Raw genomic sequence first — 144,179 nt, 5'->3', positions numbered from 1 at the left:
CATTAATACTGCTGTAGCGATTATCATTGATACATTCTCAGTCGTAGTAGTGACTGCAAAATACAGCATATATATACACGGCTGCCGTAGTAGCAGGAATACGTACGGAATTATGAAATCGCTAGCTACCGCTTATCAACGACACAAGCAGTGACGAAAGCGACACTAACTACCTTAAATGCTACCGAAGTAGATGTTCTGGTGTACAGCTGGACATTTCTGTAAATATTTGTTGCATGCTTAGCAAAAGTAGTAAAGTGAAACAAAAGTAATATTGAAATTCGTCTTGGACACGTGTCTATTATTTTAGTATTGTTGTACTTTAGAGAATTGTTATATAAGACTGCTACAAACTGTATTTCGGAAGCCCTGTAACAGGGGTACTTTCGCTGCGTCGCGGCGCCTGCTGCCGTAGCTTGTCAGCAGCTTGGAGGAGGGTTCCATTGGTTAAAGAGACACTAAAGGTTACCAGAAAGTCAAGTTAAAGTGGTAGAGCAATGTTCTAGAACGTCTAAGGCGTCAATATAATCGCGAACAGAGCTTTAGTAACCGAGAAATTGAGGTAAATGCATGACACGATTTGAGACCCCCCAGCGACATTCCGGTACTAGCCCGATGACGAAAGCACTCCTCATAATTTGTGTTACTAATACTCAACTACTCGTATTGAAAATATCATTTCATTCGATTATAAGACGGAAGAAAATGCTACTTGTCTACGTCTATTCGATTCTAAGAAAAAATAACATTTTGACGTTACCCTTCTGTAGTATGGGTGGTCGAAAGGTTTCGTTTTCGCTCGACTCTGCGCGCTCGACTCTGCGCCGCGCACGCTTTGGAGTTTCAGTAGTTTCGTTATCGCGCCGTGCTGTGCGGGTTCTGCTGGCTCGCGAAACTTTCATTTCGAACAAGCAGTGAGAATGCCACGTCCTTGTGATGTCGTGGTGGGAAGCCCTCGTTGCTTTCCCGCTCCGGAGAGCCGGTGTCGAGGCCGCCGTGGTAGTACGCAACGACGCCGGCAGCGCGAGCCCTCAGCAGCACGTCGCGCTCGTCACTGCTCAAATCGCTGAAGTTGAGCCCAGCATCGCGAGCCAATCTGTCGTTGTCAGGGTCCATTGCGACGAGCGTCGAACTTCGCGTCGTAGAATAAAGTATCAGCTTATGGTCGCGCGTTTCTCCTTCCGCTAGCCACCGTACTCCCGCTTTCGCTCTGCTGTCGGCTCTGTCTTGGCTCTGTTTCTGGCCGCGCGTTTGCGTTTTGCGCTGAAAAGCCGTGGCTCCGTCTGCGGACGCCGTTCTACTCACCGATGGCGCAACGTCACTATGAGACCATGATGTCAGTACTCCTCGATGGGAGGGCGGGCGATTTGAACTGCGCTAGAGGTACGCGGACGCCTCAGAACGCATTTTCTCTTAAAATAAGTCTCTCCTTGGCACGAAACAAGCGTTTCGAGGTTTCTGGGATGATATTTCAACAGTCCACGTTCACTTAATAGTATCCTTTAGTGCCCCTTTAACCGAAACTTCAGTGTGTAGAGCCCTGTACGGGCCGTGATTCTCGAAGCGGGGCCGGCCCCGGCGCGGTACTTGCGAACGTTTACCCGCCTGATCCCGGCCCAGCGGCTCAAAGCGAGACCTGGCCCCGGCCCGAGCCGGAAAATACTTTCCCCTACCCGATCCGACCCGGCCCGACCGCAAATCAGGCTCCATCGAGGCCCGAAGGCGCCGTTGATAGCAAGGTGTTTCAAATAGCAACAATAGTTCTTTTGTTGGCGCATGCCTTGCTAACAGATACTTCAATATTCAGTAATTTATTATACAGAATGGCCTCAGTGTGGCAACATATGACGAGGCATACAAGGTACGAGAAGCGTTTATTCACCTGCGGCATATTGTACTTATGTTTCTGCAGACAGAGCACAGGGCATCGTCAAGAGTGCTTTGGAGTAGATTTTGTAGCAGGCTAAATGATTTGTAGCACCCATCCTCATTCTAGCATCAGAGTGCCACAGAAAGGAAAAACAGAGGATTAAAGCCAAATTTATTAGACTTGTTCAAAACACAGATGAACTTGAATATAAGCACATGACAAGGCGGCGTCCTGATAGAACTCTAGGGAAAAAAGTGTTTCACTAGTGAATATAAGTCGTGGGATTCCACCCAGGCCTTCGGCCTTTGCGGACGGCGCCAGCTTTCGCGAACGTTCCCAGCTCTGGGAACCTGTCGCCGCTCTTGCGATCATAAATAATAAACATAATTAATTTATTACACTTATTATACGATTATAAAATAACATTTGTAATATTGACACGTGTACTTATATTTATCGGGCGACCACGTTTCGCCGCCTAACAAATCTTATCGCACAGCGCGGGACGCGCCTGCATGCATCCGAAGTTTCTCGGAAGTTATCGATGCTTCTATCCGCTGTCTGTTGTCGCCGAACCTTGTGTTATCTGAACCTTGTGGAAGGCACGCGGGTCCCAACGACTATTCTGGAACATTCGATGACTGCTGTATAAAAGCCGGCGCGTTGGACCCGCTGATCAGATTTTCGACGATCGCCGACCGTGTTCGCCGCTATCGTTGTGCTATAAGTGTAGCCTGTTTTTGTGGGCACAGGTTCGCCCAATAACAGTTTGTTTTGTCGTTCACAGTATTGCTACTGTGTTCTTCAACGTCACCACCACGTGACATGTGGTGGAGGTGCATTTTGTTCATGTACCGGACGCCCCTGACAAGCCGTGATCCAAGCCCGGACCGCAAAGAGAACACCAACGTAGTCCGGGACCATCGAGCAAGCCGCCGTCTTCCACAGCTGCCCCCGGAGCACGGACTTCTACCTGAGAAGACCAAGAAGATTATGGCCAAGACAGCCCCAATGGCAGCCCCAGCGTTCCCCATCGTGCTGCAGCAGCCCAGGGAACCACCGACGTTCCGCGGTTCCACATTTGAGGACCCGGATAGCTGCCTGGAAACGTATGAGAGGGTTGCTACGTTTACCAGCTGGAACAGTGACGACAAACTGCGACATGTCTTCTTCGCATTGGAAGACGCTGCCAGGACGTAGTTCGAGAACCGCGAAGCCACCTTGACGACCTGGGACCTGTTCCGAAGCGGCTTCCTACAGACATTCGCAAGCGTCGTACGCCGAGAACGAGCCCAAGAGCTATTAGAAACCCGGGTGCAGCTACCTAATGAGACAACCGCGATCTTCACGGAGGAAATGAGCCGCCTATTCCGCCACGCCGACCCGGAAATGTCCGAGGAAAAGAAAGTCCGCCTACTCATGCGTGGTGTGAAGGAAGAACTTTTTGCCGGAATGGTACGAAGCCCACCGAAGACCGTCGACGAGTTTCTTCGCGAGGCCACCAGCATCGAGAAGACACTCGAGATGCGAAACCGGCAATTCGACCACCGCACCAACTCGACAAGCTACGCCGGAGTTCAGTCACTGGCCACCGACGACCTGCGCGAGACTATACGAGCGGTCGTGCGGGAGGAGCTACAGAAGCTGTTCCCATCATCAAAGCCTCAAGTGGCTTCGATTGCCGACGCCGTACGTGACCAGCTCCAAAAACAACTCGGAGTAGCCCCTGAACCGCCGCAACCTCAGCCGCAAGCGATGACCTACGCCGCCGTCGCCCGCCGTCAAGGTCCCCCTCCACGACCGCGCCAGGGCCCCGTAACGCCGCAATTCCGTCGACCACCGCCGCCGCCGCCATCTCGCCCACCCGTCGCCCAGCGCAGCTACCCGAGGAAGACAGACGTTTGGCGCGCTCCTGATCACCGCCCGCTCTGCTACCACTGCGGAGAAGCGGGTCACGTCTACCGACGATGCCCATACCGGGAGATGGGACTGCGAGGTTTAGCCGTCAACGCTCCGCGCCCGCAGCAAAGTGAACGCCCTCGCGATATCGCCGACTACCTCGCCGCTACTCAGTGGAGCTCTCGACGACAGTCGCGTTCGCCATCACCAGGCCAGTACCTGTCGCCGCAGCGCCGACCATACACTGGCCCAGCCCGGGGCCGGTCAGCGAACCCATATACGGAAAACTAAAAGCAGCAACCGATGGAGGTGCGGTTGCTGTTCGTCGAGCGGACGAAGATCCTCCGCCGCCGACGAAGACGACGAAGAAACCATCTCGACGATCTAATGACGACACGCCGCCGTCCCGACGAAGTCGGGAAGCCAAGACTACACTGACGAAAGACTACTTGTTGACGCGACGTTCCAGCTTGAGTTCAGCACGACGCAGCCGTGATCCGACGCCAAGACCTAACTGAAGCGCCAGACAAAGAACCACCGACCTCGACGTGCTTCTCGACGGCCACGCAGTCACAGCCTTAGTCGACACAGGGGCCGATTACTCCGATATGAGTGGACACATCGCCGCCCAGTTGAAGAAAGTTAAGACCGCGTGGGAAGGCCCTCAAATTCGGACCGCTGGAGGACACCTCATCACGCCGACTGGAATCTGCACGGCAAGAATAACCATTCATGACCGGACTTACCCTGCCACCTTCGTTATCCTCCAACAGTGTTCACGGGACGTCATTCTCGGTATGGATTTCCTGAACCAACATGGCGCAATCATCCACCTGTAGTCGAAATTAATAACGCTGTCGGAAGATGAAGCGATACCGCGGGAGAGCCCTCGTAGTCAACACATCTTGAGTGTGCTCGATCAAGTGAGCATCCCGCCTCGCTCCAGCATTGTTATTTCGGTCGGCACCGAAACACCCCCTGACTTAGAAGGCGTCATCGAACGCGACCAACGTCTACTGCTAGACCGTGAAATTTGCGTCGCAAGAGGGATCGCTCGACTGCATGGAGGGAAAACTGAAGTGTTGCTGACAAACTTCAGCCAGGAGTTCAAGCACATCAGCAAGGGCACGACGATCGCGTACATCGAAGAAATTCTGGAAACCAGTAATGCGTTTGTCCTCTCGGATTCCGCCGCATCTACTCCGACGACCATAGTTCCCGAACCAGACTACGACATTAATCCAAGTCTCCCCGTGATTAAGCAACAGCAGCTCAGAAGTCTGCACCGGCGATACAAAGGCTGCTTTTCGCCGTCATCGAGGATTCGACAAACACCAGTCGCCAAGCATCGCATAATCACCGAGGAGTGCGCTCGACCACTCCGCCAGAGCCCTTACCGAGTTTCGCCGCGAGAACGTGAAGCTATAAGAGAACAAGTCGACGAAATGCTGCGCGACGACATGATCCAGCCGTCGGAAAGCCCGTGGGCATCCCCTATTGTCCTGGTGAAGAAAAAGGACGGAACCCTACGTTTCTGCATCGATTATCGTCGTCTGAACAAGATCACGAAGAAGGACTTATACCCCCTCCCACGGATAGACGACGCATTGGATCGGCTCTGCAAAGCTAAATACTTCTCGTCGATGGACCTCAAGTCTGGCTATTGGCAAATAGAAGTCGACGAAAGAGATCGCGAAAAGACCGCCTTCATCACCCCAGACGGCCTGTACGAGTTCAAGGTTATACCATTTGGACTGTGCTCGGCGCCTGCAACGTTCCAGCGCGTGATGGACACGGTTTTAGCAGGATGGTAAAAGGTAAAAGGATGGTAGAAGTGGCAGACCTGTCTCGTTTACTTGGATGACCTCGTTGTCTTCGCCGGAAATTCCGACGATCACCTTAGGCGGCTTGCAACAGTACTAGAGGCCATCAGGTCATCAGGGCTCACTCTGAAGCCAGAAAAGTGCCGCTTCGCTTATAATGAGCTTCTGTCCCTAGGCCACGTCATCAGCAAGTCTGGAGTCCGCCCCGACCCGCAGAAGACAGCTGCGATCGCAAAGTTCCCGCAGCCCATCGAGAAGAAGACAGTGCTTAGATTTCTTGGCATGTGTGCCTACTACAGGCGATTTGTCAAGGACTTTTCACGCATCGCTGAGCCGCTGACACAGCTAACTAAATGTGACGTCGAGTTCAAGTGGGAGACGCCGCAGGCCGACACATTTCAAGAACTCAAACGACGCATGCAGTCGCCGCCCGTACTTGCGCACTTCGACGAGCACGCCGATAGCGAAATACACGCTGACGCCAGTAGCCTAGGCCTCGGTGCCGTCCTAGTCCAGAGAAAAGATGGACATGAACACGTGATAGCTTACGCTAGCCGGTTGTTGTCAAAAGCGGAAGGCAATTATTCTACCACCGAAAAGGAATGCCTCGCCATCGTTTGGGCTACAGCAAAATTCCGCCCTTACCTATATGGCAGGCCATTCAAAGTGGTCAGCGATCATCGCGCGTTGTGTTGGCTCGCTAACTTAAAGGACCCTTCAGGACGGCTGGCGCGGTGGAGCCTCAGACTACAAGAATACGACATTACTGTAACATACAAGTCCGGACTAAAACACTCAGATGCCAATTGCCTATCACGCGCCCCATTGACCCGCCGCCGCAAGATGACGAGGATGACGACGCCTTCTTGGAATAATAAGCGCGGAAGACTTCGCCGAACAGCAACGAAGAGACCCGGAGCTAAAAGGCCTAGTCGAGTATTTGGCAGGGCACACCGACGTTGTCCCTATAGGGCATTTAAGCGTGGATTGTCTTCGTTCACGCTTCAAAACAAGCTACTCGTGAAGAACTCACCAGTCCGCGCCAACTACCTTCTTGTTGTTCCGTCGGCGCTGCGTCCAGAAGTACTGCACGTCCTACATGACGATTGACGATCCGACCGCTGGGCACCTCGGTTTCTCCCAGACGCTATCGTGGTTACAAGAAAGGTATTACTGGCCGCACCACCGCCGATGTCGCCCCTTACGTCAAGACATGCCGAGACTGTCAGCGACACAAGACACCGCCGACAGGGCCAGCGGGATTACTACAGCCGATCAAGCCTCCTTACCGACCTTTTCAGCAGATCGGGATGGACGTGTTGGGACCGTTTCCGACATCAACTTTCGGAAATAAGTGGATCGTCGTGGCGACGGACTATCTCACCCGCTTCGCAGAAACTAAAGCTCTACCGAAAGGCAGCGCTGCCGAAGTGGCGAAATTTTTCGTCGAGAACATCCTGCTGCGACACGGCGCCCCAGAAGTCCTCATCACCGACAGAGGAACGGCTTTTACAGCAGAGCTCACGCAAGCCATTCTGCAATACAGCCAGACAAGCCACAGGAGGACAACTGCCTACCACCCGCAGACGAATGGTCTCACGGAGCGCTTAAACAAGACCCTCGCCGACATGCTAGCAGTGTACGTCGACGTCGAACACAAGACCTGGGATGCCGTCCTGCCGTACGTAACATTCGCTTACAACACGGCGGTGCAAGAAAGAACACAGATCACGCCGTTTAAGCTGGTCTACGGCAGGAATCCGACGACGACACTCGACGCCATGCTGCCGCACGTCTCTGACGAGGAGAATCTTGAGGTCGCTACCAGTCTCCAGCGCGCCGAAGAAGCCCGACAGCTCGCCCGCCTACGGATCAAGACCCACCAGCGTACCGAGAGTCGACACTACAACCTCCGACGACGCTTCGTCGAGTACCAGCCCGGCGACCGTGTTTGGATATGGACCCCGATACGCCGACGAGGACTGAGTGAGAAACTATTGCGACGCTATTTCGGACCCTACAAGGTCATCCGACGTATTGGTGCACTGGACTATGAGGTCGTGCCAGACGGCGTTTCGCATTCACAGCGGTGCCGCGCACGATCTGAAGTGGTCCACGTGGTGCGCCTTAAACCCTTTTACGGACGCTGACGAACTTCCTTATTTTGTAGTTTTCTTTGCTACGAGTGCTCCTCTTTATTACTTTCGTTTGCTTGCAGCATCGGGTCGATGCTTTTTAAGAGGGGTGGGGGAGGGGGTATTGACACGTGTACTTATATTTATCGGGCGACCACGTTTCGCCGCCTAACAAATGTTATCGCACAGCGTGAGACGCGCCTGCATGCATCCGAAGTTTCTGGAAAGTTATCGATGCTTCTATCCGCTGTCTGTTGTCGCCGAACCTTGCGTTATCTGATTTCATCGCCTGACGCGGATGGTGTAGAACTTTGTGGAAGGCACGCGGGTCCCAACGATTAGTCTGGAACATTCGATGACTGCTCTATAAAAGCCAACGCGTTGGACCCGCTGATCAGATTTTCGACGATCGCCGACCGTGTTCGCCACTATCGTTGTGCTATAAGTGTAGCCTGTCTTGTGGGCACAGAATAAAAGCTAGTTTTGTCGTTCATAGTATTGCTACTGTGTTCTTCAACGTCACCACCACGTGACAATATGAAGAACCTCAGAACGTTCGGCGCCATCTAGCGCGGCGGCCGCCGTGCGCGTGGCCTCCGAAATGCATGGTGCATAGGTGCGTGCTAACGGGGTGAAACGCATTACGCGGCCACCCATGTCTTCTCCCACGCTTCGTATGAATGGATGGATGCTGTGAGCGTCCCCTTTGAAACGGGGCGGTGGGTTGCACCACCAAGCCCTTGTTACTATATTGCCTAATATCCTGCATATGTTAAAAAAAAAGGAACATTCCCACCACCAAACTTTCTGAGCCCCCTATTGGGAACATTGTTCTTGTGCGCCTCCGTTGCTTGTCGTTTGCCTGCTTTTCTTCCAGCAATATTCCAGTCGCCTCTTACTAATCTCTATTGCGGTCATGTTTACTTACTCCTGCTTTCGCTGAACCCAAGGGCTTCAAGGAGGCCAGAGGTGCCTAAATTGACTGCTGGGCTTCCGATTCTAACGAAACATGCTCCATCGTTTCTCTAGCTTTGCACAGCCAGGCACGTGCTTCTTCTTCCTTCTTATATCTCGCTTTATAAGTGCATGTTATGGCATCCTGATCTCGCTTCGAAAAGTGACGACATTTCCTTTAAATTATCATAAATTGTTTTTTTTCCGGATTTCCTTTTTAGACATGCAGCGCCATCAACGCACGGCCAAGAAGTTCCCGCGTGGCCTCTGAGACGAAAAGCATGGCGCGCCGGTGCCTGCAGAAGCTGAGAATCGTTGCCTCGCTTGCAGCCATGGAGGAAGGAAAATTCTAGGAGGGAGCGTCACGTGACAATTTTGGAGCCTAGTCATAAAAAATTGAGAGGAATACGATGAAGGGAAATAGGCCCTTACGTGATAGGCAAGCAGTAGCTTTAGTCAGCCGGGCTTGCTTGTGCCTGCTGGAGGGGTTTTGGAATATATGCGCACATAGTCGGCGTGGCAAGCGCACGCCGAGGTCGAGTGAAGGAATTCAACTCTGTGAAGCAGTCGAGCCTGTGTTATGTCAGTGACGTAAAGCACCGAACCACCACGCGGCTCGCTGCTTAAACAAGCAGCAGACAGGCGCCAATGCAGTAGCGAACGAAGGCGTCGGCATTATGCCCAGCAACCCGCCACGATCACCTAAAGGACGACTGGTCGCGTTTTAGGCGGGTTGCAGGGAAACGATGAAACCTTTCCCCCTGCAAACGCGTGAAGGCGACCACGCCGCCCTTCCGACGGCGATTCGTCGCGTTTTGGGGCATCTTCTGGGGAACAATATGATGTCTTTCGTCCCTGAAAACATGTGCAGGTGCTCAAGCGAGCGTCCAGGGTTCGCAGCAACTGCTTTTCCGTGTGAAAAAAATTGCTGCATCTTGTGACCAACGATGGAATGGTGAGACGATGAAACCGACCATATTATAGAGGTCCACTGTTATGGCAGACGGTCCCAGTCGACGCTGTCGTTTTGCTCAATGCCTTCTGCTTTTTAACAGACCGTCGAGAACTAATAGGCACGTCTCAACAGCGCAAGACCGTCGCACCACACAATCTTACAACATAGTGCACGTAAATCTCAAGGAAAGGTGTCGACTTCGGCGTTTATGATGCAGGGTAATGCTATTTATTTATTTCGCAACGAAAGACGCACAACAGAACCTTTTACCAGAGTCCTTCCAAAAAATGGAAGGACTCTGCTTTTACTAAGCAAACACGTGACAAATAACTATCCCGCGAGAGATCTCGACCCATCCTATATAGGTGCTAGACAGCGGAACAAAAATTAGCAAGAAAATACGCACCCGGATTTCAGGTACACAACAGCAGAATTGACGAAACAATAGACCAGTCTCGTGCCGACATAATCTGGACAGTTTTCGAGGTGAGAGCGCCGAATAACTGTAGTGGTAAGCGCAAGTGTTGCTTTGAAAATTTTGTCGCCATGGGGTCTGGTTCCGCAGTCTTTCTCCACGTTTCAAGGCAATCATTTGAAGCGAAGAACGACGCCCGCAATCGCAGAAACCCACGCGTTGTACTTCCTACGTGCCTCTGACGGCTGGTGCCGCTAAGCCACTAATCGCTGCCACGTACCAAACCAACTAGAATGGTACGGCAACAATATGGGCCTATTCCATAGGCGTATCTACCGGTGAAGGGAGGGGGGGGGCATAAAGGGCACTTGCCCCCTCCCCACTTTTGAAAGAGGGAACTGGCACTTTCGGCTGCAAACTTTACTTTATTTCTTACTAAAGTGACCACATTAAGCAATGCTTTTCTTTACTACGCATATCCTTGCTTGGACAACGACGGTTGTCTTTTGTCCTTTCTCGGGACGCCCTGTAGAGGATGACGCGCAGGATTCACCATACACGTTCGCGTTGCGGATAACGTGTGGTGCAGGGCCGTTCCCGCCCTAACAAGCTGTCAGGTTGCGCACTTGCATCATGCCCTTTTTTTGTTGGGGGGGGGGGGGGGGACCGCTATATGTGTATCCTAAGCCCAACAAGCTTTTTACATTTAATCTCCAGGTGAGCGGGAGGTCCGGATAAAGTATGATAATCAGCCGCGCCCAACGGCTGGTGTGCCTTACGGCATGAAATCGTTGGATTATGAAGTGCTGGAACAATTTAATCTCTGTCCGTTGCAGCGTTGCTGTTTCAGTATCCTATCACAATCAGAAATCTAATGAAACTGCTTCTTACGAGTACAACTGTCGTATTTCATCGTGTAATGACGACTTATCGTAGATATGCTCGTGAAAATGACCTTGGTCCAACTCGCAGAGCCATTTGAATACCACTAGAACACTGACTTTTTCTATAGGCGTGTGTCACTTCTGACTGACGATTTCATTTTCAGATTGTTTTTAAATAAGAGCTACACAATTACTTGTTTCCCGGCAGAGCAAAGACAGCATATATTGCGTATTTCGAAAAAAAAAAAAAGTGAGGGCCACTTTTTGGTGATCTACACCGAAAATTTGCAATGTGTATGTTGCTTACGTAAGTAAACAGTAACTGACAGGTCGCTTTATCCCAGTTTTTATGCGTTATACAGGGCATTTGGTTGTGCCTCCCCCCCCCCCCCCCTCGGTATTCTTGGTAAAATATGTTGGGCACGGTGTTTATATTTATTCGACGTACGAAACAATGTTCCGAGTTACCAACGATATACCTTTACTCTGTGAAGGTTCATTACAGCCTTTGTAGAAAGTTACTCATTGAAGCGTTCCAGGGGGTCATACTGCAGCTAATATAGCTGTTTCCTAGACTCCTAAAACAACGCACGAGATACGGACGTGAAATTCCGTATATTGATAGTATATCGTAGCCAAATATTGCATTTGTGATGGAGTACCTAATTCTTTTGTTTAGCGAAGCTAGAACCTTTGCAATAACACACTCGTGATTATATTGTCACGAAAAGACAATTGAAGATGTGCCCGGCGTCGGCGAGACAGACAGTTGTACAGGATGCCGTACACAAAACTCAAGCTGGGGTCCTCAGCCTCTGCTTCTTCTTCTTTAGCGCCCACCTCTTGCCGAGCGCGCGTTCAAGTCACTTGTGTTTCAGCGCTGGCGCGTGACAATATCCTCTACGTACGACGTCACGCTCTCATTCGGCAGATGAATGCGGGATTGGAGCGCCCGTTCGGCTCGTTCGTGGCGATCAGCATTGGTGTATGTCTCCAGCAAGGCACGGCGGAACTCGAGCCACGATTTCAGGAGCCCTTCTCGGTTCTCGCACCAAGTGCGAGCACCGTCCTCCAAGCTGAAGTACACGTTTCTCAGCTTCGCCGCGTCGCTCCATTCGTTTATGTCAGCAACGTGCTCAAACTGGGCTAACCAGTCTTCAACATCCTCGAAGACATCCCCGTGGAACACTTTCGGCACTCTGAGATTCTGGAGCAGGTACTGAGTTGCCGTTGTGGCCGTACCTTGCATAATGGTCGATGGAGACGTCGATGTTCCTTCCATACTGGTCCGTGGGGGCGTCGATGTTGTTGCGGAGAGGTGATCAAGCTCCGGAGGTAATCCTCGGATTCTCCTGCTGGCCCGGTGAACAGGGGTGTCCACTAGTATAGGGCTGGTACTCCGGCTACCAGGAGGAGTTTGTGGCATCGGGTGAACCGTACCCCACACCTCCACCATACGGACCAGTATGGAAGGAACATCGACGTCTCCATCGACCATTATGCAAGGTACGGCCACAACGGCAACTCAGTACCTGCTCCAGAATCTCAGAGTGCCGAAAGTGTTCCACGGGGATGTCTTCGAGGATGTTGAAGACTGGTTAGCCCAGTTTGAGCGCGTTGCTGACATAAACGAATGGAGCGACGCGGCGAAGCTGAGAAACGTGTACTTCAGCTTGGAGGACGGTGCTCGCACTTGGTACGAGAACCGAGAAGGGCTCCTGAAATCGTGGCTCGAGTTCCGCCGTGCCTTGCTGGAGACATACACCAATGCTGATCGCCGCGAACGAGCCGAACGGGCGCTCCAATCCCGCATTCATCTGCCGAATGAGAGCGTGACGTCGTACTTAGAGGATATGACGCGCCTCTTCCGTCGGGTGGACCCTACCATGTCAGAAGAAAAGAAGCTGCGCCATCTAATGCGGGGAGTTAAAGAACAGCTATTTGCTGGCCTGGTTCGAAGCCCGCCGAAGACCGTGGGTGAATTCTTAACCGATGCCACCACGATGGAAAAGATGCTGCACCATCGCTCAGCCTTCTATGAAAGGCAAATGAACGCTACTTCACCTTCGGACCAGCGCTCAGCTACGTATGACAGACACGCGAATGCTGCTTCACTGACGGACGCGGTTGCCTTTGGAAACCTGGACGTTCTCCGAGACCTTATCCGCTCTGTGGTTCGTGAGGAGCTTCAACGGCTCAGCTGCCCGCCTCAGCCCACGCTGGGTTCCATTTCTGCCCTCGTGAGAAGTGAAGTGCAGCAAGCGATCCAAGGTCCCATCCCAAGCAGCAATGCGCCGCCTGTGACAGCACAGTTGCAGCGGCCGTCGTATGCGGAAGTTTTGGGGCGAGTCCCTGTCCGCGCTCCGACCCATTTCATCCCCGCCACGTCTTACGCCGCGTCATACGTCCCGCCGCTTCCATCAGTGCAACCTATCCAACGTATGGAGGATCGGCGCCCGCTCGAAAGGAAATCTGACGTCTGGCGTACCCCGGACAGAAGGCCTCTGTGCTATCACTGTGGAGAAGCCGGTCACGTATACCGCGAATGCCCATACCGCCGCCTTGGACTGCAAGGTTTCGCCGCGGTTTCACCAAGGCCCAGATATGGCGAAAGGCCTAGGGCGATTGAAGAGTACTTGAACCAGCAGGGTATGTCACTGTTCCCGCGGCGGCAGTCGCGCTCGCCGTCCCCCAGGCGATCTTCCCCAGCTCCTAGAAGCCCTCCAATGGCAGCGCAGGGACGATCGCCAAGCCCTCGCCGGGAAAACTAAGAACAGCGACCTTCGGGGGCGAGGCCGCTGATAATCGCCCTTCCGAAGACCTCCCATCGACGCAAGCACGGTCTATTCAGCACGACTCAGCGACGACAGCAGCCGAACTCTGCGACAGACTCTCGCTAGACATACCTGTTGTGCTCGACGGCCGCCACGTTAGTGCGTTATTGGATACGGGTGCCGACTACTCGATCTTGTGCGGAAAACTAGCGACGGAACTTAGAAAAGTTATCACGCCTTGGTCTGGAACGCAAATTCGTACTGCTGGCGGGCATATCGTAACACCGTTGGGCATGTGCACGGTCAGAGTACAAATTCGTGGGTCCACGTTTCCAGCCAGCTGCCTTATACTCCGCGATTTCTCTCGAGACCTCATCTTGGGCGTCGACTTTCTGCGAGAGTATGGTGCCGTTATAGACCTCCGGGCACGCACAGTGACTTTTTCGACAGAGAGAGCAGCGAACAGCCGCGACAATCGCCGACGTAACGCGCTTCGGGTTTACGCCGACAGTGTAACTTTACCACCACGCGCAAGTGTCCTGGTAGCGGTCGTATGCGACGATCTGCGTGACGGCGAAGCTCTTGCAGAGGGCAATTCCTCCCTTATGCTGACTCATGGTGTATGTGCAGCCCGCAGACTCATTATGCTTCGAGGTGGACGTTCTGCGCTCCTCGTGACGAACTTCAGCCAGGAACATCGGCACCTGTTTCGTCGTACTACTATCGCTTTTGCTGAGCCCTTAGCAGACGTTGCTGAATGCTTTGCGTCTATGACAAAGGACAACCCAGCTCACACACTCACCAACATCGACATCAATTCAGACCTTTCGGAGGAAAAGCAAAAAGCGCTGCGTGAGTTACTACTTCGGTTCAAGGAGTGCTTCGCATCTACTTCTAAGGTACGCCAGACGCCCATCACGAGACACCGAATAATCACGTATGACGATTCTCGTCCCATACGACAACTGCCTTATCGCGTATCGGCGAAAGAGCGCAACGTTATTAATGCACAAGTGAAAGAAATGCTTGACGATGACGTCATACAACCATCCCAAAGCCCTTGGTCGTCGCCGGTGGTCCTTGTCGAAAAGAAAGACGGAACGCTTAGGTTCTGTGTTGACTATAGAAAGTTGAATAACGTCACAAAAAAAGACGTTTATCCGCTTCCGCGGATCGATGATTCGTTAGATCGGCTGCGGCGAACCAAGTATTTTTCATCAATAGATTTGAAGAGTGGATATTGGCAAATCGAAGTTGACGAACGAGATCGCGAAAAAACTGCCTTTGTTACCCCGGATGGACTGTACGAATTTAAAGTACTTCCATTCGGCCTGTGTTCTGCCCCGGCCACATTCCAGAGAATGATGGACACTGTTCTTACGGGTCTGAAGTGGCACAGTTGTTTAGTATACTTAGATGACGTCGTCGTGTTTGCGGCGACCTTCGAAGAACATCTGAAGCGTTTAGAGGCGGTACTTGAGGCGCTCCACTCCGCTAATCTCACACTAAAGCCAGAAAAGTGTCACTTCGGTTACGAAGAGTTGAAGTTTCTCGGTCATGTCGTGAACGCCGACGGTGTCCAGCCTGACCCAGAAAAAACATCTGCTGTTGCTGCTTTTCCGATTCCTCGTGACAAGAAAGCAGTACGCCGCTTTCTCGGTCTGTGTGCGTACTATCGTCGCTTTATCGCAAATTTCTCCCGGATCGCCGAACCACTCATACGCCTCACGCGAGAAGACACACCCTTCGTTTGGACGAATGAGCAGGACGCAGCTTTCACCGAGTTACGGCAGCGCCTGCAGGAATCACCCGTTCTCGCTCACTTTGACGAGGATGCTGACACCGAGGTGCATACCGACGCAAGCAACATCGGTCTTGGCGCTGTTCTCGTTCAACACCAGGAAGGCGTCGAGCGAGTGATCGCTTACGCCAGTCGCACCCTTTCACGTGCCGAAATTAACTACTCCACTTCCGAGAAAGAGTGTCTAGCGGTTGTGTGGGCCATCATGAAATTTCGGCCTTATCTCTACTGTCGCCCTTTCAACGTGGTGACAGACCACCATTCCTTGTGTTGGCTAGCCAACCTACGAGACCCGTCCGGGCGACTTGCTCAATGGAGTCTCCGTCTGCAGGAGTTCGATGTTACCATCGTATACAAATCGGGCCGCAAACACGAAGATGCTGACGCGTTGTCGCGCGCTCCCGTCAAAACTTGCGATAAGGACATGGACGAAGGCGGCGCATTCCTTGGGGCCCTCACCGCATCTGACCTGATCACACGACAGCGCGAGGACGCCGAAATACGCCCTCTCATCGATCACGTAGAAGGCAAGAATGTTACAATTCCACGACACCTTTCTCGCAGTCTCTCGACCTTCTGCCTCGGAAAGGGTGTCCTCTACAAGAAAAACTCGAGTGCCAGCGACAAAGAGTATCTATTGGTCGTACCTGCCACCCTCCGTGATGATATTCTCCTAGCCTGCCATGATGAGCCCACGTCTGGACACTTGGAATTTTCACGCACTCTTGCAAGAGTACGCCAGACGTACTACTGGCCCCGACTTTCTCCCACGGTGAAGCGTTACGTCCAAAGCTGCCGTGAGTGTCAACGCAGGAAATCGCCGTCTTCGAAGCCCGGGGGGTTACTGCAACCCATCGCACCACCTAGCACGCCGTTTGATCAAATCGGTATGGATCTTCTGGGACCCTTTCCCTTGTCAGCCAGCGGAAACAAGTGGATTATAGTCGCCACAGACTATCTAACCCGCTACGCCGAGACGAAAGCTGTACAACGTGCCACCGCCTACGAAGTTGCCCAGTTCTTTATCGATCAGATAGTCCTAAGACATGGTGCCCCATCACATGTCATCACCGACAGAGGAACTGCCTTTACGGCCCAACTGATAGAGGACATATTCGAGCTGAGCTGCACGCAGCATCGCAAGGCCACTGCCTATCATCCGCAGACCAACGGACTGACGGAACGGCTAAACAAAACCATTGCTGACATGCTGTCTATGTATGTAGACGTCCACCATAAAACATGGGATCAAGTCCTTCCGTACGTTACATTCGCGTACAACACCGCCATTCAGGAAACAACACGCTTCACACCGTTCCGTCTTGTCTACGGGCGCGAGGTCCAGACCACGCTAGACGCAATGCTCCCGCACGACACCGATGCATCACTTACTTCCGACGCCGAGCAACTTACTCAACGCGCCGAGGAAGCTCGTCAACTCGCGCGCATACACATCACGACGCAGCAGAGTGCAGACGCGCGACGCTACAACCTTCGACATCGGCAAGTCGAATACCAGCCAGGTGACCAAGTCTGGGTGTGGACTCCAATTCGTCGCCAGGGGTTGTCTGAGAAGCTGCTGAGTAGATACTTTGGACCGTACAAAGTGATACGCCGCGTTAGTGAAGTGAACTATGAGGTCATTCCCGACGGTGCCGCGTCGCCTCGGCGTCGACAGCACCACTCAGAGATAGTGCATGTTGTTCGCCTCAAACCGTATTTCGCGCGTTAAGGCGGCGCCAACTGATCTCATACGACTACCACACTTCCCCTTTCTTTTAGTAAGCATCGTAGTTTAGTAAGCATCGGGTCGATGCTTTTCTTTTGGCGGGGGGATAATGCCGCTAGTATATAATGTATTTATAGTCTTTGTTGGCAAATACTACCATATGCACTTGCCCTTCCTGTTATAATCCCATGAGGGATTGGCAGTATGTGAAATAAATAAATAAATAAATAAATAAATAAATAAATAAATAAGAAAACTTTAGGCGCAATGCGTTGCGAAACTTTCATTTTCCTGCTTTATATGCAAGTGTCGCAGATAATTACTAAAAACTTGTTTTTTCATGTATTTTCGTGAAATACCTTCAGTAATGAACTACGAAGGACTGTCGATAAATGTGTGAAATTAACATAATTTTATATTAAATTAAATATTCATTTATTGTACAGTCACTTATGCTACGTTTCTTCATTAAATATATCGAATCACCCGCTCGAATTTCATGCACAGGTTAATTATTGGGTACATGCATTACCACAAGAGAAGAAATAATATTTCGCGATTACTACCGAAACACCCCACTTGAAACGTCCCGTCAAAGACGCTAGTGCCTTCATGAAAGCAGTTATGTGAAGCGATACATTTCACTCAGCAGGGAAACGGGAGTACTTTGAGACTGGAGAATGTTCAATTTAATAGAATATTAATGCTCGTTCTCTGTTCCTTGCAACCACTGCACAGTAACGGCAAACACAAGTCGCTTTCAGAAACGTGCACGCCGTGACTGAAGGGGATATTACGAGATACGGAGTTTGTTTTTCCGGTGCCCTCGGTGAGCTAAACAAAGCATCTAGTTTATATCTAAGGGAAGCTGGGGGCATGGTATGGATAAAGTGTAGGCAATGTACCAAATGGGTGGGTTAAATGCTCACTTTCCAGTGGAATACGTATGTAAGCTTTAGCCTTATTAGTCTGTTTTACGAGTGCTGTAAGACGGCTGCGCTGGCATAATTACAACTGAGGTGAAACTTTGCGAACATAAGGGGAGCAATACGCTAAGTTTATGTGCGATGGTAAATACGTGTCGATCAAAAAGAGTGTTAAAAATATTGTAAGCGAGTGTTCGAAAGTATCACGATGTTTTTATTTCCTAGGTTACCCAATGTCCCAAGAGAACTCTGCGTTTCAGATATTTTTTACTTTGAAGGAATAGGCAGCAGTTTAAGTGCAACACGTGGCTTATTTAGAGACGTTACGAATAATTATTGGACCCTCATCTTTCTTTTGCTTACTTTTTCATGCGTGATATATAGTTTCGTCTGGTGCCCTCACTTAACTAAAGGAAGCAGCTTCGTTATGCCTGGTGTCTGTAAGGTATGATGTGCAGGTGAAGTTCAAAATAAATGGGAAATTGGGGCTTTCGCAATAAATTACGTATGCAAACACTCTAGAGTCTTATGGGCGTGTCTAACGAGTGGGGAAGCATTGAGCCCGCGCCCCGGGCAGAACTATAAAACCCGCCAAAACCAAATTTAGCGAAAATTGGTGGTACACTGTGGAAACTTCTTGTGCGAAGTTAAATGCGGTTGGAGCAAACACAGCCTTTGTAAACAATTTCTTATTAAAGTGTTAGAGAGTGTGATATGGCCGCTATCAGCTGTGCTTTCTAATGTCCCGACATAGCTGTAGTTTACATCAGGCTTATATTTTGTGGAAAGGGGAGGGGGAAGTGGTAACTGCAACGTGCGACAAAATTTTTACATGCCCGGTCAGCTTAGAAGCGTTGCAAATAATTAATGAGCCGTAGTTTTTCTTTCCCTATTTTCAGGCATCGTAACACGTTCCGTCTTAGTTTCAGCGGTGTTCTCGGGGAACTAAACAAGACATTTCGTTTATATTTGGCGAAAATAAAGGGCACGTTATGGGCAATAGGTAGGTAAACTTCGAAGATAGGGCACTAATTTTGACATTTGTAGTAGATTACGCATGTAAGCTATCCGGAGCTCTACGAATGTGTTTTGCGAATAAAAAATTTATCCCGTTGCCCTTGAATAACTGTAGAGTCAACAGATATCAAATCTAGCGGGGAAATGAATGGGTGGGAGGTGTCGTTGTCAAGCATTGAGCTTTACATACCCCTCTCAGCAGTTGCAGTGGTCTTCAACAGCTTCGCTGGATAACGACTGTAGCAGAGGGCCGGTATGGCGAGCGATTTTTTCTCGTGATAATAACAAGTAATTTATGTTGATTATACGTCGTTGCGTATAACCTCGACAAAACCATTGCCTAAACTAGCGATGCATTTATGCTCTTGACTTAAACAGCAAGTACAATTACTTGTTCAATTCAAATTCTGTGTAGCAAATGTGCATTTTTGATGTGCGCTGTACTGCTGCGACTGGGCGGGATCCGGGACCACTTTGGGGCACTCGTTGCCTTTTGTCCCTGTATCATCTTGTGATTTTATATAGTTGAAAGGGATAAAGGAAAATTCAGGTCACTTTTGGAGCCCCCATGATTCACCATGTGCGATTGATAAATATGTCCCTCTCTGTTGAATATAACTCACAGAAGCATTTCCAGGCTCTTTCACTTACTGTAATAGTAATGAGCAATATATATATATATATATATATATATATATATATATATATATATATATATACGAGAAGGAAGGGGGTTAACCGAGGGGCCCGATCCTTTAATAATAATATCATAAGAGGCCAACAAACAAAGACACAAAGCAGAACATAAGAGAAATTACTTGTACTTAATAATTGAAATAATGAAATAATAAATTAATAGAAATGAAAGTGAATGAAAAAACAACTTGCCGCAGGTGGTAAACGATCCCACGTCGTCGCATTACGCGTGCGATGCTCTGCCAATTGAGCTACCGCGGCGCCGTCATCCCATCCACTTTCTGGGATATTTATGTGTCACTACTAGAAATAACCCTGGGAGTGTTAGTCAGCGTCACCACTCATAAACCTTGGCGGCGGATGCGGAACATCCTCCGTGTAAGGTCATTCGGCTACCCTCCTAGTTTATTGGACTTTCTTGGGCCCGCGAACCAACTTATACAACTGCCTCTGCATTCAGTTACAGGGAAGTGCTTGTTGGGAACAGGCAATCGAAGCGACCACACATAACCCAGACCCTGATCGGCAAACAAGGTAACCCGGCGTTGTCGTCGTGATCAAGCACCAGCTCTGAAGCCTTTTATTTTGGGCACCAGCATGCGAAGGGGAAATGACTCCTCCCCACCGCTACAATGCCTGCTACTGCCCTTTCACTGCACGTGCCCCTCAACAGAGCCTTTCCCCTGAAATTCAAATATCGAAGAGCTGTACTGTATGCAGTACATCATTATCACTGTCGCAAATGACGTTAATGATATCGCAGTATGTTGTGACACGCCGTGACCTTGAATCGTCGTGATTGTCCGGAAATAGCCCTCTTGGGAGCTACAGTTCCGCAAGCTTCAAGCGATCCCCCTTCTTGTCAAATATAACTTTTTAAATCACTCTAAAAATTTTAACACCCTTAAGGGTGTAAATGACTTTTCCCATGAGTGACACTCTTTTTGGTGTATTGCTACACCCCAAGCAGAGGGGTGTAAATTAACAACCCCCGAAGGAAAACTTGTTAATATGACGTCCCCTTGCCTATGGGTGTAAAACAAACAGCACCCTACCTATATGGGCGTAACACAGACATCACCCTTTCAAAAGAATACATTGTTGGGCCAAAAAAGGAAAATAAAGACTTGGGAAGGAAGAGTACGAAAAGAGAGATTGAGCGCTGACTCAAATGGTTGATGTAACTTGAAGTAGACATGGTAGAAAAGGGGCCCAGTGTACTAGAAATGTAGTTGAGTAGAACTTGTTGCTGGGCGAGTTGGTTGGGATCTAAAGAATACATTGTTGCGCCAAAAAAGAAAACTAAAGACTTGGGAAGGAAGAGTACGAAAAGACAGATTGAGCGCTGACTGTCAGCGCTCAATCTGTCTTTTCGCACTATTCCTTCCCAAGTCTTTATTTTCCTTTTTTGGCGCAACAATGTATTCTTTAGATCCCAACCAACTCGCCCAGCAACAAGTTCTACTCAATCACCCTTTCAATATGGGTTTAGCATGGACAACACCCTTCCAAAAGGGTGTTATCCCTGCAAGTATTTTAGCGTTCACTACAGCCATGTAGTTAATGGATAGACTAGCTGTTGTGAATGCTGCCTAGACTTAGCTATGATACTACCTTGTTCAGTATGAGCCAGAATGTCTGAGGCGTCGTCATATCGCGCTTCTGGTCTGTCATGTGGTAGCCATATATAACATGACCCTTTCAGGAAAAAAAATTAAGTTTAACGATCGCAGCAATGCACACACCCTATGCTGCTTTTCGTCATCTTCCGCTGCAGTGATAGTACACTAGTGCAGTGATAGCGCAATAACACACGCTGCACTAAGGACACAGGATCTCCCGCACCTTGGTGCATCAGAACTTATCACTCCATGGAAACAGCACACAACTAAAAGCATGATGTTACATGCATTTGTAAAATAATTAAAAATCTCCACTTTTCTTGGTCAAAAATTTTCGCAACACCAGCTTGACCAGGAGGGAAAGTCACCAAAGCTCGTTGTTGTAGCTCATATTAAATGCAATAGAGCGCAAGCAATGCATGGATTGGCAACGGTAACCAGTGAAGTACTACAGAAGCATACGTTTGTCTGTCAAACAGTTTTTTGCCTTTTTAAGCACATATTTGATACCTCTATTCAGTCATTATCATTTATCTCCACGGGATGCTTGTACTAGTACCTTCACATATATAATGACCTAATGGTAGCGCTGAAAACCAAAGAACAAAGTGCAACAAAGCGCTTCCACTTAGGATAATGTTTCAGCATTTACAAACAAAATTGCTTGTGTAGCGGTGCATGCTGTTTAATATATAAGTATCCACTATTTCCTGAAATTTATGTATGCTCCATTTACTGCCAGTGACCTGCTTATGCCCAATAATTTAGTTTATTTTTCACCATGTGCTTGCACTGAATATCCCACAGGCATTGTAAGTTAAGCTACCAGAAAAACAATCAGCTAGTCTAAGGTTACCTAGTTGAACAAAATCATTGTAAAATTTGTGACGGAATGTCAGAAGAACGTATTTATTATTTCATTAAAGAGAAATGGTTACATAACAATGTTTGCACATTTTAAAAGTAAAAAGGAACATAAGGAGTAAAACCATACCTATACAAAGACAAGCACTGAATAATGGCACAGGCTTGTTCAATTAAATTTTAAGCAGAAAAGGTTTTTTTAAATAACCTCACTACGAACTATCACATGTTTTCATTCGAAAAGCACTGCATCTTATCATAAAGTACGGAAATAACCGGCCACATAAGAATGAACAAGTCTGAGTGTGCCACGAAGCCACGGTCTACGGCGGGCTTCGAACAAGGGCAGCAAATAGCTGTTCCTTAACTCCCCGCATTAGATGGCGCAGCTTCTGTTCCTCGGACATGGTTGGGTCCACCCGATGGAAGAGGCGCGTCATATCCTCGACGTACGACGTCACACTCTCGTTCGGCAGATGATGCGGGATTGGAGCGCCCGTTCGGCTCGTTCGCGGCGATCAGCATTGGTGTAGGTCTCCAGCAAGACACGACGGAACTCGAGCCACGATTTGATGAGCCCTTCTCGGTTCTCGTACCAAGTGCGGGCACCGTCCTCCAAGCTGAAGTAGACGTTCCTTAACTTCGCCGCGTCGCTCCATTCATTTATCTCGGCAACGCGCTCAAACTGGACTAACCAGTCTTCTACATCCTCGAAGATATCTCCGTGGAACACTTTCGGCACTCGCAGATTCTGCAGCAGATACTGCGTTGCCGTTGTGGCCGTACCTTGCCTAATGGTCGGTAGGGACGTCGACGTTCCTTCCATACCGGTGTGTGGGGGCGTCGATGTTGTTGTACAGAGATGATCAAGCTCCGGAGGCAATCTTCGGATTATCCGGCTTGCCCGGTGAACAGGGGTGTCCACTAGTATAGGGCTGGTACTCCGGCTACCAGGAGGAGTTTGTGGCATCGGGTGAACCGTACCCAGCACCTCCACCAGTTTTGTCACGAAAAGACAATGGACGATGTACCCGGCGTCGGCGAGGGAGGCAGTTGTACAAGATGGCGTGCAATAATTCAAGCCGGCGTCCTCAGCTTCTACCTCTTCTACTTCAGCGCCCGTCTCTTGATGAGCGCGTGTTCCAGTGCCAACTTCTTTTCTCAGCGCTGGCTCGTGACACCTAGCGGCAATATCTTTTTAAACATTTCTTATAGGATATATCTCTTGTCTAGACTGTACAAATCGAACGCATCTGGTGGAGAGGCCAAATGAGAATTTGCGTCGGAGCGGCTACCTCCGCTCGGACCATAATACCGATGGCAACCCCCCAAAAATAAAACTCTTCTTGTCCCTGTTGCCGTGTGACGTAAGCTGTAAGCAATACCTTCAACTACCTGCGGTTCTTTCAACGCTCACGGAATTCTCAATACACGGTCGTGTGTTTTCACTTTTCGACGTCATCGAAGAAGGGCAGCCGCGTCCCTAAATTCGGCATCTGCAGCAGCATCAAAAGAATAAAAAAGAAAAGAACTGGGAAAATTGTGCCGCCCTTGCAAATGTTCAAATTCATGCTACATGGTACTCTGCTAGCTCAGTTATCTCCACCGTCAGCTTGTTCCCAGAGTCGTGCGGTCACGTGCGCAGGTACCGACACTATGCCATTTTCTACTGTATTCCAGCGCGTGATCATGCTCTGCGATTCGCTTATTTTGCCTCAGTATTCGTGTAGCACTGAATTATATCGCTAGTCATGTTTCCTAGTGCACAGCGTGCAAAATCGTGCGCTGCGCGAACGAGACAACAGCTCGTGAGTGACGCCGTCGGCGGAAGTGCGTAGCGCCAAAAAAAAAAAAAAGCGAGGAGCAAAAAAAATGAAGGCGGGCTTTGTGACGTCTGCGTCACGCGGTCCACGAGGTTCGATATGGGAGCACGTAGGGAAGGAATTTCGCTTGCGTAGGCTAGACGGGGCGAGTGAAGAGAGCTTCTTGCTTGGCAGTGGAGCCCGCCTAGTGAAATCATGGGTTCGTGGCACTGAAATATTTCTAGCTCGGCTGTTAATGGAGCCGATTTGAAAATTTTTTTGCCGCAGAACGCTCCCTAGGACACGGAACAACTACCAGCGTATAACCAAAATTTCCTATGGGGCCTGGTGAGGGACCCTTTAATAACGCAAATGGCAAAATGTTTGTACAACCTATACACCCTTTATTCGAAAGAGGACAATGTCACCGACTGTGGGGATGTCTGTGCCGTACAAACGAAAGACGGAATTGTGAGAAACACTATGTGTATATATCTCCAGGCACATGCAAGCGTGATATCGAGAAATTCATGACCACGCACTTTGCGTGGGTTAGCCGTGATGACACTTTCACCGGAGACATCAATGTGGACACTTGAAAACCAGACAAGAAACAAACACGTCTTCGTAAAGAAAAAAAAAACTGCTCATTCCCTAGCAGTACAAAATTGGTCTTCGCTGGTCGGCACCGCGCAACAGAATGTCCAGACTCCAGAAAGCGCATGACGGCGCGCATCGGCCAAGAGGAAGCCGCTCCCTGTTTTTGGAGCAACGTGATGCACCGCCCGTGCCGACACCGTCTGTGCCGGTCGGCCAGGGTCCCAGTCTCGAGCGACGAGCAGACGCCAACTGGGTAATGCGTCTTGTTGGACAGCTTAACAACATCAGTCGCCGGACGGTATTGTTTGGTTCATTTTGAACTATCCATTTTCTTTTGTGGCATATCAGTATATCAAAATGGTTCACTCATTTTGTGCTATAGAAGAGTTTGGTTTGAAGTGCCACACCAATCCAGGTTTGTTGGCTTCTTATGATATGGCTAATAAAAATAGGGCCGCTCGGTTAACCCCTTTCTTCTTTTTTTTTACACCAATCCAAGTCACTCAACTACACAACAACGGTCGAGTACAGATTCAACTTTCGCCAAGATTCTGCCTAAGCTTGTAATCCAACCTGTTAATGTATATCACAGTAATCACGAAGGTATCGTCACTACCATCACCAAATCATTAAAGTAAGTGCATATACCCTTGTCTAATCTTCACAGAGTGGAATTACTTGTCAGTTTTCCTTTTTAACCCAAAAAGTCTATATTATAGAAACTGATACCATAAGGCAGTGTATTCAGCGCTAGGAAAACATCTGGTGATCACAATTTCTGTTTTCGGGCAATACTGGTGGGTCATTTATCATTTCTTTAATTCAATTAGTAAGCACAAGGAATTTCCCCTGCATTGTCATTGGTGTCCTTGTTGGCTATATATATATATATATATATATATATATATATATATATATATATATATATATATATATATATATATATATATATATATATATATATATGAGATGGGAAAGGCAGGCAGGTTAACCGGAAGATACATAACCAGTTTGTTACCTACCCTTCACTGGGGAAGGGGTAAGGGGTGGCAGAAATATAGATTAAAATGCACACACTTCGATAGAGAGGGAGATTAAAGGAGAAAAAAAAACCGTCTCAAAACAGCATCCTATCATAAACGAGCTGCTGCCCACTACATCAATGTAGATGTGGTAGATTCGGGAAGATCAACTGATAGCATAGTTATGTATTTTAGCACACATTTTTGTTCCATTGGTACCGACCTCACTAAATTGCGCCCAACCATTCAATTCACAGCACCGATATCCCGCACAAACAGTTAAGTTTTTTTTTTTAAATCACTGCTTTTGAATTTGTCTTAGTAGTGAATGCCTTCGAAGTACATAGTATGTGGCGGTGGTATTCCACCGTCAGTAATAATGCACTCCTTAAAGATTCTGTGAGCCCTTGCCCCCCCCTCCCCCCCCCCCGCCCCACCAGCAAAAATGGTTGTTCTTTCGTTTCTTACTTCCACGTACCCTGAGCTAATAAAATTAACTAAGGTCACTCCAGTTTATCAGAGCGGGGATCGCTCTAACATCAAAAACTATCGTCAAATTTATGTCTTAAGTTGCGTTATACGGTATTCGAAAAACTGGCGGCCAAGCGCGTGATGGCATTTCTAGACCATGAGTCTATTCTTACCAGTAGTCAGACGGCTCCCCTGCTACAGCTGTTTTGTACTTGACAGACTTGATAAACTCAAGATTAAATGACAGAATGACGGTAATCGTAGTTTCGTTTTTAATATTAAAAAAGGCGTGTGATTTTGTTTAAGCATGCTACATGGTTTCCGTGGTGTCACGCCTGAACTCCTGGGAAGGTACCTAATTAAAAAGAGAGCAGCATGTTTCTTTATCGAACACCCACTGCGCATTCAGTGCTTTGGAAACAGGCATTCCCTAGGGGTCCGTTACTTGGCCCGATAGTGTCTTCGTCGTATGCAAATGATTTTACTACTGTTGAAATATTTTACAGGACTGATATGTGCCGATGGCACTGCTCTTATCTTGCACATTAGTCATCAGTCGAGGCTTTCGCAATTGGCCATCGAACTTACGGTAAATATGAAGGAAATCAAGCACATTGTCTTTCATTACGCTTGAAAAGCATTGACTGACAATAGTAAGATATATATATATGCTGCTCAAGATACGCTCTAAAGTTATTGAGCGCGTAGATTATGTTCAATACTTGAGGGTGATGTTGGATGAACGCTTCTAGTGGAAACGTCACATTGACACACTATGTAATAAATTATCCAAAGTGTGATACCCACTGTACAAATGTTGCCAATACTATACATTCCATATACTATGTTTAATTTATATTACTATATTCTTATTAGCCATCTGCCTTACTGTATTGCGTACTGGGGTAGTGTTGGCCGCCAATATTTTGATGGAATAACTGCAAAAAAAATGGCAGTTTGGTTCATGAAGTTTTTCAGTCCCAGTGTTAAATCTCTTTAGTGGTGGTGGTGATAAACTTTATTGAAAGGGAGAGGGGGAAGGGCGGAGGTGGCTGAGGGATCGGGCTCAAGTAAGGCCCTGGGCCTGCTTGGCTTTCTTCGCCCAGTCCACCAGTACGAGCTGTCGGTCGACGACCCCGGCCCTGAGCCAGGCACCTCAGTCAGTGTCGCTGCTGTCTCTTTCGTTGTTTCAAGCATGTAATGATTTTGGTTTATTATTAGTTTTTAGCACAGCTATGTGATACATTAGAGTACTGTTCCTAACTGTCCCTCCCACTCAACGGTAATTGCTTGCACCCACTATAGAAAAATGTATGCGGGAAAAGAAGGACTTGCAGTGGTGGATTTACCATTTGTAAAAATTTCCGTGTTGAGGTTAAACCTAATGCCGACTTCCACGTTTCTTCAGAAACTTATTTTATAACTAACACTTCCGGTATGACATAACTTTAGTTTCCCTTTCTGCTACAACCTAGTATCCCACCTGATCTCATCTTTGTGTCATAGTTTACTTTCTTAACCTACATTCCACCCTGTTTCTATCCTGGTGTACCCACTGTATGCCCTGCTTGTGTGTGTTTATTTTACTGCGTATGGCACTGAATAGATCCTAACTAGCCGCTGGTTTGTGATCCAGATGTTTGCCTACACTTTTGTGTGATTCTTTTTTTCTTTTTCAGAACAAGTGATGATGATCATGAATAAAGAGTACAAAATGCGAGAAACGGGTAGATGACTAACACGCCCGGCGTTTCTAAGCGCGACTTTGGCACGAGAGAAGTAAAGCGGTATGAGCCTTCGAATAGAAGATGTAGAAGCGCGGGAACCGGGGGGACAGAGGAAGAGAAGAGAGAAGTGAGAAATAAATGTAGACGAGATGGACGCCAGTTCCACAGCAATGCTTTACGTCTACTGTGTCCTTTAACTAGGAACGCTACAAGAAGCATGCCTGAGATCGTGGTCTAATGGTGACAGCATTGGGAATTTGGTGTTGAAGTACAGATGTTCGATCCCACCATCGGTCACGCACTTCTTTATAGCATTGTAGACAGACTTCCTGCACCTTGGAGGCATATCTCACGGAAAACTCGAGACGTGTCGAGAGTACGCGACTGCGTCACATTGGGCACAAGATCTCGAAAGGGACACGAAATGTAGAGACGTCGCTGTCACAAAAAAAAAAATGAGGGCGTGCAAGGTCGCCCGTGCACTCGCTCACGCGCACAGTCGTCGAGACGTCACAAGTGAAGTAACCTTTCGCATACTTATATGACGGTGCTAAGTTGAAAGCATATTTAGCGCCAGCAAACAAGGACGGAATTAAGGGAGACGACAACACAATGCGCTAACTTCAACAACTTGATTTTCAGGAAATACACCTATATAACCCATGCACAGTGGCGCCACCTTATCCAAATCTTACCCATCCAAAAAAGCCGTCTCCTTATCTAACAAGTCGATTGAAGGGGCACTAACACACGTGTCTCTATTCCGCCAGATAGCCTGAGCCTTAATAATCTCTCGCACGTCTTTATCTTTGTGCTTCGCAAGAACCCGGCAGGATCCATACACCGGCGCACAGCCGCATTCTAGACAGTGGGTTGACAGATGACCGTATTGCTCATTTTTCACAGTTTGGCAATGTTCCCGTAATCGGTCATTAAGACATCTCCCTGTCTGTCCGATGTATTTTTTTCCACAGGACAGCGGAAGCTCATATACAACAGCTTCTACGCATCCCCCTGGCGCTTTTCGATTATTCGTAGAGCATCCGGCAGCTGGCTTACGGTACGGGTCCGTTAATCGACATATTTTTGCCAGCTTTTCTGGTGCGGAAAAGATCACTTTTGTGTCCACCCGGCTAGCCATTTTCTTAAGTTTGTGTGCCGTTCTATGCAGGTAGGGCACTACCGCTACCTTCCTTCTACGTTCCGTCCCTTGATTTGCCGTGTCCCGAATTGTGCTATCTGACCTGCACCTTTTTAACAGCCCCTCGACGACCGAAACTTGCACTGATTCCGGAAACCCTGCTGCTGATAACATTCCCAATTGATCCATAAGACTCGTATAGACCTTATGGATCACACTATTACCCTTAATGGGTAATCGGGTTTGTGCGTCTTCGCACTACCCGATGCACAGGGTGGTTAAAGCACAGGGTGGTTAAAGTTGTCAGATACGTTGACGACTATCTCGTTCTTTTTGAACCAGACGCACGTTTTACAGTAGGCAAGCTTCACAAAGTCTTTTCTGCAGGCCTTAGCCCACTTACTCTCACGATTGAAGAGCCCACCAATAACGTGCTGCGTTTCCTAGATATTCAGCTCGAGTTCATGGAACGGCACACGTGTTGGGAGTATAAACCTAGAGCTAATAAGCCCCTCTTATCGTATAGGTCAGCCCACTCGAAGCTCGCCAAGAGGAGCATTGCCAAGTTATGCTTTGGAAATGCTCTAAAGAAGTCTTGCCACCATAAGATCATATGAGTTTTATAGATCAATCGGGAATGTTATCAGCAGCAGGGTTTCCGGAATCAGTGCAAGTTTCGGTCGTCGAGGGGCTGCTAAAAAGGTGCAGGTCAGATAGCACAATTCGGGACACGGCAAATCAAGGGACGGAACGTAGAAGGAAGGTAGCGGTAGTGCCCTACCTGCATAGAACGGCACACAAACTTAAGAAAATGGCTAGCCGGGTGGACACAAAAGTGATCTTTTCCGCACCAGAAAAGCTGGCAAAAATATGTCGATTAACGGACCCGTACCGTAAGCCAGCTGCCGGATGCTCTACGAATCATCGAAAAGCACCAGTGGGATGCATAGAAGCTGTTGTATATGAGCTTCCGCTGTCCTGTGGAAAAAAAATACATCGGACAGACAGGGAGATGTCTTAATGACCGATTACGGGAACATTGCCAAACTGTGAAAAATAAGCAATACGGTCCTCTGTCAACCCACCGTCAAGAATGCGGCTGTGCGCCGGTGTATGGATCCTGCCGGGTTCTTGCGAAGCACAAAGATAAAGACGTGCGAGAGATTATTGAGGCTCAGGCTATCTGGTGGAATAGAGACACGTGTGTTAGTGCCCCTTCAATCGACTTGTTAGGTAAGGAGACGGCTTTTTTGGATGGGTAAGATTTGGATAAGGTGGCGCCACTGTGCATGGGTTATATAGGTGTATTTCCTGAAAATCAAGTTGTTGAAGTTAGCGCATTGTGTTGTCGTCTCCCTTCCGTCCTTGTTTGCTGGCGCTAAATATGCTTTCAGTTTACCAACACGCCCAACAAATGGCAGTGGTGCTAAATTCTAGTCTAGGTACTCCTCCGAAGGGGGTGGTTCTGTTTCCTATAAGCGCGGGAAATGCCACGAGCGGACGACTCGAATAGTTCCGCACTCGACGAAGAGATTCACTGCCCCGTTTCCGAGCACTTATCCGAATTGCTGTCTTTGGTGTGCTCGCCGGTTTTGCGGAGCCAGTTCCACAAGATAAAAGCAGCGAACACAGCGGCGGTGGCTAGGTTGACGGCTCCCAGCATCCGGTAAAAGTCATCGTACGATCCTGCCATGTCGCGAAACACTCCTGCAAAGTAGACAAGCAAACAAAGGTGCAGTGAATTGTGGTCGCACTAAATGGTGGCTTGGATGACTGAAAAAAAAAGAAAAAATAAGAAAGGGAACACAAGTGAGTGAACTGGCGTAGCGCATTGTACTCTTATTTTCTTGAATTCACCTGCACCACCTTTTACTATTCCCCGTGCAAAAGATAATCGTATCCTATTGGACACCGTGGGTGCAAAACGAAAATGTATTTTGTATAGTACCGTCTCGATCATTTCACGTGGCACTACAGCGCAACGAGGATCTCGCGAGTTTTCATAAAAGGGCGCCGATTACTGTGCACGGCAATGAGCAACAGTCATACTATTTCTAAATATGCCTATCCTTGTCACATGATGTCTTAATGAAACCGACGTCACGAGCTCCGGCGAACGTGAAAAACACAGTCTGGTGTTCCGGTTGATACTGAATTGTTTTCGCTCCAGTTTAACCTGATGCTGTTTTTCGTGGTGCTCGAAGGTGTAGCACGGCGTGGGAAGGACCATATACGGTAAAGAAATCAATCATACCAAGTGCACGTGTTGGAATCTGTTTGAAGTGAATCTTTGTGAATCAGTTAATTAAACGCAATACAAGTATGAGCGACGCAATCAATTGCGTTTACTTTCATACCATGTAACGTGTGATCTCATGCGCTGTATGTGTTTATCCACCAGAAAGGTCACAAATGAAATTGCGCGCATTATTTATGTTTACCAACTACACCTCTCGCAAGCTATGTTGAAACGCGAGCGCCAAATCAGACAGATGCACCGTGTCGGACGCCTATACGCAGCATTGCCATGACTAGGACGAAGTCGATGTCAAGAGAACAATATCGATGGCAGGTGCATGCACAGCAAAGTGCGGCAGACCTCTTGTTACATTTAGGGATTCCGTACTTCCCGCGTTACAGTGGCACATAGCCCTTACAGAGGATAGGCAAGCGTAGGCGCACACACTCAGTTGTACATATCGAATGGCTAAATCAATGAAAATATAGGAAAAAAAACCGGGCTATTCCATTAAAAGGCTGTGGAGACACCTTTGAGCAGGCATTATAGGTATGCCCAGGTTTTATGCAAGAATTTGTATTAATTTTACTACGCAGAACAGAGGTGGCGCTCACTGGTACTACTTTCTCGGAAAAAAAAAAAAGGCTGAACTACGTGACACGACGATTGGACCAACGAGGTTTTCTTAGCATTCGCTACGCGCACACTTGGGAATCGTTCTATCACTGTTGTTAGAAAATTAGTAAAAGTTAATTGCTTAAATTTATGGCCATACTCGCGTAACTGTATGAAGTAGAATGTCGAACTGTGCAGCGTATCCAGAAACATTGTATTCAACAGTTCCCAGCTCGGTATACATTTTCCTGAAGTCATTATTTTTTTTTCAGAGTTCCAAAAGAGTTTTTTCAGAGTACCAAAACACAAAAAAGAATGTGAAGTGAAGGCGGGCTTCAGAGAGAGAGAGAGAGAGCGAGAGAGAGAGAAACAACTTTATTTGACCAAGGGATTCGGGCACGCAGGTCCCAGGGTACCCGAACGACCCCACTGCACTACACGTCTGTGAATTCAAGGAGTTCTTTGACGTGGGCGGCCCGGTCAGTGGCCTGGCCGGGTCCGTCGAGTGCAGTATAGGGTCTCCCATTCCTCCCAGGGGGTCAGGAGCTCCTGGCCTCGCCGGAGAGGGTCCGCCGCGGGCATTCATGGAGAATGTGGGTAAGGGTAGCATGGGGGCGAGTGCTTTGAGCACAGGAGGTGGTGTATGCTCCCGGGCGGATGCGGGAAAGAAAATAAGGGCAGGGAAGGGTGCGGGTCTGGAGGCGGCGCCATAATATTTGGTGATAATCGCAGCGTATCGAGCGCGCGCGGCAGCAGCGCTCTCAAAAAGGTGTTTACGAATAATCCATTCCACTCAATGACTCTTTTTGCGGCTGCGAGAAAGCGACAAGGCGACGGCGCGGCCGTTGGCTGGCAATGGACGTGGAGCGCATTAACTGATCGACCACACTGGAACATACAGTCATTCAATGACTTGTAATTTAAGGCTTGCCTGTACGCGGTGTGGTACAGCGCTTGCTCTTTTTCTCGTCGTGAGGATACGCACCCGCAGGTCGCCGCCGTGCGCCTCGAGCTAAAGAACGGCATCTGCTGTGTCTGTGAATATTAATTTTCTCAACAGGAATATTTGCGTCTAATTCGCTGTGTCGTGCACTCGTGGGGTTCCCGCCCACACCATGCGCAAATTCGTTTTTATTTTCTTTTATTTCCTTATCTAGCCGTTTCTCGAGCTGCTCGCGCGTAATTCCCCATTGGTCCATCTTGCTTCCACGCCTTACGCACTTATCACTGACGTTGAGACTAAGTGAGGGAACTCCCAAATTTCGATAACTGTCGTACGCAGCAGTTCGGATGTAGCCCAGAGGATTTCTAATAATAATAATAATAATAATAATATTTGGGGTTTTACGTGCCAAAACCACTTTCTGATTATGAGGCACGCCGTAGTGGAGGACTCCGGAAATTTTGACCACCTGGGGTTCTTTAACGTGCACCTAAATCTAAGCACACGGGTGTTTTCGCATTTCGCCCCCATCTAAATGCGGCCGCCGTGGCCGGAATTCGATCCCGCGACCTCGTGCTCAGCAGCCCAACACCATAGCCAGAGGATTTCTGAATGAAAAGTGCTTTCGGGCGTCAATTTGAGCTATGTACACTGTTTACTAATTAAAGTACCTCCATGACAGTTTGTAGAGACTAACATGCATGCAGTCGACGACTAAAGACCGATAGAGGACGTCTTGATGATAATCACTGGCTTTAAGTGGCGACTTTGAGAGTATCATCTGTTGCTTATGCGCTGTTTTTTCACTGTCACGCGAAAAAGCATTAATCGTAATTCGACCGCACAGTTCTCTTTCTTCAGTGACTAATATATAGTACGCATCATCCTCGGACCGATGCTACAAGTAGTTGAGAAATGGAAAAACAATTTATTCGGTGCCATATACAGGACTGGCCAGTGATGCGACCTGTCCCGTCCAACATTCCCATCACCCGCAGCTACTGGCACTTGTGACTTTCTCTTGCACAATTTCTCATGACGATGTTAAGTGCACAATTGTATTGAAAACGCATGTTGCATGCAGTTGCATATAGGGATACCAGATCAGTGCTCAGGCTACTCGGCCACTTATGCGGTAAACATTAGAGACATCGCACAGCTTTAGCTTAGCGTCCGCAGCTGCTGCGTACGTAGTATAAGACGACTGCCTATATTTTATAAACCGCGATTGGTGTCTTGCCGTATGGCGGGTATTTTTTTTTATAAGGTTCACAATTTTTTAAAAATTGCCTGTGGCAGATAGCATGATTCTAACCCGCGATCTAAATTACTGGATGAGGCGGCCATTAGTTCGGCGAGAGATCAAAATACTTCGTGAAATAATCAACATAATTACACTATTTGACTTTCTTAACCTATTGCATTATGACACAATTAAGTCTAGGGATTATAGCCGTTGAGTTCACCTGAAACAAATTCTCCGAACTGCACCAGTTTCGAGATAGTAATTTTCAATGTGTCCGACGAAATGCATTGGCGTTCCAGTTAATTCTTTTAAGAAAACGCTGTTTCATGCGCTGAAGCACGCAAGTAATGGGACCGCCTAAGCATTTCGCTGGACACATCGAAAATTAATATCTCGAAACTGGCGCAGTACAGAGAAGTAATTCCAAATGGATACGCCTTGCGAATTTACCGGCTATAATTCGTTGATTGAAATACGTGCCATAAAATCATTAAATAAAAAGTTAGTTACGGTAATTATGTTAATTATTTAACTAGGCATTTTGATTTATCATAGAAGTAATGGCCACCTCATCGAGTAATTTAGATAAAGGGTTAGAATGCTGCTCTATTTAAAATTTTGGCCCTTCTAAAACAAGCCGCCCGCTATATACATACATGGTGATCATTTAACAGATTTACGGAATTTAAAAAAATACCCTGTGTCAGATAGCGTAATTCTTGTCCTTGAGCGGTATTATTCGAAGCGGCGGACATTACTAGTGCAAAAAATCTAAACACATATTGAACTAACTAAAGAAAAAATTCACTAATCAACTTCCTAATTAATTACTTTATGGCACATATTGCAATTTACGAATTGTAGCCGGCGAGCTTCCAAGACGTATCCCCTCGAAATTAATTTCCAGGATTACACTAGTTTCGCGATATTAATTCCCTAAGAGCGGGACGGCATACATGGGCATTCCGGTTACTTTCTTGCTTCAATGCATAAAACAGCGTTTTCTTTAAAACAGCGTAGTTTTACGGCGAGTTTGAAGGCGCATATCTCCATGCTGATGTGATTCTGGAAATTCATGCCAAGTGAATACGCCTTGCAAGCTTACCGGCTACAATTCTTAAATTGCAATACGGGCCGTGAACTATCTAATTTTTAATTAGTTGAATATATGTCTTAATTTATCGTGAAACTAATGTCCCCCCCTCTGAATAATACAGCACAAGACTAGAATTATGTCATCTGAAGCAGGTGATTTTTAAAAATTTCGGGAAACATAAGAATGATCACCCCGTACGTCAGAGACGTAACAGCACTAAGCGAAGGATTGAGCAACAGCTCTTACCGCCTATGAAGGCTGCCTAAAAGCACTTCAGCAGATAGTGAAAAGAGATAGGGATATTTCTTGTGAGACAAATGCTCAGAGGTTGGATTCCTAAGAGATGTGTGTAAATCTGCATGCCTGCTAGGGTCAGTAGATTGAGGCATATATGAAGGACGCTTACTGTAGGATGGAGGTAACCCATGTACCTGTGACGCGATGGCGACTGGTTGATGTGCTTGAGTATGATTTCGAGAAAGCGATAACCGGGTGAGCATTATTGAAGTCTACAATAAAAGACCCTAGTTCTGTACCTGCATGGTGCCAGGTTGAAAATACTTCGTCAATGAAACGCTGGCAGCAGCATGGTTTTCATAAACGTGTGCCAAAAAAAGATCTGTTTAAATTGGTCCATAACTGCATTAGCATAGTTAGGTCTTATTTTCGTTGTCATTGAGGTTACACTTCCTTACAAAAAGCGTGTGTCATCAAACTCGTAGTTGCTTAGCGTCAGGATTGATTCTAGTAATATGGCTAGTGCAGTGCTGCTCATCGTTTTATCTGGGACCGTATGGTCACGAGCCTCCAATGCCACTCGGATGCCGTCATTATTCGGAATTCTAGCATAAAGTGAGGTCACGTCTCGTGCTAGAAGCAACGAACGAAGAGGCACGTCTAAGTCAATGATGTTAGATAAGAAGTGGTTAGCGTCTATTACATTTGTACAAAGAGCAGGTGCAGTTATCGTATTGGGGGGATGCTGACAATGAAGCTGGAAACTGATTCTGTGATACCAGAAGCAACAGAGCGACTTGGATTGTTTGGCTTGTGCATTTTCAGTAGGTTGGGAAATCGTCCCCGAACGGGGCTGAGAGGGACTAGGTAGCCTATGGCTTTTTCAATAATTTTGTTGTCTTTTACTAGTTCCCTGGCGCTGGCAGCAGATATTTCCTCAAAATAATCCGCGGGATCGTTGTCAAGGCGCTTATAAATAAATTTTGTCATGCAGTCGTCTGTGGGCTTCAGCAACATAATCATCGATATTGTTTGTCACTGAAGCAGCACCTTTATCGGCTGACTGGATGATGTCTGTGCAAGCTTGTACTGTTTATATGGCTTTATTTTCAAGAATTGACAGGTTTTGGTTAAATAAGGTACGCTTTTTATTAAGCCTGCCAGGATATCCCGTTTTACTACCAAAATGTGCAAATCAAGAAATTTGTTACGTTGTGCATGCGGAGTTCAGTACCCATGGCATCGCATGTCACTGGACACTGGCCGTTCGCGAAAAAAATTCTTGTAGCCTCAAGTTTCGCGAAGTTGTCTAAGTCCTTCCCTAGCTGCAACTGCCTATAGCTGCCAGTCACCGGGCAGAAATTTAAACCGCGAGTGAATACAGCAGTTACGGGTCAGATAAAGTCACATTAGAAACATTGACTATGTTAGTGGGCTGAAATATTCCGATGTTGTTAGAAGGTGGTTTTGTGTGAACGAAAGCACTAATTTTACGTTGCGGAGGCGATGCAAGGACAACCTTGCCAAGGAGTAACTTTTCGACATTTTTTTAGAAATAACAAGATCTCGCGTTTTACGTGACAAAACCACGATCTGATTACTAGGCACGCCACAGTGAAGGACTCCGGATTAATTTCAACCATCTAGCGTTCTTTAACGGGCACCCAATGCATGGTACAGGGGCGCTTTTGCATTTAGCCCCATCGAAATGCGGCCGCCGCGGCCGGTATTTGATCTCGCGATATTGTGCTTAGCAGCGCAACGCCAAATCTGCTAAGCAACCACGGTGGGTTGGCCTTTTTTGAGTAAATCTCAGCTCTCTTTCTTACCTCATAGTTATTAGGTATTAGGTCATAGATATTAGGCAAAGCCATTTCTGAAAGACTCACGGAGTGCACAGCGCGCAGTTGTCGTTCTGTGTTAACTAGTGCTTTGTAAGGTGATTTGTAGGGATGGACAACGACGCGTGTTAGGTCTAATGAGGCATTTCTTAATATGATGTTCCATCTGTTAACGCTACGGCTAGACATTCGGAAAGTAGCTGGTTTCAACGAAAGCTGAAAACCCTTTGGTACTTTTAGAGCAGTTATGTGCGAACTCAGCGTAGTCGCGTGAAGTTCGCGTCGGACGCGGGTTTCGGTTACTTTTCTAATTTTGGGGTAACCGCACGAACACTTCGCTACTCCGTCAGACTCAGTAACTATGGTCATTCATTGGAATCCTTAGCGGGGCAGGCTTGGTTGCCACTTCTAAGGACATTAGAATTAGAGTTGAATTCACATTGCCACAGTGGGCATCCAGTCGAATTGCTTTTTGCATTTGGACATGGCGTGTGAGTGGTGTATTGCTAAATATAATAGTTTCGCGAGATTTCACGATGCCTAAAATGAGAATGAACAGACTCGTAGGCGTGACATATGGTTTTATGGGGATTTAGTTGGCCGCTTCACAAAAGCCTCGCTTCGCGTAGATTTGAGCATTTTGCAAACCGCATTAGGTTTGCGGACAAGCTCAGCAACGTTTCGCGAACTCTAGTGACAAACATTCCGCTCACCCGTTATTCGTGGGCTGACCAGGGACACCGGAATGGTGACCACTCCGATCACACCGCACGAGGCCGCCGTTCGCTCGACGCCCAGGAAGTCGGCCACGAGCACCAGCTTGATCAGGATGATGTAGCCCACCGCAATCCCTTCCACCACGGTCAGTGCGACCATGGCCGGAAAGCTGAACACGTGAGGCATCGCCACCATGCAAGCGGCCGCCAGTACGAAGCTGAGCGCGTACAGCGGACGCCGGCCGATCGGAGTGACTTCGGCCAACGCCGGCACCAGGAAGCGACCCAGAAGCTGTCCCACGGGTGAATAGGTGATCAGCTGCCTCGCCCTGGCGAGGTCGATGCCCTTGTCGATGCCGTAGTCCACGATAGTCTTGCTGAACTCGGAAATCGTGTAGTCTCCGGCGGCCACAGTTAGCGCGAGGACGTAGAAGCTGGGCTCGCGGAAGATTCCCAGGGCATGCCTCAAGGTACACGGCTCCTCCATGGACGCTGGAATCTCTTCGGGTTGTGCACCTTGTTGTCGCTCCGACCTTTTGTGGAACACACGTCACACGTAGTCAAATATTTACACCAGAAGCACAATGCGCATCAGTTGGGATCAATATCTGCTACGTTAGCCGACATAGAAATAAGCGCCGAGTACCCCCTGTGGTGGACAAGTGGCTATGCCATTTTGATGCTGAGTACTAGGCCGCGGTTTCGATTCCCGACCACTGCGGCCGTATTCTGATGAGGAAGGAATGCAAAACGCTTGTCTAATGTGCTTTGTATGTATACGTTAAAAACCGCAGGTAGCCAAACTTATCCGGATCCCTTCACTACGGCGTCACTCCTAGGCATTTTTATGTGTTAACTATTTTGAACTATTTTTGATTAGCGCTGATTAATGCTCTATTCATAAGGCTGAAGGTGTAAGATGAGGTGAGTGGTCCCAAGAGTGGGGTAATTTGAGATCTGCGGGAGAGGCCCTCGTCCTGCATTGGACATAAATGAATGATGATGATAAAAGCTCAGTTTGACTCATCGAGCTGTCAGGCAAAAAAACAACAACAACAACAACGTTTTGATATAAAAGCGCGTATTTTTTGTTGTTGTATACACTGAGTCGTCCTAAGCGGTAAAGACATCCTCAGCGTAGCGCCTTTTGCAGAAAAGGTGTATGTAGCAGTGTCGACACGTTCCCGTGCTCTGCGCGCATTGTTTGGGCGTCTTTCCCGGGGAACGTTGAGGCAGGCGCTGCCGGTCAAAATGCTCGAGCCACATATATCCACAAGAGCTTTCCGCAATCCCCAGTGCTTGACCACGTGATGACATGTCGTTGCGTGTATCAGCTGGCCTCCGCTGCCTTTGCTTACAGTGGCAGCGTACGAAGCCGGTGGCAATGCTTCAGAAGACGTGCAAATGTCACCATATCCATCCTTACTATAGCTTCTTAAGGCCAAGCTACACTTCCGTAAACTACTTTCAGCCGATGTATTAAATCACGATTACTTCCATTCGCTCATCCTTTCTCTTTTTAAATTTATAGCCAATGACTTCGAATGCAAAGCTTCATTCTCGTTTTCTTTTGTGCGATGTCCTTAGATTATTGATTTCCTGCGTCATCACAAGTTAATGTGTCGTTTGCGCTAGATTTCTTTATGCGACCATTCCGAGCTTAACACGTCCATGTTCTAAAGTTGTTAGTAACTTACAGAAAATATGTAAAATCGTTCGTCACTCGTTTACACTGTGGCTCGTGACGAAACGTGCAGCTTCGAATATTCTTACGTAGCATATGTAAACCGCTCATTGGTCGGCATGATCTCTATCGAATGCACTTATATCTAATACGTGACTCTGAGTGTCAGTTAATTGGGTCGGATGTTAGCGGAAACAAGAAAAATACATATTTACAAGCTTGAACAAGTGTCTACTAAGTTTGCGGACTTTTATGACATATGTTTCCGGGAACTTTGCATCTGAACAAAAACAATCGAAAAATTGTTCTTCTGCAGCAGAAAGCAGAACCTTGGTTTGGAGTCAGATGACGATTTTAAATTTTATTCCGGGGTCGTGGCGCAACGAAACAAGGGCGACGAAAACATGGGAGCACAGTATACTAACATCGTAAAGCAGAATTAACAGACGCCCACCATCGAATTAAAGGAAAAAAAACACTTAAGAAAGAGCGCTCGAGCAAACGTGAAATATAGGCACCTGCACTATTAGCTTCCTTTCTGAAAATGTTGACATAGCTCGGTGATGGCTCATTTTATTCTCAGCAGACAGCTTAAGGCCCCAAAATAAATAACTCTTCGTCCGTGGCACTTGAACTGTTCAGGGGTGTTTGGAAAGACACCTTTGTAATTCACTCTTACAATTGCTCTGCAAAGTCACGTATCGGAGCTACGAGGAGGGGAGTGTTCGCATGGACAGAGTTGCGTCGGAGTTGCGCATAATTCAGGGCCCGCATTAGCGAAAATCCCTTACGCTTGAAGTTTCCAAAAGAAAAAAATTCTAGCCAATACTGATGCTGGACATATCATTAACGAAGGGTGACGACCAACGGCAAATGGCACTCACGAACGGAAACTTTTGTGAATCTTGGCTTGTTATATCCACACGACACACACTGATTTAGAATGTGACTATCGAAGTTATGAAATTGCTTCACTACGTCAGATAAAGGCTCCATTTCTAGCCTACTTGGTTCCAAGCTTCACACTGGCTAGAAAGCTTCGCACTAGAAGTAACACAGAGTAGAGTGCCAGAGTGAGTAATTATTATTATTATGATTATGATTTATTGGCGTCCCTTTTGAAACGGTTCGGTGACAAATAGTCACCTAGCCTCCTCGTGTTAATTAGGCATGCTATACATGCTTTTGATTCTAGCATTGTGTACGCATCTGCTTGATATTTTTCTTTATCCTCCTCAAAACGTGTATATTCACCTTGTAAAAATACATATTCCTGTAACGAATTATTGACGTCCTTGCACGATGTCGATAATCAGTGCCACTGACGGCTGCGAGCTGAAAACAGGCGCAGTTCATACGGGAAAGCGCTTTACTCCCAAACAACTTATTGCACAGGCTACTCTTCTAAAATGCCTGGTAGAAATAGACTGTACACCCGCCGTGGTTGCTCAGTGGCTATGGTGTTAGGCTGCTGAGCACGAGGTCGCGGGATCGAATCCCGGCCACGGCGGCCGCATTTCGATGGGGGCGAAATGCGAAAACACCCGTGTACTTAGATTTAGGTGCACGTTAAAGAACCCCAGGTGGTCAAAATTTTCGGAGTCCTCCACTACGGCGTGCCTCATAATCAGAAAGTGGTTTTGGACCGTAAAACCCCATAATTTATTTAGAAATAGACTGCACGCGCCTATACCTCATGCGGCACGCGGCCGAAAACTCTCTCGAAACTGCGTGCGATGAATGGAAGCCTGTGGAAACCGCCGACATTTTGAGGCGTTCCTGTGGAGGGGAAAACGTTTTGCGAGTGAACTGCATTGCCCACTGGAATAGTCTAATTGTTGTGCAAACGCCAAGACTCCGCTTTCAGCTTGTCATAACAGCGTGTCTTGAAATGATCAGTGATCAGAAAGTCGTTCCTTAATTGCTATTTTCAGAACGGGGTGGCACAAAGGAACCGAAGAATGTGGGTAGAAACTTGCTATAGTGAGAAAAGTGTTCGGTCTTGCCCGATCCTGTTCGGTTCGATCCTGCAGGACGCGTTTTATGATTTTCTCGCTTTGCTCGGCTCATATTAGTTATTAGTTGCGTCTGGCGAACTACGTCACTGCTTGCGTCTTTGCAATGCTAAAGCTCACGGGGCGCCGCGTCGATGTCAGGCATGGCGCTCACGAAGCCCCACTTTGAGTTCCTAATTCCCGGTTATGTGGTTTGATAGTCGACACAGGGGAAACGGAAAACGGCTCATCAGAGAGAGAGAAAGCTAGCTTACTGAGGTCGCTTCTGTGTAATCGCGGACAGTGGCCTACATGTTCCTTACTTGTTTTCCTTACTCCAGGAGTGAAAACAACAACAACACAAAAAAAACAAAGAAAATATCCTGTCCGACAGGAACCTATAACTGTGCGGCAACATGTGTTGGTCGTTTAAACGTTGCATTATTCGCGGAGTTTTATTAAAAAATGGCGCTAAGAAGCTTGATATCGAGTTGTAGGTACAGCCAACAAAAACGAAAAAAAAGGGGAACAGGAAATAGCGATATATTATATTTAGAATAGCGTAAGAAGTCGCTATTAAGGTACATAATGAATTCAAGAGACTGCAATTCCTTCATCTGCACGATTATAGTAAAGGGACTTTTGTCAGACAGCCATTTCGTAGGTATAGTAGTTCGTTGATCACGTGCTTTGTTTTAACAATAAGAAGTGTCGAAATGCGTGTGACAGAGCTTGTTTCGTGGTAATGTAAAGCTGCGGCCCCGGAATAGCTTGTGCTCAGCAGGAGAATGTCATCAGCATTGAGCCAGCACGCTGGGTTGCCTATAGAAGAGCGTTGGAAGACATCAACAAAACACCGTCTTGCTTTACTTAGCTGTTTCATTTACATGCCTCCATGCGCTCGAAATGTATTTTCTTTTTCCAACTCTGACAGAACTAGTTTCCGCGCAAATAGCAAGTTCGAATATGCTTGCACATGGTGAAAAAAAAGAAAAAAGAAAATAAAGGAAACAGAATTTCGTCACGAAACAAATGAAAATGGCCATGCGTTGTTGCATATACGCACGGATGGTGCGGTTCTTATGTTTTTATTCAGAAATGCTGTACAGGTCTCATTTGAGTACCTTTATAAGGTAGACGACGTTTTGCAGCGCGGCTGTGGATAAAATAAATATAATTTATTTAGAACATAGTATAGCAGGCATGCGACATTAGTTTCAAACTAAATCGCCGCGATGGGAAAGCAGAAAAAAAGAAACAACTCCGCAAATCTTCACTCTGTTAAAATAGCTGTAACGACCTCGTGTTCATAATGTTTTACATTAAAAGCTATTGAAGCATCAAAACCGAAACAGCGTTTCGCGGACTAATCTGCGATAACACGCTGCGATCTCTCCCGTCTTAATGAAGTCAAATAATCGCGCCGCTATGGTTACTGGAAATAAAGCTCAAACATTGTCGTTTCCGCTATTGCCACGTGCCAGTAGACATTTTTACAGATATACAATCAGGACTTCGTGAATCCCGACGCTGACATTAAAAAAAAAAAAACGCATTCGTGCAACGGGCGCAAGTGGGCTCGGCTGCTATCACGGCGATCGCACCTAATCCTTCAATATCGAGTGCGTCAGCTAGTTTGGCCACGCCGCCGACAGGTGGCAGCAGTTTTGAATCAGGTAACTGGAAACATATATAGAGATAGACGTTTCAGTGAAGACAACGAACATAAAGTAGAGATAGCAAAGCCGCTAGACTGCAGTAGATGCAGTAAAACCTGATTACCTCAAGCTCAGTGACCATTGTCACCGCCCGTTTCAAACAGCATGCCCTTAAAAATCGTCATCATCACTATCATCACCATCATCGTCGTCGTCGTTCGTTGTGGTGGCAGTCCTCGTCTATTCACCAAAAGCAGCTCGTAGAATGGAGTGGTTTGTAAGAAACGCGCAGACAAATCAAAATACCAAATATATTACGTAAGGCGGCGGTCAATCCGGATACCGAACATAACGATAGTGAAGCGGGCCGATCAATGACAAATTAGATTTCACGACAGGGAAGGTCATGCATTCGGTGCATGGTTCAGGATGTTAGAACTCGACAGACAATAAGGCTCCACGGATTCGACGAGCGCTTACGGCTCCAAGAGTCAGTTTCCTCGTATAATAGGTTTAGAAATTAGCCCGGCGCTTAATTCGCATTGCGTCCCGCTCGGGACTGATGCGACGTGATCTGTCTGTCTGAAAAACGCGTTGTACCGAACTGTTCCAGTATTCCCAAAAACATTCTTACGATGCATTCCACTTTTAGTAAGACCGGAGGCCAGTCACTCGTTACGGCAAAACACATTACGCGAAGGTGGCCGGGCAATCGCAAACAACTCTTATGAACGGAAAGCTTTTTTGTTTTAAATTTAGGCCTAGAAAATTTTAACGGGGCTTCTTTCTTCAGCAGTGAAAGTGGCGGACATGTAACTTGCCGCTGTCGGCTGAGTTGCCCCGTGTTTTACAGCAAACTTGTCAATGCTCACAGATAATGAGTGATCGACGGGTCCTGATATTTTCCCATTTTCTGCTCCATATTTCAAACGCGGTTGCTTTGCTTGTCACTGCAGTAGTACACTTCCTCTCCGACTTCATCGCGCACGACTCCGTTACCCAGGCGCCAGTTAGGTGCGCGGTCAGCCTCTTCTTTTTTTTTTCTTTTTTTCAGGAAATTGCGAACACATTTCTCTATGGCTCATAACAAATGCAAATAATGCTCCTGTACATTCCCAGCACAAACAACAATGCACGTGTAAAAAGTAGCAGGAAAGACCGGCTCGAGTGCACGCTTGACCACGCGTGCGCTTCGAGTGATCAGACAGCAAACTAACCTAACGCCGAGTGGCGCTGCTAAGTTATGTGACTCGCTAATGCCAAGTAGTTTATGATAACTCAATAGGAAACTCATTACTTTTCGAAGCGAGATCAGGATGCCTTAGAACGCGCACCTATGAAGCGAGATATAAGAAGGAAGAAAAAGCATGCGCTTGCTGCGCTAAAGGTAGGGAAACGATGGAGCCTGTTCTATTAGAATGTGAAGACGTCTGCCCAGCGGTCGATTTAGGCACCACTGGACTCCTTGAAGCCCTTGGGTTCAGCGAGAGCAGGGGGAAAGTAAGCATGTCCACAGTAGAGATTAGTAAGCGGCGATTCGAAGATTGCCGGAAGAAAAGTAGGGAAACGACAAACAAAGGAGGCGTGCGAAAACAAAGTTCACAATAGGGGTGCAGGAAGTTTGGTGATGGGAATTCATCGTAGGGTTTTTTTTTTCCTTTCCTTTTTTTTTCTTTTTTAACATAGGTAGAACATTAGGCAATATAATAACAAGAGCTTGGTGGAGCAACCCACCATCCCGTTCCAGAGGGGGCGCTCATAGCATGCATGCATGCATCCATCCATCCATCAACCCACCCACCCACCCGCCCACCCACTCGGTCACCTTTGTTCAGTCGAGACCGTGTCGCTTTTGTTAGACACACAGCCAGGCTTGGTGTCACCGTTTTCCAAAGAGTAAGACTCTCCTCGCAACGGCGGCAGCGTGATCGCCCCCGGATTTCTCGCCAACAAGACGATGGGCGTCGCCTGCATCACGAGTCCTCCGATGAGGAGCAGCGCCCCCTCGAGGCCGTACACATTGGTCAGGTGAGCGAGCACGAACTGGCCGGTGAGTTCAGCTAATGCCCACGCTATGTACACGATGGATGTTGCCATGGCTTGGTATTTTTGGAAATAATATAGGACATACACGCCGGCTGATATTATGAATGTCCCCATTCCTAATCCTGCAAAAAAAGAAAAGAACAAGCCAAATTATGACAGAGATATGTATGGTGGTATCAACTACCCGATCGATAAAGTGACTGATTATCAATCAATGAAATAATCAATCAATCAATAATATTATCGACTAGGGAATTAAGCTTCCATTACCTCTGTTTTTCAAGTCAGCACTTACGTGACAGCAGCAACTAATAGAGAACAAGGACCCCATCAGGCAAAGCTCCAGCGTGTTAACAAGCAGAAACAGAAATGAACAACAGAAGGCGAAAGCTCGCGGCTACTCGCCGCGTCAGACTCGTGACCTCTGCCCTGTAATGCGCCGTTCAAAGCAGTTAGCGAACAGCCTGATAATTTTGTAGAAGCCCTAAGCGAACAGTCCTTTCGAAAAAGTAACGGATCTCAAAAAAAGACAAGCATGCAAGGCTGCCAAAAGAAACGCTCGCATTGTATGTCTTGCTTAATAATTTCTGCTCGTATTTGAAAAGTCACTCTTACCTCTTTCCAAGAACAAATTATCGAGTAGAGCTCATGCCAAAGGACAAAAAAACATACTTCGATTAAGTTAAATTGGGATGTAGATGACAAAGAACGAGGATAGTGCTACACATCTTTAATATGTTTATTCGAATCGCCAAATTACTGTTAAACGTCGATTTAGGCTCGCACTACCACTGAAACACATTTTTTTCCTTTTAGGTCATTCAGTTATGCTGAGGAGATCCCGAACTCAAGGAAATAACGATGGGACATGATTCAGTAGTAAATGATAAAATACTGAGCTGTAAATATTTTAAAGCAGCAGCAAACAGAACGGAAGCAACAATAGCATGCATGACGGGATAATGAGCAGCCGTATACGGCGAAATTAATCAGAACAAGAACATGGATAAAGGAACTTATACGGCGTTCACTATGGGAGAACTTCTCTGGAATGTGTTAAGGTTATATTTGCAACAACTAAGTATAATTGAGATGTTTAATTTATTTGAAAAGTACAACTAAAGTAATGTTTCGTGAATAAATTTTGGTTCTAAACGAACAGGCATTGGCGTCATTTCGACAGTAGCTTATATAAACACTATTGCAGAAGCCGCATCTGAGCATTTAGAGGAGAAGGGACGGCACTGATAATGAAACTGATCATTACTAAATACCTTATTATGTCGTACCAGCAGCAACCTACTCATGTCCGCTGCAGGTCGAAGGCATTTTCCATCGGCCTCCAATTACCCCGGTCTTGAGCCAGCGGGTTCCATTTCATGCCTAAAAATTTCTAATTTCTTCACACCACCTTTGTCTCTGCCCTCCACGACTGCGCTTCCTTTCCCTTGACCCGCCGTGGTTGCTCAGTGGCTATGGTGTTGGGCTGCTGAGCACGAGGTCGCGGGATCGAATCCCGGCCACGGCGGCCGCATTTCGATGGGGGCGAAATGCGAAAAACACCCGTGTGCTTAGATTTAGGTGCACGTTAAAGGACCCCAGGTGGTCAAAATTTCCGGAGTCCTCCACTACGGCGTGCCTCATAATCAGAAAGTGGTTTTGGCACGTAAAACCCCAAATATTATTATTATTATTCCTTTCCCTTGACACCCATTCTGTGATTTCAACTGACCAACGGTTGTCTGCTCTACGCATTACATGACCTTGCATAACTACATTCATTACACTTAACTTCAGCTAGAAGATATAGGCTACCCCGGTTTGCTCTCCAATCCTGAACGCTGTCCTCCTGTCTTTTAATGTTACACCTGTCATTTTTTCCTTCCATTGATCGTTGCGCCATTCTTAGGCTTCCCGTTTATCCTCCAAGTATCGGCCTCATGGACTTGTACTGGCAACGTTAGTACGTTGGTAGTATTATGTCGGCTGAAGGGCCAGAGAATTTTCCCGAGATATCCGACTGCCGCTGCCCTGCATGAGCCCAACTCCCTTTGTGCACTTTCCTAATGCCATTTGAATCTGCTGAGCGGGGCTCTGTTTCACGTTCCTTGTCCCACCTTGTGCTGTTCTAATGGGCTACAGTTTATCTCGTCCATGCAGTTCGTGGTCCACGTAATTTCACGTGTTACCTGCTTACCTTTATTATCTATTTACGTTTGATTCCTAAAATACACTGCGATCTTCCAAGTCCTTACCTTGCGCCCATCTCGTTTCTTCCTTCGTTCGTTGCACGGTTCCTACACTATTAAACAAATTTACACCGTTTGGGTCGTATCTTGCCACAGAAGAATAATTATCTGTCTTGCTTGAGTTTCCTTTCTTGAAAACGCTGCTCTCGCTACTTTCCTGGCGAGAATGCTCCGTCATGCTGATAACGCGCACGCCGTTCGTGATTTGGAAGTGCCGGGCTCGCAGCGTTAAAGGAAGGAAATGCGGACCAGACAGATGAAGATTATTGTTGTGTGTCAAGATAAGACCCAAAGGGTGTAATTTTGCTTAAAAGTGTAGCGCGCTCCTTTCTTTATTAACCTCCTAGTTTACACTCTTCAAAAAGTTTGCACCCTTTAGGCTTATCTTGTCCCAGAACGATAATCATCTGTCTTGCGCACCTTTCCTTTCTTTAACGCTGCGCGTCCCGTACTTCCAGGCCATGAGCGACATGCGCGTTATCAACGTGACATAGCATTCTCTACAGGAAATCAGCGAGTGCATAGTTTTCAAGAAAGGAAACGCAAGCAAGCCAGATGACGATTGCCGTTGTGGGAAAAGATAAACTTCAAAGGGTGCAAACTTTCAGAGTTTAGCTCGCCATACAATCTAAAACTAGCTTACACCATTTGGAGTGTATCTTGTACCTGAACAATAATAATCGTGATCTGTCTTTCATGCGTTTTCCCGCTTGAAAACTCTGCTCTCGCTACTTTCCTGCCAAGAATGCTATGTCACCCTGATAACTCCCATGCCATTCGTGAACTGAAAGTACTCGGCGCGTAAGGCGTTAAAGAAAGGAAGGGCAGTCAAGGTAGGTGACGATTATTGTTTCACGACAAGATAAACTTCAAAACGTGCAAGCTTTTTTTTTAGATTATATAGGTTACGCACGCGGAGTAGGGTGTGGAGATACCATTTATCAGTCACAAATGAACTAAGGTGCCAGTCAGAACAGTACTATAATATTGTTACGCACGAAGGAGACCATTTATAACCCTTACGGGTGAAGGGGACCGTTTACTTTAAGTCGCGAAGGTGAGCGCAAGAGCGGCCAGCTGGTTGATCAACTCAGCGTCGTTCTCTTCTTCCTTCTCCCCCCCCCCCCCCCTCGGGACCGCAAGCACGTTCACCGGTCTTCGTTTTCTTCATGCTAACATTCCTCTCGTCGCGGACGAAGCCCGCCGGGCGAGTCAATCCATTTGTCGTGACGTGAACAATTTCAAGCGGGCGACATGGACCACTTGTGTCTTGGCAGCTCTTCTACCACTCGCCGTGAGGCGAGCTATGTTATACGTGACTTCCGTGAGTCTGTTAACAATAACATACGGTCCATCGTTGGTGGCCAAAAGCTTTTGGCATAACCCGCGTTTCCGTACTAGAGTCCACAGCCAGAATAAATCACCAGGGCGATAGGTTACCGGACGGTGGCAAATGTCGTAGCGTGCTTTTGATCTGTCCTGCGATGCCAAAGTGCGCAAACGAGCAATACGACGAGCTTCTTCGGCAAGGCAGAGAGTCTCGGCGACAGTGGGATTTTCATGACTACAGAAAGGGAAAACAGTGTCGATTGTGTACCGGGGTGGCCGTGCGTGCAGCAGGAAGAAAGGGCTATAGCCGGTAGTCTCGTGCTTGGCGGTGTTGAACGCGTACATGATAAAAGGCAGTCTACGTCATCCCAGTTCTTGTGGTCGGATGAAACATACATAGACAGCATGTTTACAATTGTTCGGTTGGTACGCTCCGTAAGCCCATTCGTTTGTGGATGGTATGGTGTCGAGTGACGCAAGTGGGAATCACACAAACGAAGCAGCTCCTCTACGACGTCCGCTGTGAATTGTCGTCCACGGTCGCTGATGATCACGCGAGGCGGACCATGTCGGAGGATCACATATTGCAGCAGGAACGTTGAAACGTCAGTGGCAGTTGCGGAGGGCACGGCCGCCGTCTCGCAGCAGCGTGTGAGGTAGTCGACGCAAACAACTATCCAACTGTTTCCCTTGACTGATTTTGGAAATGGGCCTACGAAGTCAATGCCCACTTGTTGGAAAGGCGTGCTTGGAGGTGGGATCGGCTGCAGGAGACCAGCTGGAGCAGTAGATAGCCGTTTGTGGCGCTGACACTGCATGCAGCTGGCCACATACGTGTCAACATACTGTCGCATTCCAGGACAATAAAAGCGTTCCTGAATCCGGTAGAGCGTCCTCGCCTAACCTAGATGGCCAGACGTAGCGGTGAAGCGGTGAAGCGGTGAAAGCGGTGAAACGGTCGTAGCGGTGAAGAGCGGTGTTAATTTGTCGTCTTTTCTCTGTTCGGTTTTGAAGCAGTCGAAATCTGGAAAACGAGGCGACACAGAAGCAACGAGGTGATCGAAGTCGTCGGCATCACAGTGCGTAGTGCTAAGTGGCATACGCGAGAGGCAGTCCGCATCAGCGTGTTGTCGACCGCTCTTATAAGAGACGGTGAAGCTGTATTCTTGCAGTCGGAGCGCCCAGCGCGCAAGGCGGCCACAAGGGTCACGAAGATTCACAAGCCAACACAATGAGTGGTGGTCGGTGACCACTATAAAGGGGCGTCCATACAGGTAAGAACGAAACCGCTGAACCACAAATATTACCGCGAGGCATTCTTGTTCCGTGACAGTGTAATTCTGCTCGGGCCTACTTAATGAGCGGCTTGCGTATGCGATCACGTGTTCGCGGTCACCGTAGCGTTGAAAAAGGACGGCACCAATACCTATGCCACTGGCATCCGTATGGAGTTCCGTCGGAGCTGAAGGACTGAAGTGCCGAAGAACCGGCCGTGACGTCAGCAGAAACTTCAACTGACGAAAAGAAGAGTCGCACTCCGGAGTCCACTCAGAGGGGGTGTCCTTTCGTAGCAGGCATGTCAGCGGATACGCGACGTCGGAAAATTTAGGAATAAATCGGGGAAATAGGAACAAAGCCCCAGAAAACTACGGAGCTCCTTGACAGAGCGCGGTGCACTGAACGCTTCAACGGCTGTTGTTTTCTGGGGATCAGGGCGGATGCCATCCTTGTCAACGAGGTGCCCAAGCACAAGGGTTTGGCGGTCTCCGAAGTGGAATTTCTTAGAGTTTAAAACTAGACCAGCGCTTCTGATGCAGTTCAGGACAATATCCAGACGCGAGTTGTGTTCGCTGAAGGTGCGGCCAAAGATGACGACGTCGTCGAGGTAGCACATGCAGATGTTCCACTTCAAGCCGCGCAAAACAGTGTCCATAAATCTCTCGAAAGTTGCCGGAGCGTTGCACAATCAAAATTGCATCACATTAAATTCGAAGAGCCCGTCAGGGGTTACAAAGGCAGTCTTCTCCTTGTCAGGATGCATCGGAATTTGCCAATAGCCGGATCGTAAATCTACTGAGCAAAAGTGAGAGGCGGAATGAAGGCAGTCTATTGCGTCATCAATGTGTGGGAGTGGGTACACGTCCTTTTTTGTTACAGCATTCAACCAGCGATAGTTGACGCAAAATCTCCAAGATCCATCTTTTTTTTTTTTAAACAAGAATCACTGGAGCTGCCCACGGACTCGCTGACACTTGTACGACTCCCTTTTGCATCATTTAGTGCACTTGTTCGTTGATAATCTGGCGCTACCCGCCGTGGTTGCTCAGTGGCTATGGTGTTGGGCTGCTGAGCACGAGGTCGCGGGATCGAATCCCGGCCACGGCGGCCGCATTTCGATGGGGGCGAAATGCGAAAACACCCGTGTGCTTAGATTTAGGTGCACGTTAAAGAACCCCAGGTGGTCAAAATTTCCGGAGTCCTCCACTACGGCGTGCCTCATAATCAGAAAGTGGTTTTGGCACGTAAAACCCCAAATATTAAATTAATCTGGCGCTCTGATGGTGAAACACGATATGGCTCTTGTCTAATCGGATTTGCCGAACCTGTGTTGATGGTATGGCGCGTTCGAGACGCAGGGGTTGTAGGTATTTTGTCTTTCTGCGCAAAGTCGAATACCGAAACGTGCTTCGAAAGCACACCCACTAACGTTCGGCGTTCACTCGTGCTGAGCGATTTATTTACCATCGACAAAAGGGACGTTTCCGAACTGTGGCCATCAGGATCTTCCGGCACATCTGTAAGCTCAGCCACTGATAAGGACGCGTGTTCCCTGGCGAAGGCTAATTTCGTGCCATCTGATAGTATAACGGGCTCCTTAGAACAGTTTACGGTCCATAAGCCAGTGCGTCCGCCTTTGATCGACACCACACAATGTGGCACCAACACATTCTTCTTCATACAGTTAAAGTGCATCGGTTCTACGGTAGCTTCGAAGCTGTCAGAATCGGCGCCACAACAGATAACGGGAGCGCAAATGGTAGGTGATGCAGGTATGACCGTATCACCACAAACACACAGTGTAGTTTCGCGTTCTACAGGGTTCTCCAGGAGACCTGATGGAATCCTACCACTTAAGAATACTTTTCCTGTGCGGCAGTCGACAGTAGCACCACACTCCCGCAAGAAGTACATGCCGAGAATAACATCATGGGTCGACCGAGGAATAATTACAAACTCTGTCGTAATAACATGGCCTCCCAAAAACACGTCAGCACTACACACCCCAATAGGTCGCAACGGCTCGCCACTCACTCCACAGAACTTTGAATCTTCGTCCCATTTAAATAAAACTTTTCGCCCTCACACGTGTTTAAAAGAGACACTCATGACTGAAATTGTTGCGCCTGTGTCTTCCAGAGCCATCACAGGGACATTATCTACAAGCACGCGTACTTTGTTTTTCAGCATTAACACAGGAGGTATTTCTGTCAGTAGCACGTCTCCAGCGACCTCACCTCCATCGGCCGCGCTAGCGAGTTTTCCGGTGACGAAGGGGACGCGGTGCGACTCAGCGGTGAGGGAGGACGGGGAGCACGACGTTGCGGTGGGGGTGTCAAACTTCTGTCAGATGCCGGGGAGCGATTCCGGGAGCTGCTCTGCCAATGCTCGTCGCCAGATGATACGTGTGCTGGCCACGGGGCACCGTGTGGCCGTTCGGAGGGCTGAGAGAACTCTGACGGCTGGCCATACCACATGGTCATACGCTGGTTGCAAAACCGCGGTATATGACCCGGGACACCGCAGGAATAACACACCGGGAGAGGTCGAAACCTTGGTTGTTCGTCGATGAAGCGGATATTATCATTTTCCCGCGTGTAGTGGGTTGGTTCGTGGCGTGTGTCACGACGATACATCGGGCGTCGAGAAGGCGTGCGCTGAGCGCGTTGGTCAGCGCGGAGTCTGCGGGCGTGTTGTTATCCTCAACTGTGGGGCTGCGCTGTACTCTACGGCCGCTGCGGTAACCATCGGTTGCCAAGGGGCCGAATGTGGCGCCGTCATAGCCTCACGTGACGTGTACACGTCATGGTGGTCAACAGTTGAATGCAACAACTCTTCGCGGCGGGAAAGTTCCTCGCGGACAATCTGTCGGATGGTCGAAGGAAGGTCGAGGCAAGGACTCGTGGCCACACTGGCAACCGTCGTAACGTTTGCCAACCGGCCAGACTTTGGCGCAATCCGACGCATCTTGAGCGTTTCAAAAGTTCTGCAGCGCCGAATGACGTTGGACACAGAACTGAGGCTCTCCTTTCCAATTAGAAAATTGTACACATCCTCAACCACTCCTTTCAGCAAATGTCCAACTTTATCTTCTTCCGACATGCGAGCACTGACCACCTTGCACAGCTTTAACACTTCTTCGATATATGTTGTGCATGTCTTACATGTCTTACCTGGTAGCTGCGCCCGTTGCGACAGTGTCTGCTCCGCACGCTTCTTTTTGGCGACTGAGTCCCCAAAACACGCCTTTAACTCGTCAACAAAATGTTCCCACGTTGTAAGCGCGTCCTCGTGGTTCTCTTACCACATGAGGGCGGTATCGGTCAGGGAGAGCACCACATTGGTGAGCTGAGCGGTTGCATCCCACCCGTTGGACTTGCTCACTCGTTTGTAGTGGACGAGCCACCCATCGGCATCTTTCCCAGCTTTGCCTCCGAAGGTGGGTGGAACTCGGTATAGTATGGCAGTGGACTGCTAGGCGCTGCCCTCGGAGTGGCTCCTTCTGGCATGTCGAAGACGGTCACGGCTGATGCCGGGAGGCCGGCAAGTCGACGGCTTCGACGAAGCTGCGGCAGTGACGGTTCCTTTGTTGTGAGCGGTACCCCGCACCTCCACCACTTTGTTAGGCGCGAAGGAGACCGTTTATAACCCTTACGGATGAAGGGGACCGTTTAGTTTAAGTCGCGAAGGTGAGCGCAAGAGCGGCTGGTTGATCAACTCAGCGTCGTACTCTTCTTCCTTCCCCCACTCGGGACCGCAGGCACGTTCACCGGTCTTCGTTTTCTTCATGCGTAACAACATATTTAATAGATTTGATCAAATAGAAGTTGTTGTCACCGCCCTCATATATACATAACGCTTACCAAAGCCAAGCAGTACCTATATTACAGTGCTCTAGAAGGGTGTTCAGGGGCGGCACGCGCCATGCATTGCCGTGAGGTGAAAAGTGTAGAAAGGTCCGCCACTTGAAGGATGCCAGCTCATGCGACAGCAGCGCCGCCGCCCACATCAGTTGCATAGGTTTGAACCGCCGTTCATTCTCGCCGTTGTCAGTTGTGCTGGCCGTGCGCCGCTGGCGTGTGTGTCCAACTTTGTGTGGTTAGTGATTCTTTTTGTGTAGTTTATGCAGTTCAAACGACGCATTCGTTTAAAGACAAGAACTTGGTTTTCCCTGCGGTGTTTTAGTTTGAATTATGCACAGGGGTTGTCGCAGCTATATAATGATATGAATGCAATACAAAGCCCAGAAATACTTTTAACCATACAACTTTGAAAGAACTCATGTAAGTGCAAACTGTAATAAAAATTCATTGAATCATTCATTATATTACTGAAATAATGTCAAATTAATCAGTGAATTGATTCATATAACATTGAACTAATTAAAACTAAGTGCGATGTTGGTTTGGATTACTCCTATTACCTAAATACTTGAGTAATTAGGCAAATAAGCAATTCATTATTGATTACTTTTGCTATCTCCAATATAGTGTTGACCCTGGGACTTTGAGGAATCAAGTAGTCAGTCTCTTTACAGAATGTCCATGTATTATTGTCTAAGCGAAATCTGCATAAGAAGGAATAGGCTTTCATTTATAATGTTCTTTTTATGTGTGACACGCAATTGGAAGAACAACATGTGCATTTCCACAGTTGCTGATTTTCTGCAGCCTAACGATGTGTAAGCAGCAATTGCGATTGATACGGCTGACTATTGTATAACACTTGATCTCCTACTGCCCAGTTTTATGCAACGAGTTGGCTCGCTCTCCTTTTACTCCACTTCGGAGCATGCGAGGGCCTTGAATTATATATATATATATATATATATATATATATATATATATATATATATATATATATATATATATATATATAAAGCTACAAGCATTCGCAAGCGCAACCGGCGCATCGAGCTGTCGTTGCAGAGCTTGTCGGGAGAAACACGGCGGCTTCCGCACAGCCCATGCTGATGTGGCGCCACCTAGGGACTGGTATAAAAAGGAGCCTCAGCCACGGGCCCTTCCCGAATACAGTAACCCATTCTAGTGCACTGTCCCTCCATAGCGACGCGCTCACTCGAGCGAAAACAGGTAGGGTCGACTCTCACCGTACGCCGCGCCGAAGGTGACCGTCATCCACGCGATGTCGGGGGAGTATGCGGAAGCCACGATGCCCACAAAGGAGACGAGGGTGCTCAGCAAGACGATGGTGTGCATCTTGATGCGGCGTTGCAGCGCATACACGAAGAGCGCTGCAAGTGGTTGCACAGGGATTGAACATCATCAGCGCACAGGATGTACCTGATGTATAGGAATGCCCCAAGTGTGTGTGTGTGTGTGTGTGTGTGAGAGAGAGAGAGAGAGAGTGAGAGAGAGAGAAGGATGCCGCATTCTCAGGAGCGTTTCTAAAGAACAGAACAACTATACAACAGTTTTCTAAAGGACAATAAAGGCTGTCAGAAGAGAGCCCGATGATACTAGGTGATGCCTATTATTGATAATACGTAAAATTAAACGCCCCACACTAACAGGATATATTTTATGCAATGCAAAATTTAAACTTTGTGAAGTAGCGGAGTGGATTTTACGCGGTGCGATATGCGTGCAATTTCATTAAGAGGAAGTTTCACCTCGGAGCTAACTTCGGTTTCGCTATTTGAAAACGTGAAAATGAGAAATGCCCTTGCGAGACAACTGCTTGATCGATTCAAATGAAAGCGGTCGCATTTAAGAAAGGAGAATGCTTAATTATGCCGACAACAGAAAGCAGAATTTTGATGTATAATGCTTGATAACTTTCGAAATGATTCCCGAAAATAAACGACTGAAAGAAAAATCGAAGCACAGTGTTTACGATTGCGTTACTCTGCATCAAAAGCAAACATCGCAGTAAACTGCATCTGTTACTGAGAAAGAGCTTAAGGAAAACTGAAGATGTCAGTCTTGTTATATGCAGGGCTTGTTACTTCAGACCTGTTGTGCTGTCACAAGCGGACAAACTTGATATATGCGCCTACAGCTTACGTTATACAGTCACAATATTTACGAGGGTTTTGCATGAGTGCTACTCTCAATGTAGAGATAATTTCAGGCCGACATATATTGCGTCACTTTTGTCCACTGGAGATGCATCTTTAAGGCGCAGTTTGCTTAATTGTGATATCATTTCTGTTGTTGAGTTAGATATTTGACGTCTGTTTCTTTTTCTCTTACATATAAGTGCGTTTCAACTATTTTTGCAAATACAGTGGCGATTTAAATAAAGATATGCTTCATACTGTCGATATATTTTAAGTGTTTCATTTCGATGCAACAAACCGTATCGACTTTGGTGTGTAGTGGATGCCGAGAAAAACGATTTTTTTTTCTTTCCCATGTATTCACATAGGAGCTACCGAGAAACCCGGTATGACTTAAAAACGCCTTGCCACCATATCACCATAGACCAACACAAAACCAACGCTAACGCGACAATGAACCATTCCCGCTTGTGTGACATGCTAAGCAAAAGACGTTTAAGGCGATTACAAAAAAGAATTAGTGGAGTGCAGTCGTTGCAGAGACCTGTGAGGACGGGTACAGCCATGCTCAAGCTCTTTTTTTTTTTTCATGGTAAAAATAAGGCCGCACCTCGGAGTCATTGCGCAAAGCGTGCGTTCATTTGTTATTCACAAATCTACTGCAGATCTGAGAAATGTTCTCTGAAAAATTCAAATAATAACAGCCCGCTTCTGGAGGCTAACATTGTCTTTTTGAGTTGCATGGGAACTTCGTGCTAATAAATGTTGTCGGTGTTCATCTATCCTCACAAAGCCGGATTTAGGTTTCGTGAAGACGCGGAGTTTGCACATTATTGCGAATGAGCAGCGTATAAGCTTGCCATGAGCTAGCCACCGAATGGCCTTTGATTCCCATGGTAAGATGGCGTCTTCGGCTGCAGTACATACTAGAGCGTCATCTGCACTCCAGAAGCATTTTTTTGTAACCTACTTGGCACGGCCCACAAAAGGACTCTGTCGACAATGGGCACGCGTTCTAAATCAAAGCCAATTTTCTCTATTTAGTTTGGCACGACGCACCTTCAAACGCGCGCTATGTCGCAACAGTGCATCGCCTTTTTTTTTTCTTCCTTCCTCCTCTCTTCGCCTACAGCACGCATCGCAGTCCATGTCATTGTTGCGTTACTTTTGTTCTTTGCTTGTTCTTTCGTTTTTTTTTCTCTCTCTCAGATAAAACGCGTGCTGTAGAGCGATTCGCATGACTAGTTTCTTTTTTTTCTGGTTTTCCTCCCGCCTGCAAGAGCTCGCGTTCGCTTTGTGAGTGATCGCGGCATTAAGCCAGGAGTGGAGGGAGCCGTAGTACGTGAAGAAAGGCTGTACCGACTCGGCGGGGACGAAGAAGCTGGCAGGCAACGTCGTGGAAATATACGGTATTTCGCAAATGCCGATTGCTGGCGTCGGTGCAGCGTGGCATATAGACGATGATGCGACGGCCACGTGGTTTTGGCAGGCGACACGGGCAAGCTGTCTGGCCTCAAATTTTTGCAGAAAGAAATAACGAGTTTAAAAACAAAGACTGGATTGTGCCTGTTCGCGCTGTTCCTTTCTGTGCAATCAGTATGCGCAGCCACTGAGCCAAAAAGCGTCGCTTTACTCTGTCGGCCTACAGTTACGTCTCCTATAGCTATGCAGGAGGGATTGAAACTATGATATTAGCTAATATTCGTCATCATCTGAACCCGTGGTTGTTGGCCCTCCAGTTTTTCGGATTGCATTACCGGAAGAGGAAGCGGCGCTGACATTTTACGTGCTTTTTTGGGGGGTGGGGGCGATTGGTGGGGGGGGAGGGCTCGTACTAAACTGGCGTAAAACTAGCCAAGTATTGCGAGCTTGAATTACGTCCGGCAGTTATGTGCTGTTCATTTCGCACGAGCAATGGGAACGTGCTCGTGCACGTTCCCATTACGCAGGTTCAGCCGATGCCCAGTGTATACTTGCTAATGTATTCCTTTATTTAACCGTCCAGTCTTTGTTGCGCCAAGCAATAGCAACGAGATAAATGTAATTGACACTGCGGAACTGCCCGATATCTATTCTTACCGTCGGTTATTTCAGTTCGCGCGTGCACTCCGCACTCCCTATCACATGCGAAAATGAACCTACAATTTAGCAGTAATCTCGGTTTCTGTCAACGCCACCAGCGTGCGATGAAGACACATTACCTTATTCAATTACTTATCGGTTAATGAACTAAACTTGAATTATGACTCTATTAATTAACTACGGTATGGCACACAATCAAATGGTGGAATCCGAGCCATTCGGTACTCAAGGTGTATGTCCACATTGCATGTACCTAAGAATTTCACCAGTGTGGAGATAGCATAAAAAGAAAAGAACACCTCTAAAAGACACTGGTGTTCTGCGTAGTTCGGTCCTGCAGTGCGCAGAGTAGGGCCTTTTTCCGAAAAAAAAAGTAAGTGAAGCGTAACTTCCCTGAACGGGAACATGTCCAAGATACGCGTAGCATTATGTGGCCGTCGGCGTAGTGCGGAATGTGGTAATGCGTGGTAATGATGTGTGGAGGGGTTGTGCTGATGGTAGTATGCGTTATTTATTCATTTATACATGCGTGAGCAGTACGAGCACAGAAATTCACATATTTACATTGCCGAACATATACATTCCGCACCACGGCGGCCCTCATGTAATGCATATCTTTGAAAGTTTCTATTCAAGGAGGTACCGCTTAATTTGTTTGCGCGATGCCCGGCAGGGCATAATGAACGCTTTAGTGTCGTCACAGGCAGCGGATGGGGAAGGCTGCGTGTGCATGATTTAGCGCACGAGTGGCGCATCTCCTCGTTTTGGTGCCCCTTTAGTCCCCTGCCATCCTCGTAGGTAGGGTGCTTGCCAGGGCATGCCATATGGCTTGTTGTCCCCATTTTAGTATAGGCATATATAGGCCTTTCTGGCCTAGGTTTAACGTCTCCTCTCTACGTATGGCGTATGGGGAACGGCGAAAGCCGACGCGGGCTTGTAGAATGTAGATTGTGCTTATCGCGGACATACGTAATTGATTTTGATTTTATTTAGAAGTTGCGTCCATTAGAAATTTCGCCACTGTAATCTTGATCGCATCTATCAAGCGCGCACAGAATGGGCTTAAACTGCGCGTGTTGGGAAATGTAATTTTTGGCTTCCCATGAAATGTTTGGACCGGCGCGCCGTATAATGCCACAAATTAAAGAAATGACGGGAACATCAGCCCATTTTTCCGGAAATTTTGGGAACGATATCTCGTAAGCTGTGCTACCGTCTTGAGAGAGAAAGAAGGTGTGATGAGGGGACATAGCGGTATTTTCACAATGTGGACTGAACGTGCCTTGAGCACTGACAGAGGCTTAACACTTACGCAATTGCGACACGTGCGCAAAAGCAAATGAGCAAAAATATAATCAGTCAATATCAGGTCATTTCTAGATCAGGGGTTACCGCATGTTTTCCGATATTAGCAGCCAGCACCACTGTTGCGGTGCCGGCAAGGAATCACGTTATCTGCGCTCTCTTCAAGAAAGCTTGTTCTCCTTTGCAACTGGTGCTGTACATCTGCAGCAATGCGCGTGGCGTAGTGCCAATTTCCAATGGCGGACACACGCGATTTCAAGCTACATGGTTGCCGTAGCTGGGTGGCAGCTGGGAGTCACTTATATGGGATGAGAGGATTCTCACTTTCAAGAATACGAGTCATTTCTGTTCTTTATTTTCTTTTCGTTCATTCGTATTATGTGGCATATCTGTTTACATCAGCACACACACATTATAGCATTTTGTTCTGGCTTATGAGCTCCGTCAAATCCCCAGTCAACAAAATATATGCCCGGTGTTCTTTTAGAACAATGTTTCAAAAATTCGCATTTGGCAGATGGCACCGTTCTTGTCCTTGAGCGGGATTACGCGAAGACGCCGACACATTTGCACGTGAAATTGAAATGCATAATCGGCCACTTAACGATATTTCACCGATTAGGTTTCGAACTTTATCTTTCACGGCACTATTGAAATCTACGAATTGTACATAGCCGGTGAATTTGCAAGGCGCATCATGGTTGGGAAAAACCGTGCGGGTGACACCAGTTTCTAGCTATTCATTCCCAAACTGTGCGAATAAATACATTGTAATTGCAGTTCTCTTTTGTGTCTCGATGCATAAAACGGCGTTTTGTTAAAACTGTACATGGAACAACAGTGCACGTCAACGCAAGGACGCATATCTCGAGACCAATGCAATTCTCGTAATTCGTTCCAAGTGACGTGCCTTGTAAGCTCACCAGGTAAAATTCGTAAATTGCCATACGCGCAATAATCTGGTTTAAGCTGATTTTGTAAAATTTTGTTAATTAGCCGATGATGCAGTTTAATTGATTTTGCGATGTCCGCCTTTTCGACTGGTTCAAGGATATAATTCTGCTATCCGCCACAGCGTAACTTAAAAAGAACTTTATGTGGAAAAAAAAGAAACGCACCCAGTATATTTGAGTAAGAACGCCAATACAATCCTTTGTAAAATTTCTGATATAAAGAGCAAGCAAAAAAGGAAAACTCGTCGGCTTGCCTGAGAGATGTGCGGTGATTTCGAGGCCACTGGCTGGCCATGAAGCGCCTTCCCGGTTGGTAGAAAACTTTTCTATGAATAAGACGAAGAGGAGCCCGTAGCACGCCAGGGGCATGAAGACCACGAACGCGGCAAGGGCCATTGTCACTGGCACACCCCAACACTTGTCCATGACTTGCTTGGAGTTCTTGCACTGCTGGACATCGCCGGTCCGGTCGGGAAGAGGCTCAGCAGTCATGGCGGTTTCGGCCTCGTTCAGCAGTGCTGTAGAAGGACGCCACTTGGTGAATTCTACGCAACAACCGCGACGGAGCGCGGTATATGAACGCGCCGAGTAACGCATTGGCGCCGCCCACAGGTAGTGACGCTGGTTTTAGGTAACGTTCATTCCGCACATTCTCATATACCAGCGCTTTGTAACTTACAGCGTGCCGTACAACAACCACTTCTCGGCGACTCTGACTTCCACCGTATGATGGAAGAGCAGTGAGAGCATACTGATTTGGCAACTACAAGCAACACATTGTGGGAATTGTGAACTTAGCGAGGGGGGCTTACGTACGCGCCATATTGCCACGTGAGCATCTATAGGAGACTGGCACCGGGAAGACAGCAAAACGCCGCAATAGCGAGGATGGCTAGATATCAACGGCCATCTTCCGAGTTGCGTGGCGCCTTGCAAACCCGGACTCGCCTCAGGGGCGCGCGCGGCCAAGTATGTTTAGCTATGCTGTGGGAGCGAGCGCAAGCGACGTTCCCAATGTGTCCACCTGCCTGCCCAGGAGCGTGCGCCAGGTGGCGTGAAGACCCTACACTTTGCTGCGGTGAAGCTAGGGAAGCCATGGAGCATGTTTTATTAGAATGTCAGGACGTCTGCCAAGCGGTCGATTTAGGCACCACTGGCCTCCTTGATGCCCTTTGGTTCCGCGAGAGCAGGGGAAGAGTAAACATGTCCGCAATAGAGATTAGTAAGAGGCGATTGGAAGATTGGTGGAAGAAAAGTAGGGAAAGGACAGAAAACGGAGATGTACGAAAGCAAAGTTCGTAATAGGGGGTCAGAAAATTTGGTTGTGGGAGTTCATCGTGTTTTTTTTTATTTTTCATTTTTTCTTTTTTTAATCTAGGTAGAACATTAGGCAGTATAATAGAAAGAGCTTGGTGGCGACACCCACCGCCTCGTTCAAAACGGGATGCTCATAACATACATACATACATACATACATACATACATACATACATCCAGCGAACCGCTTCGCTGTGCACCAGACACGTGAAATACAAGCTATACCTGAAAGCAAGGGTTATTATATATCTAATGAAATTTTAGCTACCAATTTTCACGTGCAATCCACTCACTTATTAAACCAACTACATGAATCGAGTTATTAAATAATCTTTACAGAAGACGTTTATATTGGAAAGTTAAAGGGAATTATAAAGAAAAAGCTGTAATTCCGTGTTTTCGCATTTAAGTATGGCCATGTAGATCGAAATAACTGTTCTCAAATTATCCGTCAAATTTCTTTCATTACGCATGCGGCAACGCGAAGCGCAACTCGCCGTACAAGCCGCTTGCGACGTAGAAGCGCGGCTTAAGATGAAGCTGCCGTCGCGCTTTCCTCTTCCGGCGAGTCGATTCCGATGGGCGATTTGCACTATACTCCAGGCTGGACGCACTTCAGCGGCCGGGACGAGACATACGCCGCCACGCTATGTGCCAGAGAGGCTGCGCAGCCCGAGCCGCACTTCACCGTTTCGCTTGCGCAATGAGGCGAATTTAAGGAATAATTTCGCGGAATGTAGAAAGGACATAATCAGACTGTTAAGACAATCCCCATCAAGTTTTCAATATAGACGTGTGCCGTGAACTTCGTGATTATAAGAAGTTACCTACGTGTTTAGCTTATCTTAGGAAATGAGATGGGGGGGAGTTTGGTTTTTCTTCGCAATGATGCGCGCCTGGGCAGATAATTCGTCTGTAGTGACGCAGCTGGAGCAAATTTTGTAACTTTTCCAAAACAAAGATGTTCGAAGTGGTGCAAAAAAACGTACATTGTAACTTGACGCCCTCATTATTTAACGGTTATTAGACGGTGAAAAATGGTCACCGGAAAAAGTTGACGATGTAAGTGTGTCAATAATGTAACTGTTTCCTGTCATCTTTCACTATTTTCCACTGCAGATTCAATAATCTTTCCTGAATATATTCAAAATATAAGCCCTGGAACAACATAATTAGACCATTTACTTCTCGATCGATATTCCGACGCGCCAACAAAAGATGCTCAATGGTTTCTGCGCTATTTTTACTCGCTGCAGACACATAATCATGAGTAATTTTTTTTCTATAATACTTCGTTCTCAGTTGCCGATGTGACTTTGGACTGCACTTTGAATAACCATAAGGTTTCATGCGTGTGATTTTACACTGAACTTTAAATTTTGTTCCTATTCTGGCTTCCTCTCCATTGCTCATATGCAGTACAATGTTTCCGCATCTCTGAATTTACACTTATCCTCCTTTTCTCCGTTGCTATCCACGCCGTTAAGGTAATATTTACGGGTCACTTTCATGGTTCGTTTTCTCAGCATAAAGAAATTAAACTGTTATCAACTGCCCCTACCAACAAATTAAGCTTTGCATATACAGCAGCGTCAACTGGAACGTCAGGTCTTCGGAAGTAAACATCTTTCTTTTTTTACTAACTTGCAATAAAATACGCCTCAGCACAAAAGTAAAAGCGGCAGCCGAGAAAAAAAGCAAGAGCAAAAAAAAAAAAAAGTAGGCGATGCATCGACTTAGTGCACAACGGCAAACGGGAATCTGCACTACGACAGTAACGCCTACCAGGGATCAAAGGCGAGAGAGGCGGGGAGGCGCTCGAGCGAGGCAGGTTTGCAGGCTGATGGTGACAGTTTCTCGTAATCGAAGGGAAGTAACGCAGACCGCAATAAATATGCGTCTGTTGCCACGCGTGCCGTCGGTAAAGAACGACGCGTAACGCGTTCCAACGTACGAGCGACATCCTGCGCCGTTGTACATCACGCTGGCTGCGGGTATTAGCATACAATAAAACGCACGTTGCAACGCCTATGCCATGGTGCATTTCACCATTAAAGTTTGTGCGTTAGCTGTGATTCTGCGATAGCGGGCTCAAGGCCAAACTTCCCATTTTGTCGCAGGTATCGAAGAAGAAAAAAAAGGGGGAAAAATAAACGAGAACAAAAAAGAACGCTTAAGTACGCTTTGTACAGCGTGCGCCGGGGTGACCTGTCATATACTAACGCATGCATTTTATCAGTACGTGACATCCTGATATTAGGTTGTCTGTTATTCTACAAATTCTCGCATAAGAATATAGTTATTAATATAAATGAAAATATCGCGCATACTATATCAGAACATCCGAAAACCACAACCGGCGCAGAAGGGTGACTGTCGATGAAATACTACAGAAGGATTGACGCTTTCACCTCGCGGGCATGTAGTCCGCGAGGTTGTGAGCAGCGCAAATGAGATCTTTGAATTATCTCATGCTCGGTTTAAAACTCTCGTGATGAAACAATCCCAACCATATACGTACTTGCAGCTGACCTAAATAAGAGAATTCGGAGGAATAAGACAGTCTTCAAAGGCTTTGCCGTACAGTCAACGGACAAATAGAACGACACGACGAAAACAATAAGCGAGTTTGCAACGAAAAACGCTCGCTACCTAATCAGGAGAAGTCAAAAGCGCCAGTGGTATGGGAGGTTAAATCTGACCGTACATTCAAGTGATTGTGCAATTTATATGTCCTCTTTGTACGTGCTCGCGTCTTCGTCTCAGTAGCGCTGCTGCTATTAAAATAAGCTATTTAGCAAGAATTTCGTTTTTACGCGAACTGTACACAAGCCGAGCGAAACACACCATCCACGCTTCCCTAAACCTGGCGCTTTCCTTTCGATAACGTTGTCATCTTTCTCGATCACCCGCCTTCTCTGTCACCAGAAATGAACTCTACTTTCTCGAAAACTGTTATCTTTTCAAATACGACGCAACACTCGCCTGCGCACCAAACGACGTAGTAAGAATTGCGTAGCGTCCTCCTGACGTGTCTAGTAAGCTGTACATATAGTCGGCGACACGAATGAATCATTCAGACTTTGTGGAACTCCGCTCACCTAACGCAGCCTGTTACATCTGACGGCCATTTTAATTATTCCGAAGTAGACTGGCAGACATGCACAAACTCAGGTCACTACAGAAAAAAAGAAGAAAAAGGAAAAGGGAAATGAATTTTGTTATGTGCTTTTAGTTAGTTAATCTTCCAATGTGTAAAAAATCTGTTCATTAAGAGCTGGTTTTAAATTATGAACGAGAAAGCATGCTTGCTGCCGTGTTGAAAAGCATTTGGGACTACAAACATTTGTACTGAGAACACCGCTAAAAATTATAAAAAAGAACCCCCCCCCCCCCCCATCTGAAGAATATAAGAAAATAAACTCGACTACAAGTGGGCAAACATTGACTGGTTCATTTATGGTTTTTGGTCCTTTTGTAAACTGTTACTATCACTGCCGTCTGCTAACGTAACAGTGACAAAAAATGACGCACGGCGCATGATCTTTAGCTCGGGTGCTCCTATGTAAGTACATGTAAAGGGAGAATTCGTTTCCCTCCACAACCACTGCACCAAGTTTGACTAGGTTTGTTGCATTTGAATGAAAAAGTTAAGATCTAGCAACCGTTGTTTTCAAAATTTTTATTCAGGTCGTTCATTTTTTATTAAAGTTTGGCAAAAATCTAAAATTTTCGAAAACGAAACTATTAAGTTTACAAGTCTGTAACTCAGCAAGGAAGAACGATAGCACAATTCTGTGAATTGCACCTGATAGTACATCTAAAGCGGACAAAATTAATATGTTACACATGAATCTGAAAAAAATTCAGTGATATGGAAATGCAGCTTTTGCAGAACCCTTGCACAAAACGTAACAAACTCACGTAAGATATCAATTAACATATCTAATTAGTCCGCGTTGAATGATATAACGAATGGCGCTGACAGGACCGTGATATTTGTTCTTCATGCAGAGCTATTAATTTTATAAACTTCGCTAGTCTATCTTTTTCGAACTTGCGAAAACGTTAAAATTCTTTTAACGAAATTCAGGCTCTAAATCGAAATTCCGCTTCCCACAGTCACTAGAATTTAACTTTTTTTCTCCAATACAACACATTTCCTTAAAATCGGTGAAAGGGTTATCTCAGAGAAGCGTTTTTGCGTTCTATGTTTTTCGAATAGGCCGGGTCGGAGTTGGGGGCCCGAGCTAAAGCTTCCTCTTAACATTACGGTGATTTTAACACCTAATAAGTGGTTAACATCTCAAATAAAATGATGTAGTTGGGAAACGCGTCTGCGTGCAATAACTAAACTGAAACAGTTAAAGGTAAACTTTTTCAATGATAACTTATTATATACTGCCATTTCTATCTACAAATTATGCTGAAAAGGCTCGGAGACTAGTCAATATAGCAAGACGTTTTAGCGAATCGTATACCGTGTCTTTGAAACTGTAAGAGACAGATGTTAAATTTTAAAAGGGGTCTCAAGTTACCATTTTCGACAACGCACTAATAGCGTCAGCGGACGTCAGGAAACGTGTGATAACCTCACAAGTTAACTTTAAAAAAATGTAAGAATCGCTAATATAATTCGATAATATACTGCGAAATCGATATATGTCAGTGCTAAAGGCGAGCACACTTAATAGAAATCCTGAAACTATACACCAGGTTCGAGATGTATCACTTCCCTAATGATGCGCGCAAACGGCAATGGCTTCACAAGGTTTGCTGCTGGGCTAGTTGGTTCATGATATATAGTAAAAGTAAAAGCGTGTGAAAAAAGCACGCGGACAAGACTGAACAAAACGAGCGCTTGTGTTGTTCATTCTTGTGCGCGTCCTTTTGTGCGCTATTTTAATTTTACGATATGAAAATGGCTTTGCTTTCCGCCTAATATTTCCCCCCATGCCTCCCTCGGGTATCGCGGGACTAAGTGGAACGATACAAGTAGAAGACAAATATTCTTCGCGACTGGAGTCTGACGAAGAATAAGCTGAACTAAATCAATGCTAGCCTTGCGAATCCTAGTAAGTACACTGGCATAAGGCGCTTACCGGCTTCGTCCTATTCCGCAGTTGCAGTTTGTGCTCCAAAGTAGTTGAGTGCGATGACGATTAACAAATCTTAGTCGATCATTCGGCTATCGTTTTACTACCGCAAAATTTACTTACGTCAGGCACAGCTACGAAAGGAGTTGCCGAAAATGGCACATTACATTCGCTGCATTGTCTTCTACAGTTCCCGAACAGAGACGCACGTGTCAGCTATGGACCGCACCTCAGAAACTGGGCCGCACGCTGGAAACGCTTGTAAATGCTCGACTCATTGTGCGGCACTGAAGATAGATCGTCTGCGCCGAAAGCAAATGAGGCAAGGAAATCGGGCCGGCCTCAACGCGGAAGAACAAAGGGACTGGCGCATGCGCATGCAACCTCGTTATTTGGAACAGACGATCAGACAGTTTTTTGAGCAATTGACTTGAGCCTGCATGCGGAATCTTGCGTACGCGATGCAAACGTTGCCAATGGTCGCTTCTTTGAGACGAGACGGAGACAATCATTAGCGTTTAACGCAAATTAGGCAGAGAAACCTGGCAGGCGATCAAGACAGAAGGAGGAAAAGGTGATGGCGCGTTAGCGTCGCTCGAAAGAGGTCGTGACATTGGCGCGCGTGCTCGTGAACATTCGCAGGAGGACAAACGAATTCACGACGTTTTGGCATCCGGAATTTCTCTATTTTGGCACTTCTCACACTTTTTCTTTGTTTAAGTTGTTAGACATACGCCAAGCCACGCGTCTTTCACTCATCTCCATGTATTGGAGAGGAGTGAGCTATCTGTTAAAAGAGCTATGCTCGCCGCCGCGGCGGCTGCCGCATATGGGTCGCCTTCACAGTAGTTTTTTTCTCTCCCCTCTATCACGCACACGGTCAAATGCATTGGTATGCTGTGTCCTCAATTGGTAAAACTAATAATAAGGCAAATTAGGTTCCTTCCTCTTGGCTAAGATGCAACGCAGCCATTCGCTTTCAATGTGGACGCCTCTGTCAGCAGCGAAAGAGCCTCTGCATGGTGGAATAAGTAAACCGAGCGTGCTTATTACCAGGGATGCTGCGTGCTCCTGATGTAATAACAACGTTAGAACTGTGTAAGATATGTGCAGCCTTTATGAAAAATTACCCGAACAAGTGTTCCAGAGCGTGAGAAGCGTACTTAACGAACAGCTCAGGAAGTTTGATCAATATCCTGAAATACCTTCGAGAGGACGCTTTCGGGGTTATCTGCAGGTGTAGTTTCGAGAATAGCAATTGATTGCCGGCTTTGCAGAATATTTCTAAGGAGAGTACTCGAAAGCGTTTCATGGCCGCAATCTGCAATGTTTCTCAATGTCCGGGAAGAACAATTGCTGTACGTGACACTGAGTTCACGTTCTGTGAAAATGGCGGGGTATATGCAGGGGTTGCGTGCCGAAAGTTGACGAAGTTTCTGTGCAAATATGAGTTTTGGCAATATTTACTGAATTCTCGTTTTCTCGCAATGTTTATGCGTAACAAGAGGCGCGTCGTAGGTTTCCATGGTGACCTGGGAGAATCGGGAGTGGAACTGACTTCACATTTCTTGGAAACGTCATGTCTGAAGGGCTTGTAAAGCAGAGTGTGCAAGCGTGCGTTAACAGCTGCGCTACAAAAGCGCCGTATACGCCATTTTTTTCCGGTGCCCTGACAGAACAAAATGCGCCGCCGAGGACAAATTTGCAATAAATTGAGTTTATGCTACGACTTCTAAGCGAGCGACGTTTTAAAGTGCGCGATTGAATTACTGGTAATCGAAACACCCAATGCAACTGCCGGAAAGAAATAGCTTCGCTGGAAATTTGGCTGTGACCCCGCAAGGTCGCACACGTGCCGCATTTAATATCTGCCGTCCGGTACGATCATTTGCCTTAGTTTTGAACTTATACGCCCAATTGGAGATGTTCAAAAGGCGAAGTGATTTGGCAAAGTTGGTCGCGCGTCCGTCACATTTCCTGCGGTGCAGCAGATCGAGCGGTGGCTGACCGTTGCGACCTAAGTGGTTATCGTCGCGAGGGTTTCCACGTCCGCCATTTTGTCGTCCAGCTGCGAGTCGTCGGCGAACTTGAGCACACTGCGGCGCATTCACGCTGGGACCCTTCGCGCCTTCCGAGAGATGCGTCCGGACAGCCGCTGCAAATAGCCGCAGCGTCTCGAAACGGAAACCCAGGTTCAGCAACGCGCGCATTAGTCTTAAGTTGAGTGCTCTACGCAATCGAGGAATGCATATGTTGGCGCAGCGTGCTCGGACGACAGAAAAATTACAGGAAGGGACCGGAGCTGTCCCCGTTTCTGTCCTCGTCTCATCGCAATGCGTCAATATTCCATCCGCATGATGCAACTTGCCCGAAACTAAGTTGTTACTATGACAACTATTCGTTCGCTGCGAGATCTCCATACCAAGCTTCCAGAACCAGTTTTACCCTGCGACGAAGCGCCCAAGAACCGTTACACCCGCTACGCGTAAGCAATAAAGAACGAAGCAGCAACGCTGGTGCCGTTCTACCGCGCACGCAAGTGCTGTAGCTTTTTAATGCAAATTGTTACTATATGTGACGTGACGCGCACGCACCCTGTCGAAGTAGTTTAGCTTACGCTTGCGCGAAAGGCGTTTGTGAGCCTGTTGCTACTTTTACATGTTACATAAAAAAAGAGAGAAAAAAGAGAATACGTCCGTGGCCTAATGGATATGGAGCATGGGGATATTGTGCTCACGGCCCCTGGTGCGTCCCACCATTGGAGGGAGATTTTTTCCTCTAATAAGAAGCCCGGAACGAGGCCAGGCAGGACCTGCTTACCGCGAAAGAGCTAGCACGAGACAAAAGAGAAATATATATATATATATATATATATATATATATATATATATATATATATATATTCACAATGTATGGTTCGAACATCTCCATAGCGAGTAACATTATCATTCCATTCAGGAGCTCCATGCCCGAGAGAGAAAGGGAGAGAGAGAGAGAGAGAGAGAGAGAGAGAGAGAGAGAGAGAGAGACGGAGACAGAGAAAGAGAACGACGGTTTTCGGTTTCTTTGTTAACTTCGACATTTTCCGTTACGCAGAGGGCTCCGTTCTTCTACATACCACGCGCGCCTCCTCCTACTTCTAGTTCAAACTCACTGTTTTCTTTTCTTTTCATTCGCTATATTTGTTGAGTCGGGTGCAGCTGGCGCTCACTAATGCACGCGCAGTTATAGTAGATGCTCGCCAGCTGCATGCATGTTGGGAGGACGCCACGTGCTATCAGTACAAGTTTAAAGGCGAACAGGTCGAAAGCAACAGCAATGCGTTGTTGCGCTCTCTGATTCGCCTATTGTTTGTAGCGATGACATTATGAAAGTTATGAAACGTATGTTCTTTATCTTTCTTTTACTGCACAATGATCACGAACCGGCTACGGAACGATTGAACGTCGTGCTCATATATGTATTCACACGTGAGACGCGTTCTGATCAGTGTTTTCTACTTTGCGTTTCTGGTTACGCTGACGGCAGGCAAAATAATGTTGAAGAAAATGAATAGTGCAAAATGATGAAAAAAAGAAATAAATGTTTCGCCAGCCAATAGCAGAACTACGCAAGAGACATTATAGTTTTATCTGGACACTGAAAAAAAAAAAGAAAAGAATCAGGGACAACTTCATTGAAATGTTGTGTGGGAACACTGAGCCTATTTCGTCCACATATACAGTGACAGTTTATTGAATTGTCGGAATACCTGTCGCGGTGGCTGTGTGGCAATGACATTCTGCTTTCTGAACACCAGGTCGAGGGTTCGATTCATGGCGACGACGGCCGCAATCCCATGGGGGGACACTAAGAACACTGCTTTAAGAACACTGCTGTGCTTAGTTATAGTATACGCATGTGCACTTAGTAAGTCAAGTCTATAGTCAAGATCCATCCGCAACTTTACATTACACCGTTTCTCACAGCCAGTGTGTTATTTCGAGGCGTTACACTCGATGATTAATTGAGTGATCGGGTGAAATAAATTAAGATTTAAATATTGAGAGCGATATTGCAAGCTTAGTCGATTATCGCATTAGGCATGAGTTTGACATTCATGTTTATTTTCGCCCACATTTGGCGGAACTTAGTCGTGAAGTAAGCAGAATCGTTATAACAACCGCCTACACATGGATGAATAAATCGCATCCCAATAGCCACAAATAAAGGTCGCCTCCTGTATACATCTCCCCTCTCTTTCGGATTTGCATGCAGGCAAAAACACCTTTACGCTAGCAAACCTCTCTTTCATTTTTGTTTTACTGTAAAGAGCTCTCTCTCGCAGTTTTATAAATTGCGAATAAAATGCGATTTTTATTAAAGATAGTGCTAAAAACATCCAGTCGAACCTAGGATTGTACGCAGATGACTGCGTTGTTTACCGCTCGATAAACAATCCAAGTGACAGCAAAATCCTTTTCAAGAGGAGCTTAATAAAATTTCGAACTGGTGTGCCACTTGGTGCATGACACTAAATGAATCAAAATGCAACTACGTACGCTCTTCTAGGAAAAAAAAACTGACGTTTCCCATTCTTACAGGCGGTATGGTTCGACCATTTCGAGCGTAACAGGGGCCAAGTATCTCGGCGTTCACTTCTCAAGCGATCTTACTTGGCAGGATCACATGGCAGAGATTTTCACCCTTGTCCTCTGGCAGTCAAGAAGTTATTATACACAACATATGTAAGGCCTATTCTTGAGTACGCGTGCACGATATGGGACCCCTATCAGGACAACCTTAAATACATCTTAGAGCGCGTACAAAACCGAGCGGCACGCTTTATCACTGGGAGCTATCGCAAATCTAGGAGCGTCACAGAAATGGAAATATAGCCCAGTGCTTTCGACGTTAGCCGAACGCCGGCGTTGCTTGCGTCTCACATTCTTTCATAAGATCTTTTACAACAATATTGGCATTAATAAATAAAACTTCATGCTTAACTCGCATTACATATCCCATCGCCATGAACACACATTAAAAGTGAGGCCAATGCAGTCAAGAACGAACTTCTTAAAGTAGTCTTTTTTTTTTTGAAAAACCATCAATGAATGGAAGGCTCTGCCTGAGGACACCGTTTCTAAAACATCAAATTCAACCTTTTTCAATGAACTGCTTGACATGTGATCATTTCGTGTGTTTTGATGTTTTTTTTTTTCGCGTCTGCTCGCCTACTATATATATTTATGACAGTGTATATGTGCGTATGTGTATTTATTTATGTATGTCCATGTATACTTATATATGTATATATGTATATATATAGTTCTTTTGTTTCTTTTTTCTTGTTGTTTTAGAGATAGTTATGCTGCCTGCACTGCATTATTCGTCACCGTGTTTTTGGTTATGTAACCTTAATTACCACTGTTTTACATTTGTATTAACCCCCCCCCCCCCCACTGTAATACTCTCTAAGCGAATGGAGAACTCTATAATAAATAAATAAATAAATAAATAAATAAATAAGTAAATAAATAAATAATCATGATGGATCTCACGCAGTTCATTGGCCACGATACAGGTAACAATATAAGCAGCAATCACGAAAGTATCGACCAAGGAAATGCAAGAAAAGCGGGAAACATTAGAACACATCGTGCATGCTACAGGTGTGGTGAATTCTTTAAAATGATTAGTAGATCTCGCGAACTAGAAAACCACGTATACTTGCATAGTCATTGCAATTAAGTCACACGGTATATCAGTAAAAGACGAACCTAATTATCTGACCAGACGACAAAGTAAAGGAAACAGTGTGTTGCGCGTAAATAGATCGAAATGGTTACCGCAGAGGTTGTACACAAAATGGCGTCGATAGCGGTCGGCCTCGCTAGAGCGGAAGCACGCAGGACGCGGGTCGGTACTCCTCCGCCTCACGCTGGATCTCCCTTCGCACCAACCTTTAAATTCGGGACGAGTGGACCGCAGCAAGACTCCGCGGCACCGGAAGGCTGAGCACCCTACGGGCGCCGAAAGGACTCAGTTGGCTACGTGCCGCAGGGGTGTCATTTATTCGCGGAGGCGCTGCCTGTGTAAGCTGTAGCAGTTGGCGACGCTCCAGAGCCGTTAACGTTTGCACAACGCGTCCGGGAAATGCTTTTCTCTTCCCCATGACGCGTCGCTGGTTGCTGGGGCACCGGAGGAGGCTCTGTGTAGACCTGTCGTACACGACTTAGTGGATATCCACGGTTGCTCGCGAAGTGTTCGTTCTGCGTCCACTGGGGTTTTCGACTTGAAAAGTGGCGACTGCGGTCGCTTTCTCGGCCGGTTTTGTAGCCCTTTCCCCAGCACAGGGCAGCCAACCGGTACTTACACTGGCTAACCTCGCTGTCTTCCCTCCCCTTTTGTCTCTCTCTCTGTTTCGATTTTTGTGCTGCCCACGTAGCAGCTCCGCGACAGATGTTGGCGCAGCTTAATGTAGTCCGAAGAAACAAAGATGTTTCATGATTACTTTTTTTTCTTCTTTTTTTCTGTCTCTGGACTTTTTTTCTTTTCTCTCGTCTCTTATCAGAGGAGCGAACTCGTTCTCTTTGAGTGTGTCAGAGTCAGCAGGCTGAAAAATTCCCTCGATCCCTTCGGCGAATGCATGCGACTTTCTTTGAGGTTTTGCGCTCTTGCGCGAAGAGCACAACTTGGCCCTCTGCTTGCAGTCAGCGCAGCCAAACGTTTCAAGACCTTAACTCTTGAGCTTCGAAATGGTAGGTGGCGATCGTCTATCACTTCTATACAGAATACGGAAAGAAGAAGAAAACTACGATATGGTGTGTTTATTTTTCTTCTTTTCTGCGTAAACAGAATATATTTAAAATGACTCATGATTTGTAGCACAATCCTGCTTCTTCGGCTGGAATACTCGAAGAGGGGGAGATCATTTGCAAGAGAAATTAAAATGCATAATCGTGTATCCACCAAAAGTTACCGAATCAACTTTTAAACTGATTGCTTTACGGTACACGTTGCAAATTACTAATTGTAGTCGGTGCGTCGCAAGGCATATGTCACTTGAAAAGAATTCTCAGAGGGATGCCCGTTTAGACATAAGCGTCCCCAAAATGTGCAACGAAATACATTGGCGTTCCAGTTATTTTTGAGCTTCGGCGCATAAAAAAAAGTGTTCTATTAAACAACTGTGTGGAACAACGGTCAATTTCAGCCGCAAGTTTGATGCCTCTTTTTTTTTTTTCTCGAAAAGTGGTACTCATTTCAAAATTTGCTCCGAGTAGATGCGCGTTCAGACTCACTCGAATAAATTCGTAAATTCCAACATCTGTCCTCAAGTTAAAGGGGGAATAGTGAAATTCTGTTTATTTTTTATTTGTGCATATTGCAATAATGTGCAACTAACGTCTGCCTCTTCGAGTATTGCAGCTCAAGGCACAGGTTTGTGCTATTAGCCACAGGCGATCTATAAACGTTCTCGAAACTTCGTTCAGGAATCCATTGGAATGGTCGACAGTGCTGGCTCACGCTGGCAGCGGCGAAATGTCAAATTATGGTAACAGCGTGCAGGCAGGTATAGGATAAACGGCGTTTTTGAATTGAATCAAACGCTATGTTGCACAAAGTACAGCGTAAACGAGAAATAATCATAACTCAATGGAGGCTTTAGTTAGAGGAAAACTGACGGTCCGTCTCCCAGTTCGTTAAACACACAGCTTACATCCGGCCTTCATCTACAGGCCCTCAATGTATATTGCAGATTAATCTGGCGTTATCGCAACAACTCCATAGCTTGCTCCAATCACGGCGATGAATTGATTTTGTAGGGCAAGGAACACGTTCGGTGCCGCAACAGCAACGTGATTGCATTGCGCGCTCTGGCAGTGGCAGTACGTGACAGCGAAACAAATGTCACATAGCATGGCATGAAACGTATGGACAGTGTAATGTGTCGCCCAACGTTCTCGATAACCCTGTCGCACGCATTCTCACCGGATCAATCTGCACATGGCAGTGAAATACCCGCAAGAGGCAAAGTATAATTTAACGTCTACGTGCGAACGCGTTTACGTTCCCGCAGTGAAAACAAATGCACGGAATACATAGAGATGGTGGCAGCCGCATGCTGCTGCCGCTTGCCGAGAAAGGCATTTGTACTCGACATCCGCACTTCTGTCCCTCGTCCAGTGGTGCTAAATGTTTCAGCCCATTGTATTATACCGATGTTGCCCGGAGACTCTTGTTTGCTTCCCCGTAGGCCACCATAATTATTAAGGGCGCGATATTCGTTTATATATCAAGAGTGCAGATTCTTGGGAGAGCTGGTAATGCATGTTAGGATGTACACGCTGACATACACCGCAGTTACAATTAATATAATAATAATAATAATAATAATAATAATAATAATAATAATAATAATAATAATAATAATAATAATAATAATAATAATAATAATTTGTGTGTTCCGTCGTTCTGTAATACTTTCTTCTGTTTCTCCACTTTTGCTTTGTATTCTCTTCGCGTACACATTTTATGCTCTGTTAAAATATGTATTCGCGAAATTATTTCTTTTTTACGTGTGCGTGCCTGTGTATGTGTGTGTGGGCCTGCATCGTTTTTCTTGCGCATTGTTTTGCCGAGTGCGCCAACGCCAAGGCCCTCGAGGTTGTTCCTGGGCACATTAATAAACGCCTTTGATTGATTGATAATTATTATTATTTGCATTCTTCTTCAGCTAATAAAGGAAAAGAAGACAGCAAGATAAGGATTTTATGCCCTCCTCTCTTCAGAGAGGAGGGCATAAAATCATAGAAATTGAAGATATGAAGAAGGGGGGAAAAAGAGAAAGAACAAGATTACTGATAACATATACTGAAGTAAAACAATCTCAAAATATAGAGCATGGCCTAAGGAACCGAAGAAAACATCACCGAACATCGGCATTCATTAAAAAGAATACTTAAAAATGTCAGAAAAGTAGATCGAAGAAGAAAATCCGACACCTCGTCACTCGCAAAAAATAAAATAAAGGACGCTACAAACAGGAAGCTAAGCCAGCTTCTTCTAGGAAAGTAAAGAGGGTGCATGAACGTGGTCGTGTCTCGACCGGGCTCGATGGTCGTGTAGACCGCAGGCGCAAGAAGGCGACAGCCTCTCGGTAGCGACTTGCGCTGCTCAGGGAAAGCAGGGGACTCCAATATCATGTGCTAAAATGTCTCGCATGAACCACAACAAACGCGCGAGTAAGTAAGTTTCCACTCGTCCTCGTCCGTGTAAATGTTCACCCTCCTTGAAGGGAATCGGAAAGCGCAAAATACCGGCTACAGCGAGTATACAGCCAGACCCAGCGCTGCATCTGCCTGTAGCTTACACTACGAGTGTAGTGTAAGCTACACACTACGAGTGCAGCTTTTTGCGCACAAGACGAGGACGAAGAAGAGGCTGAGACACACGAGCGCAGAGTTGCAGCGTGAGTGAGTGAGTGAAGAAACTTTGTTGTGGATGCCTGCAGAACGGTTAGCCTTCCCCTGCTAGGGAGGCGTCACCGTGACGCGGCCATGACGTCTTCGCGGCGTGTGGCGCCTCTACTTCGGCCGCGGCCGCACTACTCCCTTTGGTCGACCGCGCCTGCCCCTCTTTTGGGGTGGCAGCCTCCCTCCGGTTTCGCTTGGTCGTTGCCTTTCGAGGGCCGCCGAGATCTGCTGGACGGCCTGGGCTTGGACATCCTGATCATAGCACCTTGTTGCGGCCTCGAGCCGCGACGGGATCGTTGCTTTCGTTGCAGCTTCGCGCGGATTTTTCATTTTATTTTGAAGACCACTTATATATCCGAATCCGTGGCACATCACGTGTGCGCCGCCCGCAGAAAATTTATATATCTGCGCAAGAATGATATCTCCTTGCGGGAAAAGGCGATGGGCGGTGTCACCACGCCTGTCAATCAATTCCGCTTCGAAAATTTGTCGGGTTATCCGATTACGATTTTGGGTGACAATTGAGCATGCATTATATACCGGTTTACACGTGACCGTATTTGTGGCGTCTGACTGATTACGGGTACAATTTCTACGGGGGCATCCACCCCCCCCCCCCTCTCATTTCTATCACATCGTAGCGATGCTCCCATAGCCTGTCATTAAGGAATCGTCCGCATCGACCAACATAGTTACACCCACAGTTCAAAGGCAGGTTATAAACTATTCCTTCTGCACATTCGGCGAACTTAACTGATGTCTCTTTTTGCAAGCAGGCTCTTTAGGAGCACACGAACTGGTCAGTCTGCTCAAAGATTGCAGATTATCCGGAGCGAGAAAAAAAAAAGCACTTTTACAGTGGCCCACTGGCCAATCATTCTCAGTCGATGCGATATGCCGTAGATATACGGAATAACCGCCATTTTTTGTAAAGCGTGGAAGGCTGAGTTGCATTAGTTATTTGTGGTGACGTGCGCTTCACCAGGGCTTCAGCAACGCTAACGAGGACAAGTGTTGGCCGACAGCATTGTCTGAACAGGCACTTCGCTTCAGGAACGCGGGGTACCCCACACTTGTCCTCGTTAGCGTTGCTGAAGCCCTGATGAAGCGCACGTCACCACAAATAACTAATGCAACTCAGCCTTCCACGCTTTACAGTATGCGGCGCATTCGTCCAGTCTTCGACGGTGGATACCAGAGCTGCGGTGTGGGCACTCCGGAGTTGGTGTGATTTCAGAATGATTTCACTTTTTCAATCGCCCGGAATGGAACTGGCATGGAATGACGACATCTGTCGGACAGATGGACTGTGAATAGAATGGGAGCCCAAGTTTCCGGAATGGAGTGGGAATGTAATGGGCACGTAGAGTTAGAGCGCTAAGTGTTAGTTTCAAGGGATACTACCAGAACGGTCAATTCGCCAATTAGATCGAACAAGACTTAGACAATTGATTACACTTCTGCGTATTTCGTCTTGAGCCAATTTATTACAGTTGTAAATTCTCACTCAATACCGGTTCTTTCTATATATAGGTGACTATACCGGGTGTTTCAGCAAAACCTTTCAAGCATGTTAAAAATTTGGCTGTTGCAGATGGCACAATTTTAGACCTCGAGCTGGTCTATCCGAAGAGGCGGACATTACTTGCCCAATAATTTGAGGTACATAATCGACTGGAAGACACCACTTTGTACTCTGCTATTGACAGTGTTTCAAAATGCTTCGATATCTATAAACTTAATTGTTATATTGTTACGTAGGAAGACACCAACGAAAAGCTATTTACAAGTATATTTACAAGGCAATACGCTTCGCTTGGCCAAGAGGCAACAGCCCGCGCTAGCTTCTAATCGTCGTCGTCGTCTTCACACTGCTCGCCTTTCGTGATCGCACATACTGTGCCGTAGCACTACCCCCGGCGGCAAAAGCGCCGTCCCGGAGCGACTAAAGATCGGACTCGGAAGCAGTGTAGTAGGCCTTGAGCCTACTGACGTGTACGACATCACTAGATGCCAGAGGAGAGGACGAGGTTGAACCCACAGGAGCAATTTCGTAAGTCACAGGCGTCACCTGGCGCAGCACGCGGTAGGGCCCTGTGTATCGCGAAAGGAGCTTCTCTGAAAGTCCGACGTGACGAGTGGGCGACCACAGGAGCACGAGCGCACCAGGCGAAAACTGTACGTCACGATGGCGGGCGTTGTACTGGCACTGCTGAGTGGTTTGTGAGGCCGTCAGTCGAGCACGGGCAAGCTGGCGTGCATGGTCGGCGAGGGCGATGGCGTCGCGCGCATACTCGCTTGTTGAGACCGAAGCAGGAGGAAGTGCCGTGTCTAAGGGCAAGGTAGGTTCGCGACCGTACAGTAGATAAAAGGGAGAAAATCCAGCGGTGTCGTGCCGGGAAGAATTGTACGCAAATGTTACGTAAGGAAGGGCAATGTCCCAGTCGTGGTGGTCCTTGGAAACGTACTTGGCCAGCATATCGGTAAGAGTACGGTTTAACCGCTCTGTCAGGCCATTGGTTTGAGGATGGTATGAGGTAGTCAGTTTGTGTTGAATGGAGCAGGAACGCACAATGTCAGCGATAACTTTCGAGAGAAAGTTTCGACCACGGTCAGTAAGAAGCTGTCGCGGGGCGCCATGAAGCAAGATAATGTCACGCAAGAGAAAGTCCGCAACGTCAGTGGCGCAACTGGTAGGGAGAGCCCGAGTGATAGCGTATCGGGTGGCGTAATCAGTCGCGACGGCTACCCATTTGTTCCCAGAGGATGACGTGGGAAAGGGATCGAGCAGGTCTAATCCAACACGAAAGAACGGTTCCACAGGGACGGTGATCGGCTGGAGATGACCGGCAGGTAGCACCTGAGGTGTTTTCCGACGCTCGCAGGGATCACATGCAGCAACATAGCGTCGAACGGAGCGAGCGAGACGAGGCCAATAGAAGCGGCGGCGGACGCGGTCGTACGTGCGGGTTACCCCAAGATGTCCTGCAGTGGGTGCGTCATGCATCTCAAAGAGCACAGTCTGTCGTAGCTGTTTTGGCACGACAAGAAGAAGGTCAGAGCCGTCAGGGAGAAAGTTCCTTCGATACAGAATGCCGCCCTGGAGGACATATCGCCGAACGGATGCGTCGGTAGGTGTAGAGCGCAGACGCTCGATAAGTGCTCGCAGCGATAGGTCTCGGTACTGCTCATCGGCGATGTTAGCGAAGGCAGACAGAGAGAAAATGCCGTTGGCGCTACTACTGTCGGCGTCGTCAGGCTCGTCGACCGGGTAGCGAGACAGGCAGTCAGCGTCCTTGTGTAGTCGGCCAGATTTATAGGTAACAGTATACGAATATTCTTGGAGGCGTAAGGCCCAGCGACCAAGTCTTCCTGTAGGATCTTTCAGTGAGCATAACCAGCAAAGCGCGTGATGGTCTGTGACAACGGAAAAGGATCGGCCATATAAGTATGGGCGGAATTTCGCAACCGCCCAAACTAGGGCCAGACACTCACGCTCAGTGATGGAATAGTTGCGCTCCGCGGGTGAGAGGAGCCTGCTGGCGTAAGCGATGACCCGGTCTTGGCCACGCTGGCGTTGTGCCAGGACCGCGCCAATACCGTGACCGCTGGCATCAGTACGGACTTCGGTAGGCGCAGAAGGATCGAAATGGGCTAGAACGGGAGGCGTTGTGAGAATGTCGATTAGATGTGAGAATGCAGAGGCCTCGTTATCGCCCCACTGGAAAGGTGCGTCTTTTTTCAAAAGCTCGGTTAGTGGTCGTGCTATGGCGGCGAAATTTCGCACGAAACGGCGGAAGTACGAACAAAGGCCGATGAAGCTGCGCACATCCTTGACACACTTCGGAACAGGGAAGTGCTCAACAGCATGGATCTTGCCTGGGTCCGGTTGCACTCCGTTCGCGTCAACGAGATGTCCAAGGACGGTAATCTGGCGACGGCCGAATTGGCACTTGGATGCGTTGAGTTGCAGACCGGCTCGACGAAAAACGTCCAGGACTGCCGAAAGGCGCTCCAGGTGCGTAGCGAACGTTGGGGAGAATACGATAACGTCGTCCAGGTAGCACAGGCACGTGGACCAGTTGAATCCGTGAAGAAGGGAGTCCATCATGCGTTCAAAAGTGGCAGGGGCGTTACATAGACCGAACGGCATCACTTTAAATTGATAAAGACCGTCGGGTGTGACAAAAGCAGTCTTCTCGCGGTCGAGATCGTCCACGGCAATCTGCCAGTAGCCGGAGCGAAGGTCAATAGAGGAGAAATAGCGAGCACCGTGGAGGCAGTCAAGGGCGTCATCAATCCGAGGTAGGGGATACACGTCCTTTTTGGTAACCCTATTAAGGTGCCGATAATCCACGCAAAAGCGCCATGAGCCATCCTTCTTTTTGACCAGTACTACAGGTGACGCCCATGGACTATATGATGGTTCAATAATGTTCTTGGCAAGCATTTTGCGAACTTCTGCGTGAATAACTTGACGCTCAGCTGGTGACACTCGATACGGGCGGCGATGAATAGGAGGGGCATCGCCGGTATTAATGCGATGTTTGACAGCTGTAGTTTGGGCCAAAGGACGATCGTTAAAGTCAAAAATATCGTGGTAGGAAAACAGAACGCGGTAGAGTTCACGAGCGTTCTCGGACGGCAAGTCGGGGGCAATCATTTTCTGTAAGTCAGCGATGGTACAATTTGCCGACTGCGATGGTAGAGGAGTATCGGATGAAGTGTCGTCTACTGCAATGGATGCTACTGAGTGATCCTCGAATGAGCAAAGCTGGGCCAGAGACATCCCGCGTGGCAGCACTTGTGTCGTCAAGCCAAAGTTGACCACTGGCAGGCAGACGCAATTCGCCGTAATAGATAAAACTGTATGAGGTACTGTGAACCCGTGTGTAAGGAGGACGTCTTGCATAGGAGCCGCGATGTAGTGACCGTCGGGGACTGGAGGGGATGACACGAGGTCAACGTAGGTCAGTGCCGAAGGTGGCAAGCGAACGAAGGAGGCGGAACTGAGGCGACTGGGGTGTGGTTCAGCAGGATCCAGAACAGGCAGGTCAAAGCGGAGAGTACTGGCGGAACAATCGATGAGAGCAGAATGTGCGGAGAGGAAGTCTAAGCCGAGGATGATGTCGTGGGGACAGTGGGCGATGACTGTGAATAGCACGATTGTTGAGCGATCGGCGAAGGAGACGCGGGCGGTACACATACCAATTACGGGGGCTGTTCCGCCATCGGCGACACGGACAACAGGCGTCGTGGCGGGCGTGATAATTTTCTTGAGCCGGTTACGAAGGTCAGCGCTCAATACGGACAAATGCGCCCCAGTGTCTATGAGTGCACACACTGAAACACCGTCGACTTGCACGTCAAGAAGGTTCAGATGAGTGGGCAACGTCAGTAGAGGATTTGGCGGCGTAGGGAGTAATGCAGCGTCACCTCGAGGCGCTGCATCGTCTAGTTTTCCGGCTGGGAGCGGCGTCCGAAAGGAGTCGGCGAATAGGAGCGACGGGGCTGGGGAGGGCGAGATTGCCGTCGTTGGGGCGAAGGCGAACGAGAATAGGGGCGGGTCGTTGCAGGAGAATCAGAGGCGGCATTATCGGAGCGTGCGGCATAGGGACGAGAAGGGCCACCTGGGGAGCGAGAGTAGGCAGTATAAGTAGACCGGATCGGGGAACTCCAGCGACTGCGACAGTGCCGAGAAATGTGCCCGATTCGATGGCAGTAGAAACAAATGGGCTTGTCGTCAGCAGTGCGCCATTCAGAAGGGTTGCGGAAACGAGGTGGGTAAGAAGATGCGGGACGGGGCGGAATGGAAGAAGCCGGGCGGGTATCAGGGCGATGGGTCGAGCAGATGGTGTGAAGACCCGTGTTTTCGAACTCCTGGCGGACAACTGCCTGGATGAGGGAGACCGTGACTGCAGATGTGTTGGTAGGACTGGAGTCGAAGGCAGCCGGATAGGCGGCCTCGATCTCACGCCGGACGATCCTGGTAACATCGGCAGTGTTGTTGGGACGAGGAGCGTCGGCACAGGAAGATGTCGCTGGGGTGTTGGGCAGACGGGCAAACTTCTGGTCAATACGTCGGCTTTTGGCGAGTTCCAGGCGGCGGCACTCTTTTATAACAGCATCCACCGTCGCTACGTTGTTGCAAACGAGCAAGTTGAAGGCGTCATCGGCAATGCCTTTCAGGATGTGGGAAACCTTGTCTGACTCAGTCATGTGGGTGTCAACTTTGCGGCACAGAGCCAAGACGTCCTGAATGTACGTGACATAGGGCTCTGTGGACGTCTGCACACGGCCGGAAAGCGCCTTCTGCGCGGCAAGTTGGTGACCGTAGGGGTTGCCGAACAAGTCTCGAAGCTGTGTCTTAAGTGAATCCCAACTGGTGAGCTCATCTTCGTGCGTGCGATACCAAACTCTAGGTGTGCCACCGAGGTAAAAGACGACGTTGGCGAGCATAAATAGTAGGGTCCCACCGGTTATTGCGGCTGACGTGTTCATACAGGCTGATCCAGTCATCGACGTCTTCCCCATCTTTGCCTGAGAATACGCCAGGATCACGGGGAGCGGGGAGAGTGATGTAGGTCGTCGAAGTGGCAGCAGGTGTCGGAGCCGGCGGAGTCGGGTTGTCGTCGCCGGGAGCCATGAAGGAAAGCTCGACGTACCGTCCACTGCGAAGCTCCGTGACGAGGTACAGGGAACGTCCACCTCCACCAGATATGTTACGTAGGAAGACACCAACGAAAAGCTATTTACAAGTATATTTACAAGGCAATACGCTTCGCTTGGCCAAGAGGCAACAGCCCGCGCTAGCTTCTAATCGTCGTCGTCGTCTTCACACTGCTCGCCTTTCGTGATCGCACATACTGTGCCGTAGCAATATTGAAGGGTAAAACGGACGCCGACCAAAAACATCAAAAGAAAAAGAAACCAAGACGTTTCGGCTCTCTAACGGGGGCCTTGTTAACACGATCGTGAACAAGGCCCCCTATGGAAGCCGAAACGTCTTGGTTTCTTTTAATGTTCTTGGTCGACGTACGTTTGACCCTTCACTACGAGCAATCCCACCCAGACAAGTTTTCGTCTAACTCTTGATTTCAGTAATTGTTATATTTTTAGAGCTCTTAGATGGGCACAAAAAAGGGGACATTTAGCACTTTCTTGCATGATATAAATCTGCTTAACTGAGACTTGAATGTTCTGCGCCGTAGCTGCGTAGCCAGGCGCGCCGACGCGAGGCCACCCAAGTGCGCGATAACAGAGAGCAGCTGTTCCCCGAGATCGCCCCGCGTTTCGACGCGCATGAGCCGTGCCGCACTTTCCGCGCATGCGTGAACGCGCGTCTGCAAGCGTACGTGTGGTGTGAGCTTTAAAGATATACAGACCACGCGCCGGCATACGAGAGCGAGGGTGACGTGCGTCGTGGCGAAGCCCTCTCTTCTCAGGCAACATTTGGCGCGCTAATGTGGCAGCAGGTGTTCCCTTTCGCGCACTTTGCTCCGTCGAGGAGCGCTCGTGACGTGGTGTAGCAGCCAAATGGGAATTTAAGTGCCGTTTCGCTGCTACAGACGACGGCTTTTTCGCTCAATGGTCCACTTAATGCTTCCTCATCAATAAAATTGTCCAATGGCCGGATTCGAGCACAGAAGCACGATGCTCTAGCCTAAGGCCACGGACGCTTTTCCTTCACAACGGCGCGCCTCATTATCAGATTGTGGTTTAGACGCAAAAAACCCCCATAATTTATCACTAGGTGTACTTGTACCTGTGAGTGTTGTTGAAAGCTTGCGCGTGGCCGCGTGCGCAAGGCGGCTCGCGCGTGGTGTTTTAGTTGGGCGTCGCAGCGATCATTCCGCTAGCTGTGAGATTACATCATCAGATGTCACCTCTGAACAAAAGTACAACGCTTGTAGAAACTTGGCTCGCACTTAAACTAAAAACTGTACATTTTGTCTAATGAACTTCTTATTTTGAGCTTTCAACTAATGCAGATTTTTAAGCGGAGTAGTTACCGAGACTCATAAGATGCGCAAGTGATTCTGCCAAACGTCCGCTCCAACTGTGGATTAAAATTTCTATTCAGAAGTAACGCAGCTCGCGTGCTGTGACATTAGGAAGTGATGGCGGGGACGTAAAGCACAATGTACCCAGAACGACATAAGAGTGTAGGGCAAGTGGGATTCCTTGTCAAAAGTTATTAGCCTGCATGGTTCTCATGGCCGCAGTTGCATGAAAAAGACAAAGATATGAAGACACACAAAATAAACACCAAAAGCGCTAGTGATGTGCATTTTCTGCGGTTTCTTATCCTAGTCATATCATGAGAAGCCAACAGAGACCAAGGAAAACATAGGGGAAATGACTTGTACTTACTAATTGAAATAAAGAAATGATAAATTAATGGTAATGAAAGTGGATGACGAAACAACTTGGCGCAGGTGGGGAACGACCCCGCGTTTTCGCATTACGCGTGTGATGCTCTAACCAGTTGAGCTCGCACGCTTAATTAGAGCATCGCAACACACACACACACACACACACACACACACACACACACACACACACACACACACACACACACACACACACACACACACACACACACACACACACACACACACACACACACACACACACACACACACACACACACACACACACACATATATATATATACAGGGTATTTTTAGCTGCACCCGATTTTTAAAGTTAGAAAAATATAAATCACGGTAAAGTTACGTTTACCATTCGAGTGTGCGGATAGGCAGCCTCTAGATACAGAGCAATTTCCGCAATTACATGCGTAATTAGCTAAATTACGGTAATGAACTTTCTAATTATAACTATAGGTGGCTGCAGCAAATGAGTACTTTGGGGCCCGTCCTCGACACCACCTATCTCAACGATCAAATTTTGAATAGCGGATTTCATGTGGGAGCTACGCGAACAATTAGTTCCCCTTGGCAGGCCCCTGGGAACCGAAACTGGCTGGAAAAAGAGCGTCTGTGTCGCCAATGTCGCCCCCCCCCCCTTTCCTCACGTCTCCGAGGTCACCACCGGCCCGGCCCCGCGAACAGCTTGCGCTATCTCCTTGCTGTTTGTTGCGTTGGCCTAGCGATTCAATGCCGGCGGGCCGCCAAATTTACATCGTCATTTCGTTGGGCCCCTGAAACGGCATTTCGTCAGTGGAAGTGGACACGTGGAGCCGTCAGATGGGACAATGGATCAGCCGCCTATCCACAACCAGACGCCCTTTCCGCGAACCAGCAACGCGCGAAAGAGAAGTGATCAGCGGTCTAGTATTCCAGGACCGCAGACTGCGGCCAGCGGAGGCACGCTCGGGAAGACGTCAGCTGGGACAATGGATCAGCCGCCTATCCACAACCAGATGCCCTTTCCGTGAACCAACAACGTGCGAAAGAGAAGTGGCCTGCTGTCTACTATTCCCAGTACCGCGGACTGCCGCCAGCCGAGGCGCGCTCGTGAAGACGTCAACTGCGAGAATGGATCAGTCGCCCTTCCGCAACTAGACGCCCTTTCTGCGAACCAACCTCGAAGAAAGGATAAGCGTCTACTATACCGGATCTTCGGGTTGCCACCTGCGGAGGCGGGCCCGTGCAAGCTCACCGGAGAGAAGTAGGTGCCGTCACCAATCACCGTGAAACTCAGTGCATGTCACGTGACGTTGACGTAAGCAAGATCCCGCCTACGATTCTAGAGGGCCTTTTTAAGCGGCCCCGCAATGTACTTTTTTACTTCATTCTCTTCTCATCTTTCACCAACCATTGAATAAACCGTGCAAGTTTCGTACTAGAAATGGTCCCGTCCTTGCCTGGTCGCCATAGTCCACCGGATGCCTGCAGCCCGCCGACAACGCCACGCTACCCAATAGTAACGTCGGTCGAGCTTCGATAAACAGGCGTCGCAACAACTCGGCAGCGAGGGGATACGCTACCCTGGAGAACGCAACAACTTGTTGGCAGTGATTGGGATACGCTACCCTGGAGGCCCCAACTTTGGACGACATCTAAGGGCCCAAACATGGCCAATCCGCCCGTCCGTTCCGCCCTCGTCCGCCCGCGTGCTGATGGCTCTCTAGCAGAGAGCGACGACCGGTCACACCTTTCTCGTCTGCACGCCTGCTCGTCTCTCATTGGCTGATCCGAAGCGGACAGTGTCGGGTGTCGTCACAGCAAACATGGCGCATGCTCGAGGCCAAGCGGGCATGCAAGGCCTAAGCTACAGCCGCGTCAGAAACAGTCTATTTTTCTCCTTCTTATGATTTTTACTAGAGTTATTTGGCACCCACGGAGATGGTCACCGAAGGCAGCAAGCCGGTGCACCCTTCCAGTTGTCGTCAGTGCGTGCGATCGCCGACAGAAACAGACGGAGCGCAGCAAGTGTGTTGTGGTTACGAGTGCGTCGGAAGAAATGTCTGAAGCCGTCGACTTCATGATTTTTGTTCAGTGCGTCGAGTGTGCGTCGAAAACGAGAAGTCCATCACATATACGTGCATTCTGAGCAGGACACATGTTCGGTGCGTGGCGAAATAAGTAGTGTCCGATCGGCGCACCCAGCGTACGCGATTGGTATCTGTTATGTGTGTGCGGTTCGTTGCCGCGAAGTGGTGAACGCCAGTCCTTCGCAACTTTCAGGAGTAATGATACGATCAGTAGTGATAAGTTTTTATAGCCTTGTTATCGCTGCCATTCCGCGTGTGCTATACTGCGTGTGAGCCGTTTTGCCGGCTGCGACGCGCCGAGGTGACCGCGACGTTCGAGCTGTGCTCTTGCTGTTACGAAATGTGTTCGCAAGCTACAAACCGTGATATACATGTGCGATGTGTCGCAGCGTCGCTGGGTGTAGAAGTGGTCGTACTACGGGATGTTCGTGTGCTCAGAAGTGAACTGAGCATAAGTGTTGCCGATTGCGTTTTCATATTTAGTACCCTTACAGATAAGCCCTATCACACCGGCCTTTTCTGCTTCGTATACATCTATCGTTTGTTTCAAAAGTTGTTACTGCACGGTTGAAGATGCTTCTATCGGTGGGGGGAAATTAGGGAGCATCGTAATAATTGCATACGTCAAGACGTTCAGCGCTGTCGTGAAATGTGGAGGCGCCTGAGAGCACTAATGTCATAAATACAAACTTCTGGCAGCCTTGATTTTCATAATGTGGACATTAGTGTGAAGAGCAAGAATTTCTAGATCTCACGAAGGAAATTGCTTTATATTTTGTGATGCAAGTGGCTTACATAGGCAAAAATCCGAACTGCTGGTTTTTGACTAGTACCTAAGCGCAGAGTCTGTTTCTGAAGATACCAGTGGCATGGTAGGTGAATATGTTATAGGTAAGAACTGGATACTTCCTTCTTATTAAGTAAAATTTTACGTTTGCTGACAAAAAACAATAGGACTGTAAAAATGAACACGTAGGACGAGTAGTAACAAGTAAGTGTCACAGGTATGGTGTTACGTAATATTCCGCTAGCAACCAGCAGAACTGCGTGAAAGAAATCTTGCCCAGAGTTCTTCCTCACTGGCCAGCCATGGTCACGTTACTAATGCAGGCAGAATTGGGTAAGCGAAAGTTTGCCGTTGCTTTGTATATCCACCCTATTTGATTATCTGGTTCGTGTCGCTTGTTTTGGCATGAGCTTTCAGTTTAAAGTGAAGAATAGCACAAGTACCAGCATTATGTGCGTGATAAGGGCTTTATTTTCTTTCCTCGTGTTTATTCTGCCAACAGTCATTAGCAAATAATGTGCATTAAACTAACTTGGGCCTGCAAAGTATGTCCATTAAATGTTTTTCCGGTGCACTTCCATCTGCCAGTAAGCTTACTGCTACCTATCATTCGTGGGTGTAGGATGTTGGACGCTATAAGTGGCTATCTGACTGATCTTTATTTTGCACAGGTCACGGTTCCACTCGTTAAGTGAACTGGTTTCAGCTGCGCTGCCAGACTATGGAAAAGGGGACCTCCTCGCCTCTTGTCATTCTTTAGCATGTTCATGGCCACAGTGCATTGCCCCTGAGAAATCAGCTGCTATCACAATATAAAACGTGCCTATTGGCTGCTATGAGTTTGTCCTGAACACTAATTTTCACAGTTATGTCAGCATTAGTTATGTGATCGAAGCCAGCCAATGAGGACGAACTGCTGGCAAAATTTTCATGTGACTCTGCCGACAGAGTGTCTGCTCCCTATATTATGTTAGCTACACTGCTTTGCCATTGTGCTGAATTTTTCTTTTTTGACAGAAATTTATTACCCAGCCAGATAAGATATTGTCAAACCATCAATTTTAGGCCCATACACAGGGTCACTTATTTATTTTATCATATTCTGGACATGACACCCATGTCTAGCTTAGATTAGCAACATCAGCTTAACTTATGCACGGAGTTGAGTTGCTGCATGTGAGAAAAAAAAACACTGTGTAGCTAATGGGAATTAGACTGATACGAAAAAATTATTTGTCTTTATGGCTTGTTCTATAAGTAGTGCTGTTCATTTGATGCACACAGTAACACGTAAACACAAATGTATGTGTACCTTGCATTTACGTGCATGTGTGTGTGAATAAAACAGCACAACTTCTAATATCAAGGCACGTTGCACCAACTATACCCATTAGAGATGTTCCATGCTGCTGTTTGATTCAGCTGATCTTATTGAAATTTTATCACATGGTGCAGTTACAACATTTCATACCCGTATGTAAACCAATTTAGGAACTGTATCCACTGCATGTGAGAATGCATATTTTAGGCCAATGCAGTACCTAAGGTAGCACCTTTTTATTTAGCTTTTGCCATCACTTATTAGAGGGATCTTGTTGATTATGCCATCCAAACAACTCATATGGAGGTTTGTGTTTACTATACCAGCAGTGAAATACTGAATGCAGTTGCACTTCTTTGTATACGAGTGCGATGAATTTCACTGCTCATCGTTCTCTCGCGTGTTGTTCTTCAGTCATACATGGTGACTGTATTTGGCGTCATGAGTTCTAGGCTCATTTTCACTTGGGCCGTTCGATGAAGTGAAATCTGCCTCTTCAACAGTCAGTTTAGTGGAAAGCCACAACTTACCCAATAGCTCAAAGACCAATTCCTGCATGCTTTTTGCCAATCAGGTAGTGTGCGGAAACTATGTGTGGTACATCGCTTCAGATACACTGCTAATCACACAGCTGAACCTGCTACATGTAGTTAAGTCATTGATATAGGCAGCGGAAAATGTTGCACGCATGCAACAGTTACTGACCCCTTGAAATGTGAATGACTCAAACCTTTGCGAGCATATCGGTCACAACCATCCGGCAGCACAAGTGGGAACACTTGGGCTATGACAAGTGAAAACAAGTAGAATAGTACCACCATCTCAGCTGGTTTGTCGTGATTACCTTGCCTGCAAGTTCCTTGTTTATATTGGATAGGTTTCCTACTTTATGAATTAAGAGCTTTCACAACATTTACTGCGCTAATGAAGGCACAGCACAGATACCAGTACTGAAGGAGGTATATACAAGTAGGGCGGAGAACTTATGGGTAAGTTCAAAAATATGCAGGTAAAACTATGTCGAACAAACTATTTTCACATTAGAAGATGTACCATCGGCAATTAATGCACATTGAGAACATGCAATGAGTGCCTTGTGTGGAAGATTGAGACCTGTGATTCCAAAAACCTGTTTGCCGTTTAAATATCGACATAAAGAAAAATTACAGTCTGCACTTTTGTGTCGGAGGGTAGAATATCAAAGGAGAGGTGCGAAACGGATTTTGCATGTAGTAGTCCCTTATGAATGTGCTACTCAAGTTGTGCCAAACATAGCTTACTGTGTGCAAAGCATTCGACAAGATACCATATGTATGTCTGACACATTAAAAATCTTTTCCATTGAACATTCTGAGCTCCAAATGTGAAATGCATGCTCTTTTCAGCTACAAATAACGTGTATACATATTTAACTGCCCCACAAAGAGGTGATGTGACAAAAAAATGTGTACACCTTAGTGTTATGTTGCTTTTCATGGTGTCTCAGTTTACTTAATGCAGTTTTGAATTTAGATTGCTTCACATGTTTATAGCAAAAAACCACAAAAAAAACTACTTGCATTGTGACTGCGAGGTCACAACAGGAGGATTTGTGTGGTATCCTTCCTGTCCATCGATGTGTCCTTGCACTATAAATGTAAAACGTCACACCTGCAAACCTGAGCTTCCACCCTTACATTTCAAACACTTTTTTGAATGCTCGGCAGTTATGCTTATAAGCACATTGCGGCAGCAAATATACACCACCTTAATTTAAGCGAAAGGGAAAGGACAAGCCGGCTGCACCAGACTCTGCGCCGCCGCGCGTTGAACTGTCTAACCCACAGAAGACATATTTAAAGTGTCACGTATGTCGTGAACAGGGTCACTTACCTAGGGACTACCGTAAAGCCTTATGTTCGGCAGAAGAAATTGTTGGCTATACCAAAGCAGAGGGTACAGCATGTTTCCATAGCAGGTGAAGCACCGCTGCCAGAGCCAGAAAGGATGCTGAGTGCTACGGTAAAAGTCCTAAAGCAAAATGCTAACTCAGGCAGCTAAAAGCTTGACCTTATCTCGATCGTGTGCTGCGATATAGAAATGGAGACATTACTGCCCGGACGCCTGAGTGGACCTCCGCCTCGTACACATAAAACGTGGTCAATATCGCTAGGCCATTCTAAACCTCGGTGGCGTCATTAGCCAACAAAGGACACGGGAGCCGGTCCCACAACACCGCGTACAGCAGTCCCACTCAAGACGTGGATCCAACACGACTATCGGAGGAATACGAACTCGGGGCATTTCAAGACCGCGTTCTCCGAATGCGTTCTTCGCATGCGTACCGCGTCTCTACGGCGCAGCACTGTGACTCTTCACGTTCCAGCAAAGAACGGAGAAGGAAGAAGAACTGCCATTATGTTGTCGTCACAAGATCATCGTCATGGCCGACATCGGCAAGCGAATGCCATAGCAACGTGTGCCTACCCGCCGTGGTGGTGTATTGGTTTTTGCTTTGCGCTGCTAATCCCGAGGGCGCGGGTTCAAATCCTGGCCGCTGCGGCCGCATTTCGATGGGGGCGAAATGGAAGATCGCCCGTGCATTGGGCGCACGTTAAAGAATCTCAGTTTGTCAAAGTTAATGTCAGAGTGCCCCGCTACGGCGTGCCTCATAATGATACCGTGGTTTTGGTACGTAAAGCCCGAGAATTTAAACTTGGTTCGATGCCGGTAAATGAAGCAATGGGAATCTCATAATGAGTGGCACAGATTTAAAATAAAAGTGTCATTCAGAAATACGGTTAGTCGCTATGTTGCTTGAATGCTACTCACATTACTGTCGACATTCATTGTCCGGTGAGTTCTGCAGCTTTTTTGTTTGTTTTTTGTACAAGGGTTCGCACTTATGCACACGTTCTGTGATGGCGCGGTTCCAGGAAATCAAGTTTATTACTCGATGTTAGCACCGTCTCTATGTCTTGTCCTGTCTTGTATCCCAAACAGTGGCGCATACCCACTATGGGGATTGGCCAAGAAGAGGCAGTTTTCCGTATGCGTAGAAGTAAAGCAAAACTAGATTTGAATAGTAGAGCGTGGGACTATAGAACTGTAATTTAGAACTGCAATGAAAACATTGTTAAGAATTTTGATAAAATACGTTAACGTGAACAAATGAAACAATAGAAATTACTGATAATTTTAGAAATTCAGCAGGGTACTCTTTTTGCTCTCTCATAAACTTGTAAACTGCAAGAAAAACATCCCTGTGGCTGAATCCCAGAGAAGTCGCCCCAAAAGAAAGAATGGTTGATGAGGTGAGCGATAGCCCAAGTTTGCTAAATAAAGGGCCCTATAACGTAAAACTATTCCAATATGTTTCTATTCCAACCTCCTGACGTCAAATTTGCGTAACCACCGACGCAAGCACCGGGCGCTCACCCGCAGGGTTGTCTGAACAGACCAATCAAACGCTCTCCTCGTTCATAGGAGGTCACTTTTGTTTGCTTGAAAAACGAATAACATTGCCTACACTGAGCGGCTTGTCGTATCTAATTGGCTGACAAGAGGCGAGGAGAACGCTCCAGTGGAGAGGGATTCACTGGGGCAGAACCAGTGCACTCAAAATCGATAACCGGATGAAGAGAGTGGTGCCGGCGCCTGCGATTGGTCGGCTTTCCCTTACTTAGCTTGTGGTGGCTGGTCGAAAATCACAGCGGCATGCAACGGAAGCTTAAGAATGACGCTAAATCTGACCCTCAGCAAAGAATAGTTGGCAGAATGAGGTGGTAAACGCGCCGAAAGTGCTCGAAAACGTTACACGGCCACGCAAGAAGTTTTAGTATACGCAAATACACCCATGCTCTCCGGCAGATGCGAGCAGCGTTTCAGCGTTTGGCGGCAGCCATCTTTTATTCCTTTCGGAACGGGGCAGCCTGCGGCTATTCCGAAGAAAATTCAGTTTTCTTCGGCATATTAATGCATCTTTATCGCGTACACATCACTTTGACGCGGTGAGTTTGTGCGGTTTTGTGACGTCGCGTGACAGGCAGGTGAAGTGGGCGCAGCCCGAAAACTTTTTACCAATAGCCGAGGGCTAATAGCGAAAAGGGGTCGAATCATAAATAACTGTTTTTTTTTTATTTTTTCTGTCAAATCATGCATAATCAGTGTGTACACATTGTATCAGATGGGGAACTATCGCGGTTTTCGTGACGTCGCGTGACAGACAGGTGAAGTGGGGGTGGTCGAAAAAAGTTTTTGACCAATCGTGAAGGGCTGATAGCAGAATTGGAAGAGAAAAAAATTGGAATAGTTTTACGTTATAGCGCCCGAACTTTCTAAGAGGCTTCGTTGTCTTAGAAAGCGGTGGCACGAGCGAAAATAATGTTCCATAGTTTCAGGTGCACTTCAAAAAGAACATAGAGGGGACATAGCGAGACCAGACCTGTCTAACTAAAAATTTGGAGGAGGTATACGACATCTCAATTTTGTAAAAGAAACTTCGAATCGCCTTGAAGGAGACCAATTATTATTCCATCGCAAGCCAAGATGGTGGAATCCAGAAGACGGTGTTAGCATGGATATTGCGGAGTATTTCGATATAGAGAAATTTCTGTACCTAGCCGCGGTTACATAAGCTGATGTCGGCAAAACAGATATGATAGGGCCGTTGAGGAATGCTCGTGAGAGTGAATCAGCTATTTCATTCAAGTGCAACCCATGATGTCCCGGTACCCAAAGCAAACATACTTTTCGTAAGTACGGAGGTACCATCGAACGAAATGTTCTTTGAATTCTTGTATTTAAAGATGCAGTTAGTGGTGTGCATACAGATAGCGAGTCGGTCACAATAATAGCTAATGGGTCGTTTTGGTGGTGTTTTTGTAACGCTAATATAATCGCTAATAATTCTGCCTGAAATATGGTTGGGAACTCGGGAAGGCGAAGGGAGTAAAACCATTGTAGAGATTCAGAGAAGATCCCCACTCCTGCCTTCTCATTGCACACAAAAGCGCCAGTAGCTATCACATTGTCAGTGGTTAGCTGGTGTAGGTGGTCGTGTAAGATGTTAATTAAATCTCGCCTTGGTAACAGTTTAGCATGATTTCGAAATATGTCCTCAAACTCAATTTTGAGGTGTGTTAAGGCATCATTTGAATGGCAAACTTGGCGTATGGACACATCCAGTTTTTACAACTGTGCTTGCACAAATAATATCTGAGGACTGTGGAATTTTGACTACAATACTTGAAAAAACTCAGACGGTTCAGTGATAAATGCATATTGCGTACGTCTTTTAAAGAAAGACATAAATTTTTAAAAATGTCTGAACCGTAAGCATGCGGAATCTGCAATCTAGGGTGGGTACATGAGCTTCCTGATATAAAACAGCGTTGGCAACAAATATAAGTAGCCCGAGGTATGACCTTCTCCTTCTAAAAGTATGAGAGGTTTAATTTTGTTGGCGGGGCCACAGGAAAATACTACGCAGCCGAATTCTAATATGGGCCGAACGTATATTTTATCGATCATCAGTAAGGTATCCCTGCATAGCCCAGAGCGACGGTGGCTGAGCCGGCGGAGCATAGCTACGGCACGTTCTACCTTTGCTTTAATATGTTCAATGTGACTGCGCAGGTGAGCTTGCGATCGTAAATAACACCAAGGTACATCGCCAACTTGAGGAATGACTTCCTGTCGGCATTGTAAAGACATATGCACCTGCGCAGTTCATGGGAATACTAATACCGCACTTTTGCTAATATTTAACGACATACATAACCCCTCCAGCCATGTCTCCAGCATTTCTAAGTAATTCGAATTACTTAGAAATGCTGGAGACACGACTTTTGTAGTGAATGTATATTATTTGCGGATGTATTGGATTGGATTGGAGCCAACTTTATTTGTGCCTGCAGTAGGGCGCTCGCGCGCCCCGGCGAGGGCCTACGTCATCTACGAAGTCGCCGTTACTCGGCGCGGGTCTCCGCTCGCCGTTGCCGGCTCGCTGGGTCACTGCCTTTCGAGCGCCCCGAGGACCTGCTGGACGGCCCAGAGCTGTTAGTCTCGGCCGTAGCTGTTCGCGGCTGCCTCTACCAGCGGTGGCAGCGTTCTTGATTTTGCTTCTTCCAGATTTTTAACGCAATCCCGCAAGATGTGCGTGTAATCTGCCGTCTCCCTCCGGCAGACTCTGCACTTTTCGGTCGGATATGTCTCGGGGTACATGAGATGCATCAGTCTTGGGCTCGGTAGCGATCCGGTCTGGAGCTGTCTCAGTAGTACCGCCTCCGCTCGATTAAGCCTCGGGTGCGGGGGTGGGAGAGTCCTGCGAGCCAGGCGGTAGGCCTTCGTGATTTCATTCTAATCCGTCATGCGGTCCTTGGTTCCGAACCACGTCGGACGGCTTGTCGTCGGGGCGCGGTTGGTTAGCGCTCGCTAACCAACGGCGTGTGCCGTCTCATTGTGGTTCTCATTGCGTTCCGACGCGTCGCCCGCGTGCGCCGGGAACCACTCGAGTCTTACTTTTCTGTATTGTAGTTTGACCGCTCGCAGTACGCGCTCAGCCTCCCTGCAGATTTGGCCTTTGGAAAAGTTTCGCACCGCCTGTCTCGAGTCACTCAGCACCGTGTGGCAGTCTGCGTCGGCGATGGCCAGGGCGATGGCTACCTCCTCCGCTTGTTCCGCTCCGGCGCTTCTCACGCCCACTGCCGTCCTCGTGGCGCCGGTTGACACCTCTATGACGACCGCTGAGAAGGCGTTCCTTCGGTATTCGGCCGCGTCCACGTACCACGCGTGTCCGTCGTTGGCATGCTGGTCGATGAGAGCCTTGGCCCTTGCCGCTCTTCTTCCCTTGTTGAACTCGGGATTCATGTTTTTCGGTAGGAGGTCGATTCTGGTCTGACGTCGGACCTCTTCGGGGACGGGGAGCTTCATCTCCCCCTCGTTCGAGCATCCTATTCCCAGCTCGTCCAGTATCTTCCTCCCGGCTTTGGTCATGGACAGCCGCTCCAGTTGAGAAGTGCGTTGCGCTTCGGCTATTTCTTCAAGTGTATTGTGTACCCCGAGTTATAACAAGCGGGTCGTGCTTGTGGACTCGAACAGGCCCAGCGCCGTTTTGTACGTTCTTCTGATGAGCACGTTGATTTTGTTACGTTCGTGTTGCAGCCATCCGTGGTAGGTTGCAACGTACGCGACGCGGCTGATGACGAAGGATTGGACGAGCCTAAAAAGGCTCTCCTCTCTCATGCCAGCCTTCTGGGGAGTGACTCGTTTAAGGAGTCGAATCGCGTTGGCTGCTTTTGCCTTGAGACGGGTGATGGTTTCGTCGTTTCTTCCGTGCTTTTCGATGACCATGCCTAGGATCCTAATTTTGCCGACCTCGGGGATCACGTTGCCGGATTTCGTCACGATTCTGAATTTTTCGCTTTCGCGTTGTCTGGTCTTGCCTCTGCTGTTTTTGGTAGGTGGGAGTATGAGAAGCTCCGATTTTCTCGGCGAACATCTCAGTCCGGTGCCTTCCAGATGATCTTCTATTGCATTGACGGCGGCTTGCAGCGCGCCCTCGATGTGGGCGTCGCTGCCACCGGTCGCCCACAGCGTGATATCGTCCGCGTAGATGGTGTGCCTGACGTCTTCGATGTCGGCGAGCTTTTCGGCCACTCCGATCATTACCAGGTTGAACAGCATCGGCGAAATGACCGATCCCTGCGGTGTGCCGGTGCTACCGAGCTTTTTCTCTTGCGTCTGTTTTCGCCCATGTTGAGCTTGGAGACTTGGGACAGAATCGCCAAGTGTTTCACCTTATCGAAGGCACTCTGCAGGTCGAGCCCTAGGATTGCTTTGTTGTCGCGGGAGCTGCCACCATCGTCGACGATTTGGTATTTGAGCTGCAGCATAGCGTCCTGCGTGCTGAGGTGCTGTCTGAAGCCGATCAAAGTGGCGGGGTACAGCCCTTCTCGTTCCAGGTAGTCTTGCCACCTGGTGAGCAGGACGTGCTCCAGCACCTTGCCCACGCAGGACGTGAGCGAGATGGGCCGCAGGTTATCCGTGTCCGGCGGCTTCCCCGACTTGGGGATTAGGATGGTCTTGGCTGTCTTCAGCAGCTTTGGCAGCGTGCCCGCTCTCCAGCACTTGTTGAAGTATTTGGCGATGTTTTCAATCGAGCCGTCGTCGAGGTTCTTGAGCGCCTTGTTCGTGACGAGGTCCGGGCCGGCTGCCGACCGGCTGTTGAGGTCGTGCAGGACCGCGCGTACCTCCTCGACGTCGATGTCACGATCGAGCTTCGCGTTAGGTAGGCCGCTGTACGGCGCGTGTTGTTCGGTGGGTGTAGTCGGCAGGTATTTGTCGTTAATGCGCCTGGTGACTTTGTCGGCTCTGTGTACTGAGACCGCCCAATGGAAGAGCCTGGCGAGTCTGTCCCTTTGGTGCGACTTGGTCTTGGTTTCGTCGAGCAGGTGCCGCAGCAGGTTCCACGTCTTCCCGCTGTGCATCTGCCCGTCTGCTGCGTTGCAGATCTCGTTCCACTGTTGCGTGCAGAGCGCGCGGCAGTGATCCTCGATCGCTCGGTTTAGCTCCGCCACCTTCTTTCTGAGACTGCGGTTAAGCCGTTGTTTCTTCCAGCGATTGAGTATAGACTGTTTGGCTTCGATGAGATGCGCAAGCCGGCTATCTACTTTGTCGATCTCCGCGCCCGTTTCAATTTCTTTGGTCGCGTCGCGTACGCTCTTGGTGATTTCGGCCGTCCACGAGTCGACGTCTTCGATCTCGTCGTCACAGTCGCTCTTCTGGCTTCTGGCGTCTTGAAAGGCATCCCAGTCTATCCATCTGTGTGTTTTGATGCTGGTGTCGTGTTCCAGCATTTCCGATGGCGCATTTCAGCAGCCGATTTCCACGATGGCGTGGTCGCTGCCGAGGTCGGTCCCCGTGTTTCTCTAGGTGATCACGCCCCGGATGTCGTTCTTGACGAACGTGAGGTCCGGAGTGGTGTCCCGGGACACGGAGTTACCAATTCTCGTCGGATGTGTGGGGTCCGTGATGAGGGTGAAGTCTAGTTCCGTGGCGTCTTGGTACAGGTCGCGGCCCTTAGCTGTGTGCTTGTTGTAGCCACAGGCAGGGTTCATCGCGCTGAAGTCTCCGCACGCGATCAGCGTGTTGCGGCCCGCTGCGGTGCTGGCACTGTACAGTAATGTCTTGAATCTGTTTTCTCTGCGGTGGGTTGCTGTAGACGTTGAGCAGAAATATGCTTCCTTTTCTCTTCTTACCCGGGATGATTTCGGTGAGTGTGTGCTCGATCTTGATATTGCTTTGCAGCTCATGTTCGTCGTACGTGAGTCCCTTCCTGACCAGGGTGCACAGGCCTCTCCCGTCGGGCGGTCCCTTGTGCACTCTGTAGCCGAGGAGGGACGGTGCGGCGGTTAGTGTTTCTTGTAATAGTATAATGTCCGGCTTGCGCGCGGCATGTGGGATGTGCTGTTGGAAGACTGCCTTCTTCCTTCCGAAGCCGCGACAATTCCACTGCCACGCTGTTACAACTGCTGCTGCTGGTGTTGAGCTGGCGGTCATGATTGCGTTGGCGTGTACGGGGCTCCCTGCAGGTTGGGTGGATGTTGCGCGAAGAGGGGTGCAAACGTCGGGTGGCTTAACAGATTCGATGTAGGCGAATCTGTTCGTGCTCTCGGCTTGGTAGGTCTCCATTGTTTGTTTCTATGCTGTCACTGCTGCGATGTTCGCCGTGATTACCTGTTCGAGTTTGGTGAATGTCGTTTCGAATTTCGCTTCGAGGCTGTCGATGCGATCGTTTTCTGTTTGCCTGCATGTGGTCTCGATGGCTCGCTTCTTCGGGGCCGGTTCCTCTATGGCTGTCTTCTGCATGTTCGTGGTTGTTTCCTCGGTCTTGCTTGTGCTTGGCGTGGGTCTCTGTAGAGGCTCGTTGTTGCATAGCAGCAACTGACGGATCTCGGCGATCTCTCTCGTGAGGTTGTTGATGGTCGCTCGCAACGCCGCGTTTTCTTGTCTTAGGGTCTCATTTGCTTCACGCACCTTCTTCATATTGTGAGCATTATATTACACCTTCATCTTCTTCATCTGTATATATTCGTCATCATGGCCAGCGTCATCGTCTTCAGCGCGTGACCGGCGCAATAAAACCGTTGAGGATTAACAGGTGTCTCGCAAGTGGTGCAGGCTGATTTCGATCCCTTGGTCTTCTACGCCTTCGAGTTTCCCTGGAGCTTCGTTCAGGCCGCCGCTTGCTCCATCTTTCTGCCAGGATGCCCCAAGAAAATCCCCCAGGAGCCTCCGGCGTCACCGTCTCTTCCCCACCGGCCGTTCCTTCAAGGACCGTCAGCACACGGCAGCGCGATCCCACCATGTTCGCTGGCCTTCGTAGTGACGACGTTGATGAGTGGCTGGACAATTTGACCGCGTGAGCGAGTCTAACCGGTGGGGTGACATGCACAAGCTTCGCAACGTCGCATTCTACCTGACTGACGTTGCCAGGAGTTGGTTCCTCAACCACGAGAGCACCTTGCCTGACTGGGCGGCATTCAAACACCAACTTCGGCAGATTTTTGGCGCTCCCAACGTCCGCTCTGAGGTCGCCAAGAAAAAGCTTGATGGACGCACGCAACTTCCCGGGGAAACATACGCATCTTATATCGAGGACGTCCTCGCCTTTTGTCGCCGTGTTGACACCAGCATGACGGAATCTGATCGTGTTCGTCACATCCCAAAGGGCATTGCTCACGTCGCGTTCAATGCACTGGCGTTCAAGAATCCTAATACCGTTAACAAAGTGATTGCGACTTGCCAACACCTGGACGCACTGGAGGCCATCCGTTTACAACCTGTCGCCGGTGACGCGCCTCCTTCGTCGGATACCGACTTGCGTATGCTGATTCAGACTCTCATACGCGAAGAGCTCCAAGCATGTGGCCTGCCCAGTCCTCCGGTTCTCCAGCCTCAGCCTTCGGTTCCTGGCCTGCGCGACATCATGAAAGAGGAGCTATCCTCCATGCCCTGCGCTGCGAGCTGTGGCCCTCCTTCGCAGTTCACCACGTATGCTCAGGTTGCGGCTATGCAACCAGCGTTCGTTCGGACAGCGCCTCCTGCTCCTGCTACTGCCCCCAACCATCTTGCGACTCTACCACCCCGTCCGCCTGCCACAGGATTTTACACTACCCGGCCTACGCCCCGCCCCATTTGTTATTATTGTGGTACTCGCGGTCACATATCGCGTTCTTGCCGAAGACGACAACAGGACGAACGCCGTGGCTACGATATTTATGAGAGAGACCCGTTGCTTCCTCCGAGTCCTTAGCAGCGCCGGCTGTCCCCACGCTCACCTTCTCCACCTCCCGAAGCGCCTCGCAACTACCGTCCAGGGCGCCGCGCTCGACATAACCCCTGCAACCGGCCACCCGTACTCCTGACTAGATGGTCCGTTTTTAGAGGGAAAGCTGCATGGCTCGCACAGACTACAATTCCTCCAGCGTGCCCGGCCAATACTTTTTTCCTGTGCGTAGAAGATTTACCAGTCCTAGCATTGCTTGATACGGGAGCAGCTATTTCTATTATTCACGCTGGCTTGTGCACTCGTCTACGCAAAGTAACTACACCTTACAGTGGAGCTCTTCTTCGTGGTGCAAACAATGTTGTGATTCGGCCATCGGCGCAATGCACCGTTAGAGTTTCGATCGACGGGATACGCCCCCATATCCAGTTCGCAGTGTTGACTTCCTATGCTCACATGCTTATACTAGGGTGGGATTTTCTCTCTTCGGCGTCGGCTTTCATTCGTGCCGTGAACGCCTCGTTAACTTGACAGAGACCGGCAATTCCGAGGACGTGCACGAACCGCGCCTTCGCTTACGAACTGCTGACGATTGTATGGTGCCACCTGGTTGCGAACAACTCCTTGCAGTTAACTATGACATCACCGATGGTGACGTTTGAGTTGTACCGTCAGCCCGTTGCTTATCCAAAGGGATTGCTGTGGCACCCAGCCTTGTTCGCTTCACCAACGGCACGGTCACTTTGGCTTTACTCAACACAACCACTGCGCTAATCCTGCTTCCTAAAGGCGCCGTTCTCATGTGCGTCTTGGACACTCAGCCTGTCTCTGCTTATCTCGACTACTGCTGTTTCACAACCACCCACAGCTATAGCTCCGGTCACTGCTCCTGTTCTCGCTAGTACCATCAGCTCCGATCTAACGCCACAGCAGACGGGTGAGTTACTGGCGTTCTTATCCAAGCATAAAGACTCTTACGACGTCCACTCTCCTCTTCTGGGACAGACTTCTGCGACGGCTCATCGCATACACACAGATGGAACTACCATCGTGCGCCAGCGGCCATATCGCGTTTCTTCCGCTATCGCGCTTCTTTCGATACCCACGTTGTCGACATGCTAAAACGTAGCATAATACGCCCATCCTCAAGTCCTTGGTCGTCACCTGTCGTTTTGCTGCGTAAGAAAGACGGCTCAGTGCGATTTTGCGTAGACTACCGTGCCTTGAACAAGATAACCCGCAAAGATGTACATCCACTGCCCCTAATCGATGATGCGTTAGATTCATTACAAGGCGCGGAGTATTTCTACAGCCTTGATCTACGCTCCGGATAGTGCATGGCAGATACCCATGCACGAAGCAGACAAGGAGAAAACCGCCTTTGCCACACCCGATGAACTTTACAAATCTAACGTAATGCCTTTCGGCCTGTGTAATGCTCCAGCCACATTTGAGCGGATGATAAATAGCGTACTACGGGGCCTAAAGTGGAAGGCTTGCTTATGCTACCTTGACGACATCATCATATTTTCGTCGACCTTCCATCAGCACTTGCAGCGCCTCGACGAAGTCCTGACATGCCTCTCAGCTGCTGGCCTTCAGCTGAATACAAAAAAGTGCCACTTCGCCAGCAAAACCATTAAAGTGCTCGGACACCTTGTCAGCAAGAAGGGCCTTCGACCCGACCCCGACAAGATTACCGCTGTCCTCCGCTTCCTCAGGCCTCAACGCGCCAAAGACTTGCGTAGCTTCCTTGGCCTAGCTTCGTATTTCCGGCGCTTCATACGTAACTTTGCCACCATTGCGGCGCCGCTCCATCAACTCCTTCCTTCTGGAGCTCCCTACGCATGGTCGGACGAATGCCAAACTGCTTTTGACGCCCTCAAGCGTGCCCTCACGTCCGAACCTGTGCTTCGTCATTTGGACAACACCGCACCCACTCTTCTACATACTGACGCCAGCGGACACAGTATCGGCGCTGTTCTTCTGCAACTACAGCAAAATTCTGAAGAACGTGTGGTTGCATACGCAAGTCGCACGCTAACAGTTGCAGAGAAAAATTATACGATTACCGAGCAAGAGTGTCTTGCCGTTGTTTGGTCCGTCCAGAAATTTCGGCCTTATCTGCACGGCCGCCACCTTACGGTCGTTACTGATCACCACGCCTTGTGCTGGTTGGCGACGCTAAAGAATTTAACGGGACGTCTCGGCCGTTGGATACTCCGTTTACAAGAATACGACTTCGACGTCACCTACAAGTCTGGAAAGAAACACCAGGATGCCGATGCTCTCTCTCATTGTCCCTTACCACCGTCATCAAACGCTGCTTGCTTACCACCTCCCGTGAGGAAACCGCAGGGTGCGTCGCCTGCATTCCCTTCGCTCGCAGCTCTCGACCGGCTCCCATCCAGCCATTCTCATACTTTTGCCTCTAGCCAACGTAATGACTCCTACTGCCACTCCGTTAAGGAAGGTATTCGCGGATCATCTCGTCCACCTAACGCTCGGCTCCGTCGGCAGTTGAAGAACTTCAAGATCGAAAAGTCGATATTATACTGGTACGTGTTTCATCCCGAAGGACACCGTTGGCTTCCTGTCGTTCCCCGATCACTTCGGGCCCAGATATTGGAGACCTTTCCCGACGATCCCACTGCCGGTCACTTTGGTTTCCATAAAACCTACCAGCGAATTCGCAGCCGCTTCTCTTGGCCTGGACTTGCAGCCAGCGTTGCGAAATACGTGGCCTCCTGTTCGCTCTGCGAACACCGCAAACGACTGACCACACCTCTGGCTGGACTGCTGCAACCTGTCCCGTGTCCTGAAGCTCCTTTCGCAGTCGTTGGTATCGACCTCTATGGACCGCTACCCTTAACCACTGGCGGTAAACGATGGATCGTCACAGCTGTAGAGCACTTGACACGGTACGCTGAAACAGCCGCACTATCTTCGGGATCCGCAGAGGAGGTTGCAGCCCTTTCTTTGGACGCCGTCTTTTTACGGCACGGAGCACGACGTGTCATTTTGAGTCTAAACTTCTCGACGATGTTCTCCGTGCGTGCAATACCATCCATACAACGACTTCCAGCTACCACTCTCAAACTAATGGTCTCACCGAGCGCTTTCATGGCACGCTCTCCGACATGATATCTATGTACATCAACCCTGACCACACCAATTGGGATGTCATTCTACCATTCGTCACTTTCGCATACAACACGGCCGTTCAACGCACTACGGGATACGCGCGCTTTTTCCTCGTGTATGGTCGCCAACCACTCACTATCCTCGACGCTTCTTTGTTCGGTATCCCCGTGCCTTCGTCCACATCAGTGTGTGAGCAGTTCGTTTCGCGCATTGCCCGGTGTCGCCGACGTGCCCGCCTCAACACCGACGCCAGTCAACAAGACCGCAAAATCGCTATGATGCATCTCAACGTGTCGTTTCCTTCCACCGTGGAGACGAAGTGTCACTGTGGACCCCAGTTCGCGCTCCTGGATTGTGCGAGAAATTTCAGTCCCGTTTTACTGGGGCCTACATTGTTCGGGAACAGACTTCGCCAGTTAACTATCGTGTCACTCCATTTGTTCCGTCTTTGGACGGCCGCTACCGTGCCACAGAGATTGTGCATTTTTCGCGTTTAAAACCTTTCATACGGCGTTTCCCGGCATAACCAGCGGCCAGGTTGGCCTCTTCCACGTGCGGAGGAAACTGTGTGAGCATTATATTACCCCTTCATCTTCTTAATCTGTATACATTCATCATCATGGCCAGCGTCATCGTTTTCAGCGCACGACCGGCGCAATAAATCCGTTGAGGCTTAACAGCTGTCTCGCAATATCTTCTTTCTTCGTGGCTTCGGTGATTTTCCGCGCGTTCCTTATAGTGTTCCCTTTCACTGCGTCGACCCAACTCACTCGCTCACGTGATGGTGACCTTTTGCTGCTGAGGCTTCTCTTGCAGCAGCTGCTGTCTTTGGATTTAGGCACGCGGTTCTCCTAACTATCTATTTTATCGGGCCCTACATTGTTCGGGAACCGACTTCGCCAGTTAACTGTCGTGTCACTCCATTTGATCCGCCTTTGTATGGCCGCTCCCGTGCCACAGAGATTGTGCATGTTTCGCGTTTAAAACCTTTCATATGGCGTTTCCCGGCATAACCAGCGGCCAGGCTGGCCGCTTCCACGCGCGGAGGAAACTGTGTGAGCATCGTATTACCCCTTCATCTTCTTCATCTGTATATATTCATCATCATGACCAGCGTCATCGTCTTCAGCGCGCGACCGGCGCAAAAAAAACCGTTGAGGCTTAACAGCTGTCTCGCAATATCTTCTTTTTTCGTGGCTTCGGTGATTTTCTGCGCTTTCCTTATATTTTTCCCCTTTCGCTGCGTCGACCCAGCTCACTCGCTCACGTGATGGTGACCTTTTGCTGCTGAGGCTTCTCTTGCAGCAGCTGCTGTCTTTGGATTTAGGAGCGCGGTTCTCCAAAGGGGTCCTTGATTTTCGCGCATCTGGCGGCTTGTCGAGTGGCGGGAAATCGCACTCCGACAGCAGCTGGCGTTCGGCCTGTCGGCGCTCCCATTGTCGCTTGCTTACTACGTAGGTGATCTTGTATTTCGCCTTGCACGTTCGGCCTCCAGTCGGGTGTTCGTCCTCACACAACTTACATTTTGGGGTACAGCGATGATCGTCCGTAGGGTTCGCGCGTCCGCAGGCCAAGCACGTCTTGATTGTGAGGGTCGGGCACACGTCCTTGCGGTGTCCCACTCGGCCGCACTGCAGGCAAACATCGATCTGTTTCCTGTAGAGGCGGCACGGTATCAAGGTGACTCCGTATCGGACGAAGCTCGGTACCTTGGGTCCCTGGAACACCACGATCGCAGTGGTCGTGCTTCCAATCCTTCTTGGGCCCACTGCTAGCGGGTTCCTCTCGTTGACGATGTTTCTATCTAGCACGTCGGCGCTCGCGTCGATGGGGTGCCTCTGATGACGCCCTTTACGGTGTCGTGAGGTGCCGTGCGATATGCGCTGACCTGGTAGGGTGTGCCTTGAATAGAGATTTCCTGGATTTTAGCGTACCTTGCCGAGTTGCCTTCGTTCGGTGTACTGACGACCATGATGTTCTGTTGCGTGTTGGGGCAGATGTTGTCCGCGGCGCTTTCCTCGCTCGTGATCTTGGCCGCCGCGAGTATGGCTGCAGCGACGGTGGTGGTGCCGGACTTGACGATGTCCAGTTCACCTCTGGGTCTAACAACTATCTTGCTTTCTTCTAGTGGCATGGCTGGCACGCGTGCTGCCTTGATGACCGCGGCTCTGACCTTCTTGTTGAATTTCGACCTTGTGCTTGTTTGACTCCCGCCGGGTCCATCGGGCTTGCCGCTGGCGGGGGTCCGCTGGCGCAGCCTCGACATGCGTTCCCCCGCGAGCGTCCATCCGCCGTTGTGGTATTCTTCGGGTGATATCTCTTTTCCTTGAACTTGAACGCACATGTGATTGTCCACGATCATTGCTGTTTGAGCGGGCTCCTCCATTTCGGAGCTGACGAGCGGCAGCCGCCGGGATGTACGGCAGGCCGCTGTCGGTGCGACGGTGTTGGGCCGAGTGTCCGCGGAACACGCCTAAGCCTAGCAATCCTTCGCACGGCGGCAGTAGAAGTAGTCACGAAATGTGGCAAAGAAAAACGCACCTCTGGGGTCAGCTGGTATCGGTCGATGCCGCTCGCCTTCACGGACACATTGGTGCAAGCAAAACTTTGGTTTGAGGTAATTAGCACTGCGTAATTGGCTAGCAATCACGGAGCAGATCTGTGACTAGGGACGAGCTCTTCTTCTTCGTCCTTGCGGGTGTAAGAAATGCGATATCATCCGCATAAACATAAACATGTACTTCCGGAGACAAAGTAATTGCGCTTAGCAAAATGTTAAATAATATAGGGGAAAGAACGGAACCGTGTGGTAAAACTCTTGTCTGCTTGTGTCTAGACGTCGAAATACCATGTTGGTAACAATAAAACTCTCTATCCCTTATAAATTCATAGATCCAAGCGCTTATATATTTCGGGAAATTCGTACACTGAAGCTTATCGAATAGAATACAATATTCTACAGAGTCTTATGCTTTTGATACATCTAGCATCATCAAAGCTGCGTACTCTCATGTGCGGTGAGGAAGTCTAATGCGGCTCTCTAAATCTACATGGGCGCACCATATGGAGTGGCTGGGACGAAATCCAATCTGACAAGGACAGAGAAGGGTATCATCTTGCATAAAATTTGTTATACGGCCGTGAAGAACCCTTTCTATTAATTTGACGACATTGGAGGTAAGAGAAATTGGTCTTATGTTGTCTAAGTCAAGTCCATCTGCTTTTTTCTTCGATAGTGGGATAACTTAGGCTACTCTCCACTCTCTTGGAACCCATGAATATTTAAGAAAGAAATTTATTATATTTAGCAGGTCCTGAGGGCACATAATTAAACAAAACTTTTAGCATTCCTGTTTTAATGCCATGTGGAACTGGGGCTGACGCCTGTAACGAACTAATAATGCCTTGAAGCTCTGTCGCTGTTACTGTTACAAAGTCGTCTCCCAAGCGAGGTTTCTTTAGTCCTATCGGCAATTTATGCTTTAAACGTCCTGCAAGTCCTTGAGCAATTTTCTCAATTGATTCCGATAATTCGTTTGCTGATAGAACGACAGAATCAACATTCACGGGTACCGCTATAACTTTACGAGATTAAAGAAATTTAAACAGGGCTTTTTTATTGCCAGACTTAGAAAGGTATGTGTAGTGCTTGGAATCATAATCCTCCTTAGCTTTTGAGACTGTTCGTTTAAATGTAGTAGTTATATGTGTATAATCAGCCCAATTACCAGGACATTGGTTGTATGAATCTTTTTTTCCACGTAGCTTTTTTAAGTATAAAATCTCGCTCGCAGTCAGAATTCCACCAGGGACGATATAATCCACCCTTAGTAGATTGCGCAACAAATTGATCTTTTTTTATGATTGCTTCAGAATTGAACATAGGCTCATTGCTTTAATATCCGTCTCCATGCCCTCGTGAGCTTGTAAAGCTCATTTTGACGCATTTTTAATTTTTCGTAATTAACAAAAGTGCGCACACTACTATCTAAACTATCTAACGGGGTAAGTAGTTCAAAAAATGATAGGGAGGTGATCACTGTTAGTTCCGAAATCAAGTCTTCCAGGAGGTTACATACGTGCTGAGGTAGCAAACGTAAGATCAAGGGCAGATCGCGACTGACTCCGAACAAAAGTACGTGCTCTCGAATTTAAAAAAGAGAAATGATTCGTTAAGACCCAATCCCACAACCGTTTGCCCCAAGTGTCCGTTCGGAAGCCCCACGATACATGATGACAATTAAAATATCCCACTAGTTTGTTCTTCTGACTGCAAGCCATAGAAGCATCTAAACAATGGGTATCTTGCACTCCAGTGGGGAAGTACGTGTTAATTATAGAAAAAAGGTGTGCAACCAGGAAGTATTATATCTACTGCTAAGATTTCACAGTCTGGGGACATTCTCTGGTATGCTATAGTAGCTCTATGGCCAGATGTTTGATGAGACAAAGAAAAACTAAACCACCGCCTCGAGATAGGCGATCCAATCGAAAACATCAGAAATTTTTTAGATGAAAAGTCTGACCAGCAGCAAGCCAAGTTTCTTGTAAGGTTATAATATCTGGAGAATATTTAGAAATAAGATATAATAAGTCTGTGGCAACGCAACTATAAAACGACAGTTCCACTGAATTATTGTTAAAATTCCTATGGTGAATACGTCCGACCAGCAAATACTGCTTGGTCTAAAACGCTCTCTTTTAAGAAGTCCTTCTTAGTCGGAATCTCTCTAACGTAATTTTTTGCCTTGGTGTTGGTGGGAGAACTATACTTTCTCTCTGTCGGTGACCTTGTTCGTTGAAGAGATCGGGGGTCCACATCTACATCTTGATTTTCCATTCCATCTGTGCCGGAGAGACAGGGTCGACTTTCTCAGAAGTTCATTCCTTTGATGAATCGTTATTAGTGAATGGTTGCGCGGTCGCTATTTCAATAGGTGGACTCCGCGGTAGACCCGACACCGGATCCTCAATATTGGTTTTATTAGTTGAAGCCACGGAGCTAGTTGTGAGGACAACCCCTGAACAAGGGAGTGGGTGAGATTTGTCACAATGCGCTCCATTGCTTTCTCCAACGTCTTTTCTACCGAAGCTGCCGCTGCCTCAGAGATTTTTTCCATACATAGTGTTTGACGGGCCGTTATGCCAGCATACCCTTGAGTCCTGCTCTGAATTTCTCCAATGACATCACGACGAGGGCATCGACGTCTATCAATTATTTCGAGGATTTGCACTTCTGACTTTGCAGGGCAGTTAGGCTCATCTGCAGGGTGCAGACCACTGCAAAGGCAGCAGGACTCATTTCGGGAAGAACAGTGATTTGAATTATGCCCTTTTCCACAAATCCCGCATCTTGGGTTGGACCTGCAACCTTTTATGGAGTGCCCAAACCGTCAGCACTTTAGACACTGAAGGACACGAGGTGATAGAGGCTCAACTCGTTATATTAGTGGCCATGCCTTGATTTTCGATGGGCAGTTCATTCCAGCAAAAGTAGCAATGACTGTTTCTGTGGGCATGCGCTTATTATCAACGACATGGCTGTAACGATACGCAAAAATCACGCCTGCCGCTGAAAACATTTCTAAAATTTCTGCCGGACATAGACTCATGTCGACACGGCGGACTAGGCCTCTGGTACATGTAAAGTGATGAGGAATGAAGCTGCGCACCGGATGTGTCGCAAAAACATTGCACTTCAGTAAATCTTGAACACAAGCCTGGTCTGACAAGCAGCAAAGAATGCCCCCTACGCCAAAGTGTCGACCCTCGGTGATCTGTTGAAAATTGGCCGAGGCCATTCGGAGTTCGGTTTGAATTGCCTTGGGATTCTTCATGCGAATCACTCTGTCATCACTCGGAACCAAAGCCGCAGGTACGCTGCTCGTCCCACTGCGTAAGAAAAGCTCCACCGGCAAATCAGAGAGAGGAACAGAAGCCGACCAGGTGGAAGCCTCCTGGCCTGCCGATGAGAGAGACATTGCAGAGAAATAGGAAATCACTTTGGAAAGTTAACAGATATTGAAACAAAAGGTCAAAAACAATTATGTAAGAGACACATATTAAAAGAATACCGCCAGCTACTTGACCAGAACCAGTGTTCGGGAGCGCAGGCAGAGGCAAGCTTCGAACGCCCTGTGAGTGAGCTCTTCTTCTTCTATGCCAACTATATGTTGATGTGCTCTTCTCACGTCCTCTTTTTTGCGCTACGCTATAGTCATTTCCAAGAGATACACATGGTTCAACATGAGCCACGATATGTGATGTTGATACTCAATATATAATATTGTTACAGAAGGATCAGAGAAGAGAGAGGAAGAAGAAGATCGGATACGCAGGCTGCTGCGTGATGTTGGTGGTCAGACATCTTAGCTGTTCTGACTCATCCTGTATATATACTGCAAACATAATTGTTATGTATTCGCAACATCCCCGTAACAATATGGCAGAGGCTCTCGCGTTACAGCTTGAAAAGAGAGAGAGGAGAGATGAAAGGCAGGGAGGTTAACCAGACGCACGTCCGCTTTGCTGCCCTGCACTTTGAGAACAAAAAATGTAGCGGCATGGATGAACGATGCGAAAGCGTTGCCAAATCGATGTACACCGGTGTATCACACCTCTCCATGCCACGAATCCCTACCGCGACTTGCTCTGCTTCCTGCCCCCCCCCCCCCCCCCCCATTGCAGGTTCCATTTCTATAGTGCTTTATAACATAACCTCGTCTGCACAATGCACAGCGCGTGTGTTGTCCTTCTCGTCGTTCTGCTGTCCTCATTTCGTATACGCCTGCCTTTCCGCACAGCCTGAATCACCAATCAACTTCCTCAGGTAAACGAAATTGTGGGGTTTACCGTCCTCTAAATTGCACAGTGGGTTCCGAGGCTCGTCGCAGGGGAGGGCTCCGGAATAATTTTGTTACCCCCTGGGGGTTCTTTAAGGTGCACATATAAACCTACGTTACACGAGCGCTTTTGCGTTCCGCCTCCATCGGAATGCGGCCGCCGGTGATCGAACCAGCGACCTCGTATTGCAACAGCACAGGACCACAGCCACTGAGCCCACTTCGGCGGGTAACTTGCACAGCTTTCGGTCGTTTTACGGTGCACCCGTTCCGTGGAAACGGAGCCGAGGCGTGTTGTTCACGGCGTGCGGGCCACCTAAGTAAGCTCTGAAGTGGGCACGGACCCGGCGCCGTACAGCACCATAGCTAATCAGCGCGACAGCGCTCGAGAGAGAGATGGCGCCGGGAGCTCCGTCGCGCATTCTTCCCGAAAATAGGCGACGGCGGTGCGTGTACGCAGCGCTGGATGGCGTCAAGGCGACTACCCCCCCCCCCCCCCCCGCGTCGCGTGCTCGACTCGCGAACCCCGCCACGTCTCGAGCGGCGCCTCAGGTGCGCGGCACAACCTGCGCGGCGACGAGTTGCCGTTTCTCGCGTCTCCACCATCGTTCCACCGTGTTGAGGCCACTCGTACATCGTGACGTCATCCTCAAGCGCGATTTCCCAGTATAAATCGGGTCAAGACGTTAGTCATTTTTCGGTGCGACGCGAAAGCGGGCGAATTAGCCACGAAGACGGCTTTCTCACGTAATCCAGCGCAGACGAGATTGAAGGGCTGCAAAGAGACAGAGCAGAGGCGTCGATATGCGAGCGGGGTGCGCAGAGGCGATATCGGAATTGAATTGTGGGGTTTTACGTGCCATAGTCCCGATTCGATCATGAGGCACGCCGTAGTGGTGGACTGCGGATCAATTTGGACCACCAGGCGTGCCTGTATCTATGTGCGTATAACTGCTCTGCTTGTCACGTATATCCACCACGCGCGCTCAGGAAGATATTTCCATGGTGGCATTATATTCTCACTTCGCCCATGTAGTTTATTTTATTTTATTCGAAAACTCTCACACTTTCCAGCAGGGGTATTGTGTGAGGGGGGGGGGTATTATACAATATATACCTTCATAAGTGGAAGCCTTACAAGGAATGGAAAGAGGTAACGAATATATGAGACGTATACTAAGGTACATAAAACGAGGTGATGTTACATAATAGTTAGCGGAACGCAAGAAACACTATCGCCATGAATGGCTACATACACAATATAAGGGTACATCATTTAACAGCGTCAAATTTTCCAAAAGTGATGTAAGGGCATATCTCTTAATATAGCCAACGCGCATAGGCGTATCTGTCGGGGAGGGGGGAGGGGCAAGGGGGGCATTTGCCCCTCCACTCTCTGGACTGCGGGGGGGGGGGGGGTAAAGTAGGTCATTTGCGCCCACCCCCATTTTTCAAACCCGGAAGTATATGCGCCTAGAGTCCGAACCAAGATCACTCGGGTCTACAGTAAAGCGGCTTGAAGCACTTATAATGGGGGTCTGGCCTCTCCACCAGCTGCACGCGGAGTCTCGGCCACACTGGTTCTTCAACGCACCAATCACTGGTGTTTATATAGCACACAGAGTCTACTCGGTAACAGTTCGTAAATTCCCCCCCTCCCCTCTGCAAGTCTGCAGTAGTCTTTCAAATCTTGATCTAGACATTGATCCGGGCTACTTGGTCTGTCAGTAGTGCAATTGAACCTCGACCAATAGTGAAATTGACGTTCCCGGAACTTCCAAGACTGCTTTCACTTATTTGGTCGTGAAAGATGTCCTCGCGGTGAAACTGACGCAGCACGAAGCGTTCGCTTCTCGCTGCCGGCGGTCTTCATCACGTCAGCGTTGCGACAGCGAGTGCTCGTGGTCATCGAGTGACATGTGTTTATATTTGCCTGTACGCGCGTGACACCACGCTTGTCACAGGTGTATCTACCAGTTCGCGGGGAGGTGGGCCCCTCCCCTCACAGTCAGAATTGAAAAGGAAAAGCGGGCCATTTATCCGCTCCCCTACGCACGCACACTTGTAAAAGTGGGCTCTGTCGCACACTGCACAAATACAACAAAACCCCAACTGAAGCCACGTTTTCTCTCAGAATCGGGCTCACATAGGTACGATTTATTTATTACGCATCCCCTGCTTTCGGGCCTCGCCTCTACGTGCTGCCGCAGACGATGCGTTACTCCGTACTTCGCGGTACGAGACGCCTGCGGGACGTGCCTGGCAAGCCTGCATTGTTGAGAAAGCTATCGCTAGGCTGTCCGAAACAAGTTTAGTCTAACATCACTTGCCTTATCCCGCGCTTGTTGGGGCCGTCTGATCTAAGCATCTTTGAAAGCACAAAATCAAATTTGCTTTTATAATTTACCGGTATTTTAGCAGTGTTGCCATTTTAGCGATTTTGACGCCCGATTTAGTGACTTTGTTGTCTGCTAACGGGAAAGTTTGCTATTTAGCAATCAGTGACGTCTTTAGGGACTTGAACGAACAGCTGGCGATAGTTTAGCGACTTATAAGTTAGAAAGATTGCTTGGAATGTGGCCTTCAAGAACGCCCTTTGATATTCAAAAGCCACATGTAAGTGGCCCGAAACTCGCTGTACGACACATAGGCTCCATGACCATGATGAACCAACGGTTGCCTTCACATTGGTAACCTTCATATTGTGATTGTGCTTCACAACATAGTGGTCACCGTAGCCTTGACATTGTGGTCACAAAATTGAAGTTTCTTTATTATTTACAAAACCTATTTGAACGTGTTTAAGCGCTGCGGGTTCAGCGGTATCACTACATCCATTCGTTTGGTAGACACTTGGCAAGCGTATAAGAGAACTAATATTTACCAAATCCAAGGGGAATACATTTTCTGTTCGGGGTTAGAACACAGCAGACGAATAAGGCATATCGACTGCGTAAAAAAGAGGTAAATATCGAAACGGATTAGCTCGTTCACGCTTGACTGAACAAATCGCTTCCGTTTCTCACGCCTTTCGGACCAATCAATACTTAACGGCTGCTTTCATCTAGATCAAGGGCGAAAATATGATATCTAACCTGTACAAAGCTCGGGTAATTATCATTGCCTTGTTAACAACATGCGGCCAAGCGCATTCCACAGAATCTAGTTCTGATACCACGAATGTCGAGAAGCACAAAAAATTTAGGGACAATATGCAGATTAAATGCATTTTCCTGCTAGGAAAACTACGTTGCTTGTGTTCTTTTGAACCGTGCTGTATTTGTAACCTTCCAATCTGAAGATAATGAAAAATTTAAGCTGTCATAATCCAGTATGTAAATATTAGAGGTAGACGATCGAATATCGACTTTTTCAAATACCAATCGAATACAAGTAGTAAGCATCGAATATCGAATAGACAAACGCAGACGCACATATTTACAGCTTGAATATTTGTTTCGGTATAATTATGAACATGCTTGCACTGAATAGACAGTCAGCTATCACGCACAATTAACATAGTTTTAAACACACGATCACAACAGTCATGAAAAGAACTACACGAATAGCCGATAGCCGCTTGACACTTTTAAGCCTGGCGGCAAACAAGCTTTCCAAAAAAGACGGGCATTTGAAACTGATGAACTTTTCAAAAACGCATAATAAATAGTTGTTTAAAAAATATCAGAAGTTATGGAAAAGGAAAATAAAACGCTAAAGGGGTATTTGTGTGCCCTAGAAAGAATACAGAGCCTTTTACAAAAAAAAAAGACATCGCTGGCTGTAACGTAAGAGATAAAACTTCTACATGACTAGGCTGCAAGAAAGACTAATTGGTAGGCCATAAGCACGATATAGCCGATTGTCAAGTATTGGACGAAAAGAAGGGGAACCGGAGGGCCCGGATTTGTAAGAACGCTCGCACGTATTTGTTAGTCAGAACAATGTGAAAATAACAGGTTGTGAAGAAACGGAATGCATAGGATAAATTATTTGTAGTTTCTAATCGAAGTGCAAAAAATGAGAAGCTCATGGGAAATGGAGGAAAACTCACCTTGCTGACGGTGAGAGCCGAATCCACAACCTCTGCATTATGCGCGCGTTGCACTACAAATTGTGCTACTGCGACGACGGCAGTTCCCACGGCCATGCAGTCTTGGGTATTTATGTATGTATACAAGATCTAACCTAAGGTGTGTTAACCAGCGCAAAACTTCCACCGCAAAAAAAAAAAAACTTAAATTATGGGGTTTTACGTGCCAAAAGTACGACCTCATTATGAGGCACGCCGTAGTGTCTGGGGACTTCGGACCAGACACTAAAGATTTCTCCAGTTGGAGAAGTCTTTCGATAGAGTTGAACAAATTAGCTTGCGCCGTGATGTTAATAGCAATGTCACTCGTTTCGAGGATGCTGTTAAAACGTGCATCGACACGTTGATGGCACGTTCTTAATGACCACACGTTGTCATAGTATCGCGTCGAAGGGCGCCGAATAGAATGTGTTTTTTTTTTTTTTGGCTATGAAAGCGCGCGTGAACACTATGGAAGCAGGTGTAGCAATTGTTGCGGCAGTGATGAGCACGGCGATCTGCACGAGCTGCGCCGAAACAGGCACGCTGACGCGAGGGAAGCATGTATTTAGCTGTTCTGCGCGCTTATGCCCGACGTATATTAGCGTAACATGCAAAAACCGGCGAAACACGACGGACTTACTTCCGTAAAAGCACTGCCCAATCAGTCTAACGTACCTGTGAAATAAAGTTGAAGGGAGGCGTCAAACGCAACTTTAGCCGCAGTCTTTCGAAAATCCCAGTAGAATCCACCGATAACTATTATCGAGGACAGCGTTATCTTTGAAATCCACTGGAATTTCCTTGAGCGGCATTATATTGCCGCGCGACTGGCCGCTCGAGGCACTTTGCGTTTACTCGCGGGCTCCTTGCACGCTCCGAAAAACGCTTTCATGTAGCACATATTGAGCAACAGAAAGCTGTTTTGGGAGTTTTTCACGTCGCTCTACAATTTCCTCATTGACGATAAGAGTAATTATGTAATTAGGCGGAATGCAAAAAATAATTTGAGTATCTCCAAGCGACGGTAAACAACGTTACCTTGGTTCTGTCCAGCTACGTGGCATTTGCATATTTTTACATCTTGCTGCGTAATACTTTGGACAACCTGTATGTTACCACATCCCGTTTCTTACGACTGGCGATCAGAGACCAACGAACCAACCGTCGAATAAATGACAGGATTGGCGCAAAGAACCGCGCGACTTCACGAGGTTCCCACGAACCCTGTGAATACACATGGATAAGCCTTTACTTTCACTTCTCACCTTGCAGGGCGTGCCTGTCCTCCAAGGCCTCGTTATACGACATGCTCGTCGCGGTGAAATCCACAGTGTGGCGGTGAATAACAACTCGTCGTTCTTTACGCGCCCGTTTCGAGCAGTTGGTGGAACAGGCACTGTTCTGTAAGCAGCTCAGGGCAACACGAGTCGTCCGTGCTAATGGCGCTCCTGGTAACCACGACCGATTCGGGAGCGGCAAAAAAGACAATAAGCTGAAGAAAGCTGTATGCGCTTTGCATTCCGTCGCGAAAGCCTGGCTGTCTGATCGGGCATATTGAAGAGAATGCGTGTGGCGCAGGTGGTGTGACGTCAACAGACGAGAAATTTATCACTGCTTGTTGCTGGGCTGGCTACTTAAGGCCCAACCACACGCGGTTAATCGTGCGCGCCTGGCTACGCGTCACGCGTCTGCAAGGCCGTGCGCGCCTGTCCTACGCGTATACAGAGGGAAGACGCGCAGGAATCGCGCGCGTCAAGGAGGTCTTGATCTTGGGCGTCATTTTGAGCGTACGCGACGGAAGTGGCAGCTTGTGCACCGACGTCACGTGGGCCGCATGTACAGTTGACCAAGAAAGTTTACGGACCAAGAGATCTGACAAAAAGCTGAATATCTCCTCAGTCTCAAAACACAGACTGTTATTCCCATTTCCAGCCTTTTGTGGCATATGCGAACAACATCGTGATGCACAATTTTGCTGGCTGCTTTTAAAGGCTGCTCGTATATTTTGAATTTTCTGAGATCCAGTGGCCCGTAAACTTTTTGGGTCGACTGTACACTTCCGGCCGTTCGGAAAGGTTGTTGAAGTTTCAGAATCGTGCGGAGACGCCGGGAATCGCGGCTGGTTTCGTGTCGATAGAGCACAGAGGCTATGGGGGCGATCAAAAACGAAGCACTGATCGCCTGTGTTCAGGCTCGACCTGCGCTTTGGTGGCTGGCGAAACACAAGCGCCACAAGAACAAACACATGACGAGGTGGTCGTGGATCGTCATGCCCAACGCTGCCTAACAAGTGAGCGCTCGGAATTTTATACGGGCGTCACACCGGAACAGTTTCAATCGCGATCGAGCCCAATCCGGATCAGATTGTGATCATGATTGCCTGTACTGCGCAATCTGCGTAGAACCGATCGTGATCGAGAAATTTGATCGCGCTCGATCGCTATCGAAAGCCTGTGTGGCACCGGTATAAGCTGCCTCTCTCATCAGCCGACTCGCAGATGTCGAAAACGCGTTTCATCTATGCAGATGACGTTATCACAGCGCTGCAGAAGTGATGGAAGTCCTTGGGGAATAAATTTCGGCGCCTGGGAAGACGCTTCAGAAAGAAAAGAGCCGCGCCGTGCCAGACGACGTTCAGGACGACGTCATTTGGTTGTTTTTCGAGCAGATGATGTTCCTGCGCTACACAATGGAGTGTAGACCGTAAGTGATTTTGAACTTTCCATCTTAGCCGGCGTGTTAAAAATGAAGCACGGCATTCTAGTGCTTTCCCTTTACCACGTCGACCGGCGATGCCGTATGTTTGTATTATAGCTGGCAATGCGCCGCACTTATGGGAATCGACTCAAAATTGTGCGTGCACAAGTAAATTGAGCGCAGTATGCATTATATTCAGCTTTGTCTAATTGGCGATAAAATATTTGTGCGGCATCGCTACTCCGATTATCGCATATTTCGTTAAATGTGATCCGGTAAGGGGATATATAAGCAGTACAAGGATAGCTTTGTATATTTATTTATTTAGGTACCCGCAAAGCCAATTTGGCTTTGCAGTGGGGAGCAGAGAAAGCAGAAATACAGGTACAAAATTACAAGTCAAATAGCACATAAAAACCTAACAATAAAGCATAAGACGGAAGTACAGAGAATATCACATACAAACTAGCAGGATGAATAAAAAGAAAAGGACTTGCATGATGCACACACATAAACAAAAGACAAAAGATGAAAGTACTTTTATTTGATTATGTGCACTGATACTAGAAGGCAGCATGCAAGTCAATGGGTAGTATTTAGCCGAGTATTGAATGTTGCTCTAATCACGTGTGTCTTGGGCACTGCAATGAACAGCTCTAATTTTGCATTTTGCTGCTTGCCAGCAGTGTGCAAATCAGTGCTTCATCACAGACCATCAAATTTTAGCTAGCTTGCTCAGGGATTCATTCAGTGCCATCATGCTGTAGGAATAAATGCACCATAGTACTGACGACATTGTCAGCTGTGTAATTGATAATTCTTGTTTTTCTGACTGCTCAGCAGTGTCCTTCCCTAATTATCAGCCTGCGGTTATTCTGCAGATCCCAAGTGCTGTGGTTACCGGTTTAAGCGAAGGTTTCACGGTGTTTGTGGAGAATGCTGTTCCTGCTTAGCAAAATTTCCAAGGAAAGACTAGATGATCCAGTTAAAGACATTCTCACTATGCAAAAAATGATCGTTGAAATTTTACATGCCAAAACCACGATCTAGTTGCATTATTATAATCAGTATTTGCACTATGTCCGGTACTGGTCACTCGTACAAGACAGTAGCCAGTAGTCAGCTGGGATGACAATGGTTCAACGACTACATTAATATCAGTATGAGGCATTCAGTAAGAGCTATTTGGCAAGACAGTAGGAGCAGCGGTGGGAAAGTCCAGGGAAGAGGCAAAGAAGCTTAGCTTTAAGAAACCTTCTGGAAGGGTTTGCTCGCTAAGATCAGCTTTACTGAGCCGAAACACCCTTTAGAAGGCAGATGGCAAGATGACGGACATTATTATATGTAACTTCCTAAATACGAACAACAAATGCACTGACTACTACGTACACAGCTTCACACTGTGTTTAGACGTACATTCAGTTAAAAAAAACAGTTTAGAATGAGATGACGTTTAAAAACAAATGAAAGAAAAACAAAGTTACAAGCCGAGAACGTTTCAAGTAGGAAAACTGGAACAGGAGAGAGCCTTATGCTAAAGGAAGACCTAACAATACTACTACTCTATGTTTAGAAAGTGCAAGCGTAGGTCTTTCAACTTGAAATTTATTAGGTGGTTTTACTGATTGAATGTAGGTGAATGCTTGCTGCTAATTATTTCGAAACTGAAACATTCCAGATATTATGCACTGTTTCAAGTACAAGGTATCACTAGGCCTCAGGCATGTAGATGTCATAAGAACTGCTTAAATGAATCAGAAGCAAAAACAAAAAAAAGCTACACTTAAGTGCATGCAGAAACTGTTCATTCTGGTTGTGTAGGCAAGCCACTTTTGTCCCTACAAAACTGACTCAGAGCTTCGGCGTTCTCTAATAAAATGACACCTTAAAGCAAATGTGGACGGACCTGAGCCTTCATATATTTTTGCATTCAGAGTGACACATTATTTACACATTGACAATATGTGCAAACCTTATTACGCTCACATGCAGGACGTCCGCCAACCTTCCACCAGTGCCCCCATCGGGTAAGGAGGGAAGCGCTGCAGATATCTTAATGAAAAATGTGCCAGTTTTCTGATCTGGCAACACTTGGAAGTGCCATCATCGTCAGGTGAGGAGTCACAAGTGCCAACATCGACTCTGTCTTCGGCGTCGCACAAGTCTGTGGAGTCTCAGGACATTTTGTAATCTCTTGAATCATTGATGAATCAAGAAGTTCTGGTTCCTGAGGCTTCTGAGGCACACTACAGCAGGCCGCCGTCACAAGCATTGCTGCTTCAGTAGGCAGTCGCAGGCTGGATACGTTGGTAAGCATTGCTTCTGAAGCGACAACAGCAAGAGAGAGGAAAAGGAAAAAGAATGATGAGAGTCAGTTAGTATTAGAGGAATTAGGCAATGTTTCAAGTACAATCAAAAGATGCAAACCACAGGACGACCTGAAACTTTTGCCGTCTCTCTGCTCAAACACATGAGAGGGGTCAGTGAGGATAAGCATCTCAATATGAAAATTAAATTGATGCAAGCAGTAAAGTAATTCAAAGATTAATGTTTTTTAATGTATACCTTTTGTATAATAAAGCCAAGAGACAACGGAACAAAAGGAAATCGTTGATGAATTTAATGACTTTATATTGAAATGGAGAAATAAGGAGGAAAATGAAAGTATATCAAAAGATAACTTCCCATTGATAGGAGACGAACCCACAACCTTTGAATTATGCTTGCATTGCATTACCAGTAGAGCTGCAGCAATGACTATCCCTCTGCAAACTTTCTTGAGCATGTATGTGCATGTACTAAATCTCGCCCTGGTAGTATCAGCTAGTGTTACTCGTGCAAGAACACTCCCAGAGCCTAATATAATGCACATGAACATTCCAGGAAATTGATGCTGGAATTGCCTCCACTGTAGCTTAATTGGTTTTGGGTTTACCTCCCACCAGTGCAAGTTATATTTTGTCCACTTTCATTTCCCTTCTCCTTGTGATGTCGACATTATAAATAAAATGACAGTTATTTTCCTTTATGCACTACTACATTTCCTTGTCTGTTGTCATATCAAAGCCCCTCAGCTCTTCTTTTTGCTCATTTTACATTGTGACATATTCGTATTTTTGTGCGTTATTATTCAAGAATTTCATAAAGTTGATATCTGTGGGCCTGGTTGGTTGGCCATTGCTGCTGTATAGATGTGTGAACATATTTTAGCAACACACCTACGATAGAGAAACAAGCACTGACTTGCAACTAAAGGTTTGTTGTTGCAAGACAGATGTTTATCGCTTTCATCTGTCCTTACTCATGCAGCCTCTCTTGCAGCAGTGAACCTTTTCGATTTCACCACCTGTGCATATAGAGTTTGTGCATGCATCTACAGATGGCTGTACATCTGCGATGTGTGGTACGCGACATGGTGCGTGTGATCGGGACAGTCAGGAGCAGACGACAAGGAGTGCGCGCGCCGAGGCAAATTCCGTGCTGGAAGGGGAAAAACGACAACGCCGAAGAGCGTCCGGCACGTGAACGCGCGGCGCAAGGAAAACAACTAAACGAAGAAAAGCAAACCAATTAGGAAAGACCACGGGGTGTCAGGCAGCCAATCGGAGAATGCCTAATCGGCCAGAGAGAAGAAAAAGCGTGGTGCGCTGGCAGAAGTGGGAGACGCCTGAGAGACGCAGGGGAGACGCCGGGGAGTTCCAGGAAGCGACGCCAGGAGGAGGTCAACCACCGGACCAGGAGTTGAAGACGGACCGTCGGGTTCCGGACCCGAGCCACCAGGACTTCACCCGACCGGGGCCTCCTGCCAGCCCGTTCCTGTGCGTCGCCCGTCTACCCGAGCGTGCCGCCAGCTGCTCAAGGCCAATGAGCGTCTGCGCCCGTGGGCAGGACGAGAACAGTCGGGCTACGGGCCCGAGTTCTACGCCAGCTGCCCGGCCAGAACGCCGCCCCCGTCTGTCGTGCCGCCTGCTGCCCGAGGCCGGCGTTCGAGCTTCTGTGCCCGTGGGCAGGACTAGAGTAGTCGGGCTACGGGCCCGAGCTCTACACCCAGCTGCCCGGCCAGAACGCCGCCGCCGTCTGCTCGTGCCACCAAGCCGCCTGCTTACCTCTCCAAGCCAGAGCTGGCGCGCTCCGGTCGCCCGGTCAGTCAACTTACACCACGACCTTTGGTGAGACCGGCGCAACTCCTTACGCCAACTTGTCGCCGCGTCTCCGCATCGAGACTGTTATGCGTCCCTGCCGTCGTGGCAAGCCCGGACTCGCACACTAGTTAGCTTCACATTAGCTCCAAATGTGTCTTACCGCCATGATGTCTATTTGAGTGTTTATTTTATTCTTTCTATTTCTTTCTATCATTTATTTTAATCCTTCTTTAGTTCTATTAAAAGTCTGTGTGTGTGTTCGAAACCAACGGCTTTGTCCTCAATTGGGTTCTCGGAGGCTCCGCCTAAGAGAACCGTTAAAACCATTGAGTACACGAACCGTTGTCCCCATATTAGGGTCATCACAAATTGGCGTCCGCGACAGGACAAAGCCGTTCGTTTGGATTTTTTTCTAAAGGCTAGGAACTATGGTTGCTAGCAAACGGGATCTGTTAGCCCTAGCCAAACGCACGGGGCTAGAAGGTGCGGAGTTGAGGGCATGGTTGAACGAGCAGGAAGCGCGTGCGCGAGAAGAGCGGGCAGCGGAGCGCAAGGCTAGGAGGGACGAACTTGCATTGGAGGAGAAGAATTTACAATTGCGGCTAAAAGTCGCAGAGGCTGAGGGCGCATATTTGGGCAAGAAACAGCCAGAAACTAGTTTGTTTGACTTAGTCACCGTGGCCCAGCGATTGGGCTTGCATGGGGCAGATTTGCACAGGTGGGTGCAAGAAAGATGGTTGTTAATATGCGGGAAAGCTCGGAGGGAGTGCGACAGGCGAGTGGCAGAACAGGCAGCTGAGAGGGAACGCCTGGAGGAAGAGATTCACAGGGTGCGCGGTCCCATCAAGGCACTCGCGGATGCTTGCTCCGAAGGGACGAGGTCCATGGTTGAGGATGCAGCACAGCAGTGCTGGGGCGACCCGAGGGTTCTCTCCGACATGACGTCAGGCCTTGGCGAGAGAAAAGTGTCTCAAGGAGAGACACCTTGTAATGATGCCATTGTAGGCATAGATACTGATGTTTGCTCACGAAGCAGGGAGCATATCGCTTCCGTATCTCAACCGGTGCTGCGTGAGCCTAGCGCGGGCGATGACTGGCTCGTACATGGTTCCGAGTCGCCGTGCATGGGCCTGGTTGAGAAAGTTAGAACTGAGAACCTCCTACAGGCTAAATATAGTGTGTCGGAGTGTTTGCGCCAGGGTCAAGCTGGACCTGAAGATATCAGGGCTCCTGAGGAAGCAGGTTTGGTTTCAATAAAAAGTATTGAGTTGTCCTTACTGCGTTCCTTGAATTCAACAAAGGCAACTGCTTGTGACCCTATGTGCACTTGGGAGGGCTCAGGCATGTGTACCCCACCAACTTGTGGCTTTAAAGATCAGAACATTCTTTGTGTTTTCATGCACTCGTGTGTGGTTCGACCATTGGCACTGATGCGGCAACCACGCGTTACAATGTTCGCTACATTAGAACGCAGGCAGTGACTTGGTCGACGCCATGCAAAGACATTAATGCCCGGAGCGATATGATCACGAACTGGTCAGTGCACTCTGACCGAGAAGATAAAGGTCTAGTTCGCTTGGTATGGGAAAGGGTCACCTAAAGGAGCCGATGCTTCGCTTATAGCTCTTCACGATCTTTCGACCTCGGACTTCGTGACTTCAACTTGATGGTTTATAGAGTGTGTCGTGATAGCCTGTGATGCTACAGTTTCTTTCTTTTCAGTTGTGGTTTCTTTGAATTGTGTTTTCCTTTGTGTGCTCAGTGAACTGTGCCATGGAACCACACAGTGCGTTCTTGTGAACGGATCATGACTGTAGCGTTGAGAACTATGTCGCGCACTGAGCGGCAGTTTTTCTTCAGAAAAACTTGTTAGAAAAGGGGCTTATGTGATGTGTGGTGCACGACATGGTGCGGTCATCGGGACGGTCAGGAGCAGACGACAAGGAGTGCGCGCGCCGAGGCAAATTCCGTGCTAGAAGGTGAAAAACGACAACGCCGAAGAGCATCCGGCACGTGAACGCGCGGCGCAAGAAAAACAACTAAAAGAAGAAAAGCAAACTAATTAGGAAAGACCACGGGGCGTCAGGCAGCCAATCGGAGAATGCCTAATCGGCCAGAGAGAAGAAAAAGCGTGGTGCGCTGGCAGAAAGGGGAGACGCCGGAGAGACGCAGGGGAGACGCCGGGGAGTTCCAGGAAGCGACGCCAGGAGGAGGTCAACCACCGGACCAGGAGTTGAAGACGGGCCGACGGGTTCCGGACCCGAGCCACCAGGACTTCACCCGACCGGGGCCTCCTGCCAGCCCGTTCCTGTGCGTCGCCCGTCTACCCGAGCGTGCCGCCAGCTGCTCAAGGCCAATGAGCGTCTGCACCCGTGGGCAGGACGAGAACAGTCGGGCTACGGGCCCGAGTTCTACGCCCGCTGCCCGGCCAGAACGCCGTCCCCGTCTGTCGTGCCGCCTGCTGTCCGATGCCGGTGTTCGAGCTTCTGTGCCCGTGGGCAGGACTAGAGCAGTCGGGCTACGGGCCCGAGCTCTGCACCCAGCTGCCCGGCCAGAACGCCGCCGCCGTCTGCTCGTGCCACCAAGCCGCCTGCTTTACCTCTCCAAGCCAGAGCTGGCGCCCTCCGGTCGCCCGGTCAGTCAACTTACATCACGACCTTTGGTGAGACCGGCGCAACTCCTTTCGCCAACTTGTCGCCGCGTCTTCGCATCGAGACTGTTATGCGTCCCTGCCGTCGTGTCAAGCCCGGACTCGCACACTAGTTAGCTTCACACTAGCCCCAAATGTGTCTTACCGCCGTGATGTCTATTTGAGTTTTTATTTTAGTCTTTCTGTTTCTTTCTATCATTTATTTTAAGCCTTCTTTAGTTCCATTAAAAATTTGTGTGTGTGTTCGAAACCAACGGCTTTGTCCTGAATTGGGTTCTCGGAGGCTCCGCCTAAGAGAACCGTTAAAACCATTGAGTACACGAACCGTTGTCCCCATATTAGGGTCATCACAACATATGCCTGTGAAAAAAAAAAAGAATGTAATGGACCTTCAACCAGTCCCCATTGAAAATTTCGGTTATATGCTGCAAGTTGTAAAGCGTGTCAGGGCGTTCTAGCAGCGCAAGCATTTTTCAAATTGGTTTATTACTATCAGAAGAGATAGCAGAAAGGGAAAAGTCTTGCCACCACCTAGACAGGAGGCGAGGTTCACTGCCAACGCAAACAACCTCTACCTCCCCCACAACTATCGTCCACAAGCCACAATCCTTGCTTTTTTTGTGTTTCGTAGCTCAGTTTCAGATTTGGTTTTGCATGTTCTGCATTGGATGTTTGGCCAAAGTCTTTGTACGTAATCAGTTATATTGAAGGCAGCGCGTAAATGAGACATTTATACGTATGACCCTGCTTCTCTGGCAGGAAGCAGGGCTACCTGATGGGAGCCGTGAACAGCATGTGAACTTTAAAAAATTCTTAACCTGTAAAAATGTAGGGAATTTCTGCTGCTGTCGTGCTGTTCTGCAGTTGTTTATTACTTTGCAGGCACAATCGCCACAATACGACTTACACACCATTGCAGAGTCTAGCCGCCTCAATCCCCACACAGTAAGCCAAGACAACGTCTTTTATGTCTTGCCCGGATGCTAAGTAGGTTGAATGCAAGTTGAAAAAAAATTAGTACCCATGTCTCAATTGTTTGCATACTAATTATCATGACATGATTTTTCTTCACAATGATCTCCATGACTGTGGCGGCCCTTTTTGGGTGATATACGATCAAAATTCATTTGTGTAGGTTAGCTACCATCTTTGTTTAATACTACATGTGCAAGCATTCCTCAGTGCATGTTTTACAGGATGCGCAAGGTCAAAAGCACTGAGATAGCGTTTGTGCGATACCATTCGATTGCAGTTCTTTTGATTAAGTTAGCCATAACTGCTACACTGGTGATGCACTAGGCGGAAACTTTCAGTCTCTGTGATCACGTGGTCATTCTTTCTGGTATTTCTTTTCACGCGCATTGTCAGTACCTTCATTACTATTTCTCTTATTTTATATCAGCATTTTGTGCCCCATTCCTTATATTTGTTTCTTTGTTTATTAGCTAATAAATATTTAGTTGTCTATAGTGAACTAGATTATGTATTAGTATTTTTATGCATGCTCATTGTCAGTCGTTTCATTCTTTCTTTTGTTTTGCTTCAATGTTTTGGGGCCCCTTCCTGATTTGGCTGCCAAAAGGCGGCGGGCAGTATTATGTAAATAAAATAAAATAAATGATACATTAAATGACAAAGAAACGGTGTTCTGTATTCCTCCAATGGCACATTATTACTCTAGGGGTAACTATCCTTTACAAACCTCAATGCTACAGCAAGTCGTTCTCCCGGCTCCAGGGGTTTCTCGAATGTGGTGCTGCCGTGTGAGGTCCTCTGCGACAAAGATCAATAGTTTGTCAACGAGGTGTGGCGTCTTTCTAAAGAACTTGTAGAAAAATCCGTGGTCATCCTGATGTATCAGTTGCATCTGTAAAGAATGGTGCATTATTACCTGGCAGCAAGACCACGCCCTGCCCACGTACACGCGCAGGTATCAGGAGCTGTACACTTTTCACTGACACACGCGCATTGCCACTAGCCATGATTAACTAGACCCCCTGCTTTGTTTATATGCTTGAATACAAACAGTGTGTCGGCAAAACAGGAGAGCCAGTCAACGGTATATTACAGAGAAATTGTGCGGCCACTGCCAAGAAACTTTCGAAATTAGTTGCACAGCATTTTAACCTGTCAGGTCACAATTTAATTACATTACACTTCATATTCTACAGTCACACTTCTGAGAGACAGAAAATATAGGAAATCGTATGTCATCCACAAGCTTTATATATGACAACCAACACGTGTGAAAAGGTGTTCTTGAATCTATGTGCTGTACTAATGGCACAAATATAACTAACAGTCCTTAACGTTTTGTACGGGTGTGCTAATACCGAAAAGTAGATTTAGAATCGAATATCGAATGAAATGAAGGAAAAGTAAGCTGGATATCAAATAAAATATTGAATAACAGAAAATGTATTACAAACCTTAATCCTTACGAATTTTGTGCAAGAAGATGCTACACAAGCTCTCTATAAACAGTATGGTCTACTGTTAATAATAAAGGAAGCTCCAAATTAGTATTACAGATCGTCTGTTAGATAGAATCAAGTGCTTCTTCCCTCTGAAGCTGAAGAATTAAGTGACGGTATGTTCCACTGCCTACACGGGTTAGACAGACGGCTGTTGAAACGTCGTGAGGTGTCGTCACGTCGTATCCAATATAGGATCTGCGTGCTTCCGGCGGCTAATGAGCCCGATCTTCGCCTATACTTTCGCGCTTTCCGAACTACACCGTACTCTTGTCGTTCCCTCTGTTCGCGTACATCACGTTATCGTTTCGATCGGTGCTGTCAACCTGGACGAATCTTGTACCGACTACGCGATGCTGTTCTGCGACTTGGGCGTTGGCGCGCTGCGAGTACGATCCCTGCATTACTACTTTAACCCTTTCACTTATGCGCGCACTTAATAACGCTGATAAGTAATCGCTGTCCCGACGAAGATAAGTCCCCATGTCCAAACACTGGCTCCTAGTTCTATCACTGCAGATCATCGAAAGGAAAGAAGTTACTCACAGCCGTAAAGTTCTTCTTCTTTACGCCGTTGAAAGACTGGCCGGACCCACCAACGTCGCCGCAGACGCTTTCTGCGATCCCGTCGCCATTGCAAGAGCGGGAGCAGCAAGAGCTTCTTCCTCATGTGGTACATTGCGGGAAGAGAACGCTGATGCCGGCGAAGCAAGCGGCTAAACAAAAGCTCGACAGCAACGTCGTGTGTGGTCGCGCGCAGACGTCAGCTGCAGTCGTGAGCAAGCAGACGCTATCGCGCGTGATGTTGATCATTGATATAGGTTTTCTTGCCGTAAGGATGTGTAGATACAAACGGCGTGCTTTTCTCAACTTAAAAACAATGTACTCGCTCTAACATTGATAAACTAAATAAAAATGGCTAGCCATAATGAAATTAAGGGCAAACTTTTCTCAAAGCCAAAGACGAACGTTTCCGCCATCGCTGGTCCGCTGGTCTGTCAGCCCTGTGCTACGCGCAGCCAGGCGCGCACGCTTGCGCGTATCGCGCAGCTGACCGCTCTTCCCTTAATCACCCGCGTATGCGGACGCTGATGCGCACGCTGACGCGTACGCTTACGTGTACGCGTAGCGAGACGCGTATACCGTGCTGCATGTGGTTGGGCATTTACAGCGCAGCCCTTAGGTGCCCGTTCCTGCGGTGAGCGTCGACGTAATCGAGGGAACGAGCACAGCGAATGGTGAAAGGGCGAACGCGTGGCGCAGTGGTGGATGAAAGACGCGAGGAGGAAAGTGGAGGAGGAGGGCATGGCGAAACGGTGGGAAGAAAAGCGCAATGCGGCGACGATGGCTACGAGAAGGCGACAGTATAGCGCACGCGTTCGTCTGGGAGGTCGGTCTTCGGTGGCTGGTGTGAATCGCGCGCCCGCATCACCGACGCGCTACCTCTTGCGATCTCCAGGTTAGCGAGGCAGTCGGGGCACGCTTCGCTCCGTTTGCAACGTGTCGCACGAGACAGGCTGTCCGTGCCAGCCAACGTGTCGCGAAATGACAACCCGTATAGAGCTGCGCCCAAATTTCGCATTAGGGAGTATCGTAATCACCGGTAAATTTCTTTCATACTTGTTCGGGCGTAAATAGCATGCGAATACTAAATGAAAACGAACAGGGCAGAATAGAGCGTCACTCGCACCTGAATTCGTTCAGAGCGGACTGGTTTACTTTTTGCAGTTAAGCGCCTTCAAATCGTCCTGATGCTTCCTTGTACTTTACCTTTTGCTTTTCTGGCGTCATTTGCAAACCATGAAAAGCCAACTGGCCTGACAGCTCGTTTTGACCAATTTTTGCAAGGGACGCTGCCAACGTGCGCAAACAGATTGCACGCAGCAATCCAACCGCGGAGATCAAATTGCGAAAATGCCTGCCTATTCTGGCACACAATCAAAGAATTTATCTTTAAGGTTGCGCTGAGCTCCGGGCGTGTCGCTGATAGAAATGACACGCTTATTTTTGATGTAATATGGCTCCAATAAATCATGCGCCAAGCCGTCAATGTTTCTGCCGACTATGAGAATGATGATTGAAAGAATTGGTTCAGACATGCAGGAACCACCTCGCACAGGCAAATGCTCAGCAGTCTTATCCTTGGCAGAAAGCTCGTGCCGTGTTTGCCCTGTCACTATTGCAGCGCTCTGTTTGGTCGATATACTATAAAGCAAGTGAGCGGGACTTCCTACACTCCGCCAATCGCACAGGCAAGATACGATTTAGCATGTTTCTTCACACAGATGGACGGCTTTTTCTGTATACTGAGATACGTATGCACAGGCCAGCCAACTTCTGAAGTTCCGAGGCCCTTTACTAGATGTGCTGTTGGTATATAAGCTCACCCAAACTCTAGTTTCTTCTACACATGAAAACGACCCAACGTCTTCAACACCAGACTTATTATGTTCAACGAGCTTCAGTGAATGAAAATCGGAAGTTCTAGAAGGCATTTCAAACCATAAACAAATTTTTACAAATGTCCTTTTGTGTAAGTTTCCATTGTTGCACCCCTGCATTCAAGAACGTTAAAAACTATAAGGAAGCTGAGAAATGAAAATTTTATCTTTATTTGAAAGGTTCTTTGGAGACTTATGCGCGCACAAGGACAGGACGTCGAACGAAGAAGGCACACACACAACATAGACGCGTCTTTTCTTTTCCGGCGACAATGCTAAGAAGTTGTGGGCAAAATTGAAAGGTTGCTGCCATTATTACATCCGTAATTTTGCCCCTGGCGAATTAAAAGATATAGGTCATTGCAATCCTGGAGGGCGGGACAAATTATTAATCAAAATATATAATTAAACGTACATGCCATTGTCTGTTCGCAAGCTTGTAGTACATGCCTCATGCTACAGTGTAATCTGGTATGGGATTTCTACATATGGTCATGGCGCTCAACATTTGATAAACCGGGTCAATTCCGTCCTTCGTGGCATTCTGAAGCGTGTTGCATATGATATCTCCCCCAAATCTGATGTGTTCAAAACTTTGTCTTTACCTGATTTCAATGCTTCTCTGCTAGAAACTGTTGTCTTAGAGCATTTTTGGATAAGCGAGTATAAAACTCCTTATGTGCCTGTTCTTGCCTGAGACCGAAGAATCCTTATGTTGCACCCCTCTGTAAGACGAGATACGGTCGAAGAATCCGTTACTATTATGTCGTCGCAATGCTTAATTTACTTCCCCAATTCATACAACACGTGAAGACGAAATGTGGCCCCAGAAAGGCTCTTAGACACATTAACGCGTGATCAGAAGCCTGTCACGTGTTTTATCTTTCACTGTTGTCTACAAATTAATAACGTGTTACTGATGGCTCTGTCGCTGCCTGCCAGGCACTGCCATTCAAGCCCACTGCGGCTTTGTCAGGCCCGATTCTAGCATTGTATTATACTCAAGTCATCAATAAAGTATTATTATTAATAATAAACGCTACCGAAAATGAAAACGCGACAGGGCGTTTGTATAGGTAGATCTTAAAGCTAGATTTAAAATGTTTGAAGAATCAAGAGAGTGCTATTCTACTGTGATAGTGGGTCGCGTTGGATAAAATAATCGGGCCAAATTTGGGCAATTTCTGCCGCAGAAAGATTCGGGGGTAGTAAATCAAATTTCTTTTCAATGCATATGTAATATTACGATAAAAAACAAATTGCTGCAGTACTTCCCTCCTTTTTCCAAAGTGTCTTTTCGAAGTAAGGTTCGTATTCAAGAATATGCAACGAAAATGACATTACCAACATCATCTCTATCAAAGGCGTTAACCAAGTTTTCCTATACACTCAGGTGTTCAAAGTCGGCTGACGCAGATAACATTCTTAACGCGTTCCCAAAATATATCGTCGCGTTGTAGCGATGGTGAAGAACACAGTAGGGAAACTGCATGTGAATCACATAACCCTTTTTTTTGGGGGGGGGCGAAGCCGTGCACACAAAAGCGAGTGAAACTCGAAGCACAACGATAGTGGCCAGCACAGGCGCAGATCGTCGAAGATCTGCGGTGCAAAAGCGTCGGCTATGTAAACACTGCTGAGTGAACCGTCAAGCGTATTCCGAGGTCCTTGCGTAAATGTTCTACAATGTACGCCAGTATTCCCGTCGGGCACAGAATTTGATTATGCGAGGCTCGACGACAACGTGGAGAACAGATAGAACCATCGATAACATTTGAGAAGCTTCCCATACAGAAAGTTGTGCTCTGCGCTGAGCGATAACCTCAAACTCTTATTAGCCGGCGAAATGCGGTAACCGGATACACAAGTATGCGTGTCAGTGCCTCCCCCCCCCCCCTCTTAAAAGAAAGCATCGTTCTAATGCTACGAACAAAGAGAAAGTAATTTACAAGAGCCGACACTCACAGAACGCAGCGGCCCAATTGCCTGCAGCGCATCAAGCCGCCGACATTACTTTCTGAACCACACTTCCAATTTCGGTTTCTAGTGCGTGCCTTTTGAACGCTAGCTGGAACGCGTTACGTCAGCTACTCCGTTCGGCGCGGCATTCGCTTTTTTTTTGCTTCTACTGCTGGTGACGAACAGCCACCTAGCCTGCTTGAGTTAACAATTGCCAACTACGCGCAGCATGCAACTGGAGGAGGAGGAGGAGCAGGAATCAACGTTATTAAATAATAGGGGAAAGGGGAGCCAGGTTATAGGGGGAGGCTAGGTCGGGGCCCAGGGGGCCGCAGCTGTCGCCGTCCATTCCGTCAGCCTGGACTGTGATTCTTGGTCGACACTTCTCAACGCTCTCTCGCATTCCTCAGGTGAGGGGGCTAGCCGCAGGAGCTCTTTTGGGGGCGGGTGGCGGTCGCATCCCCATAGAATATGATTCTGTCCAGCCTGTGCTAAGCCGCAAAACGTACATGTCGAGACGCTGTCATCCTTCAGGATGGCTGCTAGTCTCCTGAGGTTGAGCGCACTGCGTGTTTGAGGACTGCGCAGGGCCACGGCCTGTTGCCCGTGTAGCCCGCCGCATGGAGGCGGGTAAATCTGTCGTTCCCCTCTTTGCCGACGGAGGCGATCTTCGTAACTTAGTGACAGTGTTTCAGGGTTTTCCGGAGGAGGCTGCCCCTCGGCCCGCGGTTAGTAGTTGCGCGGGCTGTGAGGTGGGCAGCTTCGTTACCGGTGTTTCCCTCGTGGCTAGGGACCCAGAGAAGCCTGATGGTTATCTCCGGCCTCTGTAGTTTTTCTGCCGCGGTTCGGCTTACTCCGCCCGATCTGAAGCTTTTGATCGCTGACATTGAGTCCGATACTATGAAGAGCGTCCCTGCGACTGCGGCTGCACTAGCAATGGCGGCCTCTTCCGCTTCTAGGATAGACCTCGCTGCAATTTCCTCGGTTCGGAGGATCCGCACCGCTCCGTCCACAGCCGCTATCGCATATGTGCCGTTCCCCACAGGCGACACTTCCAGATAGGCGGCCGGTTTGTGTGCTAGAGTTTCCTTAAGGGATTCGCGCGTGCACGTCGGCGTCGTTTGTTGTGTTCTCCCTTGTTCTTCGGGAGTGGTGGAATGACCAGTTTGTTGGGGGTCTCTCTTGGACTCTCTTGGTGGTTCCTGTGGGAGGGGGGGAGGAGAGATTCAGGAGTTGTAGGATCTTATGCCCTTGCTGTGTGCATGACAGCCTCCACCATTGCGCCGCTCTCTGCTCTTCCACGAGTTCGGTGACGGTGTTATGGAGTCCTAATGGCATCAGTCTTTTGTTGCTTGCCCATGTAGGAAGTCCAGCGGCTGCTCTGTAGACTGAACGCAGTAAAGTGTCGATCTTTGCGATGTCAATCTTTCGTAGTTGAAGGAAAGGACATGTGTATGCATCCTTCAGACGAAGTAAGCCTGGATTAGCCTGCATGCCTTTCTCTTGGACTCCAAAGTTGCGGCCAGTAATACGTCGCAGCAGCCCGATTATCTGGCGAGAGGCGCTCACCAATCTCTTCATAGTTTCTTTGCACGAGTTCTTTTCCTCTAGGAAGAGCCCCAGTACCCTTATGGTGGCGACCTGGGGTACTACTTCTCTATTAACTATGATTTGCAGTGTAGTTTTGATTGCCTGCGCTGTTTTGCCGGCAATAAACAGTTCTGATTTAGTAGAGGAGTATTTGAGGCCGTTGCCAGTGATGTAGGCTTGTACCATGTCGGCTGCCGTTTTCAATGCCTGTTTGACGACTCCGACATTGCCTTGCCTCGTCCAAATGGTAACATCGTCCGCATAGATGGCCTGGCGGATGAGCGGGATCTTGTTACGTTCTTTGGGTAGGTCCCTCATTGAACAGTTGAAAAGAAAAGGAGATAGTACTGCACCCTGGGGTGCACCCCTAGCGCCGAGATTGATCTGAGGGTTGTTTATATCTCCGATGTTGAAGGTGGCTGTCCGGTCGCGGGGAAAGGCAATGATGTATCTGTGCGTCCGTGCCCCAACATTCATGTCCGATATGTTTCTGAGTGTGGACTCGTGTCTGAAGTTATCGAAAGCCTTGTGTACATCAAGGCCTAGGATCGTGCGCACTGCCCCCAGGATTCCGGCATCCACAACGTCCCTTTTGAGCATCCACATGATGTCTTGCGTGGACACAGCTGGTCAAAAGCCAAAGAGGGTGGGTGGGATCAATTGGTGTTCCTCTACATGCTCGGCGAGGCGTGTTAAAACCACGTGCTCTAGTGCTTTGCCCAGACATGACGTAAGTAAGACAGGGCGGAGATTCTCCAGTTGCAGCATTTTTCCAGGTTTTGGAAGAAAGACTACGACAGCCTCCTTCCATGGCTGTGGCAGTTCCCCGGTGTTCCACACCTGATTGAAGAGGCCGGTTAGGCTTCTTCAATTAGGTCGGTCAGGATTCGGTCGTCGAGGTTGCGTAGCATTTTATTTGTTATGCCGTCTGGCCCCGCCACCGAGGTGGTTTTTAAATCGGCGAACGCAGCTCTCACCTCAGCCTCGGTTATGTCGGCATCTATGCTCTCATTCGCTTCGCCAGTGTACTCTGCGTACGCCAGCTCATTTGTTTCTGTATTAAAATAGCGGCTGGCGAGCTCTTGTATTATCTCTTGCTCCGAAGCCCGATGCGCCCGAAGGAGCCGATTGACCTTCTTGGTCGTTGCCCCTCTGCTGCTATCGGGATCGAGCAAATGTCTAAACAAGAACCAGGGGTTTTTCGAGCCGAGCTGGCCATTTAGCCTGTTGCATAGCTGCATCCATTGAGCCGAATTTAGCTCGCGTGAATATTCCAGTACTTCCGCCTCAGCCTGGGCCAGTGCTAGATTAAGTGGGCGGTTATGTTTGTGCTTCAACCATTCTGCATGGAGAGTCTGCTGCTTTTCCCAGAGGCTGATCAGCTTAGAGTCGGGCCTGGGGCCATCTTCCTCGGTGGGCGCCTCGATCGTGGCTTCTTCCGCATCATGGAGGAGCTGCGTCGTCCATTGTTTAGGTCTTTAACCTTCATTGCTGCCTGACGGTTGCGTTTGAATCTAAATTGGTCCCGTTTGGTGTGTTTGACAAGCAGTTTCTTCTTTTTATTATACATACATAGCATGCAGGTGCCATATGGAGTTGCTGCATGTCGGGACACCTGATGGAATATAATGGAACTGCAATGCAAAATTTGTACGTTTCGACGCTATGCGGCGCGCATGTCACATCTCGTGTCAAATGGCACGATACATAGCCAAGGATGACGATGATGATCATTTAATGGCATTGCATGCCTTTGAAACGGGACGGTGAAGAACAGTCACAGCACAGGGGTAATTGGAGATCCGAGGGAGAGGCCTTCGTCCTGCAGTGAAATTAAAATAGGTTGTTGATGATGATGATGATGAACCTTCTTCAATTAATCAGGTATGCCAAACATTTTTTGATTACATCAGTATTTACACATCTCCTTATTCTTCTTTTTCAGTCAGTGCCCAGCACAGTACACCCAGACTAACACCACGACTCTCTCGTCGAGGTTGCATGAGGCTCTGCGGAGCTCCGCCCTCGACGACCAAACCTGGGCGACCCAGCACGCCCGCGAGGCGGCGGCGAGGCAAGCCCTCGACGTCCCTTCGTGGGAGGCTTAGGCCCGGCCATCATAAAGTGCTGGTTCTACAATAAAAGTTTATTCCTCCTCCTCCTTCCTCAAGACTCCGTTATCTACATTGTACCTCTACCTATGCAACTGCTACGTCAGGTGCCTCCTGATGTGATAATATGCAACTGCAATGCAAACGGCGCACGTACATACGCTGCGCGGCGCGCATCCTCGATACGGCACGATACGGCGATGATGATCTATTGGCATCTTCTTTGATACAAGGCTATTACATAGTCAACTGGCCACCTCGATTAAATCAGGTAATAACATATTATCTAGCATTCTTGTATGCATCTCCTTAAATTTCAATTTCTTGACCAAACCTTTTGTAACTGCCTTGTACCGCTACCTGTGCATCTGCTACATGGCATTCTACGTGATGTAATAATATGCAACTGCAATGTAAAATGTGCACGCATGGACGCTAGTCGGCGCGCATGAGACATCGCGGGTCTCCTCGCGCGTAGGACGCGCTTACTGGGCATTTTCCCGCGAATGCTGCGTTGGCGTGGCTCAATGATAGAGTAGCTGACTCAAACACAGCGGGGCGCGGTTCAATCTCGACGGGCCCTGCCTTTTTTCTCATTCCCTGCGATAGCTGCTACGGACACCGGCGGCGGCGGCGGACACCATCACCAACCGAAACGGCTATTGGAATGACCCCACAACAGCTTACGCTGTAATAATTTCCGGGGTAAGAGAAAGTGTCACGAACTTGTCCCAGTAAGATTCTGTACAATCGAAACTAACTGCGTCACATGGCCGAGCTGCTTCTCGCTAACTGCGTCACAACGCCAGGCGTGGCGAGCGTGCCCCAACCGTATCCGAAAAAGCAACGAAATTATTTACAATAACGCCGCGGGTCAGAGAAAGCGTCCCGAACTTGTCCCAGTAAGGTTATCTATACGCGAAGCTGAGTTAGACGGTCGAACTGCTTTTCGCTAACTGCGTCACAACACCAGGCGCGGCGGGTGCACCCAAAAACTACCGAAATTAGTTACAATAAGGTGGAACTCACATAACACTTGGGCTTTGAGAAAGCACACATGTGGGCGGCGAAAACTGTCAAAGAGCATGAGCTGGTCATAATGGTAAATTATGACAATAATACGTGATAAGATTTGCTTTGTTCTGTCATTTTTGTTTGCCATCAGTGAAGCAGGAAGAAACAGGTCTTTCTCGCTTCATTCTTCGTTATTACTGCGTCAAACGTTGGCAATTGTTGGTTTGTCGCAACGTGGCTACTTTTTTGGCTAGCAATTAAAGCTTTTGCCGTAGTTGGCGACTTTTTTGGCTACGTTTGAGAATTTTTCCGCTACTTTTTCTCCCAACGACCTGACGAGCCTGTACGGTGAAACCCGGTTACCCGATAAGCGAGTACACGTTGAATATTCGGACCTTGGTAAGGAACGCAGGAAAGTTACAGGTGTGCGCGCCCCATGGCAGGGGGATAGTAACTTGATGTCGCTCTCGACTGGTTCAGGACCGCTTTTCGGCCAAAGCTTTGCGAGGATGCCCCCCCGCCCCCTCCCCCCGTCGCGCACATTGAACGTATCGAGAGCAAAGATTTTGCGTCTTTGGCTGAGAAAGGAGGCCAGCTAATATCTCGAAAGAACTTAGTCGATATTCAATACGATTCTATGCAAAAAGATAATAATAATAATAATATTTGGGGTTTTACGTGCCAAAACCACTTTCTGATTATGAGGCACGCCGTAGTGGAGGACTCCGGAAATTTTGACCACCTGGGGTTCTTTAACGTGCACCTAAATCTAAGCACACGGGTGTTTTCGCATTTCGCCCCCATCGAAATGCGGCCGCCGTGGCCGGGATTCGATCCCGCGACCTCGTGCTCAGCAGCCGAACACCATAGCCACTGAGCAACCACGGCGGGTTCTATGCAAAAAGAGTCTGCCTCGAAAAATATTGATCACTTAATTACAAACAAACATAATCAACAAGCTCTGTAACTAAAGACTGGGTATGTTTGTTTACTTATGAGTTATCTGTAACGTCAAAACAAGAATATAGTAATCAATTAGGAGATTTTAGGTGGTAAACCCACCACGTGGGTAAAATAGCACGCCGTAGTGGGGGACTCCGGATTAACTTCGACCAGCTGGGTTTACTTAAAGAGCACCCAAGGCAATGCACACGGATATTTTCGCATTGAATTCCCATGGAAATGTGGCCGCTGTGGCCGGAATTCGGTCTAGTGACCTCGCGAGTACTAGTGCAACGCCGAAGCCACTATACCACCATGTAGGGTGAGTTGCCTAGGCAATTTAACAATACACATACAGGAGCAAGTGTTTGGCTGAAATTTTCACTGCAGCTTTAGAAAATAATAACGTCAAAGTTGGGTAAAAGGTCGTAATTGGCTAACACTCCCAGGGCTAATCTTGAATATGTGTACACATACACAAACCAAGAAAGTTAAGTCGAATTGGTTTAACAGCCGCGCACAAATGGGGAAGGTGCTGGTTGGGACGCCACCTGAGGTAAATTATATTTTCGTCCATTTCAATTTCCCTTTAGCCTATTACATCTACATTTAAATGAAACATAAAATTAATGTTTCCTACATTTTCTCTATCTTCATGGTAGTATATTGATACGTGTAGTTATTTACCCCTTTTCCGAGGACCAAATTTCACCTTCTAACAGGTTAAAGTTATCGCTCAGCGTAAGACGCTCCTGAATAATGTAGAACTTACTCCAATGCTATCATTGCTTCTATCTGTTGCACATGTTCTCACTGAGCCTTGTGTGATGAGATTGTGTGCCAGACGCGAATAACGTTGTATGTTCTGAAAGGCATACGAGCACCAGTGATTACGCTAGAGCCTTCGACAATTCATGTATAAAAGCCGACGCGTTTTACCCTCAGATGAGATTTTCGACGATCACCAACTGAGTTCGCCGCGATCGTTGTGCTTTGAACGTCACTTGGTTTTAGGGGCACAAGTTCGACCAATTAAAGAGTTAATTTTGTGATACAATGTTTTTTTTTTTTACTACTGTGACCTGCCGTGACTTCTATGTTACCAGATGGTCGCGACTGACAATATGTCGAACCCTTCAGCTTCCCCTCTTTTTCTCGCTCAACATTGAAGTTAATGTGAAGAAGTAGAGTGGCGTGGGCTTTTTAAAGCGAAGCTTTCTGTGCCTACCATCCCATGGTTTCGCCAGGGTATCTCGGTATCTCGGTTGGTCGGTCACTGGTCGTGTTCTCGCCGAGTAGATTCCATCGAAATCTTCAGTAAAAAAAAAAAGCGGGTCCGGCGGTGTGGTGGGAACTTCTGCCCACCAGCGAAGCCGCCCGAATGTATAATCATTAGACTACAAACGCTTTTTGTGGTATCTGTTTCAGGCACGCATGACTCCCGCGGGAAGCGAACAGATCTAAGAAACAGAGCTAAGAAATCTCTGCTAGTTGCGCACTGATAAAGGCACATATACAGAGCACCATAGAGCTCATCTTCTTTCTTGAAACGCGGTGCTCAAGTCGCTGTCAATCTTCACAAGAGACCCTAAAATGATAGTAGCTTACTGGTACAGACTATAACCCTCGACGAAATTAAATTTGCTCGTATAGATTTTTCAGTTGCACGATCAGTGGCATGAGATGAGTTGCTGATGTAATTAAAGGCTCGGCATTTCAATCTAACATGCGCGTTTTTCCGGGCTATGCATTTCAATGAGCAAAAACATGTAGAATGGTACATCGCAACAACTGGTTGGCATCAGATATCACACGAAATGAGGATTTAAATTAAAGTCTTTGTGCCGAGTTCGTTGAACTACATCAGAAAATAAAATGGCATGTCTGCAGTATATACAATGTTCAATTGTTTGAGGTACATCATACAAACCACAATGAATGGACATCATGAAAATGTCTCCTGAACGTAGCAAAGTCCTGACAAGCAAGGTTTCAGAATGCGAATTAAAAAAATATCGTTTTTCAGACGGAGGCAGAGGCATTTTACGCGCATGATCTAGTACATCCCGTTCTAGCAGGCCAAAGTATTTTGAGCGGCAAAGTGGCGGCGGGAAGGATATAGATATTAAAACTCTGTAGAGATTTTCTTCGTGATACACAGTAGAAATATTCATCTGCAAACCTCACTGTCATAAAACGAACTGAGAACTACACTTCACGCATAAACCCCCAAGGACATGGTTGGAAAGAAAAATTATTCTTTGCCGCACTGAAGCGTACAGTCCTGTGTTGAGCAATGTATTGATGAGTATGGTGCTGTTTCCTTCCAGAATGAGACTGCTCATCGCAGTCTAAATCATGGCCGTTTTGTGTGTTTGTGACATTGTTTAAAAACTCATCGTGGTGCAACTTGTATTTATCTTTTATACTGATATTTTTTTATTTCGAAAGCATGCCCTCAGGCATAACACAAAGGATCTTAAAGTACACGAACAGATTCGACTCGTGCAAAAAATCTAGGAGTGAACGATGATGTGGTCCATGAATCCAACCTTCAAGGTCGGGTGGGCGGCCAGGCCGAAGGCCGGTTGCCCGGAGGTGGCGGAGACGGCTTAGATGAAGTCCTGGGCACGTCCATAGTAGGTGTATCACTGTAAAATTTTGGATTTCTGTGTTACAAAATGGGCACGATGAGCCGTGAGGACAATGGTACTGTTGTAGCCAGAGAGCGGTCACAGACGGGGTGAGCGTGACCCCGACACGTAGCCTCCTTAACGTAACTTCCTCTTGGTGGGTTACCCACCAGGGAGGTCTGACCCACACGGAGGTATGAGGGCTCGTGTGGTACGCCGGACGTTTTCCTTTTTCCCGGATCAGTCGTCCACAGGCGTCTTCGGGAAAATGTAGAACTGGGTATGTTATAATCTGTGGGTGGGTTGCCATATCTGCTTCAAGGAGACCCAGCAGGGCTGCTCGAGGCACCCATTGGACGCGTATGAGGATATTCGTACTGGCAGCAAGACGGTGAATGCTATCTGAGAATAGAGTGGACCGAGATATCCTACGTATGTCGTGGATGGCTTGAGTCGAGTCTGTACGAATTATGAGTTGAGAGTATCGAGCAGCTTGAACAGTAGGTAGCAACGCGACCAAGCCGTCTCGTATGGCAGCAAGCTCGGCAAGGTACGCCGGTGGTGCAGGATCGGCAACATACGAGCACGTCTGGCCTGCCTCTGGTATCAACGGACACACTAGAGCTGTGTGAATCATGGTACCATTAACACTGGCATCAGTGTATGCTACAAGAGTCGCATCGTCTTGATTATCATCGGCGCGACGAAGGCTGGAAACTTGGGCATTCGCCTGACGAGGAACCGGCCTATACCGACGACCAAGAGGCTTATTGTCACTTAATTGTACCCTTTTCCACGGAGCTACATCGGGTCTCGTAGATGCTGGACTGTCTATTTCGTGTCCCATGTACCGGGCCAGTGAAGCAGCCGAGCAGAAATATGATGGCACGCATCGACGTTGGTGCACGAGTTCGTCGATAGTGTTGAGTTGGGATTCGACCTGTAGAGTTGGCGATGGAGTGAGACGTGGTAGTCCCGTTATGACCCGCATGGCTTTGTTATTAATGGCCTCAAGGCGAGCCCATTGTGCCTCCGTGAGATGATGAAACTGGGCTCTGTAGACGAGTCGTGGTTGCAATACAGAACGTAAAAGAAGGCGAGCCATGTTGGTGCTCGCTCCGCCAGATTTCTTTGCAATCCGATGTATCAACTGTATCGTTTCTGCGGCCTCTTGCTTTGCATTCTTGACCCATGGTCCCGCAGATCCGGAGGAATCCATTTCAAGGCCGAGCACACGGATAGTTGAAGCCTCGTGTAATGGTTGCCGATCCAGAGTCAACTGAAGAGGCTGGAGTGCCAGTAGACGGCGCCCATACTTGTTCGCTACTGACATGTGCGTCGTCTTGTCCTTGGAAATATCAAGGCCTATCTTAGTACACCAGTTGTGCGTCACGTTTAGGGCCTCTTGGAGCGCTTGTTCTTGGTGGCAGATTTCAGGATCAACTGACCAGACAGTGATGTCATCTGCGTACATTATGTACTGTGCGTTATGTATCGTGGCTAGCTTCCAAGCTAGTGGAAGGAGAGCAATATTGAAAAGGACTGGGGCGAGCACAGGTCTTTGCGGGACACCCCGATGTGCGACGAACTGACCTGCTGCTTGGCCAGCCAGGCGAATGGAGAAGGCGCGAGCGCGCAGGAAGGCTTCGACGAATGTGCAGACACCGCTAGGGAACTGAAGCCAATGGAGAATTCCGACAATTGCTTCGTGACTCACGTGGTCGTACGCTTTACAAATATCCATTGCCAGAATCGTGCGAATTCTTCGGGAGCGGCCTCCGATGAGAACCATAGAAGATAGGTACGCAGGGCCATCCTCTGAGCCTAGATGAGCACGGAACCCGATTTGGCCAGGATGATACCATGAGTACTGCTCGAGCCACCATGTAATACGTGTCGCGAGCATACGCTCCATCAGCTTGCCTAAGGTTGAGGTTAGTGCTATTGGGCGCATATGAGCGATATAGGGGTTTTTCGGGTTTGGGAATAGGGACCATTTCTGCATGCCGCCAAGAACTGGGCATGGCTGCTGTAGCCCAAGCTTCGTTTATCGCCCCAGCAGCACTTCGAGAACCTGGCCTTCCGTGTTTTTATAAAGTTCATACGGTATGCCATCCGGTCCTGGTGCCTTGCATGGCTTCGACAGGTCTATTGCCGCAAAAATTTCCGCCATAGTGAAGACAGCTTGTATACCCTCGATGTCGGAGAGCGTAGGCGGCGTGCCTGCGTCCGCGGGAAGGCAGTTTTGAACAACGAAAGGAGGCGGTGCTGTGTCCAAAGCCGGAAAAAAGGTGTGGCCGACAGTTTCTGCGAATACTGCTGGTGTCTGGCCCGATGCTAACAGGGCGCAGGCTGCGGGTTGTGGAGGGCCGACCACGTTCCATTACTCGGAAGGTGCGCCAAATAGAGGCATTGGACGACGAAGGTCTGAAAGAAGAGCACGAGTCCATCCAGAGGCCACGTTCTAAGCGGTGTTCATGGCGCCGAGCTACTGCTGTAAGGCGTTGGGCCTCTAACCGAAGGGTATTTGATGCAGGGTCCCGTTCTGATGCAAGTTCTGCTTGGCGGTGCGACGTCCAGAGATGCAGAAGTTGCAAATCAGGAGCAGTTGGCGATTCATCAACCCACGACGTACGTGTTGCCCCAACTAATGCCGCCTTAAGACAATGGGACGGGTCCAGCATTGGAGTTGGGTACAGTGCTTTCTGATACCGCCCTGTATCGATCCCAGTCCACCACTCGACATAGTCGGTGGAGGCGGCCTGTTCCGCCCGAAGATAAGACAAGGTGAATCGGATGATGGTCGCTACCCCAGCAGTCGGGTTCACATGACCACGAGACGGCCGTCCTTCCTAGCCACCAAGATAAGTTCGGTGAGTGCGGCGGCGCGCGAGGGTGGTCAAGCCTACGAGTGGGCATTGACACATTATTAAGCAGAGTGAATTGGGCGTCCATAAACGTGTCCAGCACTCAGGTACCACGCGCACTGGAAATAGCGTATCCCCATGTGATGTGGGGCGCGTTAAAATCTCCTGCTACCATAACGGGGCAACCAAGATGTTTCTGTCCTAGGTGCGCCAACCAGCCGAGACACAACCGGGCCGCACGACCGCTGTAGGGGCGAGCATACTACGAAACGATGATAACGTCCGTGCGTTGGAGACGAACCAATACGGCCACAACTTCTTGCCATAAAGTACACCGCCGTGAAATATTAATGCGGGTCTGATGAAGAGTGCACCTTACATATGCTGCAGCCTCCTGGAGAGCGAGAGATAAAACTTTATTATGTCCTTGATGGGGTTCAGGGGTGGCGGGGGTCGGGAGACTAACGCACAATCCCCCCCCCCTTCCTCAGACGGCGGCCAGTCCTTGCTTTCTGGCGGCGTCTTCGGCTATCCGGACGGCCAAGAGCTCCTCCTCTGGGTCCAAGCTGAGCAGCAATGTCTCCCACTCCTCGGCCTTAGTTATGATGCGTGTGTTAGTGCGGGAGGTGTTGGAGGGTGAGGCTTTGGGGCATTGCCAGATAATATGATCGAGGTCAGCGCGGGCCTCGCACGCTTTGCAGAGTGGGGAGTATGCATCGGGGTACATGCGGTTGTAAAGCACGGGGTTCGGAAAAGCTCGTGTCTGAAGGAGTCGCCACAGTGGTGGATTGAGACTTATTCGGTGTTTTGTGTGCTGAGGGGTAGCGTAGTCGCTCGCTGCGGTAGTGCAGGAGAATTTCTCTGAACGTGACCATTCGGTCCCGCGCGTGACCGCGATACAGAACAGAGGGCTGGTCGGGATCGGAAGACGCAGGAGAAGTATGATGCGCCCATTGTGCGAGAGCTCGGGCGGCATCGTGGGCGGCTTCGTTTCCAGCCAGACCCGAGTGACCAGGGGCCCAGATGATCTGCACGCGGCGTTGCCTTGAGGGAGGAGTGCCAGAGAGAATCTTCTGCGCTTGGGGTGCTATCAGTCCTCTTGTGTAGTTACGAATGACCGTTTTTGAATCGCTGATGATGCAGTGTGCATTGGTAGCCGCATTCTCCTACTTCGGGTTGCATGGTGATTATTGATGCGGCCGCGGGGAGGCGGTACTGCGAACCCGCGACTGCGACGACCGCCATGGCGTTTTGGTTGGTGTATTCTGCTGCGTCCACGTAGGTTACGTCAGCGGCTTGGTCGTAGCGCTTTTGTAGTTGTTTAGCTCTTTCTGCACGTCGCTCCGGATTGTTTTCAGGGTGCATATGGCAAGCTATGGGCGGGATAACTAGCTCAGCATGAATGTTTGGAGGGATGGGCACTTTTGGTCCGATTTGGGTGGTGTAGGTTATGCTTAGAGTGCCTAGAATGCGCCTGCCCGTGGTGGAATTGGCGAGTCGTTCGTATTGGCTAATACGCTGCGCTTCAATAAGCTCGTCTATGGTGTTATGGTCTATGGGACATCAGGCGTAGCATTCCTACGATCCAACATGGCAGGCGATGAGTATGCCACAAATCCTGAAATGGGTGGCAGGCCGTTGGATTCTTGAAGCAGTAGAGCCCAAACACGCCGCTTTCCATATCTGAGACGCTGACGCAGCTCTACGACCTTCCCCGCGATGCCGCGAAAGTTCCACTGTACGATTCCTTCTGGCACACTTGAAGACGTAGCAGCCATCATAGGTTAAGGGTGGCCAGGTGAGCGTCGATCTCGAACTCTTCGTTTGCCAAAGGAAGCGGCGTGTCTTCTATCGATTGTGATGCCCATTTTGGTCGTGAAGCGGACGACCTAACAGCTGCGCTATATGTAGGAGTGGCAGCATCACTTGTCGCTGTACTTGCTATTGTCACCTGGCTAGCGTCCTCTTCCAGCGAGGCCAGAACGGCGTAATGGTTGTACATAGGGACTTGTTTCAATGATGGATCTCGAGGGGTCCTTGCTGGCTGTCGAGAAGGGCGTTGTCGAGCCATCCTAGTGGCCTTCAACTTCGTAGGACACGTTGTGGAAGTGACGTCATGATCGTTTGTTTGGCATAGGCCCATGGCTCCATGGTGTCGTCCTTGGGCGGGTAGGGGTAGGCTAATTTCATGTGTCCTTGTCTAAAGCAAGAGTAGCAGTACACAGCGG

General features: G+C 48.1%; 2 protein-coding genes and 1 pseudogene across 6 annotated transcripts; 1 reads left to right on the top strand and 2 right to left on the bottom strand.

Annotated features, from left to right (window-relative positions):
• Positions 1–30,425: 30,425 nt before the first annotated feature.
• On the bottom strand, positions 30,426–115,920 carry LOC142568370 (monocarboxylate transporter 7-like). Of its 5 annotated transcripts, none has more exons than XM_075678366.1 (6): positions 115,697–115,920; positions 60,915–61,178; positions 55,409–55,552; positions 45,222–45,564; positions 38,058–38,593; positions 30,426–30,834 (listed from the first exon to the last, which is right to left on the bottom strand). In XM_075678366.1, the coding sequence occupies exons 1-6, from the start codon at positions 115,737–115,739 to the stop codon at positions 30,662–30,664; spliced, it is 1,503 nt and encodes a 500-aa protein (XP_075534481.1). In that variant the 5' UTR covers positions 115,740–115,920; the 3' UTR covers positions 30,426–30,661. The 5 variants fall into 5 exon arrangements, with proteins under 5 accessions (XP_075534481.1, XP_075534484.1, XP_075534483.1 ...); XM_075678369.1 differs by lacking the exon at positions 115,697–115,920 and adding an exon at positions 73,016–73,108; XM_075678368.1 differs by lacking the exon at positions 115,697–115,920 and adding an exon at positions 72,902–73,048.
• Positions 95,036–96,975, bottom strand: LOC142568332 (uncharacterized; annotated as a pseudogene).
• A 4,659-nt stretch (positions 115,921–120,579) lies between the features above and the next one.
• Positions 120,580–134,531, top strand: LOC142568287 (uncharacterized). Its single transcript, XM_075678276.1, has 2 exons — positions 120,580–121,270; positions 134,330–134,531. The coding sequence occupies exons 1-2, from the start codon at positions 120,738–120,740 to the stop codon at positions 134,490–134,492; spliced, it is 696 nt and encodes a 231-aa protein (XP_075534391.1). The 5' UTR covers positions 120,580–120,737; the 3' UTR covers positions 134,493–134,531.
• The last annotated feature ends 9,648 nt before the right edge of the window (positions 134,532–144,179 follow it).

Source organism: Dermacentor variabilis, unplaced genomic scaffold (genome assembly GCF_050947875.1).
Source record: "Dermacentor variabilis isolate Ectoservices unplaced genomic scaffold, ASM5094787v1 scaffold_18, whole genome shotgun sequence".
NCBI classification, from domain to species: Eukaryota; Metazoa; Arthropoda; class Arachnida; order Ixodida; family Ixodidae; genus Dermacentor; species Dermacentor variabilis.
Note: the sequence above shows the minus strand (reverse complement) of the source record. Positions and strands in the feature narration are given on the sequence as shown.

Bases quoted from the DNA above. Each gene is read 5' to 3' on its own strand.
- LOC142568370 (XM_075678366.1), bottom strand. From the start codon at position 115,739: ATGTCGTATAACGAGGCCTTGGAGGACAGGCACGCCCTGCAAG. The intron at 61,179-115,696 runs GTGAGAAGTGAA...GTCCTTCTACAG, and splicing joins GGACAGGCACGCCCTGCAAG to CACTGCTGAACGAGGCCGAA. The intron at 55,553-60,914 runs GCAAGCCGACGA...AACCACTTGCAG, and splicing joins AATCACCGCACATCTCTCAG to CGCTCTTCGTGTATGCGCTG.
- LOC142568287 (XM_075678276.1), top strand. From the start codon at position 120,738: ATGCCTAATCGGCCAGAGAGAAGAAAAAGCGTGGTGCGCTGGCAGAAG. The intron at 121,271-134,329 runs GTCAGTCAACTT...CTTCTTTTTCAG, and splicing joins TGGCGCGCTCCGGTCGCCCG to TCAGTGCCCAGCACAGTACA.